We start from the raw sequence: 118763 nt of genomic DNA, 5'->3' as shown, positions 1-118763 counted from the left end.
GTGTCTCTCTCCCTCACTATCACCCCTACGCCCTCCATTTCTCTCTATCTCTATTCGATAATAAAGAAAATAAAATAAAAAGGAAGAGTTACCATCAGACATTTGAAGTTGGAAAATAAGTCCCACCGAGCTAGAACTCTGGCTGAGCTGGTCACTGTGTGCTCCCTTTTCTTGGGATAAAGGTACAGTTCGGGTTGTATTTTCATGGTGGACGACCTGCAACCTGTGTGTGAGAAGCTTGGGGCAGGATTGCACTCACTTGTCAAGAACTGCATTGCTCTGCCCACCGACCCAGCCTGCTGGGGCCCTGTGGCAGCCAGCATTGGAATGCTTGGGACCAATCGCTTCACCCTCCCACCAAACGACTGGGTGATCTGTGGAAAGCACAACAGGCTGGGCAGCCCCACCAACCCCCAGCCCCCTGAGACCTCTGGTAGGCAAAGACTGCTTCTCCAGCCACCTCCTGAGTCTCATCCCTTCGTCTCAGTGTGTCTAAACTCACCTCCCTCCACTCAAGCTGTACCTCACCCCCCCCCCCCCCGCCCATCGCTAGGGTTATCACTGGAGCTTGCTTGATGTTGGCACTATGAATCCACTGCTCCTGGTGGCCATTTTTTCTGTCATTTTGGTTAGGACAGAAAGAAACTGAGACAGCAGGGGGAGATAGAGGGAGAGAGGGGCCAGGCAGTGGTGCACCTAGTGAATCACACATAGTACTAAGCGCTAAGGCCCATGCAAGGATCCAAGTTCGAGCCTCCTAACCACACCCCAGCTCCCCCACCTGCAGTGGGTTCACTTTACGAGCAGTAAAGCAGGTCTGAGGGTATCAATCTTTCTCTCTCCCTCTCTACCTCTCCCTCCTCTCTCGATGTCTCTCTGTCTTATCCAATAAGATGGAAAAAATGGCCCCGAGGAGTGGTGGATTCACAGTGACAGTACCAAGCCCCAGCAACTGGAGGCAAAAAAAAAAAAAAAAAGAGGGAGAGGGAGTCGGGTGATAGTGCAGTGGGTTAACCGCACGTGGCGCAAAGCGCAAGGGCTGCCATAAGGATCACGGTTCGAGCCCCCGGCTCCCCACCTGCAGGGGAGTTGCTTCATAAGCGGTGAAGCAGGTCTGTAGGTATCTCTCTTTCTCTCCCCCTCTCTGTCTTCCCCTCCCTTCTCTATTTCTCTCTGTCCTATCCAACAACAAAGACAGACACAATAATAACTACAACAATAAAACAACAAGTTCAGCAAAAAGGGAATAAATAAATATATTAAAAAAACATTTTAAAAAAGAGGGAGGTAGAAAGATAGACACCTGCAGACCTGCTTCACCATTTATGAAGTGGAGAGTGCAGGTGGTAAGCTGGGCCTTGAACCCAGATCCTTGTGCATAGCACTATGTGTGCTTAACTGGGTGTGATATCATTTGCCGCCACCCCCCAAGTCCCATTCTTCCATGGAGTCATATCTGAACTGCCTCACTGTGGTCATCACCTGTTATAGCCAGGGAAACTGCAGTGTGTGTGTGTGTGTGAGAGAGAGAGAGAGAGAGAGAGAGAGAGAGAGAGAGGGAGAGAACTTTATAATTATATGCATGGCTGAGTCAGAATAAATGTGACTTTTTAATTTTTTAGATAAAGACATAAAGGAGAGAGAGAGAGATATCACAGCACCAAAACTTCCTTCAGTGCAGTGGGGGTCAGGTTTGAACCTGGATCCTGCACGTGGCAAAGCTGTCTAAGTGAGCTATTTCCCCAGTTCAATATAGCTGTATTTATGACCAAATAAATCCATTAGAAATCAGAATGCTAGGACCAGAAGATAACTCATTCGGTGGAGCACACACTTTACTGTGTTCGAGGCTTCTGGTTGAAACCCAGTACCACCCGGAAGCACCACAACTCTGGGGGAACCTCATAGATGGTGGAGAAGTCCTGTGCTGTCTCCTCTGCCCTTTCCATCTCTAATGCATCTCTGAGTCAGGGATCTGCTACAGATTAAAATATGTCAGGTCAGATGGAGTCAGCACATGCTACCCTGCCTGTCCTCCTACTCAACAAAAATGCAAAACCTGAACAGATGCATGGGTATCCAGCTGAGGTCCTTGGGAATTACATGGTGACTGGGCACTGTGGGAGAGAATACTGAGGTTTATCTAACCAGCTGTGAAGCCCCCCTCTTTACTTCCTTCCCTAACCCCTGGTCTGAACTGAGTGCTCCTGAAACCAGAACACAGACATTAGCACGGACAAGGAGCTTCTGGAGAAGCCATCGAGTACTGGCTGGAAAGGTAGGAAAGGGGTCTCTTCTCTCCCTCTCCTTCCCCCTCCCTCTCCTCTTCCCTTTCACTCTCTCCCTCTCCCTCCTCTCTTTTAATTGCACCAGGGCTAACACTGGAACTCAGTGCCTACAGGATGAGTCCACTGCTCCATACAGCCATCTCTCTCTCTCTCTCTCTCTCTCTTTCTCTCTCTCCCTCCCTCCCTCTCCCTCTCTCTCCCTCCCTCTCTCTCTCCCCCTCTCTCTCTCTTTCTCCCTCTCTCTCTCACTCTCTCTCTCCCTCCCTCTCTCTCTTCCCCCCTCCCTCTCCCTCTCTCCTATCTTCTTCCTTTCTTTCTCCTCCTCCTCCTTCGTCTTTTTTTTTCTTTTTTAAGTATATTTATTTATTCCCTTTTGTTGCCCTTGTTTTATTGTTGTTGTTTTTACTGGATAGGACGGAGAGAAATGGAGAGAGAAGGGGAAGAGAGAGAGGAGGAGCGAAAGATAGACACTTCAGACCTGCTTCACTGCTTGTGAAATGACTCCCCTGCAGATGGAAAGCCAGGAGGTTCGAACCAGGATCCTTACGCTGGTCCTTGCACTTTGCACCAGGTGCACTTAACCTGCTGCGCTACCGCCTGACTCCCTCCTTCGTCTTTTTTTTTAAATAAATATTTTTATTTTGTTTATTTTTATTATTTATTTATTTTTTAAAGGCTTTTCTTTTTCATTTACTATTATTATTATAATTTTTAAAATTTATTTTCCCTTTTGTTGTCCTTGTTTTTTATTGTTGTTGTAATTGTAGTTGTGATTAATGTCGTCATTGTTGGATAGGACAGAGAAATGGAGAGAGGAGGGGAAGACAGAGAGGGGAAGAGGAAGACACCTGCAGACCTGCTTCACCACTTGTGAAGCCAGTCCCCTGTAGGTGGGGAGCTGGGAGCTAGAACCAGGATCCTTACGCTGGTCCTTGTGCTTTACGCCACCTGCGTTTAAGCTGCTGCACTACCGTCTGACTCCCCTTTTTTTATATTGTAAGGTATGGTATACAGGTTTTATTTATTTTAAATATATAATTTTAAATTTCTTTATTGGGGAATTAATGTTTTACATTCAACAGTAAATACAATAGTTTGTACATGCATAACATTCCCCAGTTTCCCATATAACAATACAACACCCACTAGGTCCTCTGTCATCCTTCTTGGATCTGCATTCTCCCCTCCCCCCACCACAGTCTTTTACTTTGGTGCAATAGGCCAATTCCAGTTCAGGTTCTATTTGTGCTTTCTCTTCTGATCTTGTTTTTCAACTTCTGCCTGAGAGTGAGATCATCCCATATTCCATCCTTCTATTTCTGACTTATTTCACTTAACATGAAGTTTTCAAGGTCCATCCAAGATCGGCTGAAAATGGTGGTCACCATTTTTTACAGCTGAGTAGTATTCCATTGTGTATATATACCACAACTTGCTCAGCCACTCATCTGTTGTTGGACACCTGGGTTGCTTCCAGGTTTTGGCTATTACAAATTGTGCTGCCAAGAACATATGTGTACACAGATCTTTTTGGATGGGTGTGTTGGGTGCCTTAGGAAATATCCCCAGGAGAGGAATTGCAGGGTCAAAGGGTAGGTCCATTTTTAGCCTTCTGAGAATTCTCCAGACTGTTCTCCACAGAGGTTGGACCAATTGACATTCCCACTGGCAGTGTAGGAGTATTCCTTTGATCCCACACCCTGTCCAGCATTTGTTGCTGTTACCTTTTCTGATGTATGACATTCTCACAGGAGTGAAGTGGTATCTCACTGTTGTCTTTATTTGCATTTCTCTGACAATCAGACTTGGAGCATTTTTTCGTGTGTTCCTAGGCCTTTTGGATCTCTTTTGTGGTGCATATTCTGTCCATGTCCTCCCCCCATTTTTGGATGGGGTTATTTTGTTGTCTTGTTGTTGAGATTTGCATGTCCTTTATATATTCAGGTTATTAGCCTCTTGTTTGATGTATGGCATGTAAAGATCTTCTCCCATTCTGTGAGGAGTCTCTTGGTTTGGGTAGTGGTTTCTTTTGCTGTGAAGAAGCTTTTTAATTTGACGTAGTCCCATAGGTTTATACTTGCCTTAGTCTTCTTTGTAATTGGATTCGTTTCATTGAAGATGTCTTTAAAATTTATGTGGAAAAGAGTTCTGCCAATATTTTCTTCTAAGTATCTGATAGTTTCTGGTCTAACATCCAAGTCCTTGATCCACTTGGGATTTACTTTTGTATTTGGTGAAATACAGTGGTTCAGTTTCATTCTTCTGCATGTTTCAACCCATTGTTTCCAACACCATTTGTTGAAGAGACTCTGCTTTCCACATTTAATAGTCTGAGCCCCTTTGTCAAAGATTAGATGTCCATAGGTATGGGGGCTCACTTCTGGGATCTCAATTCTATTCCACTGGTCAGTGTGTCTATTCATGTTCCAGTACCAAGCAGTTTTGATGACAATGGCCCTATAATACAATTTGAGATCTGGGAGTGTGATGCCTCCAGTTCTGTTCTTTTTCTCAAGATTGTTTTGGCAATTCTAGGTCTTTTCTGGTTCCAGATAAACATTTGTAGCATTTGTTCTATTCTCCTAAAAAATGTGCTTGGGATCTTGATGGGGATAGCATTAAATTTGTAGATGGCTCTGGGTAGTATATTCATTTTGATGATGTTAATTATTCATGAACATGGAATATCTTTCCACTTCTTTGTGTCTTTTTCCATTTCTTTGAGTAGTGACTCATAATTTTCAGTATACAAGTCTTTCATTTCTTTGGTTAGGTTTACTCCTAGATATTTTATTGTTTTTGTTGCTATAGTAAAAGGAATTGTTTTCTGGATTTCAACTTCTAACTTAGTGTTTGCATAGAGGAAGGCCACTGACTTTTGAATGTTAATTTTGTAGCCTGACACCTTACTGTATTGCCTAATAATATCCAAAAGCTTCTTGCTGGATTCCTTAGGTTTTTCTATGTATATTATCATGTCTTCTGCAAGTAGGGAGAGTTTGACTTCTCTTCCAATCTGTATGCGTTTAATTCCTTGTTCCTGCCTGATTGCAAGGCAAGAACTTCCTACACTATGTTGAATAGTAATGGTGATAGTGGGCAGCCCTGTCTAGTACCTGATCTGAGTGGAAATGCTTCCAGTTTTTCACCATTGAGTATGATGTTGGCTGTAGGTTGCCTATATATAGACTCCACTATCTTCAGGAATTTTCCATCTATTCCCATTTTTTGTAGTGGTTTGATCATAAAGGGATGTTGTATTTTGTCAAAGGCTTTCTCTGCATCTATTGATATGACCATGTAGTTTTTGGTCTTGGTTTTGTTGATGTGGTGGATCACGTTGATTTATTTAAGTATATTAAAAAAGCTGGGGGCCAGGCAGTAGCACAGTGGTTTTAAGCGCACTTGGTGCAGAGCGTACAGACTGGCGGAAGGATCCCGGTTCGAGCCCCCGGCTCCCCACCTGCAGGGGGGGTCGCATCACAGGCAGTGAAGCGGGTCTGCAGGTGTCTTTCTTTCCCCCCTCTGTCTTCCCCTCCTCTCTCCATTTCTCTCTGTCCTATCCAACAAAAACAGTAATAACTACAATAAAACAAGGGCAACAAAACAGGAATAAATAAATATTAAAAATTAAAAATAAAAGTAAAAATGAAACATTTTTGTGATCCAGTATAGATACTTTTTGCAAATGTCTCAAGGTTATTGGAAATGCTGGTAATGTGTTTTATGTAGATGGCAAACTCACCATGTGTTTTTATGACATTAATTTTTCTGTTTAATTCACTTTATGTGTCCCTATATATGGTATGTAATATACTGTAACTGTGTTTCTTTTTGTTGCATTGCTATTTTTTCCTTTTATTCCCTTGTTGCTTTATCATTGTTGTGGTTATTATGATTGTTGTTATTAATGTTGTTGTTGTTGGATAGGACAGAGAGAAATGGAGAGAGGAGGGGAAGACAGAGGGGAAAGAGAGAAAGAAAGACACCTGCAGACCTGCTTCACCGCTTGTGAAGCGGCTCCCTGGCAGGTGGGGAGCCGGGGCCTCAAACTGGGTTTCTAACACTGGTCCTTGAGCTTCACGATGTGGCTTAACCCACTGTGCTACGCCCGACCCGACCTTCTCTTTTTGTTGCATTTTATCTAAACCTGTTTGTTTTCTATTCTGTGTTCTTATTTTTTAATATTTTGTTTATTTATTTTGGATAGAGACAGAGAAGTTGAGAGGGAAGGGGAAGCTACGGAGAATTAAGAGAGAGAGGGAGTGCTGCAGCAGCGTTTCATCACTCATGTCAAGGTTTTCCCTGTAGGTGCAGAACGGAAGCTTGAACCCAGGTCCTTGTGCGTTGTAATGTATGGTCAGCCAGCTGGGCCACCCACGTGGTCCCTGTGTTGCTATTTTTTAAAATTTTATTGTAATGAGAGAGAAATACTGAGACACAGAGAGAAAGACTAGAGCACTTCTCAGCTCTGGCTAATGGTGATGTGCTGGGGATTGATCCTGAAACTTCAAAGCCTCAGGCATGAAAGTCTTTTGCAGAACGATCATGCTGTCTCCCCAGCCCAGTACTTTTTTAATACAATATGCATTTTGGGGCACATTTTTTTTTTGCCTCCAGGGTTATTGCTGGGGCTTGGGTGCCTGGACCATGAATCCACTGCTCCTGGGGGCTATTTTTTTTCTCTTTTGTTGCCCTTGTTGTTTTATTGTTGATGTTGTTGTTGTTTTTATTGTTGTTGTTGTTGATGTCGTTGTTAGACAGGACAGAGAGAAATGGAGAGAGGAGGGGAGACAGAGAAGAGGAGAGAAAGATAGACACCTGCAGGCCTACTTCACCGCTTGTGAAACGACGTCCCTGCGGGTGGGAAGCCTGGGCTCCAAGAGAGATTCTTACTCAGGGGCTTGGCGCCATGTGCGCATAACCCGCTGTGTGCCGGCTCCCAGGGCACCTATTTTTTAACAATAGTGCAAATGGTCTGGGAGATGGCACAGTGCTCAAAGTACCAGACTTATAGGCACAAGATCCCTAGTTTGAGCCTCAGCATTTTATGTGCCAGAGTGATGCTCCAGTTCTCTACCTCTCGCCTCTCTATCAAAAATAAATAATAAATAAATAAATAATAAATCTTTTTTTTAATATTTCTTTTATTTATTTATTCCCTTTTGTTGCCCTTGTTTTTTTAAAAATTTTTTTATTGTTGTTGTCGTTGTTGGATAGGACAGAGAGAAATGGAGAGAGGAGGGGAAGACAGAGAGGAGGAGAGAAAGACAGACACCTGCAGACCTGCTTCACCGCCTGTGAAGCGACTCCCCTGCAGGTGGGGAGCCAGGGTTTGAACCGGGATCCTTATGCGGGTCTTTGTGCTTTGCGCCACCTGCGCTTAACCCGCTGCGCTACAGCCTAACTCCCATAATAAATCTTTTTAAAAAAACAGTGCAGATCCAGAGTTCATCCTTTGATCTGATCTGAAATTTTAATGTTTTTACTCATGTTTTTATTTACATTTGATGTTGTTGCATCTAGTCTAATTTTTCATCCACTAATTTTCTGGTGTTTTGATACTGCCTTTTTTTTTTTTTTTTTTTTTGCCTCCAGGGTTATCGCTTGGGCTCAGTGCCTGCACTATGAATCCACTGCTGTTGGAGGCCATTTTCTTCATTTTTGTTGTTGTTATTATTGTTGTTGGATAGGACAGAGAGAAATCAAGAGAGAGGAGTGGGAGACAGGGACGGGGAGAGAAAGGCAGACACCTGCAGACATGCTTCACCGCTTGTGGCGCTGAGGACTGGAACCTGGATCCTTGCGCTTTGCCCAGGTCCTTGAGCTTCATACTATGTGCGCTTAACCTGGTGTGCCACTGCTTTTTTTTCTTAATATATTTATTTAGTTAGTTAGTTATTATGGGATAGAGACAGAGAGTGGAAGGGGTTCTTCTTCTTCTAGCGTTTGCCCTTCTTCCGTAGCCAGTCAACAGCATCAGGTTGAGCCTGATGTAAAGTTTCGAGACCTCCTTTGAATCTGGAGAGGTGGCAGTCGTTGACTATGTGGGTCATAGTCTGTCTGTAGCCGCAGGGGCAGTTCGGGTCGTCTCTGGCTCCCCAGCGATGGAACATAGCAGCGCACCGGCCATGGCCTGTTCGATAGCGATTGAGGAGGGCCCAATCATAACGTGCTAGGTCAAAGCCGGGTTGACGCTTGCAGGGGTCTGTGATGAGGTGTTTGTTCTTTACCTCAGCTGACTGCCAACTCTGTTTCCAAGAGTCTGGAGCAGAGAAGTTCAGTGTAGGCGTAGGGGACCAGATTGGGTGACGAGACGTCAAGCGTTGGACAGGGTGGGCGAAGATATCCGTGTATATTGGCAGGTCCGGTCGAGCGTAGACGTGGGAAATGAACTTAGATGATGCCGCATCCTGACGAATATCTGGCGGGGCGATGTTGCTAAGAACTGGCAGCCATGGAACCGGGGTGGAACGGATGGTTCCAGAAATTATCCTCATGGAGGAATATAATTTGGAATCGACCAAGTGGACATGGGGGCTACGGAACCGTACTGGGGCACAGTATTCTGTAGTGGAATAGCATAATGCCAGAGATGATGATCGTAGTGTGGAAGCGCTCGCGCCCCATGAGGAGCTGGCCAGTCTTGCAATGATGTTATTCCTCGCGCCCACCTTTGCTGCAGTTTTTATGAGAAATGTTCGTGAAATGACAGAGTGCGATCGAGAGTACTGCCAAGACAGACTGGCTGGGCTTCATGCCGGATTCTCGTATCGCCAAGCTGCACATTAAGCTCACGCAAGGCCGAGGCATGGTGTAGATGGAAAACAGATGATACCGTTTTTGCAGTGCTAGGGATTAGTCGCCATTTTTTACAGTAATCAGATATCAGAGACATGTCTTTCGTGAGTGTTTCCTCGAGGATGTCGAACTTGGATGCCTGAGTTGCACAGCAGATGTCATCGCCGTAGATGAACTTCCTTGAAGAAGTTTCTGGGAGGTCATTGATGTAAATATTAAATAGCGTAGGAGCCAGAACAGAGCCCTGGGGGAGGCCACTTGAGACAAGTCTCCATCTGCTAGACTTGTCACCCAGATGTACCCGGAATCTTCTGTTTTGGAGAAGAAACGATATAGTGTTGGCCACCCATGGAGGCAGGCATCTTGAGATCTTGACTAGGAGACCACGGTGCCAGACCGTGTCATAGGCTGCTGTGAGATCAACAAAGACAGCACCCGTCTTTAAATTCTTCTGGAATCCATTTTCAATGTAAGTTGAGAGGGCCAGGGCTTGTTCGCAGGTAGATCTTCCTGGGCGGAAACCAGCCTGGGTGGAAGGGGTGAGAGGGAAAGATACAGAGAGACACTTGCAGCCCTGCTTCACCACTTGTGAAGCTTTTCCTCTGCAGGTGGGGACAAGGGGCTTGAACCTGGGTCCTTGTGCACTGTAATGTGTGTGCTTAACCAGGTGCACCACCGCCTGGCCCCTGATACTGCTTTTTTATAATTCTGTCTTAATTCTTTTCCACTAACATATGTGAGGAAAATGTCTAGTATACTTCCTGGCACAGGACTATTAATTTTTTACTGTGTAAATTACATTTTTCCTTTATTTCCTGTAATAATGTATAAAGTGAGCATAAAACTTTTTAAATATTTATTTATTTTCCCTTTTGTTGCCCTTGTTTATCATTGTTGTGGTTATTGATGTCATTGTTGTTGAATAGAACAGAGAGAAATGGAGAGAGGAGGGGAAGACAGAGGGGAAGAGAAAGACAGACACCTGCAGACCTGCTATACCGCCTGTGAAGGGACTCCCCTACAGGTGGGGAGCCAGGGGCTCGAATCAGGATCCTTACACCGGCCCTTGTGCTTTGCGCCACATGCGCTTAAACCCGCTGCGCTACCGCCCAACTCCCTGCATAAAACTTTTTAGACCTAAAAACAGGAAACTGCACAAGGGCCTGGCTTAAGGATCCCGATTCAAGCCCCCGGCTCCCCACCTGCTGGGGAATCGATTCACAAGTGGTGAAGCAAGTCTGCAGGTCTATCTTTCTCTCCCCCTCTCTGTCTCCCTTCCTCTCTCCATTTCTCTCTGTCCTATCCAACAACGACAATATCAATAACTACAATAATGACTACAACAATAAAACAACAAGGGCAACAAAAGGCAATAAAAAGGGCAATAAAAATATTTTTAAATGTTAAATAAACAAAACAACTATAGTAAAATAAAATAGGAAACTTTCAAATAACTTTTACGTTTATTTAATGTAAAGCAAAGACTTAATGCCTTGCTTTTGCTATCCTTTCTTCTGCTCTGGTTCTCCTTGCATGGATCTGAGGTTAAAAACCCTATTTTAAAAACTCTTTTTTCTCAATTTTTTTCATTTGTATGTGTTTGTTACCACAGCAACAACAATTATTTCAACTTAGCATCAGTCTCCTCCAAGTGGTGTTTTATTGTTATCTCTCTATCTTTAGCTGGTTTCAAGGATCATCATCAATTGTTTTCTCTCATTTCATTATTCATGAGTTTCTGACTCACCTCTTTGTGAGTTTTTGTACAATTCTGAGGAATTTTTTTTCTTCTTCAGAAAAGGGAGTTACTAATTGGGTAGTGTGTTAGTCAGAACCTCTTGTGGTTTCAAGTGACAGAGACCTAACTCAAATTAGTGCAAAAGCTTGAGAATCTGGAAAACCCAGTCTTGGCCGAATACTGCCTCAAAGTATGTTGCTACAAAAGTGCATCCCTATCTGGCTACTGCTTTCTCTAACTCACCTTCATTTTCAGAAAGCATTTCTCAGATCCTGGTCAGTTTAGTCCTAGATTCACTTACTGCCATAGTAGCCCAGCAGAAAGGGTGTGCCTCCTTCTCCATTTGCTTCTACAAAAGTGTGGGCTGAGAGATAACAACTAGAGTTATACAAAATTGTGCAGATGTCTGTGACTCTAATGGTTGAGTGTCAATCACATATTGACTTCTTGATTTGGGGACAGGACCAGTCCTGCGAACCACATCAGAGGACATAAGGACAGTTGAGAAACTTCTATTACTACTAGAAGGAGGGAGAGTTCATGCTGGTGGGAAAAGAAACAATGGATGTTCTTTAGGTTCTACAGATCTGAGAATTATCACCACTTGGAAGACGGGTGGTGGTGCACCTGTTTGAGTGCACATGTTCCCATGCTCAAGGATCCAGGTTCAAATCCCTTTTCCCCACCTGCAGAGGAGAAGCTTAAATGAATGATGAAGCAGTGCTGTCTCTCTGAAGTGAAGCAGGTGTGTCTCTCTCCCTCTGTATATCTCTTCTTTCCCTCTCAGTTTCTCTGTCTCCATGATAAATATATAAATAAATAATGTTTAAAAATATTCTCACCACTCTAGACAGACTGTAAAAGACCAGTTGACCAACTGGCTGTTTAAGCATCGCCTTTGGTTTTAGATAATGTCCAGTATGGCCTAATAGTCTTCTAGAAACTACTTCTCTTGGGGAGTTGGGTGGTAGTGCAGTGGGTTAAGTGCAGGAGGCACAAAGCGCAAGGACCAGCATAAGGATCCCAGTTCAAGCCCCCTGGCTCCCCACCTGCAGGGGAGTCGCTTCACAAGCAGTGAAGCAGGTCTGCAGGTGGCTGTCTTTCTCTCCCCCTCTCTGTCTTCCCCTCCTCTCTCCATTTCTCTCTGTCCTATCCAACAAGGACAACATCAATGACAACAACAACTACAATAAAACAAGGGCAACAAAAAGGAATAAATAAATAAATATTTATTAAAAAAGAAACTACTTCTCTTGAAAGGCAACTACCAGATGGGCTTCACTCATATGTGGAATCTAGAGATCTGATTCACATGAACTTGCCCAAAACAAAAACAAACAAACAAAAAAAACCTGAAGCAAGCAAACTGTTTCTAAGACTGGTGACTACTTCTCAGCTTCATGCTTCTGGAAATGTGTTGTCATCAGTGCAGCTCTAGGGATGATCCCTCTGGGTTTGGCTCATGCTAGTCTGTCTCAGCAGAGACTGATGTGTAGCTGAACCTTCTCTTAAAAATCAACAGTAACTGAGAGTCAGGCGGTAGCGCAGTGCGTTAAGCACATGTGGCGCCAAGTGCAAGGACCGACATAAGGATCCTGCTTCGAGCCCCCAGCTCCCTACCTGCAGGGGAGTCATTTCACTGGTAAGGAAGCAGGTCTTCAGGTGTCTTTCTTTCTCTCCTCCTCTCTATCTCCCCCTCCTCTCTCCATTTCTCTCTGTCCTATCTAACAATGATGACATCAGTAACAACAATAATAACTACAACAACAATAAAAAAACAATAAGGGCAACAAAAGGGAAAATAAATAAATATTTTTAAAAAGTCAGCAGTAACTGCCACAGGATCTGAATAGTCCTCTGGTTGGTGCACTTTCCCTATAAGAACACTACACGTCAAGCCAAACTCTAATCACAGTTTACTTAGTGCCCATGAAATCAGGCAAGAAAGCTTTCTGGAGAAAAACCAGTGGTCCAGTGTGTCATGCCACAGCAGTGTGGTGGCATTAAGATGCCCATAAATGCTGGGAGAGGAGAGAGTGGTAAGTAGTTGCTAAAAATGGGAGAAGAGAGAACTAACAGGAGTGTAATTTGGCTGGGGTGTGGGAGGGAAGAGGAAGAGGAAGAGGAAGAGGAGTTGGATGGAAGAACGGTCAGCAGGGACTACTCTGAGGGCAATCAGGAGGCTTGCTTGGAGGCAAGCCACACATTCAATTTTTTTTTAAGTTTTTATTTATTTATTTATTTTCCTTTTTGTTGCCCTTGTTGTTGAACATTGTTGTGGTTATTAATGTCGTTGTTGTTGGATAGGACAGAGAGAAATGGAGAGAGGAGGGGAAGACAGAGAGGAGGAGAGAAAGACAGACACCTGCAGACCTGCTTCACTGCTTGTGAAGCGACTCCCCTGCAGGTGAGGAGCCGGGGGCTCGAACTGGGATCCTTACGCAGGTCCTGGCGATTTGCGCCACATGCGCTTAACCCGCTGCGCCACCGCCCGACTCCCCACAATCAATTTTTTAATTATTTCTTTCTAATAATGTTTTGTTTTTTGCCTCCAGGGTTATCGATGATGCTCAGTGCCTGCACTGAGCCCACTGCTCCTGGAGGCCATTTTCTCCATTTTTGTTGCACTTGTTCTTATGATTATTATTGCTGTTGTTGTTGTTGTTAGATAGGACAGAGAAATCAAGAGAGAAGGGGAAATCAGAGAGGAGGAGAGAAAGATAGACACCTGCAGACCTGCTTCACCACCTTTGAAGTGACCCCCGAGCAGGTGGGGAGCCAGGGGCTTGAACTAGGATCCTTAGGCCTGGTCCTTGGGCTTCATACCATGTACGTTTAACCTGCTGCGCTACCGCCCAGCCCCTTCTTTCTAATTTTTATTGGGTAGGACAGAGAAATTGAGAGAGGAAGGAGAGATAGAAAGAGGGAGAGAAACAATTGCAGACCTATTTAACCACTTGTGAAATGTCCCCTTTGAAGGTGGGGAGCAGGGGCTCAAACCTGGATCTTTGCACTTGGTAATATGTGTACTTAACTGTGTATGCCACTGCCTGCTCCCTCCCCCCAATTTTTAAAATTATCTTTATTTGTTAAGACAGTCAGAAATCAAGAGGGAAGGGGAGATTGTTGTTAACGTTTGGAGCTCCAACTGGACGGGCTAGCATCGCAGCAGTAGACAGAGACAGAGACTCGAGGACACACGGCTGGGCTGAGAAGCTGCAGTTTAATCTTTATTCACGAATGGGCAAATCACCACACCATGTGCTTCCCCCATCATTCTTCCTCCACTGCTGCTGCTAGGACTCTGGATGTCCTTAGCATAGGGGGCAGGGAGAAAGAGGGGTGCGAAACTAGCAAGGGCCAAATCAATTCTCTGAGTTGGGGGGAGGGGAACAAACCAATATGAAACATAGCAACAATACCCCCTTCTGTTTTTAACTAAATGACCACAGTATCAGGGGTGTGGGATGAACAGAAACCTATATCGTACAGGCATTTTCAAAAAAGAAACTGGCACAAACATGGAGAAACATGTAAGCGAGTAACAAGAACCAGTGTGCTGCCAAGGAAAGGCCTGAGGGGGCCATTTTTTGCCTCTGGGCAAAACTTTATCAGCTTAAAAAAACATTTCCTGCCTCTGGGGGGCGTACTTGCCTTGATGGGCATTTTCTAGCATGGGGGGAGGGTGAGGCCTAGAGTCCCAAGGCATGGCTGCAGTCAGTGTTTGAGAAACCCAGCAGCATAAGGGGAAGCTGCTAGTTTTGTGCAAAGTGTCCCAGAGGTCTACCAGTGAGTCCGATAGAAATGCAAGGCCAAAGCAGATGTCCACCAAAGAATTGTAGGTCTGTCTCGATGGGGAATGTCAGCCATCAGAATTTTGCTTTTCTGTAGAGAACTTGACAGCTGCAATTCACTTACTTATGAAACAAAACTTGTAGCAGGTTAGAAGTTTACCACAATTGATAACTCTATCACAATTGGAAGTCCCTTCCAGCACGATTCCAAGGCTATTTAAAGTTCAAACAATAAAATATGGAAAGGCAAACATGAACCACAGAAAGAAAAAGGCCTCAGGCATGAGAATTATTAGCATAACCATAGCGCAATATAACGTTTCTAATTGAGAAGGAATTTGAGACTTTTACATATCAACAACGTCTTTTTAACCTTTTGTTACACCCATTCAAGATGGAGACACACCCTAGGTGTGCACAGGTTTTTTTTTAGACCAACTTAGTTAAAATATATTGATATTTAAACTAATTTTTACCTCAGACTTTAAATGTAAGTTAATTTTATCTTTATGAGAATTACGTTAAAAACCTTTTTCATTTAACTTTGCCTGGTAAGAATTTAGACTTAAAGTTACATTTTTAACCTTAAAGTTAATGTTACCAAACTTTAAACACACACGTAAACATGGTCTTTAATACACAAGGAGAGAAACTTTTGTTACAAAGACATATCATTTTAAACACGAATTTAGATCTATACTGTCTTAGCTGTTCGGGGAGTGCATTGTACAGCAGTGGGCTCTTGGGCAGCTTCACTTCTAGGAATTGCAGGTTGTGATCTCTAGACGAATCTCTGCGTATTCTAGCTTGTCTGCCTTCAGACCCAAGCTGGAGATCTCGGCCAGGGGCCCAGTTTCGGCAGGGAGCCCGCGGTCTCTGCGGGGTCCGGGATCTGTCCAGACTTCATAGCACGAGGGTGGGCGGGCCCGCCATGCAGAAGGCGCAGGCCGAGGTGCCCGGGGTGGCGGCCATGATAGGCCACCATGTCTGCTGCCCTGCTCCCAGCGGCCGAGCAGCGTGGAGGGAGCCCACGCCCAATGCCCCACGCCACGTGCCGGAAAGCCAGCTCATGCTTGCTGGCGTTGGGCGGAAACCCCAGAGTGGTTCAGAGATAAATGTTCCAGAAACAGCGAAACAGTCTCGTGAAGAAAGGGCAGAGGCCTTTGGAGATCTCTTCACAAGCAGAAGAGAAGGTCATAGTACATAGGTAGCCAAATTGTCTTCACTTATCTGAGAGATGCGCAGGTCAGCCCCACGTTGGGCGCCATTTGTTGTTAACGTTCGGAGCTCCAACTGGACGGGCTAGCGTCGCAGCGGTAGACAGAGAAAGAGACTCGGGGACACACGGCTGGGCTGAGAAGCTGCAGTTTAATCTTTATTCACGAACGGGCAAATCACCACACCATGTGCTTCCCCCATCATTCTTCCTCCGCTGCTGCTGCTGGGACTCTGGACGTCCTTAGCATAGGGGGCGGGGAGAAAGAGGGGTGCGAAACTAGCAAGGGCCAAACCAATTCTCTCAGAGTTGGGGGGAGGGCAACAAACCAATATGAAACATAGCAACAGGAGATAGAGAGGGAGAGAGACAGAGAGACACCTGCAGCATTGTTTCACCACTCGAAAAGTTATGCCCCTGCAGGTGGGGACCTGGGGCTTGAACCCAGGTCTTTGTGCATTATAACATGTGCACTCAACCAAATGCACCATCACCTGTCCCCCCTCAAATTGTTTTTTAAAATTGCCATAGGGTTATCACTGGGGCTTGGTGCCAGCACTATAAATCCTCCACTTCCATTGGCCTTTTTTTTTTTTTTTTAATTTCTTTTTATTTTTTTTATTGGATAAGACAGAGAGACATTGATAGGGAAGACAAATTGAGAGTGAGAAAGAGAGACAACTGCATCACTGCTTCACCACTAGTGAAATGCCCCCCACCTCTGTAGGTGGGAAGCAGGGGCTTACACACGGGTCCTTGTTTATGGTAATGTGTGCACTTAACTGGGTGCACTACTGTCCAGTCTCCATCAATTTTTTTTAATGTAAAGAATGACCCAGAGCAGCCAAGGAGATGGCACAGTGGATAAAGAGTTGGATTCTCAAGCCTGAGGTCCTGAGTTGGATTTCTGGTACCACATGTGCCAGAGTGATACCCTGGTTCTCTCTCATAAATAAAAAATATTTAATGCACCAAAGTAAAAGACTCTGGGGTGGGTGGGTGGGGGGAGAATACAAGTCCAAAAAGGATGACAGAGGACCTAGCGGGGGTTGCATTGTTATATGGAAAACTGGAAAATGTTATACATGTCCAAACTATTATATTTACTGTCGAATATAAACCATTAATTCCCCAATAAATAAATTTTAAAAATACTTTTTTAAAAAAGGATTGACCTGAATATATAAAGAGCAGCAACTGGAGAGCATCCTAGTGAAAGTAAAGGTGTAAGTAAAGTAAAGAGCATGATGGGCAGGGGTAGATAGCATAGTGGTTATGCAAAGATACTATCATACCTTAGGCTCCAAAGTCCCAGGTTCAATCCCCCATACCAGAATAAGCCAGAGATGTACAGTGCTCTGGTGTTCCTCTCTGTGTCTTTCTCTGCATCTCTCTCAAAAATAAAATAAATAAAATACTTTAAAAAATAAATAAAATGTTAAAAAAAATAATAAAGAACATGACTAGGGGAAGCAGCGTGGTGGTTTACACAAGAAAGAGAATTTCATGCCTGAGGTCCCAGTTCAATCTCCTACACCAGCATAAGCCAGAACTGAGCAGTGTTCTGAGAAAAATAAAATTATATATTCTATCATATAATATTAATATATAGTATTATTATGTAGTACATATATTTTTTATATCCTGATTCAGTATGTCTGGGGTGGGATCTGAGAGGCTGCTTATATAACAGATTTGCTCAGTGCTGCACTGCTGGTAGCCAGGAGACCACAATTTGACTCACAAACAGTTCTGATTATAAAAGTAATATAGGGAGTCAGGTGGTAGCACAGGTGGCACAAAGCACAAGGACCGGCGTAAGGATCCCGTTTTGAGCCCTCAGCTCCCCACCTGTAGGGGAATCGATTCACAGGCGGTGAAATAGGTCTGCAGATGTCTATCTTTCTCTCCCCCTCTCTGTCTTCCCCTCCTCTCTCCATTTCTCTCTATCCTATCTAACAAAGACGACATCAATAACAACAACAATAATAACTACAATAAAAAAAAAAAGGGCAACAAAAGGGAAAATAAATATAAAAAAAATTTTTTAAGTAATATAGTTGAAAGGAGCTTTTGAGTGCCACAATGGGGAAAGAAACTGGGACTGAGGCAACTGAGTGAGGGAGCATTTCCCACTTCCGTCTTGAGTATCTGAGTAAAGATGATGCTGTCCACAGAGAGGAGATAAGGAACAGGTTTGGGCGAGGGAGATAATAACACCAGATAACAGCTATTGGGTACTCACCATGTGCCAGGCTCTTTACATACAGTGTCTTGTTTATTCTCTACAATAAACATATGAGGTAGGGACTAGCATGAGTTCAAGAGTGAGGAAACTAACTGAAGGCTAAGGAACAGGAGTGTTAAGTGGAGTAGTCAAGGTTAGGACCCTCCAGCAAGTTCTGAATGCAGAACTTGCACAGTTAGCAACTGACAGTTTGGGTATGTAGAAGCACCCATGAGACAACAAGTGGGAGAGTTTACGTGGATATGTGACTTTGAGTTTATTTTAAACAATAGGCAGAAGGGGGAATTAAGGTATTGCAAGAAATGAGACCACTCAGAATGGATCACAACTTACCCCCTTAGAGTACTGCTAATTGTGTTTCATTTTTCTTTGGTATTTAATCGCCCCCCCCCCCCCAAGCCAACACCAGAGCACTGCTCATCTCTGGGTTATGGTGGTACTGAGGATTGAACTTGGGACCACTGATGCCTCAGGCATGAAAGTATTTTTGCATAACCATTAAGTAATCTCTCCAGCCCGTGGTATTTAATTTATATAAAGAGTGAATATGATTCCTGGAAATTAGAAATGCGGAAAAAAAAAAAGAGTGAATATGAAGGTGGTCTGGGAGGTGTCGTAGTGGATAAAAAAGCATTGGACTCTCAAGCGTGAGGTCATGAGTTCAATCCCTGGCAGCACATGTACCAGAGGGAATGGTTCTTTCTCTCTCCTCCTTTCTCATTAATAAATAAATAAATAAAATATATATTTTAAAAAATATTTTATTTATTTATTTATTTATTCCCTTTTGTTGCCCTTGTTTTTTTATATTTATTTTATTTATTTATTCCCTTTTGTTGCCCTTGTTGTTTTTTATTGTTATAGTTATTATTGTTGTTGTCGTTATTGGATAGGATAGAGAGAAATGGAGAGAGGAGGGGAAGACAGAGAGGAGGAGAGAAAGATAGACACCTGCAGACCTGCTTCACCGCCTGTGAAGAGACTCCCCTGCAGGTGGGGAGCCGGGTCCGAACCGGGATCCTTATGCCGGTCCTTGTGCTTTGCGCCACCTGCACTTAACCCGCTGCGCTACAGCCCGACTCCCTATTTCTTTTTTTTTTTTTCTTTTTTTTTTTTATAAATAAAATATTTTTTAAAAATTAAAAAAAGAAGGAATATAGGGAGTCTGGTGGTAGCGCAGCGGGTTAAGCGCACATGTTGCAAAGTGCAAGGACTGGCATAAGGATGCCGGTTCAAGCCTCCGGCTCCCCACTTGCAGGGGAGTCGCTTCACAAGTATTGAAGCAAGTCTGCAGGTGTTTATCTTTCTCTCCCCTTCTCTTTCTTTCCCTCCTATCTCCATTTCTCTCTGTCCTATCTAACAATGATGACATCAGTAACAACAATAACTACAACAACAATAAAGAAAAACAAGGGCAACAAAAGGGAACATAAATTTTAAAATTTTTAAAAATTTAATAAAAGAAAGAAAACTAATGTTTAGCTGCAGGTCGGGACCAGGGTCTTGAACCTGGGTTCCTTGCACACTGTAATGTGTGCACTTAACCAGGTGCACTGCCACCTACCTCCACAAGAAAAAATATTTCCAGATTATATCTTGAAATTTGTTTATGCTTTTGAATTTTTCTTAAGCCTAGTGAACTTGCTCAAGTTTCTACTTCCACTTCAGAACTTTTTATACCGAAGGAGCTTTTTCTTTCATTAAAAGCTTAATAATTGCATTGAGCTGGTAAACAGCTCATTTGGACAGTGTTCTGCTTTGTCTCGTGTACAACCCTGATTCAAGCCCAGACCCCACGACACTGAAGGGCACAGTGGTTCCTTTGTCTCTGTCTCTCTTTCATCCTTTCTTTCTGAAAAAGTCAAACCAGAGCAGGAAACTCTGAGAATGATAATAATAATAATAATAATAATCTCTAACTTATTTGTTCTGTCTTTTAAAAATGTCTTGATTTAAACATTATTTGTTTTGTTTACTTACTTAAATGAGAGATACAGAGGGGGAAATTCACAGAGAGAGAGGCCAGAGCACTGATCAGCTCTGGCTTATGGTGTTGGGGGGATTGAACTTGGGACTCTGGAGCCTCAGGCATGAGAGTCTCTTTGCAAAACCATTATTCTATCTACCCCCAGGCAGAATGAAAGTCTTTTTGCATAGTCATTATGCTGTCTTCCCAACCCAATTTATTCTGTCTCATATTTACTATTTTACTTCTTATGTAACGTAGACAAATGATAATCGAGCTTTGTGCATGTTTGATACTGGTGAGTCACCTCCTTGGCCCACTTTTCAGTCTATATTTTGAGAGAAAGAGAGACAGAGGAGCAGGAGAGAGGGAGAGACACCAAAGTACCCCTTCACCATCCACAGAGTGCTACCAATTCCATCACTGATTCTCTCCACAGGGCTAAAATGTGGTGTGGGCTACACTTGAAAACATGAATTTTATAACCTGCCACTGCCAGGTCTTTTAAAAATTTTTTTGGCCTCCAGGGTTATGGCTAGGGCTTGGTGCCAACACTATGAATCCACTGCTCCTGGAAGCCATTTTTTCCCCATTTTTGTTGCCCTTGCTGCTGTTGTTTTGTTATTGCTGTTGGATAGGACAGAGAGAAAAATAGACACCTGCAGACCTGCTTCACTGATTGTGAGGCGACATCCATCCCCTGCAGGTGGGGAGCTGGGGGTTCAAACCTGGATCCTTATGTCAGATCCTTTGTGCCATGTGCGCTTAACCTGCAGAGGCCTTTTGTTTTAAAAAAGAATTGATAGGACCCCAAAAGACAAACTTTATTAGAGGGCATTAGAACATTCAGCAAATGTATGTTGTAACATTTTGGGCAAAAGTTGTCTTGCTGTAACAGAGGGGAGGTATCAACAAACATTCTTACTTGAAAATGTCTGGGAGGGCTTAGTGAAAAGTATTTCAGAACTTAAAGTCAACATCAGTACTTGTGGTGTTTTTTATTTTATTTATTTATTTTTTTGGCCACCATGATTATTGTTGGGGCTCAGTGCCTATATGATGAATCCACCTCCCCCTATGACCATTTCCCCCCCTTTACTTGACAGTATAGAAAGAAATGGGGGGAGGATACAGTATTTGCTTACTGCTTGTGGAGCTTCCTCCCTGCAGGTGGGTCCTTGAGCATGATTAATGTATGCACTTAACCAGATGTGCCACTGTCTGGCTCCTTTGTGTGTTATTTTTTTAAATATTAAAATATTTATTTATTTGTTTAGTATAGAGACAGAGAAATTGAAAGGAGGGGGAGATAGAGGAAAAACAGAGACATCTGTGCACTACTTTACCATTTGTGAAGCTTTCCCCCTGCAGGTGGGGCCAGGGGCTTGTGTGTTCAACTGGGTATGCTGCCACCCAGTCCCTAAGTAAAATTTACTGAGGTAACTCATATTGTTTTGTGGCATTATATACATGTCAGGTGTACAGCATTATAATTCCTTATCTGTATGTACTACATCATATTTTACTCTTTCCTTTGGGGGAATGCCTTTAGTTTGATGTGTATGCCTTCCCATGGGTATGCCTAGTCTGGGTTCAGGTTCTGTCATGGAACAAAGAGTGTAATGGCAGGGGGATGGAATGGGACACAGTCTTTTGGTAGTGGGAATGGTGTTTATGTACACTCCTATTAATTTGTAGTCATATAAATCACTGTTTAATTAATATGAGAGGGGGAAAGTCATTGTATGTCTCAAACTTTTTAAAGTACAGAGTCTCTTTAATACATAGGCTGAGTCTTTGATATGTTGACTCTCTTAAAGCCTAGACCAGGGAGAACAGAAGCAACTGGTGGCACAGCTATATACAAATAATGCCAAAGGACATAAATTATGGTGATGCTATGTATGATACAGCAAATCCTAATAAAGAGATTTTTTTAAAAGTTAACCCAATTGCCAAATAATATGACTATAGCAATAACTATCTATTGTCTTCTTAACCCTAAGACATCAGGAACCTCCCACTTCCTCTATAGAGCCTATATTTCCCCCAGTCCTGGAACCTCTAGAATGGGGCTCACTTTCCAGCATGCTTCTCTCAATTCATACCAAATGATATTGCATCCGCCAATCCCAACCTAATCAATGCAATGAGTACCACTTCAGCATACTTCAGTCATGGCACTAGGGGAAATTCTGCTGGTACTATTGTCTCTCTCTGAAATAAAAATGAAAAAGTTGCCCAGGAGTGGGAATATCATACATGCTCAAGAACCTGGTTCTGCAAATAACCACAAAGCAAAACAAATCAAACCCTGGTTCTGTGTCATGGACTAAATACAACTCTAAAGAGTAACTTCTCATCTGGGCACTTTCTTTCTCATGTGTCACTTTCCCTCAGGGCTCAAGAAGTAATGTGCTTACTTTCCTTTGAGAGTGCCTAGCTGACTTATTTACTACCTGCTGGCTGGAAGCCTAGGGTTGAGGTTTTCAAGATTATAGTATTGAACAGTCACCATCAAGAATCTTCCACTTTTAACTCCCTCCTGCAGAGATGATAGAGGAAATGAACTAGAAGTTGTGGTTGGATCATTTTATTAGTTATTCTTAGTATTCATTGGCTCCAGGATTCTGATTTTTTTTTTCTTTTTCAACTTTAGATTCCAATTTTTCTTTTTAGTGTGGTGCCCAAGAAGGAATCCAGTGTCACACCCAGGTAAGCCACGTACCCTACTGCTGAGTTACCACACTGGTCCAGTTTGGAGGTGAGTGGGGGTGGGGTGGTGGTGGCAGACAGAGACCAAGTTCGAGCTCTATCATGGATAGAGATTCGCATGTTTTGTCTATGCTGATTTTTCATGCCATGCTGGGGATCCAACCCAAGGCCTCATGTTTAAAACAGGTGCCCCAAAAGCTCAGCTACCTTCCTGACATACAAATTTTATTTTGTAATCTCTTGTTTGTGACTGCTTCTCAACCTCGGTTTCTCTAGGGCTCGATGTTTTAGTTTTAGTGTTTACCTTTACCTTTCCATACACACTAAATCTCAATATCGGTCTATTTGTAGTAATCTGGGTCTCAGATTCAGGAAGGAAGCATCTCCTGTCTCAATGTATTACTTTTTATATTTTTTTTAACCTGAGCACTGCTCAGCTCTGGCTTATGGTGGTGTGGGGACTGAACCTGGGACTTTAGTCTCAGGCATGAGAGTCTCTTTGTAGAACCATTATGCTACCTATTCCCGCCCTCAATCTATTACTTTTTAAAAATACACACATGTCTACTGTCCTTCTAGAATGGTTTATCTATGGGTGGGGGTGGGCAGACACACTTGTTGAACGCACCAATATGACTAAGGGATGCTGTCAGTCAATTGCTTTGACCTCAATCGTTGCATTTCACACTTTCTCGCAGTATACAACGCCTTTCTGAATTTCGGGTCTAGTTTGTTTTAAGTCTGGCTGTTTAAGCACTCTCTGCAGGCCACTCACACAGGTTTGTCTCAGGTCTGCATCGTCTTGGAGCCTCATGCCCAGTTCCGGATGCCCCCTGGCTCAGTCAGGACCCGGCTTCGGGGTCTTCCTGCTCCTGACAGTCTCAGCATCGATGCTGTTAAGTTTTACCCCCAACTGTGACTGTCCTTCAGTCTCCCGCGGGGCCTCCCGCGCCGCAGTCGCTAAGAACACACGTGACCGCCCAGGGTGGTGCCGCTGCCACCGCCGCAGTGCTCCGCCCAGAGCGCGACGCTTCCGCCGAGCGGCGCAGACCCGCCCCCAGTCGCCGAATAGCCAGTCAGAGCGCACGCTTCCTGGCCCCGCCCCGGCGCCCTGCTCAGAGCGCACCCCCGCCCTCCGCCCTCCGGACCGCCCGTCAGTCAGTCAAGCGGACTGTCTGTCCAAACGGCAGTAGTTTCTCCAAAGGTCTTAAGAGGCGTATTCCTCGCTTTTTGCAGGCCAGCGGCGGCTGCTGCACCGTCGGCGGCGCGGTGCCTCGGTGAGGCGCGGCGTAAGCCGAGCAGCGACCGCGGAGCGTAGGTCCCAGCGCGGCGGAGGCGGCGGCGGCTGGGCGGCCAACATGGCGACGGCGGCGGGCGCGGGCCCGGAGATGGTCCGCGGGCAGGTGTTCGACGTGGGGCCGCGCTACACCAACCTCTCTTACATCGGCGAGGGCGCCTACGGCATGGTGTGGTGAGTGTCGCTGCTAGCCTGCAGGCCCGGCTGCGCCCGCCCGCCCCACCACCCCGGGCCGCAGCGGATGCAGTCGCGGCCTCGCCCGCGCCGCCCCACCCTAGACCCGGACCCCGATCTCGGTTTCAGCGCGGTCCGCGCGCCGGGCGCCTCGGGCGGAGGTCTCGGGGGGTCCCGTGGGGACACGGTTGGGGTTCTCGCGGGGGACCCCCCCCGGGGGGGAAGGTGGGGCGGGTCTTGCGGACGCCGGCGCTGCGCGGATTTTTAGAGCTTGAACCCCTCGGAAGCAAGCGCGGCCCCATCTTTGCGCATATTCTGGTCTTTGTTTTGACACTTCGTTGTAAAAAGGGGAATATCTTTAGGTGCTCGTGGGTGGTTGCAGGGCGCCGACTCGAACGCGGTTCACCTCGGCGCGGGTGTGCGTGTGTGTATGTGTGTGCGCGCGCGTTTGTGTGTGCGTGAATGTGCGCGCGCATGCGTGTGTATGTATGTGCAAGTGCGCGCGTGTGCCGTGTGTGTATGTGTGTGTGCGTGTGCGCGCGTGCAGGAGACCAAATTGCTGCTGCCTCGCCTGTGCTTTCCTGGCTGAGGATGCCCTCAGTCTTGCCAATGAGGTGCCAAGGCGCAGGCTTTCTGAAAGTCATCCGTCACACCCGAGTTCTAGGACTTGTTTTTTAATGGGTTTTCACATCTTACTGGTAGCATTTCAAGGTAGACGAACCACCGATGCATTCTTGACTTATTAAAGAGCCTTTTGGAGTTGGGCCTAATCGCACCTTTCTCTTTCTGTGGCGGGAATGGGCTCTTAATAGCATAAGTGCACCGATTGCTGTGGACTTTTTTTTCCCCCTGTTAATTAATGTGTGAGTGGTCAATATAGGAGCGGCATTAATGGAATTCTTGCAGAATCTAACGTTGGCTGCCTCATCTTGATGCAAATCCCTCTGGAAACCTTGCCTATTGATGGTATTGATTTTTATGAAGGCGAACTAGTCTTGACTGGAGCTGATGAAACCTTGTGACTGTACAGTGCCTTACGCCTAAATCTTGAGTGTGTCATTTGTGATGAATGAAAGAAGCAAACTAACACTTGACAGGTGAGGACTATTGCCTTGATGGGGAAAAAGGTGATGCTATTTTTTTTTTGCCTCCAGGGTTATTGCTGGGGCTGGGTCCACTGCTCCTGGAGGCCATTTTTTCCTTTTGTTGCCCATGTTTGTCGTTGTTATTGTTGTTACTCCTGTCACTGTTGTTGGATAAGACAGAGAGAAATGGAGGGAGGACGAGAAGACAGAGAGGTGGAGAGATAGACACCTGCAGACCTGCTTCACTGCCTGTGAAGCGACTCCCCTGCAGGTGGGGAGCCCGGGGCTCGAACTAGGATCCTTATGCTGGTCCTTGCGCTTGACACCATGTGCGCTTAACCCGCTGTGCTACTGCCCAGCCCCCATCCCTTTTTTTGGGTGGTGGTATTCTGTTTTCAGGTGAAAGTTGTTTTGAAGTGAAGATAGTTCCTCAGCTCACACAATTTAAGGATCAGGCTTGAGGTAACTTATTCCCCCCCTCCCCTTTTTTTTTGGTGGTGGTTACTGGAGCTTAACTCCAGACTGACTTTTTCAAAATAGAGAGACAGAGAAGCACATCAGGGTACCAGAGCTTTCCTCAGGGTGGTGGGGCTGGGCTTGAATCAGTTGTGCTCATGACAAAGCAAGCTCACTGTCCAAATGAGTTTGGTGGTTTTTTTTTTTTTTTTTTTTTGTGCCAGCCCCAGATCTTGTCAAGTGCAGCTTTCCTCCATTACATTCTCCTTTCTTAAGTAGTGGGGTTACTCATCATAGAATCTTAGCATATTTTACTGTTTTTTTCTTGTTGTTGTTATATTACATTTTATTGGGTAAGATAGAGAGAAATTAAAAGAAGAGGGGGGGTAGAGAGGGACAGAGAAAAAGAGCAACCTACAGACCTGCTTTTCAGTTTGTGAAGCATCCCTGCTGTAGGTGGGGAGCAAGGACTTAAACTTGGATCCTTGTCTGAGTCCTTGAGTTTATACTTTGTGAACTTAGCTGGGTGTCCCATATTTTACTGTTCTAAGGAAATCAGTTTCAGAGACATTCAGATGTGAATGATTATAATTTTAGAAATGCCACAAAGTGTGTTAGCTAAGTAAAATTAAATTCTTTTTTTTTTAATATTTATTTATTCCTTTTTGTTGCCCTTGTTTTATTGCTATAGTCATCATTGTTGTTATTGATGTCGTCATTGTTGGATAGGACAGAGAGAAATGGAGAGAGGAGGGGAAGACAGAGGGGGAGAGAAAGACACCTGCAGACCTGCTTCACCGCTTATGAAGTGGTCCTTGTTCATGTGTGTGTGCCACCACTTGGCCCCCTGATTGACTTTGTTTCCATTAAGTGAAACATTAAGTCCTTACTGTAATTTTTCTTTTTTAAATAAAATATTGGGTTGTCAGAAAAGTCATAATGTATTTTTGTTTCTCTATGCAAAAGTGCTGATAGCCCAGTATAAATACAGGTGCAATTGAATTACTACCCTGGGTTCAGGTAATAGCTTAAAAAAAATTTATTAACATAAGAGAAAGAACCAGAGCATCACTCTGAGAAAGAAAACCATGGGGCCTGGTGGTAGTGCACCCAGTTAGTTAAGCCCACATAGTTCTAGGCACAAGGACCCACTTCAACCCCCCTCCCCATAGTGGGGATGCTTCACAAGTGGTGAAGCAGGTCTGTAGGTGTCCTTTCTCCCTCTATCTCCCCCTCTCATCTCAGTTTATCTCTGTCCTATCAAGTATAATTTTAAAAAAGGAAAAAATAGCCTCCGGAAGCAGTGGATTCATAGTGCTGGCACCAAACTCCAGCAGTAACCATGGTGGCAGAAATAAAAGCTAGAACAGCATCACTCTTACTAGATGACTGAGTACACATTACTTTATCCCTTCCTTCACCTCCTGGACTGCCAGATAATAGCTTTATTTTCCCCTCCCTCCAGATAATAGCTTTAATCTTTAGATTGATGGTATACTCTAGTAAGAATTTTAAAAAGGATTTTGTCTGCATATTTGAGAACATTGATATTTAATGGTTAACAATGCTGAGTTTATAGAGGACTTAGCATTTTAATATTTGAATAGTAGTTTTTAAAACTTACTTTTCCCTGAAGATTTAAGATTTTTCAGATAATTCTTTTTCATTTCCTGAGTCGATTCATTAGGCATTTTCTTTTCTTTGGGAGCCTTTTAGCAATAATTTTTCCAGATTGAGGTTTACATTGGAGCTTTAAGAATGGGTGTAATTTTGACAGACAGATATTAAGCACAGGTGCTATGGAGTAATATTGGGAAAGTCCTAATAAGGTAGCAAACTAGAAGACTCTAAAAGCAGGGCTGAGTTTGTATATTTTTGCAATGGAGCAGAGGCAGATGTTCAGTTTTGAAATTTGGGAGGGTGGTAGATCAATATGGTGTAAGTCATAGGGAAGAAAAGGTAGGTGTTGCAATCAGTGAGACTGATGTAGCCAACTAAGTAAAGTGGTAGCATGGCCGTGCTGAAGGCGGTTGATGAAGGGTTCTCACAGAGAATCAGTAGTACAGTGGTGGTAAGTACGAGAAAGGAAAAGGATGATGAGAGCTTCAAGAGTAAAAGTGGGTTTGGATTTGAGATGAGTGTCTGAGACAAGACTTGGTGAGTGAGTAGGTCTGACTGTAGTTATTAATTTCATGACTTATAGTTTGAGAGCTTGGGAGGATAATGGTGAATACTGCAGAGAGAAATAATGTATTCTGGTTTGGACCTTTGAAGTGTGTTGCCCATAGGTAATTTAGTTATATCTAGAATTCACTTTGGAATTTATAATAAAGAAGTAAAAGCTGGAGATAAATATTTATGTAAGTAGTAGTCTTGAATGGTAAACATAGATTCTTACTTGAGATCTAGATGGAATTGCATTTTATCATTTTTGTAAACAGGCTTTTTCAAAGGGAACCATTATTCCAGAAAGGTTAATAGCCACTAAGGTAAACCTGGCATATAAGTAATTTTAAGAAGTCTGCAAAGGAAAAGGAACCTGAAGAGTGGTGTATATGAGTCAAGTGGAAAGAATAAAAGTTATAAGAAAGGAGAAATTGGGACCTGGTGGTGGTGCACATCATTCAGAGCACATATTACAATGCACAAAGACTCAGGTTTGAGCCCCGAGTTCCCACCTGCAGGGGGAAAGCTTTACAAGTGGTGAAGCAGTGTTGCAGGTGTCTCTGCTTCTTTTTTTTTTTTAAATATTTATTTTCCCTTTTGTTGCCCTTTTTATTGTTGTAGTTATTATTGTTGTTATTGATGTTGTCACTGTTGGATAGGACAGAGAGAAATGGAGAGAGGAGGGGAAGACAGGAGGAGAGAAAGATAGACACCTGCAGATCTGCTTCACCGCCTGTGAAGTGACTCCCCTGCAGGTGAGGAGCTGGGGGCTTAACCCAGTATCCTTAACGCCAGCGCTTTGTGCCACGTATGCTTAACCCACTGTGCTACTCCCCAACTCCCAGGTGTCTTTGTTTCTCACCCTCTATCTCCCTTTCCCCTCTTGATTTCTGGCTGTCTCTATTCAATAAAGATAAAGGAGAAGTTAAAGGTATATGCCTTATTAAGATAAAAATTCTCCATATTGAATAAATTGACTTGGAACACTTTCTTCTTTTTGAAAAGTTATCTCAAGGGCATTAACTTTATATTATTATTATAATTATTGATTTAATGATTGATAAAATTGTAGGATAAAAGGGGTACAATTCCACACAATTCCCACCACCAGAGTTCTGCATCCCATCCCCTCCATTGGAAGTTTTCCTATTCTTTATCCCTCTGGGAGTATGGACCCAGGAACATTATGGGGAGCAGAAAATGGAAGGTTTGGCTTCTGTAATTGCTTCTCTGCTGGATGTGGGTGCTGGCAGGTGAATCCATGCTCCCAGCCTTTTTCTGTCTTTCCCTAGTGGGGGCAGGGCTCTGGGAATGTGGATGGAACACTTTCTTATGTGACTGAGTAGTAGTAAGGGTCATTTCCATAGAGATACTTATTGAAACCTTGAAAGTGAGCAAGATGAGAAGAATGTTAGAACTGAGTCAAAGGCTTGCCTGACTTTGGGCATCAACAGTGAACAAATTATAAAAGAGGACAGCAGAAGCGTAGTCAGAGCAGAGAACTGGGTATGTTGAGTGTCAAAGGAGCCAAGGGAGACAAAGGTCATTAAGGAATTGATACTCAGTATGAGGAAACACAATGCAGCTTGAAGACAAGCAACTGGATTTGTTGACTTCCACCTTTCCTTTAAAAAACATGATTTCAACCACAGTTTCATTGTGTTCACATTCTGCTGGTACAAATTCTGTCCTATTAGATTTTTGTGGTGATAGCAGTCTAGTGGAACTGCTACTTATTCATCATTCTGGTGTATGAACGTTCACAACCACACTGCAGAAGGTGGTTGTGAGAGAAGAAACTTGAGACAGATTCATTCATTTATCAAGGACATGCCGCTAGGAGGTGTTGGAGCCTCCTAGTCTGTTTGATTAAGTGTGATTCAACCAGAGAAGAGTTGAGAAAATACATGTTTGTAATAATTAAAAATACATATTGTCTGCTTTTGCTTTTATCTGTTTTAGCCATTAAAAACATTTATGTATTATGAGAGAGAATGAGAGAACCAGAACACTGCTCTTTTCTGGCATAAGATGGTATTGGGGTTTGAACCTGGAAGTCTCAAGCCTTAGGCGTGCAAATGGGTGCTCTGATTTACATCCCCAGCTCTCATTTTTTAACTTGCTCCCAGAGCCATGACCTTATGTATGTGTGATTTCACTACTTCTGGGTCAGTGTGTGCATATGTGGGGTGAGGGCAGTTCCATCCCCACCCCCACCCCCAGCCCTGATAAAGTGAAAGGGAGAGATAACCAGAGCATTAGAACTTTTCCCTAGAGCTGTGACAGTGTGTGGCATTGAGAATCAAACCTGAACTGTTTCATGGCAAAGCATATTCACTGCCCCATGAACTATTTATCCAGCCCCTCAATTTGGAGCCTTTTAAGAAATGTTCATCAAAATGCATTTACTCGTTCATTGAGCATCTACTACATGCTTGGATTCACACCGTCCCTGCTGTTTAGTCCAAATGGGGAAGGAGCTGGTCAGTAATTATTTAAGTGCTACACCGGAGTATTATGGGGGGAAAAGGAAAGACTAGTGATTTGGGATTGTAGTTTGACTTAACTTTTTTTTTGACTGGATATTAATGTATAGGAGTTTGTCTTTTTTTAAATTGTTTTTTAGTTTTATTTATTTTCCCTTTTGTTGTCTTCTTATTGTTGTTGTAGTTATTATTGATGACGTCACTGTTAGATAGGACAGAGAGAAATGGAGAGAGGAGGGGAAGACAGAGAGGGGAAGAGAAAGATATCTGCTTCACCGCTTGTGAAGCGACTCCCTTGCAGGTGGGGAGCTGGGGGCTTGAACCAGGATCCTTAAGCTGGTCCTTGCACTTTGCGCCAAGTGCGCTTAACCCGCTGTGCTACTACTACCCGATTCCCAGGAGCTTGTCTTAAGTGCATTCTAGGTTAAAAAAAAAAAAAAAAAACAGGGTCGGGTGGTGGCGCACCTGGTTGAGTGCACCTAACAGTATGCAAGGATCCGGGTTCAAGCCCCCGTCCCCACTGCAGGGGGAAAGCTTCACGAGTGGTGAAGCAGGGCTTCAGGTATCTCTCTGTCTCTCTCTATCTCCTCCTTCCTCTCAATGTTTGGGTGTCTCTATCCAATAAGTAAAGATAATTTAAAAATTTTCAAAAAAGAATACTGATATTAAAAAAAAAAGTGCAAAGTTACAGAATATGAAAACAGCACACTGATCAGGAAAAAGCCACAAATTATTTGGGATGGTGAGAGTATACAATGCCTTGAGATGGTTGAGACAGCTGAAATAAAGGGCCAAATGCTGAAGGTTTGTGTTTTTTTCCCCCAATTTATTTGTTTTTGAGTAGAGACAAAATTTGGGAGGGAAGGGAGCGAGAAAGAGAGACATCCACAGCACTATTTCATTGCTTGTGAAGCTTCATCAACCTACAGATGGGGACTGGGAGCTTGAACCCTGGTCCTTGTGCACTGTAACTTGTGTGCTCTACTGGGTGTGCCACTCCAAAGGTCATTGTTTACTAAGGAGTTTGGACTTGATTATGTAGGGGAGACTCATAGCATGGCCCTCAGGGGCAGGGAGGTGTCTTACCAGATAGAACACAGGCGTTTGTCACATCTTGGATTTCAACCCCAGCACCACATGAGGTCACCAAGTGCCGGGCTAGCTTCGTGGGCGGAGACAGACGACCAGGGACTTATGGCTGAGTGGTACGCAGAGCAGTCTTTATCCATGCAGAACGCAGCGCTATCTAAGCCAAGCTAAGCTAAACTAAAGCAACCTAAAACTCACAATACTGTCCTTATATATACTTGCCAAGTAGGGTGTAAATAGGATGTAACGTAGAGAGGGTGGAGCAAAAAGAGATTGGTGAAAATCAGGGTGTGACAAGGAGAGGGGGTGGAGCAGGCGAGAATTCTACCACTGAGACACCAATGCCCTGGAGGGAGGGGTGGTGCTTAGTTAACTGGTTTATGTCAATAGACCGCAGCTTTAAGTGGGATCAAACCAATGCCATGCAGGCATGCCGGTGCTTAGTTAACAGTGGTTATGTAAATAGAATACAGTGTTAAGCAGGGGGGATTAAACCAATGAAACAGAAGGAGTTTTTAGAAGCAGAATTAGAAGCATACCAACAACCAAGGATGGCACCAAGAGAATCCGATGAGTGTTGGAGCAGAGCTTTAGTGTCCCCCAACCACCACCACTCCCCCATCCCAGCAAAAGAGTAGACTAAAATGTAGGCCAGGAGTGACTCAGCAGTATTATGCTTGTCCAAGACCTGGGTTCATTTCCCAGCATTTATTACCAAAGGGCAAAAAAAGGCATCTTCATTACCAGTTCCTCCTCAGACTGAAATGTGTTGTCTTCTCAACTTTCTCCAGAGGTAATTGATAGTTGTTGTTTCTACCTCCTTTTGAATATTTTGAACTCTCTGTGGTTGATTTTTCTCTTAGGTTCCATATTGATTGGAGGAGGGTAGTGTTGACTGGAGAACCAGCTCATATGTTAGACCACATGCTCTGCCATTGAGTGGCCCAGGTTCAAGCTCCCATATATACTACATGGGAGGTGCTGTGGCACTGTGATGTCTCTACCTCTCTGGCACTGTCTGAATTGAAAAATAGCGACTCAGAGCTGTGAAATTATAAACGTGTAAGACCTTATCTTTATTAATACTGTTGTAGTGTCCCTATCTTCTTGGAACTTTGCTAGATACTTGTATCGCCTGTTTAAAAGGCAGGGCCAGTGTTAATATATTGTAAAGGCTCTAGACCTGGAGAGAGACCCAAATTCAGATTCTCATTTTTGCTAGCTTGTTATAAATTTAATTTTGATAAGACAAGTACCTTGTTTGCTTTTTGCAGCTAAAGATTTGAGGAAATCAGCTTACATGATTGCCTTAGCTGATGTGCACCTATTGAGCTAGCAGAAGAAAATTGGCTACATGAGAGGGGCAAGGGAGGTAGGGTCAGATCATCTTGGTTTTTATCATGAAGGTAGGGTCGATTTCTCTTTCTCTCTCTTCCACCAGGGTTAATACTGGGGCTTGGTGCTTGCACTAAAAATTTGCTCCGGGCAGCCATTTTTTTCATTTATTTATTTATTTTTATTTGACAGGACAAGGAGAAATTGAGAAGGGACCGGAGATAGATAACATAATGGTTTTGCAGACTCATGCCTGAAGCTCCAAAGTCACAGGTTCAGCCCTCCCACTGCCATAGCTAGAGCTGAGCAGTGCTCTTGTTAAAAATAAAAAGAACAGGAGAGAGAAAGATAAATACCTGCAGGTGTGGAGCAGTGACTCAAACTGGTTCCTTGTACTTGGTACTATGTGCACTTAACAGGGTGTGCTACCACCTAGCCCCTTGTTGATTTCTATTTCTATATTCTTCCATCAGTTTTTAAATTTCATTTATTTAATATTAATAAGTGTAAACCTGATATATGTTTTAAACAGTCAAAACGTTGAACAGAAGTGGTTTTTTACTTTTTTTTTTTTTTTTTTTTTTTTTAGTTTTTGATATTTACAGGCCACCAGGAAAATAGTTGCAATGATTATGATGAGATACAGAGTGCTACCAGAGTTCTCAAAGTGATGTTTCAGCTGACACCTGAAGAAAGATTTTGAGCTAAGGAAGTGAAAGGTAGGGTGGGATGTTGGCATGTTTCAGGCACTACCTTTTAGAGAATGTGTCATACACATTGAGGATTCTTTCTTAAACCACTTTATTGAGTGTTGATGTGTACAGAATTGTTGTCTAGAGGCTCCATTTTCACATTTCCCCAGGCTCAGGCCAGCCACTGCATCTCTCTCCACTAAACCATCACCTTGCCCACCATAAGGACTTGGGTCCCTGACTTCCCCTTTGTGTTCCTCCCTTCCCTCTTCTGTGTTCCTGGATCTGAATTTATTACTTTCCTGTCTCTCTCCCTTTCACTCTTTGTTTCTCTCCTTCTCGCTCGCTTTCTTCCTTCCTTCACCAGAGTACTACTCAGTTCTGGCTTCTGGTATTAATGGGGACTGGACCCTTGGACCTCAGAGCCTTAGGCATTCTACATTAGCCCTAATGCTATCTCCCCCACCTCCCAGCTCACACTCAAAACAATTAACACATTGAGAAGTTTATGATCATCATGGAACCACAGGGTACAGATAAAGCTGTCAGTGTGGTTGGAAACAGGAACTTCAAAGTAGTCCAGTGCAATTACTTTCCTCTCACTTTACATTTACAAAATCTTCTTGCACTGTTCCTTTTTCTCATTATTATTATTATTTTTCCCTTATTATTTCTCTGTTTCTCCTGTAGGAGAAAATTTTGTGTGGCCAAAGATAGCTTCCTCCTCAGGTGCAGTCACCATAAGCCTAAGGTAGGGCCTTTTGCTAAACATCACTAAGGTGTGCAGTATTTTCTTTTTCTTTTTTCTTTTTTTTTAAGAATTTCTTTTTATTATTATCTATATTTATTGGGTATAAAAAGCTAGAAATCGAGAGGGAAGGAGGAGATAAACAGAGAGACATCTGCAGCCCTGCCTCACCACCTATGAAGCTTTCCCCCTGCAGGTGGGGGCCAGGGGCTCGAACCTGGGTCCTTTTGCACTATAACATGTCGCTCAACCAGGTACACCACCACTCTGCCCCGGTGCACTATTTTCTGTTGACTACTGACTTGTCCAGTTAAACTTCTTGGAGCCATTTCCCTGCTTTTCTCCAGGTGGCTGTCGGAGCCCGTGGGGAAGGAAGTGGGGTAGTAGTTAAACTGAGATGGGCTTCAGGTCGCTTTTAGGACTCTTCTGACCTTTGACAGCATGCGAGTGGCAGCTAAACTCAGTGTGATTTTCAAAGTTTATTTAACAATTTAACAATCGATAACAGATGTAGCATGTGACTTGTGGGTTCTATCTAAAAACTCAAGAGCCTACCACCCACTGAATGACTTCGTAACCATTTTGTGGGAGGTTAGTGTTCTGATCTCATCACAGCCTGCAGTCCCAGGGGTTTGTCTTTGTACTACACTAGTGAGCAAGGGCATGGACATCAGTGTGACTGTGCGGGGTTGTTCAACCTGAGCCTTGTTTTCCTCACCTGTGGAAGGAGGGAGTGATGTACACTTCTGTGTTGGTGATGATTAAATGAATTATATAGGTGAATTAGCCAGTGCTCAGTCCCTGGTTAATGCTGTAATGTGTAATGCTATTATTTCCTTGAAGTCAGTGGGCCTGGTCAGACCTGGTCAGAGACCTTTACCTCAGTCTCTGAAAAAAATCCCCTTTAGGAATGTAAAGAGCCTGTACAGAAGTAAAGCATCAGACATGGAGTCACTCCAGCTGTTACACAAGTTCCAGTTAGGTGATTCTGAGCAACTGTCTCCCATTCTTTATCCGCTATACAGCATCTTCTGTGCCAGGCCCTGGGCCATGTTATGACTTTGCTCAAGAGCACTGTATTCTGGTATCGAAGGAAATAAGTTAAAGTGTTTTACTAACAGTAAAAAAAAAAAAAAATGTAATGCGATCATCTGAGCAAAATGGCTAACTAGCTAGGCCTCAGTTAGATGAGTCCCATCAACAAGGCATGTAGTAGGCAATTCTAGTTGATAGGCCGTGAAGTTCCAGGGAACTTCTAGTGCTCTTGGAGCTTCCTGCTTGCAGGGTACTGCCAAAGAGAAACTGCTGAAGAGGACTAGAAAAACTGTCATGGTCTTAACTTGAAATTCCTTCTTTTTAAAAAAATTTTATGGGCTGGGCAGTGGTCACCCAGCTGAGCACTCGACTCTTTGCAAGCACATTCCAAGCCCCTGGTCCCCACTTTCAGGGGAGGTTCAGGGGCAGTGGAGCAAGGCTGCAGGTGTCTCTTTTTTCCTTCTCCCTTTCTGTTTTCCCCTCCCCTCAATTTCTGTTTGTCGTCAATCCCTACTACTCCACCATTAGGCGACTTTAATCTGCTTTCTGTTCCACTTGTTAATACGGTTGTTGTGAAAATGAAATAATTCAAGGTAAGATAAGGCTTTTTTTTTTTGGTACCTGCTATTTTCTTCTTGTCATCAGAGGAGTATTGTGTTGTGTCTTGTCATCAAGTAGTAATTGGGTGGGTATGTCAGGTTAAGGACACTTGCTGTTTTTGTCTACTGTGAACAGTACTGCTATGAAGATGTAGGTGTTCCTGTGGACATTTGTTTTCATTTCTCTTTAGCACTAGAAATGGAGCTGTTGAAAAAATATGAATGTCCTGTGTACACTGAGAGTTGAGTGATGAGCAGAATTTAGTCTCAGGCCTTGAGGAGCAAGTTCACTTCTTCATGGAGAAAACAGAGCTTTACATAAATATAACTATAGTTTTTGAGTACCATGAAGAAAACTAAAATTGAGAGTACATTGTGTAAAGGGAATGTCATTTTTTTTTCTTTCTTTTTACCAGAGCACTGCTCAGCTCTGGCTTACGGTGGTGCGGGGCTTTGAACCTGAGACTTTGGAGCCCCAGGCATGAGAGTCTCTCTGTATAACCATTATGCTATTTACCCCTGCCCTCATGTTTTTTTTTTTTCCCCTTGTAATACTTGAGAGCTTAAGAATAAACTTTATGGGGGGGGGGTAGTGGATTACAATACAGTTGTTGAGATATTGGCTACAATCTCTCATTTCCTCATGGCAGGTGTCTGCAAAACATTCTCACCCCCAACTTGGGGCCTTTTCCACCATCATACACCAGGACTCAACATCCCTAAGTTCCCCTTCTTCTACTCCTCTCCCAGAGTCTTATGCTTTGGTGCAGCACACCAGATTCACTCCATGTATTAATTCATGTTTTTCCTTTCTATCCTTATTTCTTAAGTTCCACCTATGGGGGGGGGGCAGGGTGGTGGTGCACCTGGTTGAGCACACATGTTACAGTGCTACAGGACCTGGGTTCGAGCCCCTGGTTCCCACCTATAGGGGGGAAAGCTTTGCAAGTGGTGAAGCAGTGCTGCAGGTGTCTCTCTTTCTCCCTCTCTATCTCCCCTACCCTCTCAATTTCTGGCTGTCTCTATGCAATAAAGATAATTAAAAAAAAAAGTTACACCTATGAATGAGATCATCTGGTATTAATCCTTCTCATTTTGACTTATCTCACTTAACATGATTCCTTTAAGTTCCATCCACTTTAAATAATTTTTTTTTTTGCCTCCAGGGCTATTGATGAGGCTGTACCACTAATCCACTGCTCCTGGAGACCATTTTTTCCATTTTTGTTGCCCTTGTTGCTATTGTTATTATTGTCATTGCTGTTGTTGGATAGGACAGAGGGAAGACAGGGAGGGGGAGAGAAAGACACCTGCAGACCTGCTTCACTGCCTGGTTGGGAGCCGGGCCTCAAACCCAGATTCTTATGCCCTTGCGCTTCATGCCACGTCCTCGTAACTCATTGTGCTACCGCCCGCCCCCCTTCAGATAATTCTTGCCATGTTAATAATTAATGCCATGTTATTATTTTTTTTTTTTAGTAATTCCTTCTTTTTAATGTCTGTTTAACAAGAAAACCAGACATTCTGACATACAGGGTGCTAGATATTGAATTCAGGACCTCCAAATGCAAGTTCTGAATTTTACCACGGAACCACCTTTCCAGCTACAGGGATTTATTATTTTATGAGAGAGCTTAGAACACCATGCTGGCATATGCAGTACCAGGGATCAAACGGGTCTTTACTTGGAAATTCTGTACTCTACCCACTGAGTCTATAAAGTTTATTTATTAGGGAGCCGGGCAGTGGTGCACCCAGTTAAGCATGCATAGTAGGAAGCACAAGGACCCATGCAAGGATCTGGGTTGGAGCCCTTGGCTCCCCACCTGCAGATAGGTGCTCCACAAGTGGTGAAACAGGTCTGCAGTTGTCTTATCTTTCTGTCTCCCCTTCCTCTCTCAGCTTCTCTGTCCTATCCAATAAAATGGAAAAAGGCTACTGGGAGCCATGGATTTGTGGTGCTGGCACTGAGCTGGAGACAAAAAAAAAAAAAAGTATTTCTTAGGCAGCACTGGAGAATGAACTCAAGGCCATAACATACATGCAATATTGAGTGATGGCCCCAATCCAATTTCTTCATTTTCTAACTTCGAGTGCAGGAGACACCACAACACTGCTACCTATGGAGCTCTGCCCCAGTTCTGTCCATGGTGCATCGCGTAGTGCTGAGACTTGAAGCAGAGCCTTGTGCATGCTGGGATGTGACCACTCCCAAGTGAGCTGCTCCCAGCTTCCTTAAATTGATTTAAAATAAACACACATATATATGTTATACAGAGATCTTGTACAAACATTATAGTGCAAGGAAGGTTTTTTGTTTTTTTTTTTTCTTCCTCCAGGGTTATTGCTGGGCTCGGTGCCTGCACCATGAATCCACCGCTCCTGGAGGCCATTTTTCCCCCTTTTTGTTGCCCTAGTTGTTGCAGCCTCTTTGCGGTTATTATTGCCATCGTTGACGTTGCTTTGTTGTTGGGTAGGACAGAGAGAAATGGAGAGAAGAGGGGAAGACAGAGAGAGAGGGGGAGAGAAAGACACCTGCAGACCTGCTTCACCGCCCGTGAAGCGACTCCCCTGCAGGTGGGGAGCCGGGGGCTCGAACCGGGATTCTTACGCCGGTCCCTGCGCTTTGCGCCACGTGCACTTAACCCACTGCGCCACCGCCCGACCCCCGCAAGGAAGGTTCTTATCACTCCCACCACCACCACCAGGGAGATAATACAGTGATTATGTAAAAGGCTTTCATAATTGAGGCTCCTAAGTCCCAGGTTCAGACCCTGGTATCACTGTAATCCAGAGCTGAGCAGTACTCTGGTTAAGAGGGGTGGGATCCATGAATCATTTGAAAATAAATTGTTACCCAACACACCCATCCAAAAAGATCTGTGTACACATATGTTCTTAGCAGCACAATTTGTAATAGCCAAAACCTGGAAGCAACCCAGGTGTCCAACAACAGATGAGTGGCTGAGCAAGTTGTGGTATATATACACAATGGAATACTACTCAGCTGTAAAAAATGGTGACTTCACCGTTTTCAGCCGATCTTGGATGGACCTTGAAAAATTCATGTTAAGTGAAATAAGTCAGAAACAGAAGGATGAATATGGGATGATCTCACTCTCAGGCAGAAGTTGAAAAACAAGATCAGAAGAAAGAAAAAAAAAAAACACACAACCTGAAATGTAGGCTTATCGTACCAAAGTAAAAGACTCTGGGGGTGGGGTGGGTGGGTGGGGAGAATAGGTCCAAGAAGGATTCAGAGGACCTAGTGGGGGTTGTATTGTTATATGGGAAACTGGGGAATGTTATGCATGTACAAACTCTTGTATTTACTGTTGAATGTAAAACATTAATTCCCCAATAAAGAAATTAAAAAAAAGAAAATCATAAAAAGTAAAATAAATAAAAGAAAATAGTTACCCAATCTCTCTCACTAGGACACTTCACCAAATGAGGACTCTTACTTTAAGAACACCATCACTATCAGTATTGACATGATCCAATATCACTTCCTGCTTTTCAGATCTTTATTCAGCTACCATGTGTTACATTTAGTTGTCCTGTCTCTAGTTCAGTCTGGAGCAATTCCTAACATTAACTTTCTTTTTTTTTTTCTATAAGGTATTTATTTATATTTTTTTAAGATTTTATTTATGATAAAGATAGGAGGAGAGAGAAAGAACCAGACATCACTCTGGCACATATGCTGCCGGGGATTGAACTCGGGACCTCATGCTTAAGAGTCCAAAGCTTTACCACTGTGCTACCTCCTGGACCACAACATTAACTTTCATGACTTTGACACTTTAGAAAATTGGTGTGTTTTTAACTTGAACTATTTCCCAGAGTAGCTGTACCATTTGTGAGCAATATGTGAACTATTCCAGTTCTCCTCAACCTTACCAACACCTGGCCATGTCAGATCCTGGTGCATGGTGGTGGAAGAGGACCTAGGCTGGGGGTGAGAATGTCTTGCAGAAAATTGAGAAATTTTACATATGTATCAAAAACTATACTTACTGTAAACTAATGTAGTCAAAATTTGATATAAGAATGGAAAACTTCCCATTAAAAAGTGTCAGATTGATTTGCTTTAATGTTAAAAACCCAGAATTAAACCTTTGAGGAAAACTGTTTTCTTTATTCTCAAGGTATAAGATTGGAACTTAATACTGTGCCAGAGTACTAGCTGTGATCAGATTGTTCATAATTCAGTTTTCTAAAGGCATCAATTTTGTTTTCCTGAGATCAACATTATTTTATCTTGTTGGATTTGGTTTGGCAGTGTTTTTGGTTTTCTCATTCCATTCATAAAACGCGCCTGTAGTTTTTTTTTTTTTCCCCAGAGCAATGAACCACTGGCTTCTGGTAAGGACAGGCTTTGAACCTGAAGCTCTGTCTGCCTCAGAGTCCACGGGCAGAGCCACTACACCAGCTTGGCACTCTGTAGTTTTCTTTTCTCATACTCTCCTCTTACCTTGTAACGTGTGTTCTATTGGGAGCATCACGCCACCAGCCCAGCTCCAGTTCATCTGGCAGAAATTCAGTCAGTTTTTGAATATAAGTTGTATGCTAATCTTAAAATATATTTAAATGTGATGCTAAGAATGAACTCATGACCTTGTCCCTTGTACAGTACTGCTGACTGATCTTCTGGACCCAGTTTTTAACTTTTTCCTTTAGAAGGGGACGGGAGGGAGTGAATAACTACATCAGCACTCCACCACCCATGGACACGGATGGGGACACACACCCTCACACCCCACCCACCCACCCACCCCCATGGCACTGTTAATGGTGCTTCTGAGCCTAGGACCCCACAGCCAGTTGAGCCAGCCCAAGTATTTTCTTCATTTTAATGGAATTGTTTTCTTGATTTTGTTTTTATATTGTTAATTGGAAGAGTAGGTAACATTTATTTTTGTTGATTGAATGATTGTTGTTGTTTCCCCCTTAAACCAGAACACTGCTCAGCTGTGGCTTCTGGTAATTCCAGGGTTTGAACCTGTGACCTCAGAACCTCAGGCATGAAAGTCTTTTGCATAACCATTATGCTATCTACCCAATCCTGATCGCATCTTTTTTTTTTTTTGAAAGAAAGGAAACAAAACTGGAATTTAGTTTTGTAATCACTTACTTATTCAGGATAGAGATTGTTATGCTTTATAAGATTTATTTATTTATTTTTTTGCCTCCAAGGTTATTGCTGGGGCTCGGTGCCTGCACCATGAATCCACTGCTCCTGGAGGCTATTTTTCCCCCTTTTGTTGCCCTGGTTGTTTTATTGTTGTTGTAGTTATTATTATTGTTTTTATTGCTGTCGTTGTTGTTGGATAGGACAGAGAGTAATGGAGAGAGGAGGGGAAGACAGGGGGAGAGAAAGATAGATACCTGCAGACCTGCTTCACCGCCTGTGAAGCGACTCCCCTGCAGGTGGGGAGCCGGGGGCTCGAACTGGGATCCTTATGACCCGCTGCGCTACAGTCGGACTCCCTTTTTATTTTTTTAACACTCTCCCCACTCCTCATTGATTGCATCTTTTATCTGTCTTGTATTCTGCAGATTTGCTTAATATCTTAGAGTTTTGGCTTCTACAAGTAGAAATGATTTGTCTTCCTTCTTTGCATTTGGATATCTTTTACTGCTTTTTCTTAATTATTTGCCCTGATCTTACCTTAGGTAACGTGCCTCACCTGCTTGCTTGCTGGCTGGCTTTTCTAATAAACACGGGGGTGGGAGGCAAGACACCTGCAGCACTGTTTTAACAGCTTGTGAAGTGTCCCCACTGCAGGTGGAGACCTGGAGTTTAAACTCTGGTCCTCACACATGTGTGTTCACTAGGTGAACCACCTCCCAAGCCCCCTTTATTATTTTTACCTATATCTGGTGGTAAAATTTTTTTTTAATTGGGTAGAGACAGAAATTGAGAAGGGAGGGGGAGATAGAAAGAGACAGAGAGACACTTATAGACCTGCTTCACCACTTGTAAAGCTTTTCCCCTGCAGGTGGGGACCAGGGGCTTGAATCTACATTCTTGTGCACTGTAATGTGTGAGCTTAAGTAGGGGCTCCACCTTAAAAGTATTTACTCTTTTCCACTTGTTTACATTTTTTTATCTGGGTTTCTACTTTGAGTCTTTGTGGATTTCCCTATTCTGATGAAGTGGGTTGACCAACATACATATATATATATATATATATAATCGGGGCCAGGAGGTAGTGCAAAAGAACCCAGGTTCAAGCACCTGGTCCCCCACCTGGAAGAGGAAAGCTTTATGAGTGGTGAAGCAGGGCTGCAGGTGTCTCTCTTTTTCTTTCCTTCTATCTCCCTCTCCCCTCTCAATTTCTGTCTCCAATTAAAAAAAAAAAAATCCAGGTTCAAGCTCCTGGTCCCCACCTACAGGGGGAAAGCTTTCCAAATTGTGAAGCAGTGCTGTAGGTGTCTCTCTGGCTCTCTTCCTCTCTATCTCTCCCTCATCTCTAGATTTCTGGCTGTCTCTATGCAATAAATAAAGATATATATCAGGATGCTTTTTCTTTCCCTCTTCCCTCCAGCAGAAATTAGCCTGCAGTCTGTCTCTTTGATTAGGGCTCTTAGTTATTTTTGTTGATATTAGCTTTTTAGAGTGGAAGTATCTCTCACATTGAACTCTTGGAAATATTAGTGATCTGGAAAAATAAATTTAAAAAGAGAGGCTGTATTTCCTCCTTTCTTGATATATATTTTACATACATACTAGAAAAAAATACCCTTTTAAAACTGTTCTTTCACTCTTACCCAATAATAAACAATAACTATTTTCTGTGAATTTCTATTATTGTTGATTAATTCTGTGTGTATGTGTGTGGGGTTTCTAACTCTGATGGACCTGTGTTGTCTTATGCTTATTATTTTTGTTGTCACCATTGTCTTGTCTGGGGCTTTACTACAGACATTTTCAGATACAAAGAGATGGAGAGGGGCAGGTGTAAATAGCATAATGGTTATGCAGATTCCCATGCCTGAGGCTCCAAAGTCCCAGGTTCAGTCCCCTGCACCACTATAAGCCAGAGCTGAGCCGTGTTCTGGTAAAAAAAAAAAAAAGAGAGAGAGAGAGAGAGAGAGGGAGAGGGAAAGACACCACAGCACCAAAGCTTCCTCCAGTGTGGCAGGGGCTGGGCTCCAACCTCAGGCATGCACATGCACATACACAGCTGGCACACTGTGAGGTAAACTATTTTGTGAGCCCTCTATTCAGAGACCAAAGCACTGCTCGACTTTGACATAAGTGTTACCAGGGATTGAACCTGTAGTGTCTGAGGTCTCAGGCTTTCGGGTTCTGTGTTCAAACAAACTGAACTATCTTCCCAGGTTGTCTTCTGTCTGCCTGTCTGTTTTTGTCACCTTATAAATTATATTTTACAATTTATATTTTGGCTTTTTTTTTTTTAATCTTGTTTTCTGTTTACTGCCTTCCAGGGATCTTTTAATAAATCTGTTGTAGATTTGCAGAATTTATTCTTCTCTGTTCTTTGTTAGTGTTCTCCTTCTGTATAAAACATTTTTAAATGTTATTGATAGGCCCCACTCCTTATTTACCTTCATCCTTGTAGACTTGATTCTCCCAAACCTGCCCCTTTTCTCTTGGCCTTTCTGGTTTGTACTTAGTTACCATTCTCAGCCCCTGGATGCCCTTTAAAATTTGCTTGCTATGTTCCTCACTTCAGTCTTATCTTTGTTCTTTGTTTATTATAACAGATTTGCTTACGTTGTTGAGTTTTGAAAGAGAAAGCACTCTGTACTTTTTTTTTTTTTTTAGTTAGCTCTTACCAAATTTGTGCTGGGTAAGACTTTGTGGACACATTTTTTTTTTAAATTTCTTTATTGGGGAATTAATGTTTTACATTCAACAGTTAATACAATAATTTGTACATGCATAACATTCCCCAGTTTCCCATATAACAATACAACCCCCACTAGGTCCTCTGTTATCCTTCATGGACACATTCTTCTATAGTGGACAGAACACAGAATTCAGAGGGAAAAGCCTAGAAGTTGTCCCTAGCTTTCATTGGTTGACGTGGGTAAGTCACTGAGACACTATAATAAGACTTTCTTCTAAGGCTTTATGTAGTTATGTTCTATAACATTAGCATAACTTTTTAAAAAATCCACTATTTGCAAAAGAGAACCAGAGTATCACTCTGCCATGTGATTCTGGGGATCAAAGTTGGGATCTTATTAGAAACAGGGTGGGAGTATGGATCCACCTGCCAACGCCCATGTGCAACAGAGAAGCAATTACAGAAGCCAGAACTCCCACCTTCTGCACCCCCAAAGCAACCTTGATCCATACTCCTAGTGGGGGAGAAGTGATAGTAGGAACAGGATAAGAGGGCTCTGAACTTCAGCCCCATCAGCACATGGCCGCCAGCTATACACCAATTTCTCTCCTCTCCGTGTGTTACAAACTCCTTGAGAGGCTGCTTCTGTCACGTATTTCTCCTCTTACAGAGAAATTCCTATCACCCGCCCAAGCTGGTTTCCGCCCAGGAAGATCTACCTGCGAACAAGCCCTGGCCCTCTCAACTTACATTGAAAATGGATTCCAGAAGAATTTAAAGACGGGTGCTGTCTTTGTTGATCTCACAGCAGCCTATGACACGGTCTGGCACCGTGGTCTCCTAGTCAAGATCTCAAGATGCCTGCCTCCATGGGTGGCCAACACTATATCGTTTCTTCTCCAAAACAGAAGATTCCGGGTACATCTGGGTGACAAGTCTAGCAGATGGAGACTTGTCTCAAGTGGCTTCCCCCAGGGCTCTGTTCTGGCTCCTACGCTATTTAATATTTACATCAATGACCTCCCAGAAACTTCTTCAAGGAAGTTCATCTACGCCGATGACATCTGCTGTGCAACTCAGGCATCCAAGTTCGACATCCTCGAGGAAACACTCACGAAAGACATGTCTCTGATACCTGATTACTGTAAAAAATGGCGACTAATCCCTAGCACTGCAAAAACGGTATCATCTGTTTTCCATTTACACCATGCCTCGGCCTTGCGTGAGCTTAATGTGCAGCTTGGCGATACGAGAATCCGGCATGAAGCCCAGCCAGTCTGTCTTGGCAGTACTCTCGATCGCACTCTGTCATTTCACGAACATTTCTCATAAAAACTGCAGCAAAGGTGGGCGCGAGGAATAACATCATTGCAAGACTGGCCCGCTCCTCATGGGGCGCGAGCGCTTCCACACTACGATCATCATCTCTGGCATTATGCTATTCCACGGCAGAATACTGTGCCCCAGTACGGTTCCGTAGCCCCCATGTCCACTTGGTCGATTCCAAATTATATTCCTCCATGAGGATAATTTCTGGAACCATCCGTTCCACCCCGGTTCCATGGCTGCCAGTTCTTAGCAACATCGCCCCGCCAGATATTCGTCGGGATGCGGCATCATCTAAGTTCATTTCCCACGTCTACGCTCGACCGGACCTGCCAATATACGCGGATATCTTCGCCCACCCTGTCCAATGCTTGACGTCTCGTCACCCAATCTGGTCCCCTACGCCTACACTGAACTTCTCTGTTCCAGACTCTTGGAAACAGAGTTGGCAGTCAGCTGAGGTAAAGAACAAACACCTCATCACAGACCCCTGCAAGCGTCAACCCGGCTTTGACCTAGCACGTTATGATTGGGCCCTCCTCAATCGCTATCGAACAGGCCATGGCTGGTGCGCCGCTATGTTCCATCGCTGGGGAGCCAGAGACGACCCGAACTGCCCCTGCGGCTCCAGACAGACTATGACCCACATAGTCAACGACTGCCACCTCTCCAGATTCAGAGGAGGTCTTGAAACTTTACATCAGGCTCAACCTGACGCTGTTGACTGGCTACGGAAGAAGGGCAAATGCTAGAAGAAGAAGAAGCACAGAGAGAGAGAGGAGGAAAAGGAGAGGGGAATATGGAAGTAGTAATGTTGCCATGAATGGCTTGGAGAAGAAGAGAGGATTGGATGAGGAAGAAAAAGGGGGCAATTATGTACAAATGTAGACAAATAGTTGTAGAGATGTCTATAACCTTGGGGAAACTGGTGGCTTGCAGTGGGGAGACTGAAGTTTGACAACTCTGGTGATGGGAATGATGTGGATTTAAACCCCTGTTGACATGTAATTTTGTAAAAACAAATAAGTAAATAAAGGACAAATTTTGGAGGACCTTATTCTTGCAGATCTGGTATTCTGCCCATTGCATTACCTCCTGGGCTGCCGGCATGATTTTTATATTTATTTATTTATTTATTTATTTTTTATTGTCTTTATTTTATTTATTGGATAGAGGGAACGGGGATGATAGAGAGGGAGAGACAGAAAGACACCTGCAACATTGCGTCACCACTTGCAAAGCTTTCCCCCTGCAGGTGGGAACTGGGGGCTCAAACTCAAGCCCTTTCACATTGTCACATATGCACTCAGCCAGGTGCTCCACCACCCAGTCCCTGATTTTTATATTTAATGAAATGTAAGTACAAAACAGAAAACTAGTTTTCAATAAATTATTTCATGATTTTTTAAATGATAAAATAATAAAAATGTGGGGAGTCAGGTGGTAGGACAGCGGGTTAAGCACAGGTGGCACAAAGCTCAAGGACCGGCATAAGGATCCCGGTTCGCGCCCCTGGTTCCCCACCTGCAGGGGAGTCGCTTCACAGGTGGTGAAGCAGGTAAAAATAAATAAATAAATAAATAATAAAATTGTATTTTAAGTCACGGTGGTATTGTTTACATTTGTAGTGAGTATATGAAGTGAGTTCACAAGTAATGATTCTTCCACCTACTCTCACAATTTGAGAGTACAGATAGTCTTTTCTTTTTATAGGGAGGAGACATGAGGTTTGGCAAGATTAAAAGGATTGCCAGATTTTAAACACAGACTTGTAACAGTGTAAGAAGCTATTTAAATTCAGATTTCAGGACTTAGAAGACCATGACTTTTTCCCCCCACAGTGATAAAATAATTTTAATCAGTAACATAAATTATTTTCTTATTACAAATTGTAAACTTAAGTTCTATTCTAGTCAAAATTTTATTCTTTATTATTTTATTGCCACCAGGGTTATTGCTGTTGCTTAATACCTGTACTTCAAATCCACTACTTTCCTGGCAGCCATTTTTTCTCCCCCTCTCCCTTTGTTTTATTAGATAATATAGAGAGAAATTGAGAGGGGAGGGGAAGATAGGGAGAAAAAAGACACTTGCAGCCAGCAAAAGAAACCACTACCCAAACAGAGACCCTTCACAGAATGGGAGGTCTTTACATGCCATATATCAGACAAGAGGCTAACAACCAAAATATATAAAGAGCTCCCCAAACTCAACAACAAGAAAAAAAATGACCCCCATCCAAAAATGAGGAGAGGACATGAACTGAATATTCACCACAGAGGAGATCTGAAATGCTGAGAAACATGAAAAAATGCTCAAAGCCACCAATTATCAGAGAAATGTAAATAAAGACAACGATGAGATACCACTTCATTCCTTTGAGAATGTCATACATCAGAAAAGGTAGTAGCAACAAATGCTGGTGAGGTTGTGGGAACAAAGGAACCCTCCTGCACTGCTGGTGGAATGTCAATTAGTCTAACCCCTGTGGAGAGCAGTGGTGAAGCAGGTCTGCAGGTCTTTCTCCTTCCCCCTTTAAGTTTTTTAAAAATACTTATTTATTCCCTTTTGTTGCCCTTGTTTTATTGTTGTAGTTATTATTGTCGTTCTTGATGTCGTTGTTGGTTAGGACAGAGAGAAATTGAGAGGAGAGGAAGATAGAGAGAGAGAAAGACAGACACCTTCAGACCTGCTTCTCCGCCTGTGAAGTGACTCCCCTGCAGATGGGGAGCTGGGAGCTCAAACCAGGATCCTTTTATTATTATTATTTTTTTAAAGTACATTACCTTCATACTCACCATTGTGAGTACCAAGGAAGAAGCATAGCAAGTGTTTTCTGTCCTTTTCTCCTGTGCTTCATCACTTGACCCTTACATGGATGTGATTTTATAAATTCTTTTATACATACTAACTCTTGTTAAAGTTCACATTGAATACCTGGAAGAAACATGAACACAGGGTAGTCATACCTTTTCCTTTTGTAACTTTATCAACACTTTGCCAAACATCTCAGAGCAGACATGTAGGATTTACTTAAGACTAATCTTTTTTTTTTTTTTAAATTGAGTCTTTATCATAGCCTCAGTGTAGCATGATGATATATTTTTTTTGCCTCCAGGGTTATTGCTGGGGTTCAGTGCCTGCACCATGAATCCACTGCTCCTGGAGACCATTTTTTCCCCTTTTGTTGCCCTTGTTGTTTTATCATTGTTGTGGTTATTATTATTGTTGTTGTTGCTGTCATTGGATAGGACAGGGAGAAATCGAGAGAGCAGGGGAGATGGGGAGAGAAAGATAGACAGACACCTGCAGACCTGCTTCACTGCCTGTGAAGCGAGCGACTCCCCTACAGGTGGGGAGGAGGGGCTCGAACCAGGATTCTTACACTTGCCCTTAATGCTTCGCACCACGTGCGCTTAACCCACTGCGCTACCACCTGACTCCCGCATGATGATAATTGTTAATATCTCATTTTAAGTAGAAATTTTGACAGTGTTCTCTCAGGACCATATATGATTTTTTTAAAAAAGAATTTATTTATTCATGAGAAAGATAGGAGGAGAGAGAACCAGACATCACTCTGGTAACATGTGCTGCTGGGGATTGAACTTGGGACCTCATGGTTGAGAGTTCAATGCTTTATCCACTGTGCCACCTTCAGGACCACTACTCTAAACTAATCTTCAGGTCTCCTAGTTTGCTGATTTTTTCCCCTAAGATTAATTTTATTTATTGGAGAAGGCTTTTTATAGAGAGATTGTATATGTGATAATGACTTGAGATTTATTTTATTTATTTATTATTGAACAGAGATAGAGAAATTGGGGGGGATAGAGAAGGAGAGAGACAGATACCTGTGTCCCTGCTTCACCACTACTTTCCCCCTGCAGATGGGGAATGACATGAGATTTTAAGCTTTAATACCTGTAGTATAATGAAACATTGATTTAAAAAATATATACTTATTATGAAAGAGACACAAAAAGAGGACAGAGACACACAGAGGACCAGAACACTGTTCAGCTCTAGCTTAAGGTAGTATCATTGATTCTGTAATGTAAAATTATTCTGGTTTCATAACTAAAATGACTTTAGCTATATTTGTTCACTTAATGGTTTGTACCCTTTAAGATCATCTGTACTGACTTTCTTGGTAAATTACGAGAGAATAAAACTAAAGTAAGCAATACATTTTCTTTTGAAGCAGTCATTTGTATTATCTACCTACTTATTTTTGGAACATTAATTTGGATCAGTCTAACTTACTTAGCATCTGAAGACAAGTTAATTTTTATCTGTGAAGCAAAGTACTGTAGTTCTGTATTCTGATAATTAAAGTTCTCCAAAATGGGTAGCTTAGAGAACAGCTTAATAGCTTTCTCTAAAAATAACCCATTCACAGTTGATAGGTAGCATTTTGGTTGCTTAACAGCATGTACAGTATATGGTACTTATTCACAATAACCTAACTATTTAGACAAACTTTATTCCCCACAAATATTATTGAACCTCTGCTGTAAAACAAGTATAATGACAAGAGTGGGGAAGATAGAAAGAAACCTCAATGTAACAGATTTTAAACTTTTGTCAAAACCTTAGAAATGACTATGGAAAGCATTTATTCTAATGATACTCAGGTTGTTCAAACTTATTTGGACTATTTCTGTGAACTGTCTTCAGTATAAGCACATGAACCATGAAAAATCAGCCCTATAATTTTGTAGCACAGCTCAAATTTTTAAAATCACTTTCTGAGCTATAATTTTGTATTCAATAAATTGTACCGTGTCCTCTTAAAAATATTTCTGAGAATTTATGAGGGGTGAGGTAAGCATAAGAAAATCAGAGCATTGCTGGTATGTGATGCCTGGGATTGAACTCAGGACCTCATACTTGAGAAGCTAACATTTTCCCACTACACCACCTCCCAGAGTGCTCCTCCCCCACCCTTCCTTTTTCAGTTGATTAACAAGGCAAAGCAAAACTCTGCTCTGCCATGGTTTGTGGCACCAGAGATCAAACTCAGTCATGCAATCTATAGCTGAGCCAACCCCTGTATACAATTGGGAGAGCCTTGGTAAATGTATACAGTATTTGTGTAACCACCGCTATAGCATAGAGGCAGAGTATTCTATAACCCCCAAAGCAAGCACCCTTTGCAGTCTGTCTTTACATCAGACACTTAGTTACTGTCTATCACTGTAAAATCCAGCTATTTTAGGAATTTCATTTCAGTGTGTGTGGGAGGAACCTACTTCTTTTTTCTTTCCTTTCCTTTTTTTTGGTCTGGCTTTTTAGGATAACATTTTCCCCACTCATCATTGTTACGTACTATCAGTAGCTGTTTTCTTATTGTTGTTACTGAGAAAGTATTTTTCCATTATATAGGTGTTGTATGACTTGTCCTTTTCTTATTGGTGGATATGTGGGTTGTTTATGGCTTTTACAAATAAAGGCCCTTTAAATATTTAAAGATTTCTGGACATTATTTTCATATCTCGAATAATTTTTTAGAAGTGGAATTACTGGGTTGTAGAAGGTTTTATATATAGGATTTTTAAAATATATTTTTTATTTATCATTAATAGTTTGTTGCAAGCTATGTATAGTTCCACCCCACCCCACCAAAGGTCTGTACCCTATCTTCTAACCTCACAAGATAACCACCATAGTTCTCACAAGTCTTACAGTTTGCTTGCTTCTGTTTTGTTTGATTTTTTTTTTTTTGGCAAGTTCATGTAAATCACATTTCTAAATTCCTCACATGAGTGAAACCATCTAGTCTTTCATCTCCTTACTTATTTTGCCAAGCATGATCATCTCTAGTTCCATCCATTTTTGTTCCAAGGGACAGATATCCTCAATCAATAGCGAGGAATGCTTTTTCATAGTGCTTGCACCACTTTGCAATTTGCCTGAGAGTTCTAGTTTTTCTACATCTTCATCAACACTTAGTATAGACAGTATTTTTTTTAAATTATCTCTTAATTTAAATGCAGATCTCATTGTTTGGTGACATTAATTATATCATTTGCATTTTTCTTTAGCATTCACCCTACTTTATTATAGTTTAGTAGTAATATATTAATATTTAGTACATGTCCTTATATTTTCCCCATATTGTACAAAAACTAGAACAGGGAACTTTCTCTTTTTACTGCTCTATCAATGTAGTTCAATGTAGCCAGTTAGGTTATTTGTTCATATCCTCAGAATTTCCTTTAGGTATAATTACCTCACCATCTCTGATTCCCACCCCCACCCCCCCCACCCCCACTGATAGAGGGAAGGCAGCAAGGGGGCGGGTAGGTAGAGAGAGCCAGGTAGTTCACCTAGTAAAGCACGCACAGTGCCAAGTAGTATTTGATTGTGGATACACAACTTTCTTAGCCACTCATCTGAATTGTTTATAAATTCGGGCTACTACAAATTGTGCTGCTGTGAATATAGGTTTACACAGATCTCTTTTGATACCTGTTCTTGGGGAAGTGAACCCCAAATTGCAGACCATGAGTAGGTCGGTTTCTAGTGTTCTGAGGAAGTTCTAGGCTGTTTTCCACAAGAAATAGACCAGCATTCCCAGCAGTTTTCCTTTTCCTCACTTCCTCACTGACACTTGTTTGTCCTTTCTGATGTATGACATTCTTTTTTTTTTTTTTTCGTCTCCAGAGTTATTGCTGGGGCTCAGTACAAATCCACTGCTCCTGGAGGCTATTTTTTTCCTTTTTGTTACCCTTGTTTTATCATTGTTGTTTGTTGTTACTGATGTCGTTGTTGTTGGTTAGGACAGAGAGAAATGAAGAGAGAAGGGGAAGACAGAGGGGAGAAGAGAAAGGCACCTGCAGACCTCTTCACCATTTGTGAAGCAACCTCCCTGCAGGTGGGGAGCCTGGGGCTTGAACAGGGATCCTTAGGCTAGTCCTTGCGCTTTGCGCCGTGTTTAACCCGCTGCACTACTGCCCAACCCCCATGTATGACATTCTCATAGGTGTGAAGTGGTAGCTCATTATCTTTATTTGCATTTCTTTACTTAGTGACTTTGAACATTTTTTCATATCTGTTGGCCAGCTGGGTATTTTAGAAGATTCTGTCCATATTTCCTTTCCATTTAATGGGAATATTTTGTGAACTCTATATATTTGGTTATTGGCCCTTTTATGTATGGCATATAGATTTCCCATGCAGTAGAATATCTTTCTGTTTTGGTAATGGTTTCTTTTAGTGCACAGAAATACCTCCATTTGATATAGTCCTGTTTATTTTTGCTTTTGTTTTACTTGCTGTTAGGGTACTTCTTCAAAGATGTTTCTGAAGTACTCTGCCAGTGTTTTCCTTCTATGTGTTTGATGGTTTCTGGTCTAACATCCATGTTTGATTCATTTGGAGTTTACTTTTGTGCATGATAACATGTGGTACTCCTGTTTCATTATTTTGCATGTTTCAAGCAGATTCAACCTCTCTTCTAGCCATGTTCTCACCTCCATAGTGTTGCTCTTTTAAATATTGTCTTATTACTTGAATAATCTTGATGCTTCTGGAACATAGAACTTTTAATTCTTTTATTTTTTATCTTTATTTACTGGATGGAAACAGCCAGAAATTGAGAGGGAAGTGTATGCTAGAGAGGGAGAGAGACAGACACCTGCAACAGTGCTTCACCACTTGTAGAGTTTTACCCCTGCAGGTGGGGACTGGGGGCTTGAACCTGGGTCCTTGCGCCTTGTAACATGTGTGCTCAACCAGGTGCTTCACCACCTGGCCCTAAATTTTTTAATTCTTTCAACTGAATCACCCACAAGCATTCCTTCATACTTCAAATAAAGAAGTTAAAACTTATTCTTTTGTACACTGTGTGTCTGTATTCTGCCCTCATTAACGTGCAAGCTTCTTGAGCAGGGTCACTGTTTTTGCCACCAGTCCTAACATGCAGTCTCACAAATGGGAAGTGCTTGACAAGTGCTGCTTGAATTCACCACAGCTCTGGTGTCATTTTTGTGTTGTTGTAACTATCAAAACAGGAAATGGAGTGAGTTTAGCATGACTCGTTCATAATTGACTCATGCGGGTTCCCTTTTCTCTCCTAAGTGATCACAAAACATGAGTTTTTGTGATGTTAAACAACCCACTCCAGACGTTTGTGAGTTACTTTTTTTTTTTTTTTTCCTCCAGGCTTATTCGTGCCTGTACCACAAATCCACTGTTCCTGGAGGCTGTTTTTTCTCCTTTTATTACCCTTGCTTTTTTATCATTGTTGTGGTTACTGTTGTTGTTATTGATGTTGTTGTTGTTAGATAGGACAGAGAGAAATGGAGAGAGGCGGGGAAGATAGACACCTGCAGATCTGCTTCACCGCCTATGAGGCAACTCCCCTGCATGCAGGTGGGGAGCTGGGGGCTCGAACTGGGATCCTTTCGCGCTTTGCGCCATGTATGCTTAACCTGATGCACTACCGCCCGACCCCCATGTTTGTGGGTTTCTACATCCACATCTGCGGTGCTGACAGGCTTCTGGGATCTACCTGTTCCCATTATAGCTTGGAATCGACCACGTACCCATGATATCCTGGTTCCTTTAAATTACCTGCTTTTCTCCCTCCAGCTATTCTATTCTTGAAAGTAGTTTTGTGACCATGCTTGATTATTATTTTTCAGTAAGACTAGAAATTTATGTTGACCATACACCAACATTTTAGTTATTTGACCTATATTCTTTTTCAGTGAAGTAATTCTCTTTCTGTGATTTGAATCACCCACTGTTGGGTAATTGTGCAGATGTGGTCGAACATTGGCAGGGCCCACAAACCACTATATTTCCATGCAAGTATTATTTACAGATCTCTACCACGTTATCCCCTCAGGTTATTGCTAATTCAGTTGAAACCATTGCAGCAGTTTCTAAGGATGCTTCCACCTTCCCAACATGCCTTTCCACCCCCTTTCCTTGCCAGTCCCGTCCCTACTTGCCACTTACAGAATTCTCCCATAAAAGCCTCTCCTGTTTCCACTTTCGCTCTCTCTTCTCTTCCTCGACCTGACCTGGAGAAGGGCTGGTGGCCATAGTGGGAGGAGGCCATTTTGCTAGCTACACGTGGCTGTGCTCATACCCAATTCTGGGGCATCCCACGTGATTTGTGTTCCCGCTCTGCCACAAGTTCCTGGTCTCATCTCTCTCCCCCACAACACAACCCGACAACCCACAAAGTTGTAATTTCTAAAACTATTAGATAAGCCTAATGGAACAGCACATTCCATTTGCCTACCTCCCCAAAACCTGTGGCTTAAGGTCTTCAGTAGCAAAATAAGATTTGAGTTGCAACATACTTTTTTGCGCATGGGACTTGACACCTTTGCAGTTCCACTTCTCCCAGCAAACTCTTGTTTTTCCTCCCCCTGCTGCCCCACCATAGAACCAGAGAAAGGAAGAGAGGCAGCATTAGCACCACCGCACTGTTGGTGAAGCTCCTCCTCTGCCTGGCCTTCCCTCCCATTGGTTGTGTGGGTTGTACTGACGCAGGTTCTCACCCTGGACAAGGTGTGCTCTCTCCCTGTGAGCTATCTTCTGGCCCCTCTGGTAATAGATTCCATGGGAAAATACATCAAGGTGGTTTCATTGTAATGTTGATGAGGATTAAAAGATCAGTTTCTGGTGGTCTGGGAGGTGGCACAGTAGGTGAAATGCTGGACTCTCAAGCATGAGGTCCAGAGTTCAATACCCAGCAGCACATGTAAAGAGTGTTGTCTAGGAGGCCAGGTGGTGGTGCATCTGGTTAGGTGCACACACTACAGTGCATAAGACCTGGGTTCAATTCCCCAGTCCCCGCCTGCGGAGGGAAAGCTTCACAAGTGGTAAGACAGGGCTGCAGGTGTCTCTCTGTCTTCCTCTTTAATTCCCTTCTCTCTAAATTTCTCTCTGTCCTATCAAATAATAAAATAAACAAAGAGGATGACTTCTCATTAGAAAAAGAGTGATGGGGAGTTGGCTGTAGCGCAGCGGGTTAAGCGCAGGTGGCGCAAAGCACAAGGACCGGCATAAGGATCCCGGTTCGAACCCCGGCTCCCCACCTGCAGGGGAGTCGCTTCACAGGCGGTGAAGCAGGTCTGCAGGTGTCTATCTTTCTCTCCCCCTCTCTGTCTTCCCCTCCTCTCTCCGTTTCTCTCTGTCCTATCCAACAACGACAACAACAACAATAATAACTACAACAATAAAACAACAAGGGCAACAAAAGGGAATAAATAAAATATTTTTAAAAATTTAAAAAAAAAGAGTGATACCTGGTTCTTTCTCTCTTATCTTTCTCATTAGTAAATAAATCAAATCAGTTTTTGGGATCAGGAAATAGTTCACTTTGGTTCAAACCACAACATTGCCTGGGATGGCACTTAGAGATGCTCCAATGCTGTGGTGTCTCTCCCTCTTTTTCTCTCTACCTCAAATGAGAATGACAAAGTCTGCTTGGGAGCTGACATTGACCCTGACAAAAAAGAAAAATATGACCAGGAGCACTGCTTATGTGGAGTTTGCATTATCTCTGTGCCACTGGATTTTCTTCTGAACTTTGCTTTCCTCCCAAGTTGTAAAAATGTGCCTGTTAGGTTCTATGGCCCGTCTCAGTTGTCCCATGTACATGGGAGTCAATGTGGGGCATTCCAGGGTTAGGTTCCTGTCTTGTACCTGAACTGCCAGGCTAGACTTTCACCACTTGCAACTCTAAACTGGCAAAAGTGAGTTGGAAAATGAGTATAAATGATGGTTTTATACTGGAAGCATCTTGGGGTCTTTATTTTAGAAGTTTGATGTTTTTGTGACCAGATATACGCCAATATGCCTTTGATGTTTTTGTGACCAGAACCTAGCCTTTGTTTATATCAACTAGGCTAAGGCAAGATTGCTTTTGTTACAGTTTGACTTTAAATCAGTTTCCAAGGATCTGTTGATGAGGTTCAATGAGGACTTGGCAGTCCTGGGAGCATCTTTGTGAAGTGTGTCACCAGTGCTGTGGAGAGCTGAAGCTTCGTAAGCACCTACCTATATAGCATAGTTGTGTGATGCAACCGCACAGGGGCAACAGTGCTTGTCAGGGTAAGACAAACTTGGGAATAAACTCCTGTTACTAATTTTTATTTTGAGTAGCTTCCCTGAGGACATTAAAATGTCTGTCTTGTTGTCTCATATCATTCCTTCAGTCAGTGGGCCAGATATTGGTATTTACTAGTACAAAGATACCTCTTAAGGAGAAAATTCACTAGAATATTGATCACAAGGAGTATTATTTAAGAGTCAAATCCATCATTAAATTGAGGCTATAATTACGATTGCTTTTTCTTTAGATTCTATTATATCAGACCTTAATGGCAACTTGAAAAGAATGGTGTCCTTTATTATTAATGTGAACCTGATTTTTTTATTAGTGATTTAATATTGATTCACAAAATTATAAGACAGCAGGGGTATAATCTCCCACCTTTCCTACCACCAGAGTTCTGTGTCCCCATTCCCTCCATTGGAAACTGCATTAGTTCTCCCAAGGTCACATACTGGTTGACTGTTATTTCTTCTTTTATTATTATTTTTTAAGTATTTATTTTCCCTTTTGTTGCCCTTGTTTTTTATTGTTGTTGTAGTTATTGTTATTTGATGTCGTCGTTAGATAGGATAGAGAGAAACAGAGAGGACGGGAAGACGGGGAGAGAAAGAGAGACACCTGCAGACCTGCTTCACCACCTGTGAAGCAACTCCCCTGCAGGTAGGGAGCCGGGGGCTCGAACTGGGGTCCTTAATGCTGGTCCTTGCGCTTTGCGCCACCTGCACTTAACCCACTGTGCTACCTACAGCCTGACTATTATTTCTATAACTGTTTATATATGGGTGTTTTTTTTTATTGTTCTTTTTTTCCCCCTATGATCCTGCCTTCTCTTCCTTTTTAAGTCACAACTACACTTCTTATTACTTCTGAGTGCTTTTTCTTTTTTTTTCCTCTTCTCTCTCAGGGTCCTTTTTCCTGGGAGTATGGACCAAAAAAAAAAAAAAATTTTTTTTTTGCCTCTAGGATTATCGCTGGGGGCATGGTGCCAGCACTAAGAATCCACTGCTCCTGGAGGCTATTTTTCCCATTTTGTTGCCATTGTTGTTGCCTTTATAGTTGTTATAGCTGTTGTTGTTGTTGGATAGGACAGAGAGAAATCAAGAGAGGAGGGGAAGACAGAGAAGTGACCCCCCTGCAGGTGGGAAGCTGGGGCCTGGAACTGGGATCATTATGCGGGTCATTCTGCTTTGTGCCATGTGCACTTAGCCCATTGCACTAATGCCCAGCCCCCGGAAATTCTTTATGCTGTGCAGAAGGTAGGAGTTCTGACGTCAGTAATTGCTTCTCCACTGGACATGGATGTTGGAAGGTCGATCCATAACCCCACTCTGAAACTGTAATTTTTAAAAAATATTTATTTTCCGTTTTGTTGCCCTTGTTTTTCATTGTTGTGTTATTGTTGTTATTGATGTCATCATTGTTAGATAGGACAGAGAGAAATGGAGAGAGGAAGGGAAAACAGAGGGGGAGAGAAAGACACCTGCAGACCTGCTTCACCACTTGTGAAGCGACTCCCCTGCAGGTGGGGAGCCAGGGGCTGGAACTAGGATCCCTAAGCAGGTCCTTGCGCTTTGCACCAAGTGCGCTTAGCCCGCTGCGCTACAACCCGACTCCCGAAACTAAATTTTTTTTTTAGACATTTTAAAAAATTATTTATCTTATTTATTTATTCCCTTTTGTTTCCCTTGTTGTTTTACTGTTGTAGTTATTATTGTTGTTATTGATGTCACTGTTGTTGGATAGGACAGAAATTGAGAGAGGAGGGGAAGACAGAGAGGGGGAGATAAAGGCACCTGCAGACCTGCTTCACCACTTATGAAGCGACTCCCCTGCAGGTGGGGAGCCAGGGGCTCAAGCCGTGACCCTTATTCCGGTCCTTGTGCTTTGCGCCATATGTGCATAACCCGCTGTGCTACCGCCGACTCCAGTGAAACTAATTTTTATAAAGTTCTATTTAGTAACAACAGAAAAAGAGGAGCAAGCTAGGCCATCACTGTGGCATATGAAGATACTGAATTCTAAACTTTATGCATGAGTTCTACACTCCACCACTGAGACACCTTCTCAGCTCCTGAAAATATTTTTGGAAGAAAACTTTGTTAAAACTCTTTAAACAGGAGTCGGGTGGTAGTGCAGTGGGTTAAGCACAGGTGACACAAAGCACAAGGACTGGTGTAAGGATCCCGGTTTGAGCCCCTGGCTCTCCACCTGCAGGGGAGTTGCTTCACAGGCGGTGAAGCAGGTGTCTGTCTGTCTCTTCCCGTCCCTGTCTTCCCCTCCTCTCTCCATTTCTCTCTGTCTTATCCAACAACGACGACACCAATAACAACAACAATAACTACAACAATAAAGCAAGGGCAACAAAAGGGAATAAATAAATTTAAAAAATAATTTTTAAAAAATCCTTATACATCTTGGTTAAATTTCTTTCTTTCTTTTTAAAAAAGATTATTTTACAAGAGAGGCAGAGTTAATTCCAACAATCGATGCAGTCCTTCTGGATTATTTTTTTGCTAATGATGAAGTGGTTGATGTTTATTTGAATGTTTCTATGGAGTGAGAGGACTCTGGTAGAATAGTAGGAAATTATTTTGGAGGCAGAATGGTAACTTTAAGCAAATTGCAGTTGCTGTTAGAAACTGTGAGTGCATGTGTGTGTTGCATGCACAGGACAGACCAAGAAGCATGTTCCTGGGTGAGTTTGTCTAGGTAGACAAACTACCAGGAGCTGCCAGGAATCCTCTGGTAGTCCTGAGATGCAGTGTGTGCTGCATCCTCCTTAGCTTGAGGGCTTTTTTTTTCTTTTTTCTTTTTTTATTTTTATTTATAAAAAAATGACCAAAAAAAAAAAAAAAAACAGGATAAGAAAGGTACAACTCCACACAATTCCCAACACCAGAGCTCTGTATCCCACCCCCTCCTCTGATAGCTTTCCTATTCCTTAACCTTCTGGGAGCATGGACCCAAGGTTATTGTGGAATGCAGAAGGTAGAAGGTCTGGCTTCTGTAATTACTTCCCCGCTGAACATGGGCGTTGACAGGTCGGTCCATACTCCCAGCCTGCCTCTCTCTTTCCCTAGTGGGGTGGGGCTCTGGGGAAGTTGAGCTCCAGGACACATTGGTGGGGCTGTCTGTCCAGGGAAGTCTGGTTGGTTCCAAATTCATGCTAGAATTTGGAACCTGGTGGCTGAAAAGAGAGTTAACATACAAAGCCAAACAAATTGTTGACCAGTCATGAACCTAAAGGCTGGAATAGTGCAGATGAAGAGTTGGGGGGGGGGGTCCTCCATTTTGTAAATAGCTAGTAGGCGTATTATAGTTATATTCCAAAGCGCCTGTGGCTATACATAGAGCATATGTTCACATGTATCCATAAATTAGGGCAAAATATATACCTGAAAGCAAAAGTACACAATAGTCTTCAGTGAATCAGTATAAAGTTCCTAATGAAATAGTGTCTACTTAGACATAGATACCCTCCTCATCTACTTTCTGTTACACTTCTCTCACTCACTCCAAAGCTAACCTTATCAAAGTAAGGACTACAAAAGCTGAATAAGGGCAAGAGACTGGCATACTTTAACGATGACTCTTTAGTCACTATCAGGCCACCCCATCAGCTGTGGCCCTAGTTGGGGAGTCCTGAGATTCCCAGACAAGCACGATGGGCCTAGACCTTGAATAAAAACCTCTCTCCATTGTTACTGGTCATCTCTATCTGGAACCACAAAACAGACCCCTTTGTGGGCCCCCAATAGGACCTTGCCCTCAACTTGGATCAACAACAGTAGAGAATGTTCCATCTTCCGAAGGGAGGATGGACAACATACTCTATGCTACACCTGAGGAAGTTGGGTCTATATTGGGGCAGCTTGGAATGTTCCTACTCATGACCACAGAATGTGAGCTACAGGGATATAGAGGTCACATAGGCTCCTAAGCTGAATATGGGCCCCAGATCACATCAAATCATTGGGGTTTACAGTCAACAATATTTTTACCCCTTGCCCATATTTGGGAGCTACTCTCTTCCCTGATCCAGCTTTACGGTCCTTTTTCTAGCCATGACATCATCTCCCCAGACAATAACTAGGATCCACCTACATTTCAGATTTCAGGCTCGGGGGAAGAAAAAAGAAAAAGAAAAAGAAAAAAAGCTTGTGGGCTTTTAAAAAATGTAGTAGTATACAGGATACTTTCACATGTATTAAATAAATTATTTGTCCAGAATACTAGACATTTAATATTTACCAATTTCTACGAGGAAAATCTGAGAACTGTTTCTAATGCCATCTCTCCTTTTTTTTTTCCCCCTTTAGCTCTGCTTATGATAATGTCAACAAAGTTCGAGTAGCTATCAAGAAAATCAGTCCCTTTGAGCACCAGACCTACTGCCAGAGGACCCTGAGGGAGATAAAGATTTTGCTGCGCTTCAGACATGAGAACATCATCGGGATCAATGACATCATCCGAGCACCGAGCATTGAGCAAATGAAAGATGTGTATCCTTTTCAGCCAGCAGGCATTACTACCTGATCAACTTATCGAGTAGATGTGTTTTGAGATTTCCTGTACTCACCAACATAGAGGAAAATTATATGAAGTATCTTATAGAAGAAACCATAAAGTTGTTGCTATTATTTCAGAATTTTTACTTATTTACGAGAAGGAGGCAGAGAACCAGAGCCTTGCTCTGACATATACATTGCTTGGAATCAAATTCAGGACCTCAGATTAGAGGGTCCAATGCTTGATCCACTGTGCCACTTCCCATACTTCAGGACCATTTACTTTAATACTTGTGTCGATTCATTTTTTTCTCCAACCAACTTGATCAGTTGCCAGTAACTGATCTTTAACTTTTACAGTTGAAAGCCATTTTTAGTCTTTTTTTTTTGTTTTGTTCCCATTCAAGGAATGGTTTGCTATGATAAAGGAAAAGGGCAGTAAACTAGAAAGAAAGTCCATGGGCATCACCTGGTCAAAATCTTAAGTGTGTCATTTTACTTCTAGGGATGCTTTCTCATCTTAAAAAATTGAGATACTAGCCCTCATGATCTTTAAAACTACAGTCTAAAATTGTCAACCTTTAGAAATCTGGACTAAGCAAGTCCAGAGAATGCTGCCTAAGTAAAGACTACATTTTGAAAAATAGAGACATGAAATATACGAAGAGGGCCCACTGAAATAAAATTTTAGCTAATACACTATTCCTAACAATTTGCCTAATTCTACATTCTCCCCATCCATTTCACTGTGTCTAGGCAGCATTTTGGAATTTGGAATCATCTGTTACTATGCTGTAGTGATCTTTCAAGTGAGGTACCTTCTGCTGACTGCTTTCCTGATTCCCTTTGCTATGAAAATCAAATATCTTCCAGATGATGTTTTCAAATTATGTTTCCTTTAAATGGCATACTGTGTTTCATGTATCTTGAATCTGTAGGGAACATAGAATAATACATACATAGAGGTGATAGAAAAAAATTAAGCACTGATATTAAAAATAATAAAGCACTGATAAAAAAAATAAATAAGGAAAGCTGGGGGCCGGGCAGTAGCACAGTGGGTTTAAGCGCACTTGGTGCAGAGCGCACAGACCAGCGGAAGGATCCCGGTTCGAGGCCCCCCCCCCCCTGCAGGGGGGTCGCATCACAGGCAGTGAAGCGGGTCTGTAGGTGTCTTTCTTTCCCCCTCTCTGTCTTCCCCTCCTCTCTCCATTTCTCTCTGTCCTGTCCAACAACAACAACAACCGTAGACAACAAGCAACAAAAGGGAAAAAAATGGCCTCCAGGAGCAGTAGATTCATAGTCCAGGCACAAAGCCCCAGCAATAACCCTGGGGGCAAACAAAAATGGAAAGCTTTTAAAATTTGTAAGAAGAGGAGTCGGGAGGTAGTGCAGCAGTTGAGTGCACATGGCTCGAAGCACAAGGACCAGCGTTAAGCCCCTGGCTCCCTACCTGCAGGTGAGTCGCTTCACAGGCGCTTTCTCTCCCCCTCTCTATCTTTCCCATCTCTCTTCCATATCTCTCTGTCCTAACAGTGACATCAATAATAACAGTAAACAATAATAACTTCAACAATAAAAAACAAGAGCAACAAAAGGGAAAATAAATAAATAAAAAGAAAGTTTAGAAAAATTTTTGTAAGAAAGAACAGAAGGCTGGGAGATAGCTTAGTTGGTAGACTGCTGATTGAACCCCAGCCCCACTTGGGAACAATCATGGTACTAGGGAACATTTTGTGGATGTTTGGAACATTATTGTAGACCTCACTCCCTAACAAATAAAAATAATGAAAAAGTTGACTCAGGAATAGTGGAGTTGTGTGCATGAGGCTTCAGTGCGAGAAAATAAATTAGCTAAAATTCTAGATGCATAGATAGATAAAAAAAAAAGAGAGAGAGAGAGAGAAACAAAACTAACACAAGCCCATTCTTAGCATGACTCCCCTAAAGTCTTACTTTATATTTTCTGACAGAAACAGAAACAGGGAGTCCTGTAGCATCCTTTCAGCACTCTTGAAGTACCTCACTGCAGGTCAGGCTGGGGGAACAGAAACAGAGCTTCTACTCTGGCACATGTAATGCCGAGATCAAACTCAGGACCTGATGCTTGAAAGTCCAGTGCCTTATCCACTGCATTACCTCCTGAGCCACTTTTGTGGATGATTTATTTTGAGGGAAGGTGGGGAACAGAAGGGAAGGTGGGGAACAAGAGCACACACCATGCACAAGGAACTGGGTTTTAGCCCCTGCACCCCATATGGAGCAGGGCAAGCTTCATGAATGGTGAAACATGTTTGCAGGTGTCTACATTTCTCACCCCCCCACCCCTAGCACTGCTGAGCTCTGGTTTATGTGGTGAGGGTGATTGATTGAACCTGGAACTTCAGAGCCTCAGGAGTGAGTCTCCTTGCATAGCCATTATGCTATCTACCCCTGCCATTCTCTTTCTCCCTCCCCCCCTCAATTTTTATCTGTCCTATCAAAAATTGAGGGGGGGGAAAAAGAACAAAGAGAAAAGAAAAATAAATGGCTGCTGGGAGTTGGGAATTTTGAAGCCTTGGGCATGAGAGTCTCTGTCGGGCTGCGCCTCGGAGAAGAGAGAGAAGAGATCTGGAGCGAAGAGGAAACACAAATCTTTATTTGCGCTGGCACCTCAGAGTTGGGTGCGAGAGAAACAGGTTGGGCCACGTGGAGGTAGCGAAAATGGCCGCCTCACGCAGTAACCTTTCCTGCGTCTAAACACCGAAGTGAAGAGCCAGCAAGAGAGAGAGGTGCGGAAGGAGAAGGGCTTTTATAGGAGTAGCTTTCGTGAGAATGGGAAGGGGGAGGAGTAACCATAGCACTCCAGGATAGGATAATAACTCTCGTGAGAATGGGAGGGGGAGGAGTAACCAAAGCACTTCAACTATGGTGGAGAAATAGACAATACCCTGAGGGCACAACATGGTGGAACAGGTGCTCCCAATTCTCTCGGGAACTAGCAATAGCCCGAGGGGACAACATGGCAGATGTGACTGCGTCTGCACAGTTTCCCAGCAAGTCTCTTTGCATATAACTATTATGCTATCGCTGACAGACTTGTGGAGTTGTGGATTTTTAGGCCCCAGCAATAACCATGATGATGATAAATAAAAAAGAATTGTTACATTCCATGTTGTTGCTGGATCAAATAAAGGAGAAGAGTGTATGACATTTGCTGACCCTTCTTCTGGCCCACCCAAGAAATCTTAGAAGGGCACTGATGGTGATGATTTACTTTAAGAACAAAGTTATGACATAAAGAGTAATCTATCTACCTTCCTTCCTCTTTTTTCCTTTCTGATTTAATAATGGCTTACACAGTCATAAGATTACAAAGCTATAGTGCCATACTACACCTACCACCACAGTTCTGTCCCCTCCACCTTCTTGCACCCCAGAGTAACCACCCTAGTTCTCACAGTCCCCGTTCTTTTACAAGTTAATGTGGTTCAGTCGTCTATATTGCATATATGAGCAAAATCATCTGGTAGTTGTCTTTCAAAGAACTACAGGCTGTTTGGTAACAGATAGAAATTGTACCAGTAAGAGTCCTTGAACACAAAAAGCACAAGCACAAGGTTAACTTGACCTCTTGACTTACCTCTTCCCCCAACTATGTTCTTATATGTTTTATGTCTCAGTTCAGATACCTTATCAGTCACACCAGACAGATAAAATACCAGCTGTCTTGGGAGTCGGGCGGTAACAGCAGGCTAAGCGCAGGTGGTGCTAAGCGCAAGGACCAGCGGAAGGATCCCTGTTTGAGCACGCGACTCCCCACCTGCAGGGGAGTCACTTCACAGGCAGTGAAGCAGGTCTGCAAGGTGTTTATCTTTCTCTCCCCCTCTCTGTCTTCCCCTCCTCTCTCCATTTCTCTCTGTCCTATCCAACAATGATGACATCAATAATAACTACAACAATAAAACAACAAGGGCAACAAAATAAAAATAAATAAAAATAAAAAAACAGCTGTCTCACAGGACCTAGAAAAGACTCCTTCCATATAGGCATACCAGTTGTAATTTCTCATTTCACCTCATAAGCCTCATGATGTAATAATAGTGGATCACATGAGAACATTCATTTTGTTTCTAGTGCTTTGCCAGTTATGAGAAACTATCTTGGTTATGTTACCTTAACCTGTCCTGACAGATATATAGTACAGGACCTCATGGAAACAGATCTCTACAAGCTCTTGAAGACACAACACCTCAGCAATGACCATATCTGCTACTTTCTTTACCAGATCCTCAGAGGATTAAAATACATCCATTCAGCTAATGTGCTGCACCGTGACCTCAAACCTTCTAACTTGCTGCTCAACACCACCTGCGATCTAAAGGTCAGCCAGGTTCTTTCTTTCAGATTGATGTATGTTGGGAAAGTCTTTGTTGGGGGCATATTGAGATTTGTTCTTCTTCATATTTAAAAATACTTCCAAGGGACTCATAGAATGTGCACATTGCATGCCTGAAGCCTTGAGTTTTGAGTGTTCTGTGGTACAAGAGAACTTCCATGGATAATGGAATGAATATTGTGGAATGTCTCCTGCTCTTCTCACTCAAAAAAATAGTAATAAAGATTGGCTGCTGCTGTCATACATGGGAAGCACTGGGTATATTACTCGGTGCTACATAAAAATTAATAGAAAAAGCACAATTAATTAACACATGAACACTTTCTTTTTTTCCTTAAACATATATTGACGTACTCATTGGATAGGGACAGAAATTGAGAAGGAAAAGGGCAATAAGGAGAGAAAGATACCTGTAACATTACGTCACTGCTCTTGAAGCTTTTCCCCTGCAGCTAGGCGCCAAAGGCATGAATCCAAGCCCTTGCTCATGGTAACACGTGTGCTCAACCAGGTGCACCACCACCTAGCCCCCTTACACAAACATTTTGAATGCAAAAGAAAAGCCTATTCCAGTTCTTCATTCTATTACATTTGACTCTCCAAAATGTACTGTACGGAGATGCAATTATAGAAGCCAGACCTTCCACCTTCTACAACCCATAATGACATTGGGTCCATGCTCCCAGAGGGATAAAAAATAGAAAAGCTTTCAAGGGAGGGGATGGGACATGGAGTTCTGGGGGTGGGAATTGTGTGGAATTGTACCTCTCTTATCCTATGGTCTGGTTGATGTTTTTTATTTTACAAATAAACTAATAATAAAAATAAAAATGTAAATACTGTAATAAATTGATATATCTTCCAATTTTTCAATACTTTTACAGATTTACTTTGTATGTTTGTGATACACATACATATGTGTGTGTGTATATATATATATATATGGTTATATACATTATTTATAAATTGAAAAGCCATTGTTTGCTGGAGAGACACAGCCATCTATATAACACAGTGGACTTTGATGCCTAAGGCACTAGAATTTCTAGGTTTGATCTCCAGTACCACTGTAAGAGCAGACCAGTGCACTAGTTAAAAAAAGAAAAGAAAAATGACTACTTGAGCCTTTTCTATAATAAATTTTATGAAGAACATTTTATTTTCATGGCATTTCCAGTAAATAAGGGAACCCTAGACACATACTCAGTTATCTTGTGAATACATAGCTTTTAAATATATTTCCAGGGACAACAATTATCTCACCTGGGCAGTGCACCTGCTTTGCCATGCTCACAACTCAGATAGATTTGAACCTGGCCTCCACTAGACAGGAGGAAGCTTTGTTGCTATACTCTTTCCCCCTCTCCATCTTCCTGTCTGAAAAAGCATATGGCTTAGAAAGCTTAGATAAATGCAGATATCCCAGATTCATAACTTGGAAGACTTAATGTTAAGGCGGCAGTGCTGGCCAAGATAGCCAGATAGAGAAAACCTGTGTTTTCCCCCTCACATCAACAGCAAAATCATACTACATGGGGAAAATCTGTATAGAAACAGACTGGGGGTGTGGCAGTAGATGGTTATACAGACTCATGCCTGAGGCTCCAAAGTCCCAGGTTCAATCCCCCAGACCACCTTAAACCAGAGCTGAGCAGTGCTCTGGTCAAAAAAAAAAAAAAAACAGACTTCCACAACAAAGGACAAAAAGGTCAGCAGCATCCAAAGAGTGAAATCACAGGATGACTCCATCTCCCAAGAAATTATCTCCCCTACAAAGCACACTACAATCAGGGAAAGATCATAAGGTATGAACAGGACTTTAATCTGGCTTAGCAGGACAGTTTAGATGTTTGTATTTAGATGGCCTCTCATTGGCTTCATAAAGTCCTCTTGATTGGCTGATCCTCTGAGCATTATAGCAAGCAGTTTAAATGAGTTCAAATTTTTATTATTATTATTATTATTGTCACCAGAGCACTGCTCAGCTCTGGTTTATGGGCTTATGGTGGTGCACAGGATTGAATCTGGGACTTTAGAGCCTCAGGCATGAGAGTTTCTTTGTATAACCATTATGCTATCTACCCTGCCCTCAGGACAATTTATAGCAAACTCCCAGCACCCCAATTCTACCACAGTCTTATGCATTCAAGTTGACAGCAAATGTGATATTAAAGGTTGCAGAAGTGTTTAGAATCATGTCATAAGTGTAGTGAATGCTATATTAGATTTTATTTTTCATAGTAACAGCCTGGGGACAGATTTAGGGAGGAATGCTCCCTTTGCCTACCAGGTTTTGTTCCCCACTAACTCAAGGATGTATATAGCATGTCACTACCAAAACCAGCTACATATCAAACCAGCTACATATCAGACCTACCACCCCTACACATACACACCAACACCATCACAAAACAACAACAACTTAGTTGTTATTGAGCACTTGCAACATCAGATTCTGATCACTCTCCAGATTCAAACATGCACCACCAGCACAAGTCCTCCTGGTGCACCAGATAGGAGAAGACAGAAAATTGCCCATGTTACTGGACTAAGCAGTTGGGAGAAACACCCAGATTCAGTAGAGTTAAAGAGACCACCAGCAGAAAGGCAGGCATAAGCCAAAGGTTCAAGTGGTTAACTCATAGATAAGATAAAGAAAACTACTTAAAAGTAAAGACTAGGGAGTCGGGCAGTAGCACAGCGGGTTAAGTGCACATGGCACAAAGTGCAAGGACCTGCGTAAGGATCCCGGTTTGAGCCTCCGCCTCCCCACCTATAGGAGGGTCCCTTCACAGGCAGTGAAGCAGGTCTGCAGGTGTCTGTCTTTCTCTTCCCCTCTGTCTTCCCCTCCTCTCTCCATTTCTCTCTGTCCTTTCCAACAACAACAACAATAACTACAATAAAACAATAAGGGCAACAAAAGGGAATAAATATTTTTTTAAAAATTTAAGAAAAGACTAAAGCAAATGAAGATACCAGGAGGATTATGAGAGTTGTTGGACAACATTCATCTATTATAGGAGTGCCAGCAGAAAAGAGAAAGAAGAATGAAAGGGAAAGAATTCTTTTTTTTTTTTTTTTTCCTCTTACCAGAGCACTGGTGTATGGTGATGCAGGGATTGAAACTGGAACTATGGAGCCTCAAGCATGAGAGAGAGTCTGCATAACCATTATGCTATCTACCCCCGCCCAAGGGAAAGAATTATTTTTTCAACTATTTTATTTACTCCCTTTTGTTGCCCTTATTGTTCTATTGTTGTAGTTATTATTGTTGTTGTTATGTCGTTGTTAGATAGGACAGAGAGAAATGGAGAGAGAAGGGGAGACAGAGGGCAGAGACAGATAGACACCTGCAGGCCTGCTTCAGCCACTCCCCTGTGAGTGGGGAACCAAAATCTTTAATGCTGGTCCTTGCACTTTGCACCACTTGCGCTTAACCCGGTGCGCTACCACCTGACTCCTGGGAAAGAACTTTTTTTTAATTATTATTATTGGGGAATTAATGTTTTACATTCAACAGTAAGTACAGTAGTTTGTACATGCATAACATTCCCCAGTTTCCTATATAACAATACAACCCCCACTAGGTCCTCTGAATCCTTCTTGGACCTGTATTCTCCCCACCCACCCACCCCAGTCTTTTTTTTTTAAATAATTTATTTCTTTATTGGGGAATTAATGTTTTACATTCAACAGTAAATACAATAGTTTGTACATGCATAACATTCCCCAGATTCCCATTTAACAATACAACCCCCACTATGTCATTCATCATCCTTCATGGACCTGTATTCTCCCCACCCACCCACCCACCCCAGAGTCTTTTACTTTGGTGTAATACTCCAATTCCATTTCAGGTTCTACTTGTGTTTTCTTTTCTAATCTTGTTTTTCAACTTCGGCCTGAGAGTGAGATCATCCCATATTCATCCTTCTGTTTCTGACTTATTTCACTCAACATGAATTTTTCAAGGTCCATCCAAGATCAGCTGAAAACAGTGAAGTCATCATTTTTTACAGCTGAGTAGTATTCCATTGTGTATATATACTACAACTTGCTCAGCCACTCATCTGTTGTTGGACACCTGGCTTGCTGGGAAAGAACTCTTACTTGAAGAAGTAACAGCTGAGAATTTCCTTGGGCTGAAGAAGGGGATAGATTCTCAGGCAACTCTTACAAGACTCCCAAACAGAATAAACCCAAACCTGTGGTCACCCAGGCACATAAGCATCAGCATGGCAAAGATTAAAAGTAAGAGAATTTCTAAAGCTACATGAGAAAAGCAGAGATTGGAAGATACCTTATGCAATAGGGTGTGTGCCTTGCTTTGCAACACAGTAAGCCGCAGCACTTGAAAGTACAGTGCTGTAGAGTCTCTCACCCTCTTTGTCTACCTGAAATTTAAAAATTCTGCTCTGTAACAGTGAAATTGCCCACGTTGAAAGGCCCAGGCCATGCAAAACAGAGAAAATAAAAGCTCAATGGCCAGAAGGGATTAACAGGAAGTTTTTAATGGAATGGGCCTCCACCCAAGAATACTCTATCCATCTTGGTTACCACTCAAGTTTAGAAAAATGATAAAGGACTTTCCAGATAAACAGTTAAATGCACTCATTACTGAGCTTGATCTGCAAGAATTATTAAAGGGACTTAATGTAAAGGGGAAATGCTGAGTGTTCTCTTGGAAATAAAGGGTAACAAAGAAACAAAGCAAAGGAAAACTATCAACAAAGTCAAATCAACACCAACCTTTGGAGTTGGTGCAGAACTGAGGTTGCCAAACAGGGCTTGGGGTGGTGATGATAGACTGATGGGAGACTTTACAGTGAGTGGTATACTAACATTTTGAAGAGGTATAAAATTGTCCTTGCAAAGCATTTATAAATCTTACAAACCAAAGTTATGTCAAAAAAAGTTAAAACAAAAAAAAACTTTTAAGTGCTTGCCAAACTGATCTACAGACTTTAGTACAGACCTTATCACAACCCTATGTGATTTTAAAAAAGAAATTGAAAGGCCAATTTTGAGATGCATATAGAAAGAAATTAGAGACTCAGAATAATCAAAACTTCAGAATAAAGCCAAGTGACTCATACTTCCTGGTTTCAAAACTTAGCTGTTATAATTGGGAGAGAGTGATATTAAAGAATGTAGGGGCATAGGTCAAAGCAGAGACTTGAGCATCATGTCAAAAATTAAAAAAAAAAAAAATTACAGTAGGGACCAGGCACATTAGTAGGGACCTGGTTAGGTGCTCACATTACAGTGTGTGAGGACCCAGGTTCAATCCCCTGATCCTCACCTGCAGGGGGAAAGCTTCACGAGTGATGAAGCAGGGCTGCAGGTGTCGCTCTGTCTCTCTCCCTTTCTACCTTCCCATCTCTCTCAATTCTTCTTTGTCTCTATTCAATAATAAGTAAATAAATAGCTTTAAAAATTGCAGATATATATATACATACACACACACATATACCAGAGCACTGTTCAGCTCTGGCTTATGGTGGTGCAGAGGATTGAACCTAGGAATTTGGAGCCTCAGGCATGAGAGTCTTTTTGCATAACTATTATACTACCTACCCCTGCCCCAAAGGTAGGCTTTTTCAATAGGAGTGCTAAGATAATTGAGGAAAGAACAGTCTTTTGAACAGAAAATGGTGGGATAATTGGATAGTTACATTCAGAAAGAATTCAGAGCAGCTGGTTTGCAACCTTTGGAATGCCCTGAGTAAAATTCCAAATTGAAGTCCTTACTGAGAATACAAGGAGTAACAAAAGAGAGGCTTCACTTCAGAGACAGGAGGTTACTTAACAGGTATAGTGCATGCCTTACTAAGGCCTTGAATTTGATTCCAGGCACCATATGGGAATTCAGTGGACTACACCAAAGAAATCCTAATAATACAGGGAGGAGTGCTTTGCTATTTTCTCTCTGCCTATCGTGCCTCCTCCCCTCCCCACCCCTTTAACTATATAGACTATTTTTAATAGTCCCACCTGGTAGGGCACACCTTTTTTTTTTTTTTTGCCATCAGGTTTATCGCTGGGGCTCCTCACCTGTACTCTGAACCCACAGCTCCTGGTGGCCGTTCCCCCCCCCCTTCATTTATATTTTTATTTGATAGGACAGAAATCAAGAGGAGGAGGAAGTAGAGAGATAAAAAGAGACTTGCAGCACTGCTTAACCACTCACTCATAATGCTTCCTTCCTGCAAGTGGGGACTGTGGGTTTGAAAAAGGTCTTTGGGCATGGTAGTGTGTACAACCAATCAAGTATGCTACTGCCCAACCCCAGAGAATATATATACCTTATCATTTGTAAAGATCTGAATTTTATTTTTTTTAATATATATTATTTTTCCCTTTTGTTACCCTTGCTATTTTTTATTGTTTTTGTAGTTATTATTGTTGTTATTGATGTCATTGTTGGATAGGACAGAAGGGAAATCCAGAGAGATGGGGAAGATAGAGGGGGAGAGAAAGATAGACACCTGCAGACCTGCTTCACTACTTGTGAAGCGACTTCCCTGTAGGTGGGGAGCCAGGGGCTCGATAGCCCAGTCCTTTTGCTTTGCGCTACTTTGCTTTGCGCTACATGCGCTTAACCCACTGCACTACTGCCTGACTCCCTGAATTTTATTTTCCCCTATTTTTGTTGCCTTTGTTGTTTTATTGTTGTTGTGGTTATTATTGTTATTGGTGTTGTTGGATAGTACAGAGAGAAATTGAGAGAGGAGGGCAGAGAAAGACACCTGCAGACCTGCTTCACCACCTGTAAAGTGACTCCCTGCAGGTGGGGAGCCAGGGGCTCGAACTAGGATCCTTATTCCAATTCTTGCGTTGTGTGCTGCTGTGTACTACAACATGGATAAATCTTGCAGACATGTAAAAAAAAAAAAAAAAACAATCATAAGTATCACATAGTATACAGTTCTGGTGTTAAATGTCCAGAGTTGTGTATGGGCAGAATATACTCACGGTTATCAGAGAGTGGTGATGACTGTATCACTCTGGTTGTAATACCAAAAACATTGAATTGTATGTTTTAAATGAACAGATTGTATGGGATGTAAGTCATATCTCAGTGAAGCTGATATTAAAGCTGACAGTAGGTACATAGCAGTGATGATTCCCACATTTCACTGCAATAGACACTCCTGTGAGAAGCTCTGTAAGGTATAGCTGGTAAAGGAGGTGAGTGCCTCAGATCTAAGAACTGCTAGGTCAGCAATCCACTACACCGTTAGTAACTGTAATACTGTCTGCTTGGAGATATTAGGGGAGAAGTGATGTACAAATGTAGAGTGTCGAGATAGTGTTGCCTGGGGCTCTGAGAGGTGTCAGGAAAAGGTAGTTTCAATGCCCATAAGAGTGGACGTGGCTGTTAGTAGGCTAGTGGCTCTGTTGGACACAGGGTATCAGAACAGTAGATCAAAGAAACGAAAGAGTAGTGCATATACTGGAATCTGGTCTTTGTGTCTGCAGCATGGAATGAGGGTACTGAGTCATTGGCATTCAGTTGAGTTGAAGAAGTTGGTTGGAAATAGACCATGGAGAACCTGGTGGGACTGTCTAATAAAGGCTATGTTGGTTCTGTCATCAGGTGGCTAAGGTATCAACTATCATTATGTATTCAAAACAAGGATGGTAACATCCCATGAGAAATTCATAACAGAACTTCCTACATTACATACAGTGTATTGGGTTCTATGACCTCTTAAAATTCTCTGAATGAAATTCATGTGCTTTCCACATGGCATGAAAGGGGTGGGGCACAAATGGATGAAGCTGAGTTAGGGACTCTCACACTTATTTGTGTCTCAGTGATTTTCTTTAAAAAGTTCCATCTTGGGCCTAGACCTCAAATAAATCCCTCTCTCCATTGTTACCGGTCATCTCTATCAGGAACCACAAAACAGACCCCTTTGTGGGCCCCTCCCCATAAGACCTTGCCCTCAACTTGGATCAACAACGGTAGAGAATGTTCCATCTTCTGAAGGTAGAATGGACAACATACTCTATGCTACACCTGAGGAAGATGGGTCAATAATGGGGCAGCTTGGAATGTTCCTAATGATGACCACAGAATGTGAGCTCAGATCTACAAGGATGCAGAGGTCACATAGACTCCTAAGCTGAATATGGGCCTCAGATCACATCAAATAGATGGGGTTTACAGTCAACAATATTTGTACCCCTTTCCCATATTTGGGAACTATTCTCTTCCCTGATCCAGCTTTCTGGTCCTTTTTCTAGCCATGACATCATCTCCCCAGACAATAACCACTCATGGCTGACAGTAGTATTCCTTCTTTTTAGTTTCCACAAACTGGCCTTGCATTATTATCTGAAACCCTGAGATCTAGCATACATTTCCTTCTCAGGACTATTCAAGGGCTCTCTCGCTGTTTTTCAGGGCCACAGAAACACGGGTTTACAGACCCTGTTTGAGATTCTGGTAATATGTTTTTGTTTTTAATATTTTTTATTTATAAAATGGAAACACTGATAAGACCATAGGGTAAGAGGGGTACAATTCCACACAATTCCTACCACTACAACTCTGAATCCCATCTTCTCCCTTTATAGTGTTTCTATTCTTTTTTTTTTTTTTTTGCCTCCAGGGTTATTGCTGGGGCTTAGTGTCTACACCAGGAATCCACTGCTATTGGTAGCTTTATTTTTTTACCCTTTTGTTGCCTTGTTGCTGTTGGATCAGACCAAGAGAAATGGAGAGAGGAGTGGAGGACAGAGAGGGAGAGAGAAAGATAGACCCCTATAGACCTGCTTCGCCGCCTGTGAAGCAACTCCCCTGCAGGTGGGGAGCAGGGGGCTGGAACCAGGATCCTGATGCCGGTCCTTGTGCTTCTTGCCATATGCACTTAACCCACTGTGCTACCACCTGGCCCCCAGCTTTCCTATTCTTTACCCCTCTGGGAGTATGGACCCAGGATCATTATGGGGTGCAGAGGTGGAAGGTCTGGCTTTTGTAATTATTTCCCCACTGAACATGGGTGTTGACAGGTCGTTCCATACTCTTTCCCTAGTCTGAAGGGGCTCTGGGAAGCAGGACTCCAGGACACATTGGTGGGGTTGTCTGCCCAAGGAAATCCAGTTGGCATCATGGTATTTATCTGGAACCTGGTGACTGAAAAAGAGTTAAGATATAAAGCAGCGTGTTCTTAATGGATCTTCCATGGGGAGGTGGTCTCTACCAGTCTGGGGCTTCTCTGTTCTACCAGACTCACAGAAATCCTGGGAGGAGTTCCAGAATGTTGCTAGGATGCCAACATACACATCTGTTGTGCCGTGACTGGAAAAGCGGCTCTGGAAAATAAGTGAAAAGTGTCTTTGGGACTTCTTTCTAACATTTTAATTATTTACTAGATAAGAGACTGAGAAATCAAGAGAGAGAGAGACAGAGCACTGCTTCATGGGCTGGAGACCTAGCATAATGCTTATGCAAAGGACTTTCTTGCCTGAGGTTCTGAGATCCCAGTTCAATCCCCAGCACCACCATAAACCAGAGCTGAGCAGTGCTCTGGTAAGAAAATAAATGTATACACACTGCTTCACCACTCAAGAAGCTTCCCCTCTGCAAGTAGGGACTGGGGCTTAAATCCAGGTCATTGTACATTGTAACATATATGCTCAACCACCTGGCCCTTGTTTTTCTTTCTTTTATTTTCAATATTCTACTTGTCTGTTTTCCTAGAAAAGAATGGAGTTCTATTGAGTATCATTGATATTTTATTTTGCCTCCAGGGTTATTGCTGGGTCTCAGTGCCTGCACTACGAATCCACTGCTCCTAGAGGCCATTTTCCCCCTTTTGTTGCCCTTGTTTATTGTTGTTGTTATTGCTGTCATCGTTGTTGGATAGGACAGAGAAATGGAGAGGGGGAAAGAAAGACACCTGCAGACCTGCTTCACTTGTGAAGAGACCCTCTGCAGGTGGGGAGCTGGGAGCTTGAACCCCGGGATACTTGAGCCAGTCATTGTTGGATAGGACAGAGAAATGGAGAGGGGGGAAAGATAGACACCTGCAGACCTGCTTCACCACTTCTGAAGGGACCCTCTGCAGATGGGGAGATGGGAGCTTGAACCAGGATACTTGAGCCAATCCTTGCACTTTGCACCATGTGCGTTTTACCAGCTGCACTACAGCCCAACCCCCGACAACAACTATTTTTAAATTATATCTTCCTCTTTTCTTTATGATAGAGGGGAGAGAGAAATAGGAGAGATACATTGTAGCACTGCTCCCCTATTCATGCAGGTGGAGACAAGGGCCTTCAAACCCCCCCCCCCCCCCCCCCCGGTCCTTATACATATAACGTGCACTCTTCCAGATGTTTTACTGCCTGGCTTCATAAAAGTGTTCCTAAGTTGTGATTTAAAATACTGTCCACACCGGGAGTAGGGTGGTAGCACAGCAGGTTAAGTGCACATGGCGCAAAGCGCAAGGACTGGTGTAAGGATCCCGGTTTGAGCCCCCAGCTCCCCACCTGCAGGGGAGTCGCTTCACAAGTGGTGAAGCCGGTCTGCAGGTGTCTACCTTTCTCTCCCCTCTCTGTCTTCCCTTTCTCTCTCCTTTTCTCTCTGTCCTATCCAACGATGATGACATCAGTAACAACAATAATAATAACTACATAAAAAAAAACAAAGGTAACAAAAGGGAATAAATTAAAAAAAAAAATACTGTACCCACCATTTATCCCTGACTTTAAGACCTCAAAATACAGCTGTCTTTTAGTCTGTAGTACAGAGAAATGTGGAGACGTTAAACTTTAATATTTGGTCATACTAATTTGTGAATTTATTATATCCTATCTCCTCTCCCACTCCATTTGTTTTATTGACTCACTTGACCCTGAAAAGCTGTGTCTGGACCTAGCTAGTCTGTGATGCTATGGGGGAAGGAGCAGGGGAGGGTGGAAAGAAAGCAAAAAAGGCTACCAGGAGCGTGGAATCGTGTTGACACAAATCCTCGAAGAGAACCATGGTAACAAAAACAGACAGTATATCCTCTAAAGACTCCTCCAGCCTGTTCCTGATCTCTTGACAGGTAGCTTGTCATTGCTGCCTTTCAGGTTGTTATGGGGATTAAATGTTGAATTGGAAAAATTATCCGCAAAATACCTGCTGCACAGTAATGTTAGTGATTATTTACTGCCATTATTATTGCTGTTGTCTTTTTTTTTTTTTAATTTTTCTGATGCTTTAATATTAAATTAAAATCTCTAAGAAATGTTACTTTTTTTTTCTCTCTCCTAGATCTGTGACTTTGGCTTGGCCCGTGTTGCAGATCCAGACCATGATCACACAGGGTTCTTGACTGAATATGTAGCCACACGTTGGTACAGGGCTCCAGAAATTATGTTAAATTCCAAGGTAAGAACCAGATTAGGTGGTCTGGGAGGTGGCGCTGTGGATAAAGTACTGGACTCCCAGACATGAAGTCCTGAGTTCAATCCCCGGCAGCACATGTATTAGAACGATGTCTGGTTCTTTCTCTCTCCTATCTTTCTCATTAGTAAATAAACAAAAATCTTAAAAAAAAAAAAAAGAGCCAAATTGGCATAAAAATAAAACTGTCAATGAACTCAGGACGTATGTTGAGGTAAACCTGTTTCCTGTTTCCATCTGGGTTGAAGAATGACTAACCTATGTCTGGCCAAAACTAAGGTCGGGAGTTGGGCGGTAGCACAGCAGATTAAGCGCACGTAGCACAAAGCGGAAGGACCGGCGTAAGGGTTCTGGTTCGAGCCCCCAGCTCCCCACATGCAGGGGAGTTGCTTCACAGGCAGTGAAGCAGGTCTGCAGCTCAGGTGTCTTATCTTTATCTCCCCCTCTCTGTCTCTCCATTTCTCTGTCCTGTCCAACAATGATGGCATCAAGACAACAATAACTACAAAAACAATTAAAAACAAGGGCAACAAAATGGAAAATAAAAAAAAAACTAAGATGCTGTTTTAATCTTTTCAACGTTAAACCTTTGGGGCCTGCTTTGCTTTTCTTGCTCAGCTGGAGTCGTACTCAGGTATTACATATTGGTGGAGGTACTTCTCTAGTCATTGTTAACACAGTGCTCTAGATAGATCCAACTCCTTACTTAAGTCTCCTGAAGTCCTCCTTGTCGTTGCCACTTCTAGGTGCAGTCTAGGACTGTGTTTGACATTATCTGGTATTATATATTTCTGTAAACATGGATCGGCTTTCTTCTGTAAAGGTCAGATTTATCTAATAATGCAAAATGCTTCTTCAGTTAAAATGTAATTTGAAGAAAGCATGTGTGGAAAGATTTGAACTGGTAATGAATTTTCAAAATTGTATCACAATTCTGTTTCAAAATCACATGTGTTTTGCTATGTTTCATAGCTGTGCAGATTGCATCCAAGCTCTAGGCAAATTCTGACAAGGTCTGTGTCTTTTTTTTTTTTTTAATATTTATTTTATTTATTTATTCCCTTTTGTTGCCCTTGTTGTTTTATTGTTGTAGTTATTATTGTTGTTGTCGTTGTTGGATAGGACAGAGAGAAATGGAGAGAGGAGGGGAAGACAGAGAGGAGGAGAGAAAGATAGACACCTGCAGACCTGCTTTACCACCTGTGAGGCGACTCCCCTGCAAGTGGGGAGCCGGGGTTCGAACCAGGATCCTAATGCTGGTCCTTGTGCTTTGCGCCACCTGCGCTTAACCCGCTGCGCTACAGCCCGACTCCCTTTTTTTTTTTTTTTTAATATATAAAGAAATAAGCACAGATAGAGAAATTGAGAGGTGAGGTGGAATTTGGGAGAAAGAAAGGAACATTTGCAGCTCTGCTTCACCACTTACGGTATTTTCCCCCTGCAGGTGGGGGTCAGGGGCTCGAATCCCAGTCCTTGAGCTTGATAATGTGGGCACTCAACTGGGTGTACCACTGCCCAGCCCCCAGGGTCTGTGTCTTAATCATAAATGATGGAATAAAGGAGCTAGGGAGCTGACTTTAGTGGTAGAAGATGTGCAGTACAGATGTGAGGCCTTGGACTTGATCCCTGACACCATATAATAAGAAAGATATGGGAAATTATAAAAAATGGCAGAGCAGTGCTCTGTTGTCTCTTTCCCTCTCTGCTTCATCTTATACAAAATTAAAATTAGGGTGCCAGGTGGTGGCACAGCTGGTTGAATGCACATGTTACAGTACACAAGAATCTAGGTTCAAGCTCCCAGTCTCCACCTGCATGGGGAAGCTTCACGAGTGATGAAGCAGTGTTGCAGGTATCTCTCCATCTCTCCCCCCCCCCCTCTCTCTCCCTCTCTCCCTGTCACCCCATCCCCTCTCAGTTTCTAGCTGTCTTTATAAGGTAACAATAAATAATAATGAAGATTTAAAAAAACAAGCTGGAGGTAGTTCACCTAGCAGAACACATACTTTACCATGGGTGAGAGGGAACCTAGGTTCAAACCCCTAACCACCACATGGGAACAGCTTGCAAAAGGGAACCTTCACAGGCAGTGAAGTTCCTTTCTCTCTGCCTCTGTGTCTCTCACTCTCTAGCTGGGTTTTTTTTTTTATTAAAGAAAGAAAAAGTGGAATCTGACATCTTTGTTAGGTTATGAGACCAGTAGGAAATTGAGATTCAGTGTTTTTAATATATCACTTACAGATTACCAGGCTAGCATGAGGGTGTTTCTTCCTGGGCACATGCTCTCTGGGTTGGAGAGAACTCGACCAGAGCCAACCTGGGCTGCTGCTTACTCAGTGACACGGGAAGAGCGGGAATGCAGTGTGTCTTTACTGATCAGAGGCAACACTTTTATATATTCAGAACCAGAAGTGGCAAGTCGGAAAAGGACATGGCTAGGAAAGGGGGTGGAGAAAAGGAAAGAGCAGGAAGGTAGAAAGCTTCCATAGCAACTGTTGCGAAGGTTTTAACCGGTGGGATTAATTAATACCCTGCAGGCAGGGTGGGTCTCAGGCAAAACGATTATGTAAATAGACCATAGTATCAGCAATGGAGGATGGAGCGGGGAAGGGGGGGCTGGCTTGAGGCTCAACAACAAATATTATATAATAAGCTATTCAAATTTGGGGAGTTATGGGGGCCTGTCATACCTCCTGTATCTCATATTTCAATTCAGTTCTATCTAATGTAATGTAATATTAAGATACATGAAGAAAAGCAATAAAAATAAACATTGAACCTTACATCTCAGGCTCAGGAACCAGAAATAGTCTGAGAAGCTTAATGGAATCGAAAGGGACAAGTTGGGGGCTGCACTTGTTTAAGTGCACTTGGTGCCAAGGATCCCAGTTCGAGCCCCTGGCTCCCCAACTGCAAGGGTGACACTTCATGGGTGGTGAAGCAGATCTGCAGGTGTCTATCTTTCTCTCCCCCTCTCTTGTCTTCCCCTCCTCAATTTCTGTCCTGTCCAACAACAGTAGCAGCAACACCAGTAACAACAACAACAATGGGGGGAAATGACTGCCAGCGCACCCACTGCTGTTTTTTGTAGGGCAGGCACTGAGCCCCAACAATAAATCTGTAGGCTGAAAAAGAAAAAACCAAAAAGTATAGAAAAGGACAAGTTGAATGAGTCTGTAGACTATGTTCTCTTTATTCTCTAGGAGTAGATTGCTTTTATGGAGAAATAGAATTTGTTTAAAGCAGTTAATTGTTCTTGATATCACATTTGTTCAGTTTAATTATAAAAGACAAAATTTATCGTGCAAAAGGATTTGATGTGACAGATGCTTCAAAGAAGAAAATTTGTGTTGATTTTCTTACAATTCTGTTACAAATAATCCCACACAGCAGCTTCTTTGTTCTAGCTATGTGACAGTCATGCCAGACCATGTGTTAGTGCCTCTGATTGTAAGGAAGAGCTATCAGTGTGTTTTTTACCCTAGTGGCTTCATGCTTCTGCAGTCCTTATTTCAGCTTGACACATCTCCATTATTCACCTTTTCTGTCACCTCCCTGGGGATAAGTAGCCAGCGAAGGTGACCTCTGTGTTCTGGGATGTACTAAGTATTCCCTTATTACAGAGTTAAATATAGTGAAAACTTGCATGTGAATTCCTCTTTATTCACAGCCTCTCTGGCCTGAGAATGTTACTTCTAACAATGCATTCATTAAAAAAAGTGATTGGAAGATTTCAAATGTCATTGGTGAGTGGAGGACATACTGAGACCTATATGCCCCACACTTCACCAACTCTTGATATCCTGCCATAGCCCTTAGACTGCCTTGCCTTCTCCGTTTCTCTCTATGAAAAATAACTTTTTCAAGTCTTATATGTAGGCTGGGCAGGCAGCATAATGGTTCTGCAAAATATCTTTATGCCTGAGATTCTAAGGTCCCAGGTTCAATCCCTACCACCATCATAAGCCATAACTAAGTAATTGGGGGGGGGGGGTCCTGTCTCTTATTAAAATTTAATTTTTTTAAAATAATTATCTTACATAAAGACAAATTATTACTTCTTCATCTTCGTTTATTTATAGATTATAAAGACAAGGGAATAGTCAAAATATCTGCCAACTTTGCACCTGTCATGTAGAAAGATCTCACTGTGTTGCATCCTATTAGATATTATTTTCAGTCTTTTCTCCCTTTCTGTGGCAGGGCTATACCAAGTCCATTGATATTTGGTCCGTAGGCTGCATTCTGGCAGAGATGCTCTCCAACAGACCCATCTTCCCAGGAAAACATTATCTCGACCAACTGAACCACATTCTGGGTAAGGTCCCAAAAACTCTGGGGGCTAGATTGACTCAGTCTTACCTACCCATAGTTTAATCAGAGTCATTTCATTAGATTAAGAGACCACACAATTTTTTTCTTCCTTTTTTTTTTTAACTGCTACCAAGGTTGTTGCTGGTGCTTTGTGCCAACATTAGCAATCCACTGCTTCCAGCAGCCATTCTTTCTTTTTTCTGTTGTTTGACAGAACAGAGAAATTGAGAGGGGAGGAGGACATAAGGAGACAGAAAGACAGACACCTATACACCTGTTTCATAACTCATGAAGTATCCCCTCTGCAGATGGGGAGCAGAGGCTTGAACCTGGTCCTTGTCTATGGCAATGTGTATACTCAGCTGGGTGCACCACCACCTGGCCTCCTTTATGACAACTTTTTTTTGTTTGTTTCTTTATTGGGGAATTAATGTTTTACATTTGACAGTAAATAGAATAGTTTGTACATGCATAACATTTCCCAGTTTTCCATATAACAATACAAACCCCACTAGGTCCTCTGTCCTCTGTATGACAACTCTTAAAGCTTTGGTAGACATGAATTTTCAATCTTCCTTGATTTAAAATGTTAACCCTTCTAATAAATTGTTAGCTTACAAAGGTAAGTATTGGGAGGTGGGGAGCCAGGTGGTAGCACAGTGGGTTAAGTGCACATGGCACAAAGCACAAGGACTGGCATAAGGATCCCGGTTCAAGCCCCTGGCTCCCCACCTGCAGGGGAATTGCTTCACAAGTGGTGAAGCAGGTCTGCAGGTGTCTATCTTTCTCTTCCGCTCTCTGTCTTCCCCTCCTCTCTCCATTTCTCTCTGTCCTATCCAACAACAACGACATCTACAAAAATAAAACAACAAGGGCAACAAAAGGGAATAAATAAATAAATATTAAAAAAAAAAGTACTGGGAGGTGGTTGGAAATATTGATGACCTGGGTCCTTCTGCCCACCAGCTGCTGCCATGGGACTTGTTTGCCCTGGAACTAACTCTGAACAGCTTACCATTTTATCTGATAGGTATTCTTGGATCCCCATCACAGGAAGACCTGAACTGTATAATAAATCTAAAAGCTAGAAACTATCTGCTTTCTCTTCCACACAAAAATAAGGTGCCATGGAACAGGCTGTTCCCAAATGCTGACTCTAAAGGTAAATACTTCATTTGTTACTTTCCTTAGGCTTCTGTTTTGTTTGTCTTACTTGTCACATTGTTAACTAGCCTGAAAAGGTCATTTATGAGACTAATAAATAGTGCCTTACTTAATGCTCACTTTTATTTTGCTTTCTATTTTTTTTTATTTCTTTATTGGGGAATTAATGTTTTACATTCAACAGTAAATACGATAGGTTGTACATTTCCCAGTTTTTTATATAACAGTACAACCCCCACTAGGTCCTCTGTCATCCCTTTTGGACTTGTATTCTCCCCCTCACCCCCCACCCTAGAGACTTTTACTTTGGTGCAATATGCCAATTCCAGTTCAGGTTCTACTTGTGTTTTCTTTTCTGATCTTGTTTTTCAACTTCTGACTGAGAGTGCGATCATCCCATACTCATCCTTCTGTTTCTGACTTATTTCACTTAACATGAATTTTTCAAGGTCCATCCTTGAAAAGATCGGCTGAAAACGGTGAAGTCACCATTTTTTTACAGCTGAGTAGTATTCCATTGTATATATATACCAGAATTTGCTCAGCCACTCATCTGTTGTTGGACGCCTGGGTTGCTTCCAGGTTTTGGCTATTACAAATTGTGCTGCCAAGAACATATGTGTACACAGATCTTTTTGGATGGGTGTGTTGGGTTCCTTAGGATATATCCCCAGGAGAGGAATTGCAGGATCAGAGAGTAGGTCCATTTCTAGCCTTCTGAGTGTTCTCCAGATTGTTCTCCACAGAGGTTGACATTCTCACCAGCAGTGCAGAAGGGTTCCTTTGACCCCATACCCTCTCCAGCATTTGCTGCTGTTACCTTTTCTGATGTATGACATTCTCACAGGAGTGAAGTGGTATCTTGTTGTTGTCTTTATTTGCATTTCTCTGACATTCAGAGACTTGGAGCATTTTTTCATGTGTTTCTTGGAGTTTTGGATCTCTTCTGTGGTGAATATTCTTTCCATGTCCTCTCCTCATTTTTAGATGGGGTTATTTTTTTTTTCTTGTTGTTGTTGAGTTTGGCAAGCTCTTTATATATGTTGGTTATTAAACTCTTATCTGATATATGGCCTGTAAAGATCTTTTCCCATTCTGTGAGGGGTCTCTTGGTTTGGGTAGTGGTTTCTTTTGCTGTGCAGGAGCTTTTTAATTTGATGTAGTCCCCATTGGTTTATACTTCCCTCTTTGTAATTGGATTCATTTCATTGAAGTTGTCTTTAAAATTTTGCAGAAAAGAATTCTGCCAATATTTTCCTCAAAGTATCTGATAGTTTTTTGTCTAACATCCAAGTCCTCACCCACTTGGAATTTACTTTTGTATTTGGTGAAATAGAGTGGTTCAGTTTCATTCTTCTGCGTGTTTCAACCCATTTTTTCCAACACCATTTGTTGAAGAGACTCTGCTTTCCCCATTTAATTGTCTGGGCACCTTTGTCAAAGATTAGATGTCCATAGGTGTGGGGCTTTCTTTCTTTTTTTTTTTTTTTTAAGGTTTCAAACTTTTCTCTTTGAAAAGGTATCTTACAGTACATACAAAAATACTCTGAAAATACATACAACTTCACTTATAAAATACTGAATCAACATATTACAAGAATTACATGGCTATGGATTTCAATAAATTGAGCATGCTTTTCATGAAACTTTAAAAAATATTAAGAAATGCACTAAGAAAAAGCAGTATAAAAGACAACTCATGTAGTTAAGTAAAAATTACAGGGAAGTCAGGCACAGCAGGTTAAACGCACGTGGCGTGAAGTACAAAAACCAGTGTATGAATCCTGGCTCCCTACCTGCAGGGGAGTCACTTCACAAGTGGTGATGCAGGTCTGCAGGTGTCTATCTTTCTATCTTCCGTTCTTCTCTCCATTTCTCTCTGTCCTAACAATGACAACAGCAATAAAAAAATAAGGGCAACAAAAGGGGAAATAAAAATAAACAATAACAAAAATGCCTTCAGATGTCAGTAAAATCTACTGCTTTTTTTTTTTTTTTGTAATAAAAAGGAAACATTGACAAAACCGCAGGGTAAGTGGGGTACAACTCCACACAATTACCTCCACCAGAACTCTGTATCCCATCCCCTCTCCTGATAGCTTTCTTGTTCCTTAACTTTCTGGGAGTATGGACCCAAGGTCATTGTGGGATGCAGAAGGTAGATGGTCTGGCTTCTGTAATTGCTTCCCTGCTGAACATGGGCATTGACAGGTCCATCCAGTCTCCCAGCCTGCCTCTCTCTTCCCCTAGTGAGGCAGGGCTCCGGGGAAATGGAGCTCCAAGACACATTATTGGTGGGGCTGTCTATCCAGGGAAGTCTGGTCGGCATCATGCTAGCTTCTGGAACCTGGTAGTTGAAGAGAGTTGACATATAAAGCCAAACAAATTGTTGAACAATCATGAACCTAAAGGCTGGAACAGTGCAGATGAAGAGTTGGGGGGTCCTCCATTCTGTAGATAGCTAGTAGGCATATTATAGTTATATTCCAAAGGGCCTGCGGCTATACTAGTTTGTTCCCCCCCCAGCCTGAAATCTGATAAGTGGGTGGATCCTAGTTATTGTCTGGGGAGATGATGTCATGGCTAGAAAAAGGACCAGAAACTGGATCAGGGAAGAGAATAGCTCCCAAATATGGGAAAGGGGTACAAATATTGTTGACTGTAAACCCCATCTATTTGATGTGATCTGAGGCCCATATTCAGCTTAGGAGTCTATGTGACCTCTGCATCCCTGTAGATCTGAGCTCACATTCTGTGGTCATGAGTAGGAACACTCCAAGCTGCCCCAATATCGACCCAACTTCCTCAGGTGTAGCATAGAGTATGTTGTCCATCCTACCTTCGGAAGATGGAACATTCTCTACCGTTGTTGATCCAAGTTGAGGGCAAGGTCTTATGGGGAGGGGCCCACAAAGGGGTCTGTTTTGTGGTTCCAGATAGAGATGACTGGTAACATTGGAGAAAGGGATTTATTCAAGGTCTAGGTCCATCGTGTCTGTTTGGGAATCTCGGGACTCCCTGAATAGGGTCCCAGAATCCACTGCTTCTTTTCACATGCCTAGTTCAAGAGAAAACCTTTTTTGAAGTCATAGGGTAGGTAAGGGTCAGGAATTATCATGCCAACTTAATTGTACACCTCAAAAATCTTATAGATGCTGGATGAGTTGCTCTTCAGTAAAATATACCAGGACATCTAGCAAGAATGGCATGAGATAGGATATGGAACAATTTCACCATTCATATACTGACTTTCAGTATCCTGGTTACATTTTGATTCTTTATATAAAGATGCATTCTGAAGGCCTCCATAGGAGGCAAAATGTAGAGAGACTTTATATAATCACTGGGCTAATCCCTCCTGGTAACTCAACATTAGGACAGAAAGGGACAAAAATATAAAAACTTAAATATTCCAAGTACCTATCTAGAAAAATAATTTAAATCAACAGAATAGACAATAAGTACATTTACACAAATGAGAAAAACAGAAAAGATACTACACATTATTTTTCTCATGTTTCACAAAGTGGCTAAAGTAAATGTGTTAACATTTGAAAAATTACAAGACATTTTGTTGGTTTTATGGGTTTTTTTTTTTTTTTAAATACAGGGATTATAGCATGACTTTAAAAAAAAAAAAAAAAAAGTCTAAGACTTTCTTCTATCAGTGTCCAAGAAGCCAAAAACTGATTCCCTTAGGAGAGAAACAAGCATTGAAAGTTAGGCAGGGAGCCAGGTGGTGATGCAGCGGGTTAAGCGCACATGGTGGAAAGTCCATGGACCATCACCAGGATCAGATCCTCCCCACCTGCAGGGGGTTCGCTTCATAGGCGGTGAAGAGGGTCTACAGGTGTGTCTGTCTTTCTCTACCCCTCTCTATCTTCCCCTCCTCTATTTCTCTTTGTCCTATCCAGCAGCAACGACAGCAATGACAACAATAATAATAATGATGATCGACAAACAACAAGAGCAAAAAAAGGGAGAAAAATAAAATTTTTAAAGAAAAGAAAGTTAAGGCAGTAAAATCTCCAGTGCAAAAACATAATATTGTATGGGACAATTTGATAGCAGAAGATCCTCAAAAATGCAAGTAGCAATCAATGAGAGAATGCTATAGCATATGCAGGTCAAGGAATGAGGGTTTAAAAACCACTTCAAGGGTGGAGGGTAGACAGCATGATGGTTTTGCAAACAGACTCTCATGCCTGAGGCTCCAAAGTGCCAGGTTCAATCCCCCGTACCACCATAAGCTAGAGCTGAACAGTTCAGAGGAAAGAAAACACATCTCACAAATAGACTAAAATATACTCATATACTCATTTGTATGCATTGTATAAGATATGAGCATTGAAATGTTAGTAATTTTCCTTTTCTCCCACTTACCTTAGTAGCACGTGTCAGAAGATTTGATAATGTGCTCTGTGGTCAAGGCTGGGCCAGTGGGTGTTACACTTAGTGTAAAGTGGTTCAGTCTCTCGGCGGGGGGGGGCACTTTGGCAGTTCTGTCACATGCCTTTTGTCCCATAAGTTCTGGGTATTGAACATTTGTGTTTGCCAAGCAAATGGGGGAGAAAGTCGTGTTTTAATTTCTTTTGCTTTGAGTGAAATTGGGTATTTTTCCACATGCTTATTGAAAATGTCTGATTGTTTCTTGAACCAATAGCATTGTATTTTTTTCTTCAGAGGAGTACAGTTTAGGACTCCAGAATTACTCTACTGAGTGGGGAGGGATAAGTATTATTGAGCAGATGGTACTAGCTAGTTGAACAGCTGCTTGGAAGGAAAATCAATTTAAATTATTCCTCACACATCAAAGTAAGGAATGAAATATGTTTTAAAGAAATACTATTAAAAACTAACAACATACGACCAGCAAGATAGCTCACCCAAGAGGGTGCCTTTCCTGTGCATGTGATCCAGGTTGAGGGGCACACTAACTACATGGGGTACTGCAGTGCTGAGGTAAACTATCTGGGAAAAGCTCCAAATAGGGAAGGTCTGTGACCAAAAAAAAAAAGTAACAGTCTTAGTGGTTTTTGTTGTGGTGGTGGTGGTGCTGGTAGGAGCTCTTCATTTTGTTGTGGATAGAAACAGAAGGAGACCTGAAGCATTGCTTCACCAATTATATATCTTCACCCTGAAGCATAGACCATGAAGTCCTTATGCATTATTACTCATGCTCTATCAGCTGTGCCCTCTCTCTTTCTCTCTCTCTCTAGTCTGAAGCTTCCTTCAGTGTAGTGGGGTCCAGCCTTGAACCTGCACCATGCTTATGGTAGGCAAAGCAGCACATTATCCAAGTGAGCTATTTGGCCAGCACTAGTAGTAACAGTATTCAGTATTTTTTCTGACCTTTGCATAGAGAAATGCTATCTTCCTGCGTTTTATAAAGAAACCAAGAAATAAACACTAATGAAATACAGTAGCTTTGATCACATAAAAATTTCAAACTTGGGCCAGCGAATAGCTCACCTGGATAGTGTGCTTGCACTGACTGCTATGCACTCAACGCAGGCTGGAACCTGGTCCCCACTACACTGAAGTGCACTCAAAATTGGATTAAACAGCATTTCTCTCGAGGGGTAGCCGGAACTTTTAAATGGACTGTTTTTTTTATTAATGTCATCATTAGTGATATTAGGGTATAAAAAGCAAATTTCTAAAATCTCTGTGCGTAAGTAAGCTTGCATTAAGAAATATTGAGGGGGGAGTCAGGCGGTAACGCAGCGGGTTAAACATAAATGGCGCAAAGCACAAGGACCAGCATAAGGATCCGGGTTCAAGACCCCAACTCCCCACCTGCAGGAGAGTCGCTTCACAGGTAGTAAAGCAGGTCTGCAGGTGTCTTATCTTTCTCTCCCCATCTTCCCCATCTCTCTCCACTTCTCTCTGTCCTGTCCAACAACAACCACATCAATAACAACAACAATAATAACTACAACAATAAAACAACAAGGGCAACAAAAGCGAATAAATAAAGGAAATATTGAGGGGGCTCAAGAGATAGCTCACACACTCCTCGCTATACAAGAAAGAGTAGGATTCTTATATCAGAATGCTTTGGAAGCATTGTTTCAGTGGCCCAGTTAGTATAGCTAGGTCTTTTTCACTGACCTTGCTTAGAAATGCAAGGTAAGGGGGCCACCTGGTTGAACGCACATGTTACAGTATTTGAGACCCTGCCTCCCACTTGCATGGGGAAAGCTTTGCTAGTGGTGAAACAGGGCTGCAGGTGTCTCTCTGTCTCTATCATCCCTTTCCCTCTCGATTTCTGGCTATCTCTATTCAACAAATAAAGATAATCAAAAAGAAAGAAATGCAAGGTGAGGGTGGAGATGGCAGGTTGCAACCTTAGGATGAGTTCTGGATTGATGTAACAGACTCAAGTGATGATTGGAAGAGTCTGACAGATGACTTGCCCCAGGTTCAGAAAGGAAGGTGATCTGTGGGCCAGTAGGTGGAGTCAAATTCCTCTGTAGCACTCTCTAAAGTTAGGATACTGAAGAGGCATCAGTGAGAATCGGAGTTCATGGTCAGATGTAATCTCAACCTCAAAAGAACTCTTGGTCTTTATGGAGAATGAAACCTGTGTGCAAGTAAGCATATGCAGCGTGAGTCATGCTAAGTCGTGCCAGTTTATTGCTATATGGTGGGGGCAGGGACTCTTAACTTGCCAGCTGCTTCTCACTTTTCTCCCTTTGTGTAGTTGTGAATATTGTAGGAATAGCACTTGAAGTAAAAGGGGACTGGAGACCTAGCTAGTTTTCCTATAGGGAGAATATAAAAAAGCTATTTGTTTTGAAATTTTGCCTGGAGGTTCAACACTAGGATTTAACTTAAAGAAACTGAAAGACCAGGGACCAGCCAGCAACACACCAAGTTAGGCACACATAATATGAAGCACAAGGGCACTTACAAGTATCCTGGCTCCCCACCTGCAGGGGGGTTGTTTCACAAGCTGTGAAACAGGTCTGCAGGTGTTTATCTTTCTCTCTCCCTCTCTATCTTTCCCTCCTCTCTCAATTTCTCTCTGTCCTAGCCAATAAAAATGGCCTTGAAGGGGCAATGGATTCATAGTGCAGACACCAAGCCCCAGTGATAACCCTGGAGGAAAAAGAGAGAAAGAAAGGAACTGAAAGACCTATTTTAGAAATGGTTAAGTTGTAAAATAACCATTTGTTTTGTTGCCTTGAAGTGTATCCTTACTTAATACAAAAGAAAATATGTAAAGTGGGAAATACCTCTCCAGTGGTTTAAAAACAATGCTGTTAGAATCAGTGAGAGAAGTTGAAAAACAAGATCAGAAAAGAAAACACAAGTAGAACCTGAAATGGAATTGGCGTATTGCACCAAAGTAAAAGACTCTGGGGTGGGTGGGTGGGGAGAATACAGGTCCAAGAAGGATTCAGAGGACCTAGTGGGGGTTGTATTGTCATATGGGAAACTGGGGAATGTTATGCATGTACAAACTATTGTACTTACTGTTGAATGTAAAACATTAATTCCCCAATAAAAAAAGAAAAAGAAAAAAGGAATCAGTGAAGAGTCAGCCCTCCTGACACACATGTTGTATACTGAGCAAAAGGCAAAACAACTTGGATGCTTCTCAAAAAAGTCCTTAGGGAAATAAATGACTGTGAGCTCTTTTGGGAGGAGAGGCGTTTGGGTGTAGGAATCTGGGTCAGTTTTATTACTTGTATTGTAGGTAATAAGATTAAAGCTCTGCAAGGAATGTGTCCTATCTTCACACATCTCCCACATACTGTGTAGGATTGGGATTTGAACCAAACGTGTCAGAGCCTTGACTATTGTGCTGTAGTACCATAACCCCAACAACCTCCTCCATTTGTTTGTGACCCCCTAAGCCCCATATCAAGGCTGCAGGAATGAACACCTCTTTTGCCCTGGCTCTGCTTGAGTCAGGACCAGACATTTATGGATTCCCAGAATCGTTCTCATCACCAAAAGTCCTAGGCCCTCAAAGCACAATGTCATTATCCTCTACTTCCCCAAGGTACATTGTAAGTATACATTAGAAAGATTGAGGCAAAGATAAACTTTTATCTATACTACTTGTGGGCTGCAGAGATAGCATAATGGTTATTCAAAAGGATTTTCATGCCTGAGGCACCAAAGGTCCCAAGTTTAATCTCCAGCACCTCTATAAAATAGAGTTGATCAGTGCTCTGGAAAATAAATAAATACTATTGGGGGTCGGGTGGTAGCACAGCAGGTTAAGCGCACTTGGCGTGAAGTGCAAGGACTGGTGTAAGGATCCCGATTTCAAGCCCCCGGCTCCCCACCTGCAGGAGAGTCGATTCACAAGCTGTGAAGCAGGTCTGCAGGTGTCTGTCTTTCTCCCTCTCTGTCTTTCCCACCTCTCTCCATTTCTCTCTGTCCTATCGAACAACAACATCAACAACAATAATAAAACAAGGGCAACAAAAGGGAAAATAAATAATAATAAAAATTAAAAATAAATAAAAACTATTTGTAAAAATCCATTAAGAGTTCTTTAACATTTTTTCACATTTCACTTTATGGATGTGAGAAAAGTTATGGTATATGGAATTTCTCATTATGTCCAGTAAGTGGTTTCCCACATATATCATCTCTTATGAAATGTGCAGTATGATAAGTCACAAGTGAGCCAGAGCTGAGCTGAATAATTTGTGTGTTGCTTTGCAGTGCAGTTGACTCAGGTTCAAACCTAGCCCCCACCACATTGAAGAAAACATCATTGTTAATTCTTTCCTTCTCCCACTCCTCCCCCCACCTCTATCTTTAAAAAAAAAGAAAAGAAATCGAGACTGGATGGTGGTGCCCCTGGTTGAGCACACTTGTTTTTTTTGTTTGTATGTTTGTTTTTTTTATTGGGGAATTAATGTTTTACATTCAACAGTAAATACAATAGTTTGTACATGCATAACATTTCCCAGTTTTCCATATAACAATACAACCCCCACTAGGTCCTTTGTCATCCTTCTTGGATTTGTACTCTCCCCACCCAACCCACCCCAGAGTCTTTTACTTTGGTGCAATATGCCAATTCCAGTTCAGGTTCTAATTGTGTTTTCTTTTCTGATCTTGTTTTTCAACTTCTGACTGAGATTGAGATCATCTCATATTCCATCCTTCTGTTTCTGACTTATTTCACTTAACATGAATTTTTCAAGGTCCATCCAAGATTGGCTGAAAATGGTAAAGTCACCATTTTTCACAACTGAATAGTATTCCATTGTATATATATATATATATATATATATATATACCACAACTTGCTCAGCCACTCATCTGTTGTTGGACACCTGGGTTGCTTCCAGGTTTTGACTATTACAAATTGTGCTACCAAGAACATACGTGTACACAGATCTTTTTGGATGGGTGTGTTGGGTTCCTTAGGATATATCCCCAGGAGAAGAATTGCAGGATCATAGGGTAGATCCATTTCTAGCCTTCTGAGAGTTCTCCAGACTGTTCTCTACAGGGGTTGGACCAATTGACATTCCCACCAGCAGTGTAGGAGGGTTCCTTTGACCCCACACCCTCTCCAGCATTTGCTGCTGTTACTTTTTTTTTTTAATTTTTAAAAATTATTTCTTTATTGGGGAATTAATGTTTCACATTCAACAGTAAATACAATAGTTTGTACATGCATAACATTTCCCAGTTTTCCATATAGCAATACAACCCCCACTAGGTCCTCTGTCACCCTTCTTGGACCTGTATTCTCCCCACCCACCCACCCACCCCAGAGTCTTTTACTTTGGTGTAATATGACAATTCCAGTTCAGGTTCTAATTGTGTTTTCTTCTCTAATCTTGTTTCTCAACTTCTGCCTGAGAGTGAGATCATCCCATACTCATCCTTCTGTTTCTGACTTATTTCACTTAACATGAATTTTTCAAGGTCCATCCAAGATCGGATGAAAATGGTGAAATCACCATTTTTTACAGCTGAGTAGTATTCCATTGTGTGTGTATATATATATATATATATATACCACAACTTGCTCAGCCACTCATCTGTTGTTGGACACCTGGGTTGCTTCCAGGTTTTGGCTATTGCAAATTGTGCTGCTAAGAACATACGTGTACACAGAACTTTCTGGATGGGTGTGTTGGGTTCCTTAGGGTATATCCCCAGGAGAGGAATTGTAGGATCAGAGGGTAGGTCCATATCTAGCCTTCTGAGAGTTCTCCAGACTGTTCTCCACAGAGGCTGGACCAATTGACATTCTCACCAGCAGTGTAGGAGGGTTTCTTTGACCTCACACCCTCTCTAGCATTTGCAGCTGTTACCTTTTCTGATGTATGACATTCTCACAGGAGTGAAGTGGTATCTCACTGTTGTTTTTATTTGCATTTCTCTGACAATCAGAGACTTGGAACATTTTTTCATGTGTTTCTTGGCGTTTTGGATCTCTTCTGTGGTGAATATTCTGTCCATGTCCTCCCCCCATTTTTGGATGGGGTTATTTGTTGTCTTGTTGAGTGCACTTGTGAAAGAAAGCTTTGCAAGTGGTGAAGCAGTGTTGCAGATGTCTCTCTGTCTCTCCCTCTTTATCACCCCTTTCCCTCTAGATTTCTGGCTGTCTCTATCCAATAAATAAAATAAATACAATTTAAATAAAAAATAAATCTTTTTCTAAATTACTATGATATTTAATATAAATAAACTCAACTTTACAATTAAAACAAAATTTGACCTGAAAAATTATAATAAAAAGGTAGGCATATTTTATTTTTAAAAAAGCACTGCAAGCTTTGCGTCGTGGCAGTATCGTAGCCAATGAGGTTTATCCAAGGTGCGATTATTGCTAATTGAAAAAAGCACTTCAAATGAGTGAACATACCTAGTTTGAAAACTTGAGTGTGGACATAGATCTACCAAGAAAAAGAAAGAAATGTTATGACGAGAACCTAAGTGGAAGTTTTACCTTTTAAACACCTCTACCCATTTTGCCAACCACCCTGTTTCCCCCTTCTGGCAACCATCAGTTTATTCTGTTCGTCTGTGTGTTTGATTTTTTTGTTTGTTTCTCCAGATTCCACATGCGATATCATACAGTATTTCTGATTTATTTTACTTACTATAATGCAGCCAGTGTCTACCCATGTTATTGCAAGTAGCCAGATTTTCTTCTTGTGGGTGAATAATATTCTAGTTTGTGTGTCTGCTTGAATTCATAGCATCTTTTTTTTTTCTTTTTTATTTGAGAAAGGAGTAATTAACAAAACCATAGGGTAGGAGGGGTACAGCACCACACAATTCCCACCACCCAATCTCCATATCCCACCCCCCCTCCCCTGATAGCTTTCCCATTCTCTCCCTCTGGGAGCATGGACCCAGGGTCATTGTGGGTTGCAGAAGATAGAAGGTCTGGCTTCTGTAATTGCTTCCCTGCTGAACATGGGCGTTGACTGGGCAGTCCATACTCCCAGTCTGCCTCTCTCCCTAGTAGGGTGGGTCTCTGGGGAAGCGGAGCTCCAGGACACATTGGTGGGGTCTTCAGTCCAGGGAAGCCTGGCCGGCATCCTGATGACATCTGGAACCTGGTGACTGAAAAGAGTGTTAACATGCGAAGCCAAACAAATTGTTGAGCAATCATGGACCAAAGCTTGGAATAGTGGAGAGGAAGTGTTAGGGGTGACATCTTTTTTTTAAAACACTGAGAGGGGGTTTTTTTGTTTTGTTTTTTGAAAATGATCTTAATCCCTTTTGTTGAGAATTGGATAGGACAGAGAGAAATAGAGATAAGAGGGGAAGACAGAGAAGGGGAAAGATAGACACCGCCAGACTTGCTTCACCATCTGTGAATCAACTCCCCTGCAGGTGGGGAGCCAGGGGCTCAAACTGGGATCTTTAAGCCAGTCCTTGTGCTTTGTGGCACGTGCACTTAGCCCATTGCACTACGCCCGACTCCTTTATTTTATTTTAATGAGAGGCAGATACAGAGAGAAAGACATCAGCTCTGGCTTATGGTGGCATTGAAGTTTGAACCTTAGATCTCAGAGCCTCAAGTATGATGGTCTTTTGCATAACTATTATGCTGCCTCCTCAGCTCAGAGAGATTTTTTTTTTAATATTTTTTCATTGGATAAGACAGAGAAAAATTGAGAATGGAAGAGAAGATAGATAGATAGGCAGACCCACTGACCCCTAGCTCTGGTTCACCACTTGTGAAGCTTCCCCCCTGCAGGTAGGAATGGGGGCTTGAACCTGGGTCCTTGTGCACTGTAATCTGTGCTTTCAACCAGGTGTTCCACCCCTGAACCCCATACACCTTCTTCTTTATCTGCTCTTGCAGCTATGAATAAGTAGGTTGTTTTCATGTCCTGGCTATTGTAAATAATGGTGCAGTACGCATAGGGCAGGAACACACACATCTTCTGATCCGTAGTCAAGGCGTGTAGAATTGCTGTATCATGTGGTAGTTTTATTTTTACATTTTTTAAATAATTAATTTTATTTATTCATGAGAGAGATAGGAGGAGAGAAAGAACCAGACATCACTCTGGTACATGAGCCGCCTATGATCGAACTCAGGATGACCTCACGGCTGAGAATCCAATGCTTTATCCACTGTGCCACCTCTCAGACCACTATTTTTATGTTTTTTGGTTTTTGATTTTTTTTCCTCCTCCAGGGTTATTGCTGGGCTCGGTGCCTGCACCATGAATCCACCGCTCCTGGAGGCCATTTTTCCCCCCTTTTGTTGCCCTTGTTGTAGCTTCGTTGTGGTTATTATTATTGCCCTTGTTGACGCAATTCGTTGTTGGATAGGACAGAGAGAAATGGAGAGAGGAGGGGAAGACAGAGAAGGGGAGAGAAAGATAGACACCTGCAGACCTGCTTCACTGCCTGTGAAGCGACTCCCCTGCAGGTGGGGAGCCGGGGACTCGAACCAGGATCCCTACGCCGGTTCCTGCGCTTTGCGCCACATGCGCTTAACCCACTGCGCCACCGCCCGACCCCCTATTTTTATGTTTTTAAGCAATCTTCATACTGTTTTCCATGGTGACTGCAGCAATTTACAACCCCACCAACAATGCACATAGATCCCCTTTTCTTTACATACTTGTCATCTCCTGTGGTTTTTGTTTTCACTGAGGCTTCTCTGCTGTAGGCCAACATTTTCAGGTAGAGGGAGAAGCACAACAGCACTAAAATAAGCTTGCCCCATTTCATTTCAGAGACCCAGGCTTGAGCCTGTACTACACATGAGGCAGACTAGTAGCCCTCCCAGATGACCTGTCTCATCAGCCCTCCTATCATCTTGACAGTGTCTAGTTCCAATAGGTGTGTGGCGGTAGCTCATTGTGGTATCTATGTAATCCCCCTGATGAAGTGAAGTCCAGTACTTTCCCATATCATTGTCGGGCATTGCTCTGTCTTTGGAAAGATAGTCTCTCAGTTTTGCACAGTGATGACAATATCATAGCCAGTCGAGTTTGAGACACCTTATTGCTAATTGAAAACTCTTCCCATGAGGACTTGAAATATATTATCAGTATTGGCAATTTTTAATAGTCTCTGAAGAGAATAGGTTTTATATTTTATAAAATATAAAATTTCAGATGCCCTGTTTATTAATTGCAATGTTATTTTAGATGCCAACCTTTTATCACATACATGATTTGCAAGTAGCCCTGTTGCCATTTCATCTTGTTAATAATTTCCTACTTCACTATTCCAGCCTTTAGGTCCATGATTATTCAACAATTTATTTTGCTTTGTATGTTAACTCTCTTTTCAACCACGAGGTTCCAGATGCTAGCATGATACCCATCAGACTTCCCTAGACAGACAACCCCACCAATGTGTCCTGGAGCTCTGCTTCCCCAGAGCCCCACCCCACTAGAGAAAGAGATTAATTGATGATATATCCCATACATTTATTTCCAGACTCATTAGTATTTTAAGAATATTTCTGAGGGCTGGGCAGTAGTGTAGTGGGTTAAACACTCGTGGTGTGAAGCACAAGGACCTACATAAGGATCCAGGTTTGAGCCCCTGGCTCCCCCACCTGCAGGGGTTGATTCACAATCGGTGAAGCAGGTCTACAGGTGTCTGTCTTTCTCTCCCCCTTTCTGTCTTCCCCTCCTCTCTTGATTTCTCTCTGTCCTGTCCAACAACAACAAAGGCAACAAAAATGGGAAAAAATGGCCTTCAGGAGTAGTGGATTCATAGTTCAGGCACCAAGCCCCAGCAATAACCTGTAGGCCAAAAATATGTGTGTATATATATATTCCTATACAGATACCATACTATTTTGAATACAATAACTTTGTTAATGACAGAATTTTTCAAATATTCAATGTGAAAGAACTGTGCTGTACATTCAGTAAAAACCATCTTTCAAATTAAGAGTGTTGGTATTTTCCCAGGCCAGCACTATGCAGTATGTACTCTTGGGATCTTGGGCAACTTCAGTAAGTTGCAGCTTTCAGAATCCCCACACCTGCTAGAGTAAATCACTGTAATGCTGTATGAACAACTATATGCCACCAAGCTAGAGAACCTGGAAGAAATAGATGATTTCCTAGATACCTACCAACTTCCAAAACTAAGTAAAGAGGAAGTGAATAACATGAACAGGCCCATCACAGCTAATGAAATTGAAACAGTTATCAAAAATCTCCCCAAAAATAAAAGTCCTGGACCAAGTGGTTTTACAAATGAATTCTACAAAACCTTCAAAGAAGAGCTAATACCTCTACTTTTAAAAGTCTTCCAGAAGATTGAAGACACTGGAATACTCCCTGCCAGCTTCTATGAAACCATCATCACTCTGATACCAAAAGCAGACAGGGACACAACCAAAAAAGAAAACTACAGACCAATATCTCTGATGAACATAGATGCTAAAATACTGAACAAAATTCTAGCCAACCAGATACAGCAGTATATTAAAAAGATTGTTCATCATGACCAAGTGGGGTTTATCCCAGGCATGCAAGGTTGGTTTAATATACGTAAATCAATCAATGTGATCCAACACATCAACAAAAGCAAGACCAAAAACCACATGGTCATATCAATAGATGCAGAGAAAGCCTTTGACAAAATACAACAACCCTTTATGATCAAAACACTACAAAAAATGGGAATAGATGGAAAATTCCTGAAGATAGTGGAGTCTATATATAGCAAACCTACAGCCCAACATCATACTCAATGGTGAAAAACTGGAAGCATTTCCCCTCAGATCAGGTACTAGACAGGGCTGCCCACTATCACTATTACTATTCAACATAGTGTTGGAAGTTCTTGCCATAGCAATCAGGCAGGAGCAAGGAATTAAAGGCATACAGATTGGAAGAGAAGAAGTCAAACTCTCCTTATTTGCAGATGACATGATAGTATACATGGAAAAACCTAAGGAATCCAGCAAGAAGCTTTTGGAAATCATCAGGCAATACAGTAAGGTGTCAGGCTATAAAATTAACATTCAAAAGTCAGTGGCATTCCTCTATGCAAACACTAAGTTAGAAGAAATAGAAATCCAGAAATCAGTTCCTTTTTCTATAGCAACAAAAACAATAAAATATCTAGGAGTAAACCTAACCAAAGAAGTGAAAGACTTGTATACTGAAAATTATGAGTCACTACTCAAAGAAATTGAAAAAGACACAAAGAAGTGGAAAGATATTCCATGTTCATGGGTTGGAAGAATTAACATCATCAGAATGAATATATTACCCAGAGACATCTACAAATTTAATGCTATCCCCATCAAGATCCCAAGCACATTTTTTAGGAGAATAGAAAAAATGCTACAAATGTTTATCTGGAACCAGAAAAGACCTAGAATTGCCAAAACAATCTTGAGAAAAAAAGAACATAACCGGAGGCATCACACTCCCAGATCTCAAACTGTATTATAGGGCCATTGTCATCAAAACTGCTTGGTACTGGAACATGAACAGACACACTGACCAGTGGAATAGAATTGAGAGCCCAGAAATGAGGCCCCACACGTATGGACATCTAATCTTTGACAAAGGGGCCCAAACTATTACATGGGGAAAGCAGAGTCTCTTCAACAAATGGTGTTGGAAACAATGGGTTGAAACATGCAGAAGAATGAAACTAAACCACTGTATTTCACCAAATACGAAAGTAAATTCCAAGTGGATCAAGGACTTGGATGTTAGAACACAAACTATCAGATACTTAGAAGAAAATATTGACAGAACTTTTTTCCGCATAAATTTTAAGGACATCTTCAATGAAACTAATCCAATTACAAAGAAGACTAAGGCAAGTATAAACCTATGGGACTACATCAAATTAAAAAGCTTCACAGCAAAAGAAACCACTACCCAAACCAAGAGACCCCTCACAGAATGGGAGATCTTTACATGCCATACATCAGACAAGAGTTTAATAACCAACATATATAAAGAGCTTGCCAAACTCAACAACAAGACAACAAATAATCCTGTCCAAAAATGGGGGAAGGACATGGACAGAATATTCACTACAGAAGAGATCCAAAACGCCGAGAAACACATGAAAAAATGCTCCAAGTGTCTGATTGTCAGAGAAATGCAAATAAAGACAACAGTGAGATACCACTTCACTCCTGTGAGAATGTCATACATCAGAAAAGGTAACAGCAACAAATGCTGGAGAGGGTGTGGGGTCAAAGGAACCCTCCTACACTGCAGGTGGGAATGTAAATTGGTCCAACCTCTGTGGAGAACAGTCTGGAGAACTCTCAGAAGGCTAGAAATGGATCTACCCTATGATCCTGCAATTCCTCTCCTGGGGATATATCCTAAGGAACCCAACATATCCATCCAAAAAGATCTGTGTACACATATGTTCTTGGCAGCACAATTTGTAATAGCCTAAACCTGGAAGCAACGCAGGTGTCCAACAACAGATGAGTGGCTGAGCAAGTTGTGATATATGTACACAATGTAATACTACTCAGCTATTAAAAATGGTGACTTCACCGTTTTCAGCCGATCTTGGATGGACCTTGAAAAATTCATGTTAAGTGAAATAAGTCAGAAACAGAAGGCTGAATCTGGGATGATCTCACTCTCAAGCAGAAGTTGAAAAACAAGATCAGAAAAGAAAACACAAGTAGAACCTGAAATGGAATTGGCGTATCGCACCAAAGTAAAAGACTCTGGGGTGGGGGTGGGTGGGTGGGGAGAATACAGGTCCAAGAAGGATTCAGAGGACCTAGTGGGGGTTGTATTGTTATATGGGAAACTGGGGAGTGTTATGCATGTACAAACTATTGTATTTACTGTTGAATGTAAAACCTTAATTCCCCAATTAAAAAAAAAATCACTGTAATGCACTGCAGGTTTTAATGTCCACTACACATTGGAGTAATTCCATGTAGTATTCAACACTTTCCTATGATGTTAGATGATTGTGCTCAACATTTAGGGAAATGTAAATGCTCTGGACATGATTAGCATAGGCTATACTAGACTGTGATGATTTGGTAGGCTTGCTTATTGAACGCCTTTTCAGGTTAAGGTATCTTCAATTGATATGTGACCCCACCATAAATCAAAGAGGTTCTGTGTAGTTTGAAATCAGAAGGAATGATGCCTCCATTTCTGTTTTTCTTTCTCAGTATTGCTCCAGCTTTTTTGGGTCTTTATTTATTTTTATGGTTCCATACAAATTTCAGAATTACTATATTTTGTGGAAAATGCCTGTGGAATTTTAACAAGAATTGCATTGAATGTATCTTTAGTTGCTTTCATCAGTGTCTTAATTTTCTCTGTGCAGATATTTCATCTCCCTAAATTTATTACAAGCTATTTTATTCCATTTGGTGGGGTTATAAATTGTAAATTTCTTACTGATGGTTTATTATTAATATATAGAAGTGCAGTAGAATTTATGTATTTGTTTTGTATCCTGTATCTTTACAGAACATTGTTGGTGGAGTCCTAAGTCATATATCATCTGGAGATAGTAATAATCTTACTCCTTTATTTTGATTTGAATGTTGTCTTTTTTTTCTTTCTTTCCTTTTGGCTGTTGTTTCCAGTGCTATGCTGAGTAAAAGTGTCCAGTGTGCACATTCTTGTCTTACTCCCAATCATAGAGTGGAAAACATCCAGCTTTTCACCATTGATTATAAATAATATCAGCTGTGGGGAAACCTTGGGTTTCGTTACTTGCAAAGCAGAGTGGTGATTTAGGAAAAGTTCAGACTCTGTAGGTAAAATCCTGCTTTCAGCCTTTAACTAATTATATCGCCTTTCTGAGTCTGGGTCTGATTATGAAATGTCTGGAGAAACTCAAAGTTGTAACAGGTCCCCAGTGTACTGACCTTTCTCTCCATTGCAATTTTAATGCTTGGTTCAGTTGTTTTGTAGAAACTACTTTGCTAACTACTACTGTTTCTTACTACTGCAAAACTTTTCTCTTTGTAGCTCTAGACTTACTGGACAAAATGCTGACATTCAATCCCCACAAGAGGATTGAAGTAGAGCAGGCTCTGGCCCATCCCTATCTGGAGCAGTATTATGACCCAAGTGATGAGGTAAGAGACTGTTCCTAGTTGCTACTTTAGGGATGTTTATCAGTCAGTAGTAGGGGCCAGATGTCATGCTTGGTTTATCCTGCAAGGTACATGATGCCATACCTGGTTGTTCCAACAAACAAATATTTTCCACCTCAAGGACTATCTACACAGTTTGAAATCTGCCCATTCTTTTTTACTTTTTTCTTTTCTTTCTTCTTCTTCTTCTTTTTTTTTTTTTTTTTTTTTGAAGACTTCCTTCAGGCTACTTGCAACAAGGGCAAGAGAATAGAACCAGTGAAGTAAATAGATAGGAACTGAGGAGATATCTAAAGAGGCAGAGTGCAGGACTTGCATACATGCAGTCCTGGCTTTAATCCCTGATACTGAATTTTCCAGAAAAGAACTTTGGTATCCCTTCTTTCCTTACCCTCTCTTTTAAAAAGAGATAGTTTTCAAATAAAAACATAAGGGGGAGCACAAATAGGAGAGTGGTCCTGAACTAGAGACAGTTGTTATGCTTTGTGGCCTGAAAGAGACTTCTGACGCACACTGCTTGTCTGGCTGAGGAGGGGCAGAAGTCCACCTAGTTCCCACTCTGGTGTGGTGACTTATGTCTAATGTGTGCATCCTTAAGGTTAATGACACAGGAACCTGGTATGGTGAAAAAATAAGTTCTGAGGCGGATGTCACAAGTCTCCAGAGTATGCTGAACGTCCATGTGAAATATTTCTTAACAGAGTACTCACTACACAGCTCAGGCTTATGGTTTTGTGGGGGATTGAACCTAGGACTTTGTATCCTCAAGCATGAAATATTTTTCCATAACCACTATGCTATCTCTCCAGACCATGAAAAACTCTTAATACCATCTTCTTTCCAGGGAAGTCCCAAGTCACTCTAAAGTTGAGTTTTAACCTTTTTCTTAGATCTATTGATAGTTAAAGCTTCTATGCATTGACAACAAGCTTTCACTCTTTATTTCAAGAAGAGAGGAACCAAATGGAGTTATGTTCAAATTTAAGGAGAAACTAGAAGGAAAAAAGCAAAAAGGAACTAAAAAAAGTTGAACACTGATAAATGAGAAAGGAAGTTGAAATTTCTAAATAGAACAAGTGTTAATCAACTTCCCTTTCAGCCTTTATCTTGTTGAGGATAATTGACACAGCCTAGAACAATAACTACAACAAAGTGAATAATAATCAAGTAGGTTAAGCCCAAGAGCTCTTTTTTAGCCCTGTGAACTAGAGATTCCTAAACACTTGTATCCTAATCTTGATCTTAGGTGTTACCCCAAACCTAGTTAGGGGACTTAAAGGTCAGAAGAAGACACGTATAGCACATGTAGTGTGACCACACACAGAATCATTCTCAGGGATAGCCATTAGGTTTTTCTCTTGAATACATTATCCTCCCTCTTTCAGGATGCCTGCGCTAGGTAGGCTGTGGAGATAGCTCAGCATTAGAGCATAGGACTTGTGTATCTACAACTCCAGAGATCCCAAGTTCAGTCCCTCACACCACCATATACCAGAGCTCAGAATGGTCTGACTTCTCATTCTCTCTCTCTTCTCCCTCCCTCCCCCTTCTTATTTTAAATCTTTTTCTCATAAAAAAAAACTATCTTTTTTTTTTTTTTTTAACCAGAGCACTGCTCAGCTCTGGTTTATGGTAGTGCCAAGGATTGAACCTGGAACTTTTGATGCCTCAGATATAAAAGTCTGTTGAATTACTGGTGGGGCTATCTACACTGCCTAATAAATTTTATAAGAGACCAAAGTTCAGTGCAAAATTTAATGTTCATATTTCCTGCTTCTAAAGACCTGATGTGGATATTATGCAGATAATAATAATCTGCTGATTGACAGCTGACATCATAAAGTTACTTCTATCATATTGTATTAGTTTGAGACCACTTAAAAATTAAAACAGGTGTGGCACAAAGCTCAAGGACCTATGTAAGGATTCCGGTTCAAGCCCCTGTTCCCCACCTGCAGGGGAGTCACTTCACAAGCAGTGAAGCAGGTCTACAGGTGTCTATATTTCTTTCCCCCTCTCTGTCTTCCCCTCCTCTCTCCATTTCTCTCTGTCCTATCCAACAACGATATCAATAACAACAACAATAGTAAATAACTACAACTATAAAAACAAGGGTAACAAAAAGAAGATAAATAAATATTTTTAAAAATTAAATAATAACTAGCCTTCATGCTGAGGCACTGCCATAAGCAGAGCTTAGCAGTTCTCTGGTAAATAAATGCACACAATGTTAAAAGAAAAGAAAGGAAATTTCAGGGGTCAGGCGGTAGCGTAGTGGGTTAAGCACATATGGTGCGAAGTGTAAGGACCAGCATTAGGATCCCGGTTTGAGCCCCTAGCTCCCCACCTGCAGTGGGGTTACTTTACAAGTGGTGAAGCAGATCTGCAGGTGTCTATTTTTTTCTCCCCCTCTGTCTTCCCCTCCTCTCTCCATTTCTCTCTGTCCTATCCAACAACAATGACATCAATAACAACAATAATAACTACAACAACAATAAAACAACAAGGGCAACAAAAGGAAAAAAAATAGCTTCCAGGAGCAGTGGATTCCTGGTGCATGCACCGAGCCCCAGCAATAATAAATAAGAAATATAATAAATAAATAATAAAAGAGAAAGGACATTTCATTTCATTTTTATCCTTGAATGTGTATGGGGGTTCTTTGACACAAATAAAGCAATTTAAAGATGTATTTAAGGGATCGGACGGTGGCTCACCCAGTTGAGCACACGTTACAATACTCAAGGTCCCTACCTGCAGGGAGAAAGCCCCTGGTCCCTACCTGCAGGGAGAAAGCTTTGCAAGTAGTAAAGCAGTGCTGCATATCTCTCTTTCTCCCCCTCATTCTTCCCTCTCAATTTCCATTTCAATATCTGTATTTTATCACTGAAATAGGAACCAGCTGTATAGCTCATCTGGATAACGTGTGTGCTTTGCCATGCACAGGAGCCACTGGAGCTTGACCCCTACCCACACTGGAGGAAGCCTCAGTGCTGTGGTGTCTTTCCCTCTCTCCCTCTTCTCTTTACCACATTTTTATCTGAAAAAGTCAGCCTGATGCAGAGAAGTTCTGGCAGTGACAAACGAAAAATAAAAGTGACCTTTCTCTATGATATGTGCACCTCCCTATATGTCTTTGCATAAAAGTGCTGTGTAATTTATTTTGTTCATATAAACTCTCCCACCCCTCTGCAACAGCAGATTTGTCATTTTAAAATTCAGTGTTTTAGGGCATTAGAAAATTATTTTGGGGGAGTCAGGCGGTAGCGCAGCAGGTTAAGCGCACGTGGTGCAAAGCACAAGGACCAGCATAAGGATCCCAGTTCGACCCCCCACCTGCAGGGGCGTCTTTTCACAGGCGGTGAAGCAGGTCTGCAGGTGTCTTAACTTTCTCTCCCCCTCTGTCTTCCTCTCCTCTCTCCATTTCTCTCTGTCCTATCCAACAACAATAACACTACCACCAACAGCAATAATAACTACAACAATAAAAACAACAAGGGCAACAAAAGTGAAAATAAATAATTTTTTTTTTCCCTCCTCCAGGTTTATTGCTAGGCTTGGTGCCTGCACCATGAATCCACCGCTCCTGGAGGCCTTTTTTTTTTTTCCCCCTTTTGTTGCCCTTGTTGTAGCTTCGTTGTGGTTATTATTATTGCCCTTGTTGAGGCAATTTGTTGTTGGATAGGACAGAGAGAAATGGAGAGAGGAGGGGAAGACAGAGAAGGAGAGAGAAAGATAGACACCTGCAGACCTGCTTCACCGCCCATGAAGCGACTCCCCTGCAGGTGGGGAGCTGGGGGCTCGAACCGGGATCCTTACGCCGGTCCCTGCGCTTTGCGCCACATCCGCTTAACCCACTGCGCCACCGCCCGACCCCCAATAAATAAATTTTTAAAAAAAAGAAAATTATTTTGGGATTTGTGCTGGGGTCAGAAGAAAACTCAAAATGGATTCAGTTGCTTCCTGTTTATTAAGTGCTTATATGAGTGCATTTTCAGAAGTAAGGTCTTCAGTGTATAGATGTATGTCTGTGTTAGTCCTGCTGTATACATTTTAGAACTTAAGCCATAAGCATTTTATGAGTTGGCGAATAGTTGCCCTAACTGTATCTTTTTTACTTTCTGCTTGTTTTTGTTTTTCCTAAAGCCCATCGCTGAAGCACCATTCAAGTTTGACATGGAATTGGATGACTTGCCCAAGGAAAAACTCAAAGAACTCATTTTTGAAGAGACTGCTAGATTCCAGCCCGGATATAGATCTTAAGTTTGTCAGGTATTTGGAGTTTTAACAACATAATAAAATGCTAGCAGGGGAGAGAGAAAATAGAAATGTTATTAAAAAGAAAGTGATATTTCTTTGATCTCACATGGAAGCATAAGTCCTATGGTGTTATGGACTATACAGTGATATTGGCAAATTTACAGAAATATGGGGGGAAAAACTAAAAGGAAATGCAAATCTTGATTTTAAAGAATGTCTATCAAAGTGAAAGTAAAGAGGGCTTGTGCTAGAATAAAGCTCTATCGAAAAAACCATGGAAGAGTCACAACCAAGAATCGAGCAGTCACTAGAGGAATGCTTTACACAGGGCTAGAGGTGTTATGCCTTGTTCAGAGTACAGACAAGTGGGTGGGGGCATGGGGCACATGGTGACAGGTCCTGTGCTTGTAATGGAACATGAACCTCGTGAGGGGAATTATGGTTCTGTTATCTGGGTCTCTGTTCCCTTCTGTCCTTGCTTGTCCTTTATTTTCATTGGGGCCAAGGTAATTGCTTATACAAGCTGAAAAGCACAAGTTACATAAAGTTTCACACAGAGATGATGTGACTAGTCAGAAGGCATTGGACTGGATAGCAAAGTGGGAGAGTGGTTTGCCTACAGATTGGTATCTGCAGAAAGCTATTCCCAGTCTCCAGCAAAAGAGAAAAGGGTGCAACCAGGGTCCTTAAGTCACCATGAGGGAGAGAGTGACTGTGCACCTTCTATAACTACAGCAACCAGGAGTGGTAGAGTCATGTAGGCACAAAGCCCAGCAACAGATAAACAGGTGATGGAGTTGAGGAGATAGTTTATCTGGTAAAGCACATACTATACCATGTTTGAAGTCCTGGGTTCAAGCACCATGAACTGTGCTAAACTCCATGATGTTAGAGTTATGCTGAGATATCTCCTCTCACCTGCACCCAGAATAGAGAATGAAATAAAACTGGTTAGATGAACAGACTCAGTAAAGTCCAAATGTGTTTATAATAGAATATAGGATCTAAGAGACAAAGCCTGCACATTTTTTTGCATTAAAAAACGTTTAAAAAAGAGAGAGAGACAGAATTCAAAACTTAAACATTTGAGTGCAAGGGTGGGCAATGGTGTACATAGTTTGAAGAGTAAGGATCTGGGTTTGAGCCTCCCCACCACCACCTGTAGCTGGGACACTTCACAAGCAGTGAAGCAGCTCTGCGGGTGTCTTTCTCCCTCCTTACCTCCCCTCATTTCTCAGTTTCTCTCTGTCTTATGTAATAAAATGGAAAGAATGGCTAACAGGAACAGTGGATTTATGGTGCAGGCAATGAGCCTCAATGATAACCCTAGAGGCAAAAAAAAAAAAAAAAAAAAATTGAGGCAGGACCCATAACTCACCCAATAGAGTTCTGGCACCACACGAGAACAGAGTTGAAAAATGGAAAAACTGACCCATGCAGTAGTATCATATATGCTTTGCAGGAGGGGGGGCGGGGTGGTGGCACACCAGGTTAAGCGCACATTGTATTTACACAAGAATCCTGCAGGGGGTTACTCACAAGTGGTATAGCAGGTATGCAGGTGTCTCTCTCTCCCTCTCTGTCTCCCCTCCCTTTTAATTTCTATCCTGTCCAATAAAATGGAAAAAAAAATGGCTGCCAGGAGCAGTGGGTTCATAGTGCAGGCACCGAGTCTCAGTGATAACCCTGGAGGCAAAAAAAGAAAAAAGAGCATCAGAGTTGGCATATTATCATTTTTTTAGCAATCATTGAGTTCTTCCTAGTGCTGTGTGGGAGAGAGACTGATCCAGGGTTTGCCTTTTACAAGTTTGATGCCAAGACACAGATAGAACAAGGTCCAGTACCATGCCAGTGGTGAGTGTATGCCCCAAAGATCTAAGAGTTGACCTTTACAGAGTGCTGGGAAGGGGGAACTTTGCTGGTTTTGCATATAGTGCGGAACTTGGGCGTCTGGTGGGGTAGGGAGGGGGTGTCAGGAAGGCATTGAGCAGGTCACAGCCAAGTGGGTCCTAATCACTGGGGCAGGTAACTCTGGGAGCAGAAAGGATGTCAGGAAGCCTTAGCAAGAATCTGGGGCAACTAGTCAGGCTGTTGGAAGCCAAGGAGTAATAATACTAACGTGTGAGGGTATTCCTGGGGGTATAGGACATGGCTGCTCACTAGGTACTTCCTGAATCCTTGTGAACAGACAGGAACTAATGCCCCCTCCCAGAGCCAGTGGAGAAGTGTGACAGAGATGGTCATTCTAGTTAGATTGTATCCTCTAGAACCCAGGAGGTCCATAATACACCCTTATAACCTGATGTGCCCCCCGCCTCATATTTTTTAAAGCAATTCCCAGTTGTCTTGAAGAGTTGGAATAATCTTACAATAGAGACCTGTATTTCCACCACCTATATTTGACAAGCAGTGTTTCACCATACTGGCCTGTACACATACCTGTCTACCCACTCCTCCAACTTCTTTTCTTCATGCATTGCAAAGGCAATTGCCAGTACCTAGATTGACAGACAGTTTAGTCATCTAGAATATAAGACTGAGTCCAGAAAAGGGAAAATAAGAGCATTTGTTAAACTTTAAGCCTATTTCTTTCACCAGCTTTTTTTTTTTTTAATCTATCACAACAGCATTATTATCTAGTTAACTCAAGGTTCATGTTCTGAGGATGTGTTTAAATATTTTGCTCAAGACTATATACATCCACAAGCAAAACTTTGCAGAGATACTGGGGCCTCCAGAACTAGAATTCCTTTTGTGTGTGTGATCTTTCCACACTACCTTGGACTGGATTTGCACTGTGGGGAAAGTCTAGAGACTCATACAAAACACTGAGTTCCCAGCCCACAAAAGTGGGACTAGAAGCTACAGACTGGAGGTGAGCTATTATAAAGCATCAGTACATTAGAGAAAGGTTATGCCCTGCCACCACCCTGTTAGGAAGGACCAAGTAAGCATGCACCACCACTGAGCAGTATGGCCATGTACTCAAGAGAAAAGAGGTTCCGGGTAACCTGTTTGCAAGGGCAGATATTGCTGATGTCCGTTGTGGCAGCACTAAGTGAGTGCTCTTAAAGGGCCGAAATATGTTCATTGTATTTTACTTAAGGAGGTTAATTTTTTTTTTAATGTTTCCACTGGAAGTTTTAAAAGTATGAAAGATCATACGTGTGACAAACCTCATACTCCTTAGAGCTTAGAACCTCATTCTTACCCAGATGGGTATCTTAGTCTTCTTGTCTTTGACGGTACTGAAGGAAGGTGACAAGTAGATGCTAAATTTTCTGCCTTACTCATATATTGGTGACTATGGCAGATTCCTTACTTGAGGCATTGAACTCTTTATTTCCCTTTGGTTTCATTGAAGATAAACCCTTTTAGGCAGTTTTTCTTTTTTAATTTTTTTTAAATTTATTTATTTTCCCTTTTACTGCCTTTGTTGTTTTTTATTGTTGTTATAGTTGTTGTTGTTATTGATGTCATCATTGTTAGATAGGACAGAGAGAAATGGAGAGAGATGGGGAAGACAGAGAGGGAGAGAAAGATAGACACTTGCATACCTGTTTCCCTGCCTGTGAGGCAACACCCCTGCAGATGGGGAGCCAGAGGCTCAAACCAGGATCCTTAGGCCGGTCCTTGCACTTCAGGCCATGTGTGCTTAACCTACTGTGCTACCGCCTGACTCCCTCAGGCAGTTTTCTTTTCAGTCTTGAATAGCTTTACCTGTGGTACAAAACAACATACTTCTAGCTGGAGATCATTTCTCATCTCTGAGTCAGTCTCCCACACAGGTGGGCCATATCACTTATCCTTCTGCCCTAACTCTTGATTGGTAAGTGAAAGCCTTCCATCTGAAAGGACTTTGTGAAATACTGAAGTGACATTTCACTAGGTCATTATTCTAGCAAACATCTCACAGCAATATCAGTTCCAAAAGAAAATGTGTAATTTGTTTATATATTGACACACTTTGTTAACTTATTGACCATCTCAACCAGGCATCCTCAAAACCAAAACATGATTGTTTTTGGTGGCCTGGGAGGCTGCAGTGGGTAAAATGTTGGACTCTGAAGCTTGGGGTCCCAAGTCCAGTCTCCAGCATTGCATGTGCTGGAGTGATGCTCTGGTTCCCTCTCACTCTGCTCTCTCCCCCTCCCCATTAATAAAACTTTAAAAGGGGGGCCAGGGGTAAATAGCATAATGATAATGCAAAGAGACTCTCATGCCTGAGGCTCTGAAGTCTGAGGTTCAATCCCCCACACAACCATAAGCTAGAGCTGAGCAGTGCTCTAGTTAAAAAAAAAAAAAAAAAAAGTGGTCTGGGAGGTGGCACAGCGGATAAAGCACAGACTCATAAGCTTGAGGTTCCAAGTCCAATCACTGGCAACACATGTACCAGAGTGACGTCTAGTTCTCTCTCTCCTCCTATCTTTCTCATTAATAAAATCTTTTTTTAAAAAAGTAAGACCATGATTTGAGTGGCAGTGTTTTCACTTATCCAAGATGGGACAAAACTAATAAGAGATCTAGAAAAGAAGTTGACTGTTCATATTCCAAATTCATTCTCCACAGTGTGGTCCATCTATGCCCTACTCCCTAACAATCCCTCCAAGGCATTTGGATGTTCACATTGGAGAAATACTAGTCTTTAAGTAGATATGTTTGGAATGTAGTTTCTCCATAGAGAAGAGGAGATAAAGGAGACGTGTAGTATGCTATGACCTCAGTAAATCTTGCAGATGGACCCTGTCAAGTGTTGGTGTTTGCCAGCTGTTTACCACCAGCACCACTTTCAGGTGCTATCTTTGAAACCTGTAGGAAAATTGCTATCAGATCACCTCTAACCTGGTGGTTGGAACTGTCTTCTGTCTGTAGGAACTAGACCATTGTTCATCTTTCTAGAACCTTGGCCAGCCAACCTCACGCTTCCATCCTATGCTTTGTTTTTCTTGCTCTGTTTTGCTGTAGTCAGAAAAATGCTTGAGCATTGTTAGTATACTTTCTGCTGCCTGTGTAGTTGATATAGTCCTGCCTGGTTATGCGTAAAGAAAGATGCCCCAGTTAGGAGGATGCAGAATAGTTTCTGCATATATATTGTTATTATGCAAAGACCCTCAGGGGGCCGGGTAGTGGCGCATCTGGTTGAGTACACATGTTACAGTGCACAAGGACCCAGGTTCAAATCCCCTAGTCCCCACCTGCAGAAGGAAAGCTTTGAGACTGGTGAAGCAGTGCTGCAGGTATCTGTCTCTCTCTCTTCCTCTCTCCCTCTCTCCCTCTCTCTCTCTCTATCACACCCTTCCCTCTTGATTTCTGACTGTCTCTATTCAATAAATAAAAATAATTATTTTTTTTAAATAGACCCTCGGGCTCTAATTTTGACTAATGGGAGTCCTGAATAACATCTCATTAATAAAAGGCAATGGGACCAGGCAGAGGCGTGCTTAGTTGAGTGTACACATTACCTTGTGTGAGGACCTGAATTCAAGCCCCCATTCCCTGCAGGGGGGGAAGCTACATGAGTGGTGAAGCAGTACTGCAGGATGTCTGTCTCCCTTATCTTCCCCTCTGCTCTCATAAATGAATGAATAAAATATTTTTAAAATAAAAGGTAGCTTGGGAACTAATGTGTCCACGTTGTGAGTGAAGGGATGTGTGTTTGTGTATGTGTACATGTTCATGTATGTGCACACAGGACTTGATGCATGCAAAAGCATGCCATTTACCGTTGAACTATACATCCCCAGCAATGATATTGTTTAATATGGTTCTTCCTTAACTCATAGGTTTGTTGGTTTGTTTTCCAATAGGATAAGGGCTCAGAGGACTGGACGTGTTCAGACATCGGTGTTCTTCCCAGTTCCTGACCCTGGTCCTGTCTCCAGCCCATCTCGGCTTATCCACCTTGACTCCTTTGAGCCGTTCAGAGGGACGGTTTCTGGTAGTTGTGGCTTTTATGCTTTCAAAGAATTCCTTCAGCCCAGAGAACTGTTCCTGACATCCCTGTGTGTGTCACCCATGGTGACCTGTGTGGCAGTATGTACTTTCAGTGCACCTACTGCTTACTGTTGCTTTCGTCAAAATCGCTTTCTGGTTTGAAAGATGCAGTGGTTCCTCCCTGTCCTGAACCCTTCCCACAAGATGCCTGCTGACCCATGCAGTCACACCAGAGATAGTTGTTTCCAGATTGGCTCTTGTCACTGGCATCTCACTTTATGATAGGGACGGCTTCTACCTAGGGCACTTTAAGTCAGTGACAGCCCCTTATTTGCACTTCACCTTTTCTTCACCACAACTGTTTCCCTGGAGCAGGAGCTCTGGAAACCCTGGAGATGACGTGGCAACCTCATCTTGAGAATCTTTGGGGGCACTTGTCAGCGTCTTTTCTCTTTATCATGTTATTAATCACCAATATATTTAAGGTATGTGCTATTTGCCCAGCTTTTAGAGAACTCGGTCATTTTTCTAAATAAAAAGAAGTACTGCACCCAGCAATTTCAGCCTGTAAAGTTACTGTGGTTACTTATACCATTTATAGAGATATAGCACTTGCCAAAAGGTGTTGTATGCAGTACTGAGTTTCCAGGACTTAAGCAAAAAGATTTCGAGTGGCAGCACCACTGGTCATTTCAGTGTGCGTGAAGGTCACAGCAGTGTGCTAAGGAAGGTATCTGGAGAAGTAGCCAGCAGGCTGACTGGATGTCACAGGGAGGAGCTCCTCATGCCCGTGTCCCTGTGCCCCTGAGCCACTTCACATAGTGTGCCACATTCAGTGTAACCACGTTCAATGCCTAAGGATTTAGTAGAGAGGAACACTGCATCTTTAAATGAGAAAGTGTACACTTCTTCCTCCTACAGCATGTCAGCATCTCAAGTTCATTTTTCAACCTACAATATAACAATTTGTAATAAAGCTTTCATGAGCTCATGACATGAAGCACTGTTCTGTTGTCAAGTACTCAAATGTTTCTGATACTTCTGAGGGAAAACCATCAGGAAAAGCTAGTACTCGTCATGTTTAGAGCTCTTATCTCATATTTCCTGACCTCTTTAAGTATTTGTTTCTACCACTAGACACTATGGCATTGATTTGGTGTTCTGTCCCAGTGCGGTGCCTCCTCCTGACTCCCCCACTGCTCTCTTTGGTGAGAAATTTGCCTTGCTCAATAATTACTGTACCCTCGCATGATTGTTAGAGCTTTCTGTGCAGAGATGACTGTCCAAGTGCCACATGCCTATGACTGAAATGAAAAATCTATTGTTACCTCTGAGTTGTGTTCCACGGAAAATGCAGATCATTTAGGAAAAACAGTTCTATTTTTAGCTTTTAATTTCTCAGCTGTCTTCTTTTTTTTCTTGTTTAATTTTTGACAGCAGTGGAGAATGGATTATATAAAGACTGCCTGCTTAATATGAACAGAAATGCACTTGTAATTCATGAAAATAAATGTACATCTTTTATCTTGATATTCATGTTAAGATTCAGTGTTGATTTCCTCTCGAACAGTATCTGAATGGACAGTCAAGGTTAGTTTGTGCTTAGAACAGAAATACCTGTGCACTGCCGCAACACTTTGGTCTACATAGGTGATTTGCAAATAATTTCTGTAGGTTCCTTTTATCCTCTGCACAGCAGAGCATCACTTCTAAGTTCCTTTACTCAAATCATTCTGTCAAACTCTGAAGAAGCCCAAACATCTCAGGTCGGCTTTCTGGCTCCTTCTAAAGTGAACTTGGCATTATGCACAGTTGCTGCTGGGCAGAGCCAGTTACTGAGAAGGGCTGCCTGGCATCACTGGGCCCCTGTCACACAGCCCAGGTTGCTGGTACTTATACCCCATGGGCTAACGGATGCTTTGCACAGCCTCAAACATCAGATCCGTGTCAAGATCCTTACCCTGAAATAGTTCACCTTCATGTACAGATAAGCTACCTTCAGTGGTCCACACAGCATTGACAGAATGCAGAGATTTGACTGTTACCTGGAATGGATAACTCAATTTTCAACCTACAAGGAGTATTGAAAGTTCTGTTGATCTTGTTTCTTCATAGTTTTAAGATAGAGTATTAGTATTGTTATGAGTTATTCTTTAGTCCTCTGAATAGAAAGCCATAGCCTTGGCTACTAATAACCTGGGGACTGGAAGCTTTTTTCCCATCTTCCTTGCTAGAACCAGAGTGGCATGAAATCATTAACTGCATTCTAAAAATCACTGTAGCCGGAGTTGTTTGCTTTTTATTAATCATGGCAAGCTTGCTTTAGCAGGTCAGAGAATTGTCTTACATAAGGTATCTATGAAAAGCACTGTTGTTTGTGATAGGCTTATCATGCATTTCTAAATATGTACAGATTAGGTCATCTCAGCTCATACTGGTGACATGAATGCCTCCATTATTTGTATGTTCAGATAAGCTTTCAAAGGAGTGACTTTTTTGAGGGGAGTATCTAAAATGTAAGCAAACAATTCCTGTTGAAACATTCCAATATTTTCACTATGAGTATGACATATTTAACAAGTTAGATGAATTTAAGAGAACTCATAACGACTCGGCGCTGACACAAATCATGAAGCTGATAGACACAGAACCATCTTGATGCATGGATAGAAGAATATCTTTGGATTTTGAGTGCAGTGCATAGTGTGGTGTGTTCACAGGAAGAGCTTCTGCTGCAGGCCTAGGTGATGGTTGTGGAGGCACCTGTTAGATTTCAAAAGCCACAAATGGCTCACAGTAGTGGTTTCTAAGGAATCATAGTTAGACTGCCCACACTGAGTGCCACATAATATTCAATAGAAGAGACTATTTTACTTTTATTTGCTTATATGTTAATACGGTTTTTAAATTGGTAACTTTTATATAGTATGGTAACAGTATGTTAATACACATAAATATATGTATACATGCTTTGGGTCCTTCCATAATACTTTTATATTTGTAAATCAATGTTTTGGAGCAATCCCAAGTTTAAGGGAAATATTTTTGTAAATGTGGTTTTGAAAACCTGAGCAATCGTTTTGCTTATACACTTTTAAAGCAGATTTGCTTTAAAATTGGTATGCTGGTATTTGAAATATAATACTCTTATTTTGCAGATGAGAAGCATGTAATAGTAGAGTAAATTTGTGGTTTCTCTCACTGTAATCTAGCTTAGTATAATTGATCCCAAATGACTTGGAACCCAGAAGGAATTCTCTAGGGTTGCACCAGTTTACCTAAAACTCGTTGCCTCTGTGTGTGTGTGTGTGTGTGTGCGCGCGTGCACACGCACGCGCGCGCGCGCACGCTGTGTATCCATGTAGAGCACTCAAGAAAGTTCTGAAGTTGTTTTGTATCTGCTTTGTACTGTTGGTGCCTTCTTGGTATTGTAACCCAAAACTCTGCATAGATTATTTAGTATAATGGTAAGTTAAAAATGTTAAAGCAAGATTTTATTAAGAATCTGAATGTTTATTCATTATATTGTTACAATTTAACACTTGTTTGTAGTATCTGTGATTTGGTTAATCTGTATAAAAAATGTAAAGTAGAAAGGTTTATATTCATCTTAATTCTTTTTGATGTTGTAAACGTACTTTTTAAAAGATGGATTATTTGAATGTTTATGGCACCTGACTTGTAAAAACAAAAAACAAAAACTTAGAATCATTAAATTGTGTCCCTGTGTTATCAAAATAACATAGAACTTGCATGTATAGTTTAATTGAAATTTTTCATGTGACAATATGAACTCACCTAGTCTTTTTGTTTATTTCTTTAAATAACATCTCCCAAGTAACCGTGTCTTCCTGATTTGACTTTGCTTGTAGTACTTCCTCTAGAAGCATGAATTGAGGCTCTGGAGTTCAGTGGCATTTTAGTGCTCCTTCGGGCTTTCCAGATTGTCCTTCAGCCCTTGGGCTTGAGAGGTGAGTATGTCATGCTAGGAGGCCTAGTGCACTTCTGAGCACTTCAGGACCAGGACAGGCAGGCATTATTAACAGCCTCTCTTTTTCAGACCAAGATATCAAGAATGTATTAGGGACTCTCGGACATTTGGTTTTGATTAGTAATGAGCATTGTGTGGTGACTCATTTACAAGACAGATTGTGGGAATCATTTACAGGACATTTACTCATTTACAAGACAGATTGTGGGGGGTCTAGGTGGTGGCATAGCTGGTGGAACACACGCTGTCATGTACAAGGATGTGGGTTCAAGACTCCAGCTCCCACCTGTAAGGGGGAAGCTTCATAAGTTGTGAAGTAGTACTGCAGGTTTCTCTTTTTCTTTGCCTCTTTATCACCCCCTCAGTTTATCTCTGTCCTACCAAATAAAAATATTAAAAAATACACATTGGGTGGTCCAGGAGGTGGCGCAGTGGCTAAGGCACTAGACTCTTAAGCATGAGGTCCTGAGTTCAATACCTGGCAGCACATGTACCAGAGTGACACCTGGTTCTTTCTCTCTAGCCTTTCTGATTAATAAATAAATAAAATCTTTAAAAGAAAAAATATATACATGGGGGTGGTTGAGCAGTAGTGCACTGGGTTAAGCACACATAGTACAAAGTACAAGGACCCACACGGGATCCAGTTCGGGCCCCTGGCCCCCCACCTGAAGAGGGGGGTCTCTTCACAAGTAGTGAAGCAGGTCTGCAAGTGTCTATCTTTCTGACTCCCCTTTCAATTTCTTTGTCCTATTAAAAAAAAAAAAAATGGCCACCAGGAGCAGTGGATTCATAGTTCTGGCACCAAGCCCCAGCAGTAACCCTGGAGGCAAAAAAGTAAAATATATATATATCGAACTGTATATTTGCAAGCTTTGAAAGAACATACACTCTGGCACTTCTCCCTGCATTGTGCTGCTCTATTCTTAAATCTTGTGGGTTTCATACCCTCGGTTGTAAAGTAGGACCCATATACTTAGCTTTCTAGTGGTCAAGATTTTGAAAATGCATGTCTGGTTTTTGACATAGCGACTCAAAACAAGTACTCAGTAAATCTCCATAAATTCTTGTTTATTATTTCTTCAACGTTCTAAGGTGATACTAAAATGTATGCTAACCAAACTAACTGCTTTCTGTTCATCTGAGAGGTTACTAGTCCTATGCTTTCTTCAGGAAAATGAAGCTGGTGCTCTAGACTGCAGCAGGAAGTTAGTGGTTCACTAGGTTTTAGTGGTGAAGAATGTTCCAGCCACTTCTGGGAATATCACCTTTGTTTTCTCTTTGAGAAATTAACACTCCTTTGCTGTCCAAATCCAAGAGAAAGAATGATCATTTCTCTGCTAATCACAGGAGGTTAATTATCGTATTTTCCCATTTTAATTCTGAGTACCTTGCCATCCAGTAGAGCAGCCACATGTTGCCGTAGAGACCAGCATCTTGGCTGGCCCCTTTTGCTGTATTTAATCCACACTAGTGTTCAGAGCAGACCACTGACGTCACATAGAATGTCCCTCTGAGAGGAGCAGAAACCAAACACAAGTTTAGTTGGGAGTTTGTCATAGGGGTTACTGATCTAGTGGAAGCAAGGTGCAGCCACCCAACCCCCATCCCCAGAGCCCCAGGCGTAGAAGTAGGAAGAGGGATTAGGTATGTCTACAGAGGAACAGAGGAGAAATAAATGGGTCTTCTTAAGAGACCGACTAAGAAGGGAAAGACTGAAACGGATAGGGCTGGGCCTTGCAGGACTGAGCACCATAAGGCCGTGAAATTTTAGTCAAGGATCATTTCCTAAGGGCCAGGAGACAGTTCACCTAGTAGAGCACACACCTTAGTCTGCATGAGATCTTAGGTTAATGCCCTGGCACTACACAACAGCATCATGAGTAGAACCCAGGGGGGTTCTGTGGAGAGTAGAGTAGTGCTATAGTGTCTCCTCTATGTCTTCTCTGCTGGGTTTTTGGAGATAATCGCATATTTTTCCAATATCAAAGTAATTAATAAAAAAAAGTCTGATGGTGGCACATCCGGTTGAGTGCACTCATTACCACGGGTGACAACCTGGGTTTGAGCCCTGGCTCCCCACCTGCAGGGAAGGAAGCTTCACAAGCAGCAAAGCAGGTCTGTAGGTGTATTAATTTTCTCTCCTCTGCCTCCTCGTCCCCTCTCAACTTCTCTTTGTCCTGTTTTCTAATGAAAAGAGGAAAAAATGGCCATCGGGAGTGGTGGATTGGTAGTGCCAACACTGAGCCCCAGGGAGGCTCCTTATTGGTGATACAGTGCATGCACGAGGCCCTGGTGCCATGTTAAAATAAAGATCTTTTTCTAGGTAGAAGAGGTGGAGTGAGATTGTGCCCTACAATGTCACTGTTTCAAGGGCAAAGGGAAATAATCTGCTGAGAATGAGGAAGGACAACCAGGGGGACTGGGCATCAGATCGCTGGTGCCTGACAGACTCAGTCCCAGTGCCACCATAAACCAGAGCTAAGCAGCGTTTTGGTCTCTGTCTCTCAGAAAAATACCTGCCACTGTGAGTGTGAGATTGAGGTAATCAAGCTCATTACTAATCCCAGTAAAGAAGTAACCTCAGGAACAAGGACATTCCTCTGCACTGATGCCACTAGCTGGATTAGCCAGACTTTGCAAGGCCTGGAGGGACTGAGGAAGAGGCAGTCTCACAGTGATAGGAGGCCACTGCAGACAGCAGCCACTTGGAAGTGAATGTAGTGGGAAAACATCAAGGAGCAGGAGGTTGTAGTGAGGCCTGCTGTGCTCACTATCGTCCCCCTTGGGGGAACACCAATGTAAAAGGAGGTGGCAGTAAGTAGGAAGGAGGAGACTTTGTCCACATTAAACTGCAAACCATCCAGTGGGAGAAACCAATCCTGTGTGTAACCTTGTTTCACTTCATAGTGATTTACAAACCCAGCAGTTGTCACCATATTCTTGGCACAAAGCCAAGCAGTTCTGCTGTCAAAGGCATTCTGTCCTCCAGGAGATCCCTGAAGTCACAGGTCTTTGAACTATGAAAGACCTGTGTCAGCCTTCAAAGTGCATATATTAAAATAAAGTGCCTATTTTGATTGGGAGGCTGGGCACTGGTACACCTTGAAGCGCAAGGATTCAGGTTTAGACCCCGAGCTGCCCACGTACAGGGGGGAAGCTTCACAAGTGGAGAAGGAGGTCTACAGGTGTCCATCTTTCTCCCTACTCCCTCTCAATTTCTCCCTGTCCTATCCAATAAAATGGGGAAAAGGGCTGCCAGGTGCAGTGGATTCGTAGTGCCAGCACCGAGCCCCAGCAATAACCCTGGAAACAAAACAAACAAAAAAAAATTATATGTATTGCACAGAGAATGAGACTGACCAGAGTACTGCTCAGCTCAAGCTTATGGTGGTGTTGAAGACTGGACCTGAGACTGTATAAATTAAGGCATGAGAGTTTTCAGCATAACCATTATGCTGTCTCCCCAATCCTGTCTGACAGCTTTTCCATATCAACATCACTGCCCACAACTTGGTAAATTTGAAAGCTGAATGACTGGGCCAGGGAACTAGCATAATAATAGCCTACCAGACCTTTGTGCTTGGTGCTCAGAGGTCCCAGGTTCAGTGTCCAGCACCATCATAAGCCAGAGCTGAGCAATGCTTTGGTCAAAAAAGTAAATCTAAAAAAAATAAATTGTAACAGATAAATTATTACAAGACTGTGGAAAAAGTAGTCATTCTTGTTTAAAAGCAACGAGAATCAGAAAGCCTCTTTGGAGTGTCATCCCTTCACATGGGACCCCTCCACTGTTGGCAGGCACACAAATACCAAGCAGTAGTCTTGTTTGGAAATTTAACACATTTTTGAAGATTTATTTTTATTATTGGAGAGAGACACCTACAGCCCTGCTTCACTGGTGAAGCTTTCTTTCCCTCTGAGGGTGTGGGCCAGGTGATTGTGCACTTAACCAGATTCCAAAGTCACTTATTACATAAGAGAGTTTCACATAACGCAGAGAGACAAACCAGAGTGCCATCATAAGCCAGAGCTGAACAGTAGTCTGGTTTTAAAAAAAAAAAAAAAAGTTATATTCTCTTAGAGACAAGTGTGCTAGACTG

General features: G+C 42.2%; 1 protein-coding gene and 1 pseudogene across 1 annotated transcript; both read left to right on the top strand.

The window, feature by feature from the left end:
* Positions 1 to 23893: 23893 nt before the first annotated feature.
* Positions 23894 to 112199, top strand: MAPK1 (mitogen-activated protein kinase 1). The gene is made up of 9 exons (XM_007536444.3): positions 23894 to 24237; positions 60480 to 60662; positions 64842 to 65031; positions 76319 to 76435; positions 80654 to 80768; positions 81795 to 81926; positions 100348 to 100457; positions 104622 to 104747; positions 110543 to 112199. Exons 1-8 carry the CDS (start codon positions 24125 to 24127, stop codon positions 104736 to 104738), a joined length of 1077 nt encoding a protein of 358 aa, XP_007536506.1. The 5' UTR covers positions 23894 to 24124; the 3' UTR covers positions 104739 to 104747; positions 110543 to 112199.
* LOC132542648 (U4 spliceosomal RNA) lies at positions 92691 to 92839 on the top strand (annotated as a pseudogene).
* Positions 112200 to 118763: the final 6564 nt, after the last annotated feature.

The sequence above is a fragment of the Erinaceus europaeus genome, chromosome 1 (genome assembly GCF_950295315.1).
Source record: "Erinaceus europaeus chromosome 1, mEriEur2.1, whole genome shotgun sequence".
NCBI lineage: Eukaryota > Metazoa > Chordata > Mammalia > Eulipotyphla > Erinaceidae > Erinaceus > Erinaceus europaeus.
The sequence above is the reverse complement of the archived record's forward strand: the minus strand, read 5'-3'. Positions and strand labels throughout refer to the sequence as shown.

Coding starts and splice junctions, on each gene's coding strand:
- MAPK1 (XM_007536444.3), top strand. CDS start 24,125: ATGGCGACGGCGGCGGGCGCGGGCCCGGAGATGGTCCGCGGGCAGGTG. Junction 76,436..80,653: donor AAATTATGTTAAATTCCAAG/GTAAGAACCAGA, acceptor TTTCTGTGGCAG/GGCTATACCAAGTCCATTGA. Junction 81,927..100,347: donor CCCAAATGCTGACTCTAAAG/GTAAATACTTCA, acceptor TTCTCTTTGTAG/CTCTAGACTTACTGGACAAA.